The sequence below is a fragment of the Eriocheir sinensis genome, chromosome 12 (assembly GCF_024679095.1).
Source record: "Eriocheir sinensis breed Jianghai 21 chromosome 12, ASM2467909v1, whole genome shotgun sequence".
Taxonomy (NCBI): Eukaryota; Metazoa; Arthropoda; class Malacostraca; order Decapoda; family Varunidae; genus Eriocheir; species Eriocheir sinensis.
Window position 1 is genome coordinate 13,862,601 of NC_066520.1, and position 142,898 is coordinate 14,005,498.

At 44.0% G+C, this 142,898-nt stretch overlaps 3 protein-coding genes and 2 long non-coding RNA genes across 13 annotated transcripts; 3 read left to right on the top strand and 2 right to left on the bottom strand.

The window, feature by feature from the left end:
- Positions 1-10,024: 10,024 nt before the first annotated feature.
- LOC126997447 (mpv17-like protein 2) lies at positions 10,025-14,647 on the top strand. The gene is made up of 4 exons (XM_050858543.1): positions 10,025-10,187; positions 12,680-12,818; positions 13,143-13,266; positions 14,087-14,647. The coding sequence occupies exons 2-4, from the start codon at positions 12,686-12,688 to the stop codon at positions 14,427-14,429; spliced, it is 600 nt and encodes a 199-aa protein (XP_050714500.1). The 5' UTR covers positions 10,025-10,187; positions 12,680-12,685; the 3' UTR covers positions 14,430-14,647.
- Positions 14,648-22,010: 7,363 nt separating this feature from the next.
- Positions 22,011-52,174, top strand: LOC126997448 (NPC intracellular cholesterol transporter 1-like). Its single transcript, XM_050858544.1, has 25 exons — positions 22,011-22,394; positions 30,231-30,405; positions 30,711-30,911; positions 30,992-31,172; positions 35,306-35,456; positions 36,599-36,791; positions 38,530-38,622; positions 40,009-40,091; positions 41,214-41,348; positions 41,630-41,743; positions 42,053-42,234; positions 42,947-43,156; positions 43,802-44,009; positions 44,197-44,313; positions 44,683-44,863; positions 45,401-45,528; positions 45,783-45,902; positions 46,162-46,299; positions 46,418-46,581; positions 46,979-47,112; positions 47,364-47,724; positions 48,072-48,300; positions 48,814-48,927; positions 49,853-50,015; positions 50,444-52,174. The coding sequence occupies exons 1-25, from the start codon at positions 22,332-22,334 to the stop codon at positions 50,866-50,868; spliced, it is 4,263 nt and encodes a 1,420-aa protein (XP_050714501.1). The 5' UTR covers positions 22,011-22,331; the 3' UTR covers positions 50,869-52,174.
- On the bottom strand, positions 37,303-38,522 carry LOC126997452 (uncharacterized). Of its 8 annotated transcripts, XR_007752121.1 has the most exons (4): positions 38,279-38,522; positions 38,014-38,119; positions 37,643-37,801; positions 37,303-37,538 (listed from the first exon to the last, which is right to left on the bottom strand). It is a non-coding gene; the product is annotated as an uncharacterized LOC126997452 (long non-coding RNA). The 8 variants fall into 8 exon arrangements; XR_007752123.1 differs by having other exon boundaries at positions 37,303-37,695; XR_007752118.1 differs by having other exon boundaries at positions 37,303-37,801.
- A 487-nt stretch (positions 52,175-52,661) lies between the features above and the next one.
- On the top strand, positions 52,662-99,931 carry LOC126997453 (uncharacterized). Its single transcript, XR_007752127.1, has 3 exons — positions 52,662-53,000; positions 63,765-63,900; positions 98,562-99,931. It is a non-coding gene; the product is annotated as an uncharacterized LOC126997453 (long non-coding RNA).
- LOC126997450 (homeobox protein HMX1-like) lies at positions 56,096-76,420 on the bottom strand. 2 transcript variants are annotated; one of them, XM_050858545.1, is made up of 5 exons: positions 75,443-76,420; positions 69,868-70,332; positions 61,720-61,805; positions 58,569-58,856; positions 56,096-57,711 (listed from the first exon to the last, which is right to left on the bottom strand). In XM_050858545.1, exons 1-5 carry the CDS (start codon positions 75,720-75,722, stop codon positions 57,541-57,543), a joined length of 1,290 nt encoding a protein of 429 aa, XP_050714502.1. In that variant the 5' UTR covers positions 75,723-76,420; the 3' UTR covers positions 56,096-57,540. The 2 variants fall into 2 exon arrangements, with proteins under 2 accessions (XP_050714502.1, XP_050714503.1); XM_050858546.1 differs by having other exon boundaries at positions 58,614-58,856; positions 75,443-76,418.
- Positions 99,932-142,898: the final 42,967 nt, after the last annotated feature.

Here is a 142,898-nt window from a genome sequence, read left to right on the forward strand (position 1 = left end):
GTTGGCAAGACCCAGTAAGGTAGCCTCAAGAGGAACTTTATTTCACTGGTAATCTTGCCAATACTTTCACGATAAATTACAGGTAAGAAGTCATTTTTCTCACTAGGTATCAGTCAAGTATATGGTTCTGGGTAATGGGGATTATTTTAATGGCAGCCACTTTTCTTAATCTTATGTCATTTTTACTTCAGCCAATAATACCTTGCTTGCAGGAAATAAGGTGTAGGATACTGATTAACACTGAAGACTTTCCATTAAGTACATATTCATTAGAAAAGAAGTAGTAATGGTTTATTGAGTACATAGTAAAGTAAAAAAGTAAATTTTTAAAACGAATGTAAACAGAAAAGAAATTAAATTCACCTTCCTCTCCCCATCACACACGCACACATGCTTGCCTTAAAACTGAGAGGTTCCAGGTTCAATTCTTGGGTGGAGAAGAGATGGATGGCCAGTCTCCTCTAATCTGTGGCCCTGTATACTGAGCAATGAATCGGTATTGGGTTTCAATCAGGAGTTGCGTCCCGCCACCTGGGTGTGTGTGGGTGTGAGGTGAGGTTCCACCCATACCCAAAGAATTGTCACTTGAGATACAAGCCCATTTGGGGAGAGTACTGCCTGGGATGCAACTGAAGTACTAACCCAATAAAATAAACTGTAAAGAAAATACAATGTGTCTACAAAAAAGAAAGAACGATCATCCCTGAATCAAGAGCAATTTTAAGCATTTGGCTGTGCTGGCCGCCCGTCAGGGAATGAATGGTTGTGAATATTGGGGTTACTGAGACTTTGCTACGCTTGACCCTCACCAGATGCAACACTTAATCTTCTGTATCAACATTGTTATATTGATAGTGGTATACTTGTACATATTACATAGTTCTCTTATTTCTGCAAACAATGTCAACTCCTGTATTTTTTCTGCTTGACAGAAAACTGCTTTCAAAATTTAGTATTTCATAAGCCTGGGCATATAAAACATCTAAGTAAGGGATTTCGACATACAAACATGGGAATCAGCAACCAAAAAATGTTCCATACAAAAGCAGTATAGCTTCCAATTGTGTTTGCATATAGAAGGGGTTCCCAAACCAGGGGTCGGGACCCCAAGTGGGGTCGGAATGCTCATTATGTGGGGTCATAAAGAGGTCATGGGGTCGGTGGGGTCACTGAGGTACCCCCAATTAAGGCCTGGGGGTACGAAATATCCAAGCAGGGATTACGGGACCATGACAAATTCAGTGCTGTATAGTACTTTCATTGAGAAAAAATAACAAGTCAAATAATTGCTTCAAGCACCCTTACACGAGCCACGACTGACCGTTGAATCACCCCTCTCCTTCACTCCCTTACTACCCTCCCCGCTCTTACATCCTCGTGCAATTCGCGTAATCAAAATTTTGTTTTATCTCCCTATTTACTAATTTATTCCAAAAATTTCACATCCTCATTATCGTCAGCAACCGTAAAACTTTGGTATATATGCAAAAAGAATCCTCACTTCCATGGTTTTTGACAATTGATTAAATTAAATTCACATAACAAATCAACCTCTGTGCAGGAGAAGGCTGAGAGCGCTCACTTGTGCTTCCACCCCCGCTCCCTCAGGTAAGTTCCTGTGAACCGCAATTTTATGTGGCGTTTTAGTGTGGTAAGATGGTGCAATGGTATGATATTGTGCAGCAAAGGAGGTATCACAATGGGAAGAGAAGTGATGATGTTGCATTACTCTTTTGAAAATATTTTATTTAAATTGCTGATTAATAACATTAATTGAAATATATATTTAGTAATACGACACACACACACACACACACACACACACACACTTGGGGTCGCACTGAACAATTAAAAGTGCTGAATGGGGTCGTGCTAGGAAAAGCTTGGGAACCCCTGGACCATTTTGTATTTCATTTGAAAGTATATCTAAAGAAATTACTCGTGTAAGAACTTTTGGCCAAATTTGAATACTTTGACCACTATAAATTTGTCGGGCTGTCCAGCAGGGGAGACGAGCTAGAGACAACAGAACTGTGCATTTTGATCATGGACAATGGTGGCACTACAGATGTTACTGAGACATACATTCCCACACTTGTATTTAAAAAAAATAATTAGTGTCCAACAGTGGACTAGACGTCGGTGAAGATGGCCCCGGGCAGCATCCAGTACTGTTCCTCGAAGGTCTGGGGTTTGATGGAAGGTGTGCTGCCTTTCCTGGTGAAGGACCTGGCCTGGCCCGTGACCGGGTGAAAGTTGAGAACCTGCACCGGGTTTGGCTCCTGTGTGATGGGCCTCCCCTGGGGGATGGTCGCCACTTTGCTTCTCTGGGCATCACTGGGGGATGATGCAGCCACTGGTGAGAAAGATATAATTAATATTAGGATGTGTAGCCTGAGCTCATCACTGAGCTGTTTGACCTGAATATGTAAGTAACTCAAATAGATCTTTCAGGAGATACTGAGGTTTGTGCACCAGGCCAAGTTCATCACTGTACGTACCACTCTACACATCCATGCCTTGATATTTCTCTCATTTCTTAATAAAACAACTGGTGGCAAAACAATATATAGTATTAACAGTTTCACAGCAATATTTTTGGCAACTCGACATGACTCAACAGAAAAAAAGATCTATGCAAGAATTCCAACTCGTCTTAGTGGAAAAGATTGCAAAGAAATGTTTTACCAGGATCTTAATTTTGTCAGAATTTTTTTGAGAGGTTAGAGGGCATCATAAGTTCATGAGCTGGGGGGGAGGTGGCGAGCGAAGTGAGCATGCGCAGGAGGGGGATTTTTTTTGAATAAGCACTTTTAGGGGTATTTTTTGGTCGTTATAGAAAACATCGGGGGCTATAGCCCCCTAGCCCCCCCCAGAAATTACAGTCCTGTGTAGAAAAAAGTAAGGACAAAAGAATCATGTATATTGAGAGAGAGAGAGAGAGAGAGAGAGAGAGAGAGAGAGAGAGAGAGAGAGAGAGAGAGACCCCACACACACGCACACATGATGTCTTGATGCTTCTCTTCCGGTCGATGTGTGCCCTGAATTATTGTGCCATGGAGGCACTTACAGCACCGCCCGGCGTGCGGCGAGGCGCGGCCGACGCAACTCACACAGAACACTCCCGCACGTCAGTGTTGTAGCCGTGATTAGCAATGACTGATTGACTTGTACTAGAAGAAGCAACGCACCGAGCCACACCGCAGAGGAAAAAAAAAAAAAAAAACGTTACCGACATGATGTTTGACGTAACACATTATACGTTTTGAAAATAAACCATTAAATTAAAAAAAAAAGGCAGACGGAAGCAATCCCTTCTGACGGGTCCTGGTCGTTTCAAAGAAGTATTTATCAAAACAAATAATCGCGGAATAGTAATTACTTTAAACAAATATTCAATAAGAAGTCTCAGAAAACAATTAGGGAAAAGTTAATGCCATAGCAACCTGGAAGTTGTCAGTATCCGTTTGTTATTAGGGGAATGCGAGAGTGGGTTGAGGGCCAGCAGAGGGACAGGCAAACGTGCTACTCGGCAGGTCAGTTATTGATTAGTGTTCCTTCAAAGAGATTACACGAACACTCAGACCGTCAACAGTAATACTCATCTAACTAAGCACGGGTGGAAGTGGCTTGAGGGAAGAAGGAGCGTATCAAACAGAATAAGGAAGAGAGTTATTACCAGACTATATATAGCCTTCTTGATTATTGTGTTCCCAGCAGACCGATCTATCTATCTATTTATCTATTTATCTATCTATGTATCTATCAGCAGGCCGATCGCCGTGGGAAGGTAGAGGCAAACTTTCAATGGATTATTGATCATGTCTGCCTGTCTCCCCGTGCCCGACTCCGACCACCAATATAACCCGACGCAATGGAATAGATTGAATAACACGAGAATAGTCACTATATTGCTACTACTCCTGCGTCTCCTGTTACTGTTATCACTAATGCGTTCTGAGAATGACCTCCATCCATTAAAAGATGTTGTAAAAAGCTTATTCTGCCTCTCTTAAAATTTCATTGGCCTCGGTCATAACAACAATAGCTTACACACACACACACCTCTTCGTGGCGCAACTGGTAGAGCGCTGCGCTGCCAGGCGTCTCGGTCTGACAGGGCGGCGGTTCGAGCCCGCTCAGGCCGGATTCTTTCAGTTGACTAGGAGAGGTTACTGTCCCCCCTTGAGCAAGGGGATATCCCGTACCTGCTGGCGATTACGAGTCCAACTTGCGATCAGGCCGTGGTGAATTACACACACACACGTTACACACTTCCGCCTCATGAAATATGTATCTACTGACTCTGCTCATTACTGTTCCCTTCATCACATAATTAACAATAAAAGATGCCGGTCGATGAACATGAGTAGATGGCTATTGTTCTCTCTCTCTCTCTCTCTCTCTCTCTATCTATCTTAGCGTAAAGTCCAATACGTGACATTTCTGCAACGTTCATTAACAAATAAGGCGACCTGGCTTCTATAATATTCATGGGACTCGAACCCTTGCTCACACCTGCGTTCCCTTATACTCCCACGTGACACCTGCCGCGCGTGAGTCGATACACCTGTCTTATTGGTGACGTCATTAGTGTGTGTGTGTGTGTGTGTGTGTGTGTGTGTGTGTGTGTGTGTGTCACTCTCCCGAAGGTAAACAGTAGTCTGACAGGTCGGTGGTGGTGGTAGTGGTGGTGACGTAGGGGGTCATGTTGGTTTTTATATAAGAGGTGAATGTTAAGGAGGGTGAGGAGGAGAGACTGGTTTTAGTGGTAATAGTAGATAGGGGGAATGGTGGTGATGGTAGTGGTGGAGGGGAAGGAGGGTAATGATGGTGGTGGTGGAGGGGGAAGGAGGGTAACGATGGTGGTGGTGGAGGGGGAAGGAGGGTAAAGATGGTGGTAGTGGAGGGGGAAGGAGGGTAACGATGGTGGCAGTGGAGGGGGAAGGAGGGTAACGATGGTGGTAGTGGAGGGGAAGGAGGTAACGATGGTGGTGGTGGAGTGGGAAGGAGGGTAATGATGGTGGTGGTTGAGGGGGAAGGAGGGTAATGATGGTGGTGGTGGAGGGGGAAGGAGGGTAATGATGGTGGTGGTGGAGGGGGAAGGAGGGTAATGATGGTGGTGGGGGAAGTAGGGTAATGATGGTGTTTGTGGAGGGGGAAGGAGGGTAATGATGGTGGTGGTGGAGGGGGAAGGAGGGTAACGATGGTGGTGGTGGAGGGGGAAGGAGGGTAACGATGGTGGAGGGGAAGGAGGGTAATGGTGGCAGTGGAGGGGGAAGGAGGGTAACGATGGTGGTGGTGGAGGGGGAAGGAGGGTAACGATGGTGGTGGTGGAGGGGGAAGGAGGGTAATGATGGTGGTGGTGGAGGGGGAAGGAGGGTAACGATGGTGGTGGTGGAGGGGGAAGGAGGGTAATGATGGTGGTGGTGGAGGGGGAAGGAGGGTAATTATGGTGGTGGTGGAGGGGAAGGAGGGTAACGATGGTGGTGGTGGAGGGGAAGGAGAGGGTAATGGTGGTGGTGGTGGAGGGGGAAGGAGGATAATGATGGTGGTGGTGGAGGGGGAAGGAGGGTAACGATGGTGGTGGTGGAGGGGGAAGGAGGGTAACGATGGTGGTGGTGGAGGGGGAAGGAGGGTAACGATGGTGGTAGTGGAGGGGGAAGGAGGGTAACGATGGTGGTGGTGGAGGGGGAAGGAGGGTAACGATGGTGGTGGTGGAGGGGGAAGGAGGGTAATGATGGTGGTGGTGGAGGCGGTGGTGTTAAGTTTTGGTGATATACGAGCATAGGCTACACGAGAATAAGGAAACGGAAAGGAGGCTAGCTACTTAAATAACACACGACAGCTACTGAAGGTGGAAGGGAGGTGAGGGGGAAGGGGAAGTGGTTGGTGGAAGATGGGGGCATTGTGTTGGTAATGGTTGATGGAGCTGGTAGTGCTGTTGTTGGTGGTAGTGGTTGAGTGGTAGAAGATCCCCCTTTGTGTTGGTGATGGTAGTGGTCGGGACTTGAGAGAGCTGGTAGTGGTGGTGAGACGACAGGCAAGTGATGATGATGGTTGAGTGGCAGTGAAAAAAATAAAAAAAAATAAAAAAAATTCCGTCTCTTCACCGAACTTCACCATCTATCAAGGGAAGCACCAGGGCGCAGCGCGGGCTTAGCAAGACTGGGATATCAATACACTCTGACCAAGATTGATTATCCTTCCGGTATTCGGTATCTTCTGCATCATTTTTCACAAGAGCAGCGTTTTTCACGATGACAACCTGAAAGCGTGTGGGCCTGAATAAAAAAAAATTTAGGAGAATGTGTAGTCGTAGCTCGTAGTAGTAGTAGTAGTAGTAGTAGTAGTAGTAGTAGTAGGGAAGGAAAGGGAAATCTAGACGTAATAGATGATAAGGTGTTATGTATAGATTTAGTGCTAAGTAGTATTATTGATATGGTTAGATGCCACAGTCATAAGCGAACAGAGTTGGGGCTAATGACCTACAAGCTATGGAGGCCTCCATGTTTATGTGTCGGGAAAATAAACATGGGTGGAGGTATCTTTTATGTAGTAGAAAAAAGAAGTAGTAGTAGTAGTAGTTCAAGGTCCTACACACTGGAGTGACTAGACTCACCAGGCGGGGTCACCGTGAGCCCGACGGTGGCGATGCTGTGCTGAGACGAGGTGAAGTAGTCCTGTCGAGGAGAGAGACGGAAGATTAGTGTTGATGTTGACTGCAGTAGTAGTAGTAGTAGTAGTAGTAGTAGAACCTGCTGCAGAATACTTTGAAAATCGTACATTCAAAACTGTCTTCACTGAATTCGAGAAAAGTATAAGAAAAGTGCGTATTGTGCTGCGTCTGAATAAAGGACACTTCACCGCCTCTTCCTGCCCAACGGAAAATATTACCGTAAAGGTCTTTTGTTGCGTACAGTGACGTCGAGCCACTTCCTCGGATGCTAATGATATAATCTTTGCTGCCAAGGCCGCTGCTCAGTTATCACGCTCTCGATGTATTTTACGAACCGCCACAAAGAATGAAAGGCACGGCCATTGACTGGAGGTAACGACAGGGTGTGTGGAAGTTTAAGTGTTGCTTTTGACACGAAACTCAGAGGATTACTTCGATATATATCATACCAGTATAGAATCAGTTTAGTGTTTTATCAGATAGTTCATATGGAAATCGACCAAAATCTTTATTTTAGTGGGGATCCGAGGTAATGAATAAAAAAAGTGCTTTCCTTTAAATTGTCACAGCACAGATGGAACACTCTAGTTAATTTATGCATTGTAAATTATTATGTTACCACTGTTACCTTAAGCCCCGTTCACACTGTGCCGACTTTGGGCCACGACAATCCAGCGACTTTTCCATTTGACAAGTTGGTTCCCACAATCCAAGAAGGGGGGGAGGTTTTAACTCATATCTTCCCTCTGCACCTCACCACACGGCTGCTTGGACACGTATGTTATCAGAATGAAGCCTTGCAATTTTCATGTCCATCATCACCTTGGGACCGATCCTGGCAACACGCAGTATAGAATAACAGCGAAAACTCTCCACTGGGCCATTTTTTGCCTTGCTCTACATTATTTAGTCTTAGGCAGAAAGACGAAGGAACACGCAGGGCTTGTTCGCAAATGTGTACGCACCGGACTTACGCAAGAAAAACAATACGAAAATTTGTCAAAAAATAGTTACATCATCAGTCTCTAGTTTGACAATATTTACTTTTTATTGCACCATCACATTTTTTTTTCTTTCTAGGATTACTGATTGAAACAGTGCGTATACAAAATGGCAAACACGCCCTCCATTTCCTCACGGTCGCTCCAACATGTCACGGAGCACAGGTAACACGCCCACCTGAGCCATGGGTGTGACTCCTTCACGGCCTCAGGTTAATGTAACAATGCCATCACGCCTCCTTCGCCTCGCCCTCCGCACATCCTCCCTGGTGTTGTAGATCCAGACCTCCAGCGCCTCCACCAGCACCTCCACCTCATCTACTAACACCTCGTACACTGAGTAACTCTACCCGAACCCGCTCCTCTGTGCACGTGAGGGATGGATGGGGTGGAGGGGAAGGGGAGTGGGAGTGGAACAAGGGGGAAAGGAGGAAGAAATCGAAACATGGAGGAAGGGACTGTGAAATCTGTCAGCTGACCTGTCCAAGGCGAGTACACGAATGGAATAGGAATGTGTTTGTTTGTTTGTTTGCTTGTATCCGTTTTTTTTTTTTTGGGGGGGGGGAGGATTGTGAGCTTTATCTTCATAACCCACATTCTGGAAACTGGTATTTTGTTATTCATCTTCGTCATGTGTGTGTGTGTGTGTGTGTGTGTGTGTGTGTGTGTTGACAAGCGTCCAGTATCGAAAACTTGCATCGTTTAATATAAAAGTAAGGTTATGAGGACATGTTGAGAGAGAGAGAGAGAGAGAGAGAGAGAGAGAGAGAGAGAGAGAGAGAGAGAGAGAGAGAGAGAGAGAGATGGGGGGAGTGAGTACCTACCAAGACGTAACAGGCACGCAATAACAACAATAAGTGGACATTCATGATCATTTAAGAATCTCAACAACTACCTTCCGTGCGCTAGTCAGGAATAATACATGTTAAATTCACCTCGGCCCTGCCCAGCGCGTGCCAAGGGAAGGGAAGTGCTGCCAAGGTCTGTCAATAGCCATGCATTTCTTATCCTATAGCGATATTTATGGTTAAGTAGGAAGAGTCTGAATCGTCCGAGCCATTAACTGCAAGGATGAGTTATACCATGAGTTATACTACCTGGAGAGAGAGAGAGAGAGAGAGAGAGAGAGAGAGAGAGAGAGAGAGAGAGAGAGAGATAGCATGTTAGGTATAGTTGAGGGCATCATCTATATCTACGCGTGGCCTCGGTGCTCATCTCCGTAGTTCAAGTGGTAGGCTATAATAATGTTGCTCCGTCTGAGTCGTATATGGAACACAAAGTCGCAATCCGACAATCCAACCAAGCAACACGCACACACATACACGGTCTCTCTCTCTCTCTCTCTCTCTCTCTCTCTCCCCACCTTGCAAAGGGCATCCCTAAATTAGGTATTCAACGTCGAACAACAAAAATGATCTCTCCCTTGCCCAACAAACCTTACGACGAAAATTAAGGCTCTAAATCTGAATATGTTCTCTCTTGAGAAACGTCGCCTCCAAGGAAAAATGATTGAATATTTTAAAATATTCAATGGCTTTACGAATGTGGACAATTCAAAATTGTTCATAATCGATGACACTTTGCCAACGAGAAATAATGGCACAAAACTTAGGTGTAAACGACCACCAAATTTTTCTTCACCAATATTGTAGTGCGAGAATGGAGAAAGCAAAATCTAATTTCAATCAATTTGGGAGAAAGCTACCGCCTTCTGTGGTCCTGTGCAACACGATCCAAGCAAGCTCGACCGACACTTCTTTCCATTTAATATTTACTAAGGTAGAAATGCAAATTAAGTTCTGGTGCCATCTGATTAATATAGATTCACTTAGGAGACCACCTAGTTTGCAGCATAGGGTTTGTGTGGTCTGAATATCTATGTAAATCTATGTAAATCTCGTGGCTGTTGCGTCACTGATTGCGTAAACCCTTGGCGGTGCGGAATAGCTAGTCTTACTCAGCTCCTCAAAATCTACGTATTATCATCATTACAGTAATTCAACACAGTGCAGCATATTAAACCGAAGAGTATTCATATCCTAAGGTATTCTATAACTCAGATACACCCATGACGCTGGAAAATTAAGGGAGAAGCGAATAAAGTAGATGAGAGAATTCCATGAGCCGATGAATGAACACTGAACTATGAAAGACCACGGAAAGGAAGGGTGCAGCACTCCATCCCTTTTTATTATTTTTGGATGGCCATAAGTACTTTTGAACGGCGTGTGATGTGTAAATGTAGGCAAATAAGAGTACACATATCAAAGAAGAGAGTAATTAGATAACCTTTACACATGAATTTGACCTCTTTTTCTGGCCTCTCGTTCTTATTTATTTTAATGGAGCAGCGTCTAGAGGGCCTTTTTTGTTCCTGTGTTTGTTTGTTGCCCTTGAGTTGTCTTCTTTGCTGTATATATAAGAAAAAAGAAGAAAACAGTACGTGGGTGAAGATGGTACCCGGCCTTTGTTGACCTCCAAGAAGCCATGCTGGACGATCCTCTTAGGTAAGCATTTTGGGGCTATGTTAACATTTCTTTTATCTTTACATTCTTTTTCACTGCTTATTGGGAGGCTTGAGGGTTAGTAGATTACATATATGACGATGCAATAGTTTTTCGTACGGTGGGAAGCGAGATAATGACGTGTATAGGTAACCAATTTTAATTTTGCTTTTTGTGGCTCGCCATGAATTGTTGGGCGTAAAAACTGTTATGATAGGCATGAATGTGTGTGTGTGCGTGTGTGTGTGTGTGAGTGTGTGTGTGTGTGTGACCCGCCCAAGGCCACCCATGATCAATGCCAGCAAAGTCATGTGTCCCGGGTGTGTGTCTTGGGTTTCGGGAGTGCCAGGTCACCACCCTGGGGCAGGAAACGGTCAATTTACATATACAAAATCATGCTATACACTACAGTTATCACCAGATAAACATGAACCACGTAAGAAAATCGTTGGTTGGGTAGAACTGTAAATTGTCCCTGGAAATGAGTATTACTGACGAGAGGGCAGCCACCTCTTGCGAAGTTTATACCTACAACATGGATTATTTTTTGGTCTCTGAATTGAGTGCAGTAACAAATGACTTCCGGAAAATAGAAGGAGGGTGAAGGGGGTCGTAGTTGGCGAAGACCTCCTGTTAGGTAGGTTATGTCAGGTTAAGTTAGGTTAGGTTAGTTTAAATTTATTCGGCATGCAGTGTGGGGCGGCAGATATACGCAGCGTAGGACGGGACAGGGCGGTGGCGTGGGGGGGGGTTACTACACAGGCCAGTGGTAACAGGTGGGAGCAAAGGGGTGGCAGGTGCACAACAGGCATTGAAAAGTCAATCATTTAGTGTTTTCCCCCCAAAATACTATCTCCATAATAAAAAGCATCATATTTTGTCCAGAAATAAGCAGTCAGTGTCTCAAAATTAGTAGGCTACCCTCTCTTCAATAATCCTCCAGGAAACAATCTAACTTCAGAAGGTACAACAATGAAACAATGGGCAGGTCAGTCAACACAGTTTCTATCCTTCTCTCTGTTCCTTTATCTCCAGTTTTCTTTCCGGCCGTTCTATCTCTGCTGTGGTAGACGGTCACTATTCTTCCCCTAAACCTATCTACAGTTGTGCCCCGCAGGGCTCTGTCCTATCAACCACTCTCTTCCTGTTATTCATCAATGATCTTTCCATAAAAAAATCTGTCCTATCCACTCATATGCTGACAACTCTACTCTGCATCATTCAACTTCTTTCAACAGAAGACTCTCTCAACAGGAATTGCAAGACTTCAGACTGGAGGTTGCTGAACGCCTAACCTCAGACCTTGCTATCATTTCTGATTTGGGTTAAAGGAACCTTGTGTCCTTCAGTGCCTCAAAAACCAAATATCTCCACCTATCAACTCGATACAATCTTCCAAACACCTATCCCCTATTCTTCGACAACACTCAGCTGTCACCTTCTTCAACACTAAACATCCTCGGTTTATCCTTAGCTCAAAATCTCAGCTGGAAACTTCACATCTCTCTCACTAAATCAGCTTCCTCGAGGTTGGGCGTTCTGTGTCGTCTCCGCCAGTTCTTCTACCCCGCACAGATGCTTTCCATAATAAGGGCCTTGTCCGCCCTCATATGGAGTATGCATCTCACGTGTAGGGGGGCTTCATTCACACAGCTCTCTTGAACAGAGTGGAGTCTAAGGCTCTTCGTCTCATCAGCTCCCCTCCTCTTACTGACAGCCTTCTACCCCTTAAATTCTGCCGCCATGTTGCATCTCTTTCTATCTTCTATCGACATTTTCATGCAGACTTCTCTTCTGAACTTGCTATCTGCATGCCTCCCCCCCCTCCCGTGGCCCCGCTGCACATGACTTTCTACTCAAGTTTATCCCTATACTGTCCAAACCCCTTATGCAAGAGTTAACCAGCATCTTTATTCTTTCATCCCCTTCACTGGTAAACTCTGGAACAGCCTCCCTTCGTCTGTATTTCCTCCTGTCTATGACCTCTCCATTCAAAATTAACCTCTCTTTTTGTCACTCTATACTTTTTGCTACATGAGAGCAACAGTTAGCAGGCTTTTTTTTCTACATTTTCTTTTTTGTTGCCCTTGAGTTGCTCTGTGCTGTAAAAAAAAAAAAAAAGAAAAAAAAGCCCCTCCTTCAATAAAAAGTAAGGGACAAGTCTTCTAGTTGACCCCAGCATCCTCACAGGTTTTCACCACTCCATGGGTAGTTCACAAACCCATACTCAGCACCTCTAAAATTGATTTGATATCAGAAAGTAATATCTGATTTGCATCCCAAACTAGAAATGCCTTTCACAAGGGAACTAAGTACCTAGGAAGTCTTTTGAGCTTCACCTGTTGAAGATGTGTTAAGCCTGTATGTACTCTATTGTCTGATCTCACTTCATGTTTGTTTATTACCTCTGAACTTTCAAGACATTAATCTCCTGTCAGAATCAAATGCCAATTTTTCATGTTAAGATCAGAGAGTGAGTGATCTGATTCTTTCAGCTAGTGATGCTGCGAGGTGTTGAGGTGTTGCGGAGGATCGTCCAGTCGCCTGTCATCACGTCAACCAGGAGGGTCATCAAGAATGCATTCAATAAACATCTCTTTGCAACAAATGTCACAATCTCATTCACATTATCAGGTATATAGGTACAGATTTGCTTACATGCAGATTTCAGATTGGCTTATTACCTTTGGTGCATAAGGCACAGGAGATTTTTGAGTCCCCCTTTTGTAAGAAAAAGTATAACTTATAAACTGAGAAGTATGGTTCAGTGTGTTTATGAATATTGTTGTCTATATTTTGTAATTAGTGTAAGGAGTGGGCAAGATGTCAGCTGTGTAACCGAAGTGGATGCAGATTGAAACGTTGACATTTGATTTCTTTTTTAACAATAAAAGTGCTCTTCTTGGACATGAGAGGTAGTGTATTGATTGCATGTGTGAGATCCTCATCTTCCTGCAGGCCTGGGTGATGTCCTTCAGCAGCAGCACAACATTGTCCGGCAGCGGCAGCACTCATGGGACAGGGCTCGGACGCGCCACATGACTTGCACCGGGGTGACTGTGGGCGCACTTTGCCACCACTGGTAAGTATGGGTGCTTGATGTTCCTCTGAGGTGGAGCAAGGGTGCAACATGGGTTACTCAGGAATTCCAGTGGTCCAGCCAAAAATAGACAACCTCCAACCAATTTTGAACATAAAGTAGGTACAGTAATTTTGAAACTGTGTATTATATGGAATCCACACTATTGTAATGACCATGCAAATGCAGGAAAGGCCAAAAATTCTTTGGACCAATGGGAAATATCTTTGGCTCATTACTAAAGTGCTGGCCATTCCTTCCACCCAGGATAGTGTTGTTATAAATGGGATGCAAAGATGGCCCATGTCCTCTCTAAAGAGTAAATTATTGAAGAGTAGACCTATTTCTCATGGATTTTGGAAGCAACATATACCTGCTGTTTACCAGTGGTTTGCATTTGGCATGCCAGGGATTCTAGGATTGAGCCAGTGTGCCCTGATGACACTGTGAGATGGAAGGAGTTAAATGATAAAACAGTTACTTGTAGAACTTACTAGGCCACATGAAGATAGTGGAAAAATAAAAAGAATTGGGACTTGATATCTCTCCCTCTTGGTTTTCAAAGGCTCCACATGTGTCAAAAATTGAGCCCAACAAGATGGACATAGACATTAAGGAGGTGTTGTTTCAAAGGCTATATATTCCTTGGGCATCCAACATCCATCACCAGTACTCTGTGCACCTCTGAGGTGTAATGTCTGGCAGCTCTTGTTACTGATCTGTGGACCCTTTAAATGTGGAAAATCAAGACTACAAAGAGTAGTACAGCCAAGGTCAGGCCACTATGCCACTGTGCCCCTGACTGTCCTCTGCTCCCTTTCAGGTACTTGCTCCTGGACCGCCGCCTGCCAGGTCGCTCAATGGCAGTGGTACTGAAAAAGCTGCTTGTGGATCAGCTGCTGTTTTCACCTCTGTGCCTCACTGTGTTCTTCCTCTCCCTGGGAGTGTTTCGGGGTGGTGGTGTGAATGAGTTTGTCTCGGACGTGCAGCAGAAGGGGTGGCGGCTCTATGTGGCAGAGTGTTTGGTGTGGCCGCCAGCACAGCTCGTAAACTTCTACCTCCTGCCCACTAAATTCAGAGTACTCTATGATAACTCCATCTCCCTCATGTTTGATATCTACACCTCCCATGTCTGTTATGATAGAGAGACCCCAGAGGATGATTAGTGTGTGTCAGGGTTTGTGTATGTATTTGTGTGTCTGAATCATTCTCTCCATTTTAAAAGGAGTAAGTCAACTATATTGTTTTCTTTTGTAGTGGAACAAAAACTATTTATTTACTTAATTTTCTCTGTCTCTGAATGCACGCTTAAATGTGAAGATGTTTATATGTGAAAGTTTGTGTACAAATTGTAAAAATGTAATATATTTGTTATATAAATATATTTGTTGATTTTACTGTGACCTTGTGTGCTGTTCTATAGTCTCACTACTCTCACTACACTTTATGTGGGAATTCAGTGCTGATGCAAAAAAAATTACATCAGTTAGTTTGGACATGGATGGCATGGTTCTAGGATAGTGTGGATGGCAGATAAGATAGCCATTGTGAAGCATGTGTGGGTGTGCATGTATTGCTCAGTGAATGATAGAGGAAAGAATGGGAAGGTTGAGGTGAAGAAATTTTGGATGATTTACAGGCGTGGAAAGTGGAAAAAAGTTCACACATTTAATTTGTCTCTTAAATGAAGACATCAGCATAATAAAGATTTCCTTGGTACACTGGAACACAATAAAAGGAGGACAGGTGCCACAAGCTGCTATAGTTTTGTTGTATCAAGGTTAGATGTAAAGGGTGGATGTGGCTGCTATACAAATGTGATATAGTAAACAAGTTTTGATTACTCATTGTCCCTTGGTGTGATCCTCTCAAAATGTACAGGGTATTAATTTATTTAGATTATAATCAGGTGGACTGGAAATGCCTTTGTAGACGTAGCTTTCAGAGTGAGTGATATGTGTGATAGGAAGCTGATAAACAAGGCATTAGGGAATGTTAAGGGTGAGTCATGCACTATATGGGTAAGTGTTATTTTGAAAGTAGGTACTGACAGAGGGAACTGAAGCACAGATCTTGAAACAGAGAGAGAGAAAAAATGATCATGCTTATATATTTTAAAGTTGATATACTATTGTTTTTTTGTTATTTAACCTGGTAGCAGCGGAGATCATGTTTTTTAATGGTTCTTCTAAGCGAGAAAAATGAGAAAAAATCACCCCTCACACAAACCATTTCATAATATATATTAAATCATTTGTGATCAGATTATGTATCATCTATTTTTGGGGGGTTTATATCATGGCACAAGTTTGGCCCGTCGCTGCTTCACGGTAAAGCCACAAATTTGGCCCGTCGCTGCTACCGGGTTAAATATTAAGAATTGTGTCTATTTGGTATTACTTGATTATTATTGGCTATAGCTGATCTTTTCTTGGTTTAGTCTTAAGGATAAATGTGAGGATGGTGAGGAGGAAGACATGAGAAAAGCAAAGTATGGATGCAGGCGAGGACAACACGGAGGTGGAGGGTGAGGATGATTTGAGGAGTGAATTGCAGGACACGGTTCCATGACCCCACAAGTCACAACTCCATTAAAACGTAAGTGATGGAATGTCTTTGGGTTGCAAACATCACCAATTTATGATTCATTTTGTTACTGTTCCAAATTTTCCCTGATCTCAACTAAATGTACAACTTACCTGATGCATGATATGGAAATTAGTGTGTGTGTACCTCTTTTCATTATGGTCATAGTGAAAGAAGGATCATTCACTCCTTATAGTATCATCAGAAGCATGTAGTTGTAGTTGTTTTTAAAGTAGTAATAGTAGTGGTGGTATTAACAGTAGATGAACTTCCTTGCTGAATATCAGGGAGAGAGAGAAAAAATTGTAGATGTCTTAGATTTAGAGGTATCTTTTTTTTAGAGATTTGTATAACATGTGCAGTGCTCATTTCAGCTCAGTCTGTGTCTTCAATGAGTCGCTATACATAAGGTGGAACTAAAGAAAAATTGACAATAATCGACTCAATAACGTACATTCATTTAGTTTCTCTGGAATTAGGTCATGAACCTAAAAGAAGGCAGAATATTTTTTTGAGTGATCCAGTAAACCTGAAAGAAAGAAATGATTTTATGCCATATGCTAAGTTTCTGAAAAAGGAAATTATCTTGTTGGCCTTATCAAGAATTAAAGAGATGTTAGAATACTTATGAAGTGTTTAATGAGTGGGCTTTTGGGTGTTTGTTTTCATGAAATGTCAGAAGTAACTCCTTGCCCCTCCATCCACATAGCTGTCTAAGGACTGTCATGCAAGGGTGTATTGGGCCATGTGACGCGGGTATTTAAAGGCTCTTATGACGCACCTCGGCAACTGTGGATGTTAATTGTGTGATTCATGGATTGCGTGTCCTCAGCGTTGCTTTGTGGTGGGAGTTGCATGGGCTGTATGTGTGTGTGTGTGTGTGTGTGTGTGTGTCACCCCTCTTAAGAACTATGACCCTCAGTGAAGTGTGTGCTAGTCACCAAGGCCTATTCTACACACACACACACACACACACACACACACACACACACACACACACACACACACACATTATCCATCTAACATGTGTAGGCTTTAATTAGATTTTCTCTCTCTCTCTCTCTCTCTCTCTCTCTCAGTGTGTCTGTGTGGTCTGATTTTCTATGTAAATCTATGTAAATCTCTCTCTCTCTCTCTCTCTCTCTCTCTCTCTCTCTCTCTCTCTCTCTCTCTCTCTCTCTCTCTCTCTCTCTCTCTCTCTCTCTCTCTCTCTCTCTCTCTCTTTTCCCCCCGCCCACCAATTTTTGCCTGTTTATAATGAAGATTGTATTTAGGAAGATGGAAAAAATATCAGGAGATTAGAAGCAGGAGGGTTAGAGGGATTTACATACTCCCTGTGGGTTAATCAATAATTTTTTTCAACACTAAAGCAGTAAGATCAACTCCAGGTCAGTCTGATACACTTTTTCATTATGTGCCTACTGCTAATACTGACTTTTAGCACTCTATATCCATCACCAGACAATACCCAAAGCTGTTAATTTATTTATGGATGGTAGTTATTAATGCTCTCTAGAACCTGCTTTGATACCTGTAGGAGTATTGAAGTACTACTATTTGGAGCCTTTTATCACCCTCTTTTTATTTTCCTGATTAAATAGGTAAGTGTTTTGTTTTGATTTCATATATTTTGATACTTGTGACGAAGTGAAATAGCGAGCCCATGTTACTGCTTCCCTCCACTTTTTCTGTCATCCCTTCCCTAGCAACTCCCTCACTCAGTATGAAAGAAGTCATCGCAGCGGGTTTTTCTCAGCTCGCTCTCACGTGGTGGGGGACAACGGCAGGTTAATTAGTGGCCTGAAGTCAATGCCACACAGGGTTTGATAAAGATCTCGCTTATCACCCCGCCTCCTTCTGCCATGACCGTCTCCTCGTAGCGTCATAGTGCGACCTTCTCGTAAGTTTCTGGAAGGAGAAAAGGCCAGGATGCAAAGGGGCAACATGCCCTCCCTGCATGTGCCTGTGCAATGTCTTATCTCCCAGCCTCCTCCCAATGTGACGCCTTGACCTGTCTTGCGACCTTGCCATAAATCTCTTGAAGGAGCAAAGACAGCTGCATAGGAGGGCAATAATCCTTTTCTGCATTTGCTTATACAATGTTTTATCTCCTTATTTCCCATTGCAGTCACCTCCCAAAGTGACTCCTTGACTTGTCTCCCTGCAGTATCATATAACGGCCTTGTCATTAATCTCTTGAAGAAGCAAAGACAGCTGCAGAAGGGTATGGGAGGGTAAAAGTCCTTCCTTGCATGTGTTTAACCATATCTCCCTTCCTGACTCCTTGCCTTGTCTCCTGGCAGTGTCATACAGCGACCTTGCCATAAATCATTTGAAGGAGCAAAGACAGCTGCATAGGGGTATGGGACTGGGAGGGCAACAGTCCTTCCCTGCATGTGTTTGTACCGTGTCTCATATTCAAGTCTCCTCCCATCCTGACTCCTTGCCTTGTCGCCTTGTTGCAGCGATATTCTCTAAAGTCTTTAGAAGGAGTGATAACAGCTGAAAAGGGATCTAAGGGAACAACCAGCCTTCCCTGCATGTGTTTATACAGTGCCTTATCTTCCAGTCTCCCTCTATGACTCTGCCTTTGTTCCGTGAGTTTCGATACAGGGACCTTTTCTTAGTGTCTGTAGAGGAGCCACAACCCCTTCCTGTGCTTTCGCTATACCCTGCCTCTGCCCGGTCTGCCAGTGCTCTGACTTTGCTCCTCAACCGTGGTAAAGCAGCCCTCTGCTATGTCTGCAGGAGAGCAAAGAACCCTATTAGAAGACAACCCCCCTTTTCCCGTCGGTTAAGCCTCATCTTACTCAGTCCCCTCCCATCGTAATTCCCCGACCCTCTCCTTATGCATGGTGCAATGACCCCTAATCTCTATGGGGAGCAAAAAAAGGTTCAGAGAGGCAGCGACCCTTTCTTCACCCTGTGTATCCCTCGTCTTCTTGTCTCGACGTGACTACTCGATCCTGTTTTTTTTATCCCTGCTTCAATGACCTCGAGTCTATCTGGAGCAAAAAAGGCTTATAGGGGGGAGGGGAACAAACCCCTTCATGTGTCTTGACAATTTCTCGTCCTCCCAACTTGCGTGTCAGGTAGGCGGAACTCTTTCTTGCCCGTCCTGTGGCCTGACCCTCCCGAGATCGTAATCGTGATAAGCAGATGGCAGCGATAAGCGACGGCGAGCCACTCAGGTGTCTTATCGCGCCACTTGTGTTCATATCATCAGCGGACTGGGAGGAGAGAGATTACAGGTGTGCGTGTGTATGTGTGTGTGGGTAGAGGTGTAGGGGGGGTGGAGAGGAGTATTGGTGGGTGTTACAAGGATAGATGTTGTGGTGGGGAGGGTAAGGACTGCTGCTGGAGGGGAGATTGGGGTGAAGGAAGGGGGATAGGGGGATGTAGTAAGTATAGGGGCAGACCACTTCTCTAGCAGGGGGAATATGGGGAGGTGGGTGGGATTATGAGGTGTGTTATGAGTATGGGGATAGGTGGGGAGGTAGGGGAGACTAAGAGAAGTGTGGGGAGAGGCCTAGGGAGGTGTTACGGGTATGGGGTGTAGATGGGGAGGTAAGGGAGACTAAGGGAAGTGTGGGGAGGGGCATAGGGAGGTGTTACGGGTATGGGAGTAGGTGGGGAGGTAGGGGAGACTAAGGGACGTGTGGGGAGAGGCATAGGGAGGTGTTGCGGGTATGGAAGTAGATGGGGAGGTAGGGGGAGAAAGGGAGTGTGGGGAAGGCTGCTGGGGTGTGTTAAGAGGATGAGGAGGAGTGGGGAGACGTGGCACTGCTGCAGAAGGGGAGGGTGAAGGGGGGGGGGGTTACGAGGATGGGAGGGTTCGTTTATCTCTTGTTAAGTCGTCTTGTTTTGTCTTGTGTCTTCAGTGTTACGTACTCGTCTTCTTCCTCTTCCTCTTTTACTTTTATTTTTATTTTCCATAGGTCTGCCTCCTTTACCAAAAAAAAAAAAAGAAAAAAAAAATCGCGATCTCAGGGTACTCATATTCATTTCATGTTCATCATACAATTTTTTACCTTTAAGGAATACATATCGGCGTCGTTTGTTGGCTCTCCAGCAAATCTCCGTCGTGAAGGCAGGTGGACTGTTCTCATGCGTGGGAACACCAGGTGGGGACGTTCAGACAGGTAATTAGTTGTGTCACCTGACGCGGGAGAACGTGTGTGGAGCAGTCACTGGGGCCAGCATGAAAAAAAAAGGCAGGCTAAAACGTTTCATCATGGTCACATCGCAAACGCAAGCTCATGCGCCTCATGTTCTTTGGTAGTCTTTTTTCCTTCATCTTTAAATGGAAAACGTCCTCGGTGGAATTTAAAGCCCCACCGCGCGTCCCCACACTCCTCATCTACCTGCCAGTGCCTCGCGTGTTTCTGATCCTGCAGCAATAACCTTCAGGAGCAGCAAAAGCGGATATCCGAGGTATTGGACATCCTTTTGACAATTCACGGAAGGGGACGTTAATGACCTCGCTTTACGCATAGTTAGCGGTGCACAGGGTACGGTTCTCTGAGCAAAGGGAGGGATTTCCGAGTCTCCGTGGAGTAGGTTTATGAAAGTTAAAGTGGATTGGGGTCAGCAACCATCACCACCTGTAAACAAGATAAAAAAGTGTCGGTTATCTCTCTCGTGGCCGCCAGTAGATAAAGACTTGAAACGCTCTTGTCTCACTATACATAAGTCCGAACAAAGGTTTATTTTATACCTTAGTCAGCATATGCAGGAAGCACCAATGATTTACTGCTGAGGCATATATTTTCACGCTGGATGACGATGTGAAGGGTCGATATACCCGGAGTGATAGCTCGTGAACCACTCAAGAAGCCCCTTAAGTCATACCCAAGGGTCCAATTCTTCGGCACCTTATGTAAGAGGACAGGAGGGGATGCGCGGTGACCTTGCCTGCCTGACGCTCCTCGATAAGGTCTACAACATGGCCCCAGCGAGGAATTTGTTTTTTGTTTGTCTGTCATTAGCGCTCAGTGGATATAATAATCGTAGGTGTCTGAGGGAATGTGCGGTCAAGGCCAACAGTCTAGTAGGTACAGACGGGGGTTGGTCACTGGACAGGCTTCGAGATGAGTGTCCAAGAGCCATATTCTTAAACATTTCAACTCCCAGGCATTCCACTCCACTCCAATTTAACAAGGCTTTCGTAGATGTTTTGGGTGTTTACATGGGCAGTTTTAATGACCCTGGTGGTAGTTTGACAAAAGCCTCTGTACCATAAACGTGAAAACTGAAAAGACACTCATGGGGACGCGTCTGATCTCTTTTTTATTTGCCCTTTAGAAATAATTGTGTGTAAGAACCGGAAGTGTTTAAAATTGCCGACCTAAACCTCCACACCACACCACACCACTCCACCACTTCACTCCACTTCACCACTCCACTCCACTTCTTAATATCCTAGGAAGGGAAAGCGGGTTCTCAATTAAATAGTTATGGAGGAAGTGAAGAGACAGGTAGATAGAGAGGAGATGGGACAGAGCATGACTCTCTCAGCTCTTAGTGAGGGGGGGACTTAGGTATCTTGGACCATTGATGATGATGACGATGATGATGATGGTGTGTGTGTGTGTGTGTGAGAGAGAGAGAGAGAGAGAGAGAGAGAGAGAGAGAGAGAGAGAGAGAGAGAAGTAGGACGAGACATTGAACCTTAAAAAAAAACAAAAACATATACCTGTCCTCGTAAACAATTAGGTGAAGGGCTCAGTCAGTCCATCACTACGTCACTTAGTGTTTTTATTATTTCCATCATCATTATCATTGCTATCAGGATCGCAAACATTAGTAAACCACGTCGTCTGCATGGTTTGGAGGGCGTGAACACACACACACACACACACACACACACACACACACACACACACACACACACGGCATGACAAAACCCACATTAAGCCACGCCGTTATATACCTTTACAACCGCGCAAAAAAAAAAAAAACATTCGTCATTACTAATTACTGTATGCGGAAATAAGGATTACTGTATAAGCCCCTTCAACCTTTCCCGCTCTCTCTCTCATTAAAAAAAAGACGATACGAAGGAAGTGTTATCTCCTCCGTGGGTGTCCAATGAGCGGGCGGCGCGGTGGAGTGGGGGGTGACGTTGCGCTAGTGAGTGGCATCGTCAGGTGCCTCGACTGTACGCCGCTCGCTGCCTCACTCCCTCTGGCGCTGCTGGTGCTCAGTGGTCACCGTGCTCGCGTTCCGCCTGGTCGTGGGAGGAAGGAAGGAACGATGCCCAGCACTTGACAATCACCAACGATCACCCAAACCACTGAAACAACAACACGCCACAAGCAACAATCTACCAACGGGAAGTGGAGAAGGGGAAAAAAGTACAGTCGGAGGATTGCGTGTATAGAGTTGAGTGGGAGGAAGAAGGCCGAACGGAAGGAAGGAGCAGCGTCAGTGTGGGTGTGTGGCTCAGCCCGTGCGTGTGGCTCCAGCATTGAGGAGCAGACATGGCGCGGACATCGGTGACGGCGGCGGGGGCGGTGCTGCTGGCTCTTGTGGCCCTCGCGCGGGTAAGGCTGACCAGATATTTTAACCCGGTAGCAGCGACGGGCTAAATTTATGCCATGATATAACCCCCAAAAAAGAGATGATGCATAAACTGATGACAAATGCGTTGATATATATTATGAAATGGATTGCGTGAGTGATGATTTTTTCTCATTTTACTCGCTTAGAGGGGCCTTTAAGAAACATGATCCCCGCAGCTACCAGGTTAAAACGTCGCATTAGTATTTATTGTCATTTGCGTGGCTAGTTTGGCTTATTAACTCCATTTTTGGGACGATGTTAGATGGAAGTGCTGGATTTTTACATAGTCGACATTTTTCTAAGTCGTGAAAAGTGATATAAGGAAATCGTCAAAGCCAACTAACCACGCCTTGAAAAACGGGTCATGGAGACAAATTAGCCACATTATTGTTGGTGAAGACTAATACGACGTTAACAATTCTGGAGTGTTTCTGTGTGTGTGTGTGTGTGTGTGTGTGTGTGTGTGTCATGACGTTCCTTTTGATGTTTGTTCCCTGTTTTCTTATCTCTGCTCGTGTGGTGGTCGGTTTGATTTTGCAGGGAATAACAACTACGGTTTTATTATTTTGTCAGTGCCGAGGTTATAAATCTTTCTTGTTTCCTTTCTTCCGTTCTTTTTTTCTTTCCTGCTGCCATGGTAACATCGAGGCCGTACAGACTGTGGTGAACTAATTTAATTATTGCTTTAAAAACCATTCCATCTGTCCACGGGGCGTATTTGAATGAAAAGAAAATCATCTAAACACATATATGTAATTTTTTTCTTCTAACATTCGGCCTATAGTGCCAGTAGACTCTCTTGATTGGGCCTTTTGGTCGGCCCCATTCCGTTATGGCGCAGGCTATTGTTTTAAATGGCGCCATCCTGCTTGGCTCACGCTGACCCCCCCTCTCCCCCCCAGCCCATTTTTTATCTTATTTAGAGAGTTAATCTAGAGTCCGGGTTGCTGACCACGCATTTACCGGCCCAGCCCCCCCTAAAAAAAATAAAAAAATCTATCTATCTATCTATCTATCTATCTATCTATCTATCTATATATCTATATCTATATCTATATCTATCTATCTATCTATCTATCTATCTATCTATCTATCTATCTATCTATCTATCTATCTATCTATCTATCTATCTATCTATCTATCTATCTATCTATCTATATATCTATATATATATATATATATATATATATCTATATATATATATATATATATATATATATATATATATATATATATATATATGCAAGTGTTTGTTCCCTTTTGAACACAACCAATCATAGAATAATTACAGAAAATGTCGTGCTATCTCAGAAATAAGATATCAGCATGGCATCATCCCCATTCCTTAAATTAGAGGAAAAAACCCCATTCTGGCAGGTGTAGATTAGCGCAGCGACGGTTCTTTGTTCTCATGGCTTGCGTCAAGCGAGTGTTGGGAGACGCCTTCCGTGCCTGCAGGCTTTATCTTCATCCTTCATCTCCCCGTCCATCACCAGCGTCAGGGAGGCATGCTTGCTATTACTACAACAGGATCATACCGTGTTACATTACTTATTTCTTAAGTCAACAGTCGCGTTCTTGGCCGGCCTATCTCATAAACTCTTAATATTCTTTGCCTCGGTGGAGTGACGAGATAACACGTCTTGATAGTTTGCAACCTTCGAGTCTTATCTCCAGCTGCCTCCCTCTTGCAATGTATTCCCTCTTTGTGACTTATGATACCGTGTTTTGTTCTTTTTTTGTGTGTCTCTGTGTGTTCGGGTTCAGCTATACTTTTGTGACTGCGTGTGACTGTTTGCACGTGTCGGGTAGCTGCCAGTCATGTTCGGGGAGGCCGGGGCGTGTTTGACTGGTGCGGAAGAGAATGAACTGTTACCTATCTTATCCACCCACCACCACCACGACAATCACCACCGTCACCACCACCACCACCACCGCAACCACCACCACAAATAACAGCACACCAACTCATATTTTTCTAGTAGTAATGAGAATAGTAGTCGTAGTAGTAGTAGTAGTAGTTGTAGTAGTAAAAGTTGTTATTGCTGTTGTTGTTCAGAAGGGAAGATAAGGGAAGAGAAGGGAAGATAAGGGAAGAAAAGTGAAGTGAAGTGAAGTGAAGTGAAGTGAAGTGAAGTGAAGTGAAGGGAAGGGAAGGGAAGGGAAGATAAGGGAAGAAAAGTGAAGTGAAGTGAAGGGAAGGGAAGGGAAGAGAAGGGAAGATAAGGGAAGATAAGGGAAGAAAAGTGAAGTGAAGGGAAGGGAAGGGAAGGGAAGAGAAGGGAAGGGAAGGGAAGGGAGGGGATGGTTAGCTGTTTTTAAAGGGCTACAAGGCTTTAATTACCTCCCTCCGAACCATTATGAGAAGAGCGATAATGCTTTTGACCACATGAAAAAACAATAACAACAACTAAGTCCTTGGATTGCAAAAGGGAAAAGATTATTATTGTTTTTTCATTTTTCATCATCTGTTGTGTAAAAAAAAAAAACGTATGACTTGTGAAAGGGGACTATGGCGCTGTGTGTGTGTGTGTGTGTGTGTGTGTGTGTGTGTGTGTGTGTGTGTGTGTGTGTGTGTGTGTGTGTGTGTGTGTGTGTTGTCTTTAGATTAGATAGGAGCGAAGAGAACGAGACTAGATAAAGACAAAAATGTTTAATCTGTTTGTGAATGTTGAGTGTGTTCTGTTTATCCATTTATGTCTAGTTTATACGGGGTCAGAAAAAGAAGGGTGGAAGAAGAGAGCAAGGGAAGAAATGGGAGAAGAGAGAAAGGTATATGAAGGAGAGGAAATGGGAGGAGGAAGGGCAGAGAAGGAAAGGAGAGGAGGAAGGGTAAAGAAGGAAAGAGGAGAGAAGGAAAGGGGAGGAGGAAGGGCAGAGAAGGAAAGGAGAGGAGGAAGGGTAAAGAAGGAAAGAGGAGAGAAGGAAAGGGGAGGAGGAAGGGTAGAGAAGGAAAGGAGAGGAGGAAGGGTAGAGAAGGAAAGAGGAGAGAAGGAAAGGAGAGGAGGGAGGGTAGAAAAAGAGATTGAAAAGGGAAGGAAATATGTAGGAAAGGAGAGAAGGAAGGGTAAAAACGGAGAGAGGAGAAAAGGGAAGGGATATGAATGGAAAGGGATCTGAAATTGAAGGGATATGAAGGAAAGGAGAGAAGGAAGGGTAAAAACGGAGAGAGGAGAAAAGGGAAGGGATATGAAGGGAAAGGGATGTGAAAGGAAAGGAGAGAGGGAAAGTTAGTAAAAGGAGAGGGAAGAAAAGAGATGTGTGGAAGAAGGGAACAGTGAAAGGACTAGGAAAGGAGAGAAAATGGAATATGAATGAAAAGAGAGCGTAGAAAAGAAGAGATAAGAAAGGAGAAATGTGGAAGGAGAGCAAAGGAAAGGGATATGAAGGGAAGAAGAGGAGAGAGAGTAGAAAATAAGAGAAAGGAGAGAACGGGATATGAAGGAAGGAAGAGGAAGAATGACAGAAAAGGAGAAAGTAGAAAAAAAATAAGGAGGAGATGAAGGAAAGGGATATGGAGGGAAGAAGAGGAGAGAAGGCAGAAAAGAAGAGAAAGGAGAGAAGGGGATATGAAGGAAGGAAGAGGAAGAATGACAGAAAAGGAGAAAGTAGAAAATAAAAAAGGAGAAAGAAAAATAAGTAAAAAAGTAAGAAAAAGTAAAATAAGTAAAAAAAAAGTAAGAAAATAAAAAAGTAAGATAAAAGTAAGTAAAAAAAGTAAGAAAAGAAAGTAGAAAATAAAAAAAGGAGAAAGTAGAAAAAGAAAAAAGATAGGAGTGAATGAAATATCTTAATACAAACATCCACTGACCCAATTAACCTATACTGTTATTGGTACCTTCATCCCCAAGCTTTCTAATACTCTTGCCTAACCAATCTCGCGGGCCAGAGTAATCACAGTCTTAGGGAGCTTTGGGTCATGTTATTAGCTCTCCCCACAGACTCTCATACACCGTTGCCAGATTATCGTACTCAGAGCATAGTATTTACCGGTTTCTGACGCCTAACTATTGCCAAGAAACATCAGGATCTAAGTATTTACCGGTTTCTGACGCCTAACTATTGGCAAGAAACATCAGGATCTAAGTATTTACCGGTTTCTGACGCCTAACTATTGCCAAGAAACATCAGGATCTAAGTATTTACCGGTTTCTGACGCCTAACTATTGCCAAGAAACATCAGGATCTAAGTATTTACCGGTTTCTGACGCCTAACTATTGCCAAGAAACATCAGGATCTAAGTATTTACCGGTTTCTGACGCCTAACTATTGCCAAGAAACATCAGGATCTAACTCTTTTAAGGATAACTATAAATGAGGTTCGTTAGTGGAGCCCAGAAGACAGTTTTGGGGTAGGAAGTCGGGAATTATAAGCGGCTGAGTACGACAATCTGACAACGTTGCTCTCATACCCTTGTTTAATCGATACGGTGAGAGAGAGCAAACAGCCTTACGTAGCTTAGGTTCGGGAGTGAGCTTCGTGGTTATGTATGCCTTGTAATTACCTCCTTGGCGCCTGATAGTGTTAGATAAAGAGGTGGCAGAGGGCAGGGCTGTGATAACTTGTTTGTTTAGTCGTAACAGTCCTGGTGGGGGATGGGGGGAGGGGCTGCTGGTTAGGTTAGGTTAGGTAAAGTTAGGTTGTTGTTTTAGCCAGATGTCTTGTAGTCAAAAGCATAAAACGGGCTTTTTTATGCGGGCTTTTTTGTGCGGGCTTTTTTTTTATTGTTTCCTTAATTTGTGCCCTTGTGCTGTCTCCTTGCTGTAAAAAAAAAATAAGTATACTGAAAAAAGTGGCCATACAGTTTAAAACCTTGAATTTTCGTTTGTGTAAGGTAAAGGTATAGTTGGGAGCATACGCTATAGCTGCGCGTGGCCGTGGTGCTTATCTCCGTCACATTGGCCCTTGAACCTGTTGGGGAGGGGGGGGTGGGGGGGAGAACCCATTAACCCGGGACACAGGACCAGTGCGACATCCGGGTTACCACAGACTACCTTCCCGAAAGAGTGGATGAACGGCTGGGTGAGCTGCACGCCGACTGCCCGGGCCGGGATTCGAACTTGGGCCAGCGGATTCGTAGCTATGAGCCTATGAACGCTAACCACTGCACCGTGAGGCGACGTTATTATACAGGTTCTTTTTCGTATTATTTTCTATCTTTTTCTTAGGCAGCTCGGCTCTCATAGTAAGCACGTACTGTAGCGGCCGTTATCAGGCACTAAGATAAAGGTAATCTCGTTAATGAAGCCTTCAATTAAGCCTTTAAGGAGGGAGTGCTGACGTCATTGTAAGTATTGAGTATTTTTTGAGGCTTGAAATACGTATGATGATGTAAGGTCTGAACAATATCTCTATTTATCTCTATTATCGATCGCAATCATCAACAATCATCAACATCCCCGGTAACCTTTGAACACGTTTCCTCCCCGTGATAAGTAGAGAGAAAGAGCTGGAAAACGGTTACCATCCTCTTTATCTGTTCGTGGTGTCATAACGAGCCACCTCGCCTCTCGCTATCTCCTGCCCCGTGACTGTGACGACGCTCATTTAGTTACGCGGCGACCCTGGCGGTGAGCTAATGAGAGAAAGGAGACAGGTATATATGTAGGTAGGTAGGTAGGTAGGTAGGGGGCAAGCTGAATGGGTAGAAGAGATGACGGCTGGAAAAGGGAGAAGGAAAAGAGAAAAAAGGGAAGGGTAGGAGGAAATGAAAGAGAGAAAGAGTAGGAAAGAAATGAAGAAGAGAAGGGAAGACAGGGTGGAAGGGAGGGAAGAGAAAATAAAGAAAATGAGAAAGGAAAGCCAACAGAAGGGAGGGAAAGAAGGGAAGGAAGAAGAGGAGGGAGGGGAAAGAGGAAATGGGAAAAGAGAAAGGAAGTATAGGGAAGTAAAAAAGGAAGGTTATGAAGGAAGAAGGGAACGAAGGGAGAAAAGGTAAAGGGAATGAATAGAAAATGTGAGGAAAGAAGAAAAAAATAAGGAAAAGGTGGAAGAGGGAGATTAGGGAAAAAAAGGGAAAAAAAGAATAAAAAATTGCAAGAATGGAGAAGAGAACGGAGAGGAAGGAAAGGAGAGGAGAGAGGGAGAGAAGGGAAAGAAAGAAAAAAAAAGAACAGGTGTAGAAAAGAGAGGAGGCGGAGAAGGTTATCTGTAGGCCTCAAGCATCATCATCATCATCATCATCAACATCAACAACAACAACATCAACATCATCAACATCATCAACGTCAACAACAACAACAACAACAACAACAACAACAACAACAACATCACCACCACCACCACCAACACACAACAACAACCACAACACACAACACTACACAACACAGCACAACGCAGTAATAATCGAGTTTTAAACGTGTTGTGGTTACTCATCTCTGCTGTCTTGAAAAAAAAAGTAGTATTGTATGTTGTTTTTGTCTTCATTTTCCTTTTTTTCTTTCTTTTCCCTTTATCTGGTTCCTCTTTTTTTTCTTTTCTTTCCTTCTTATCTATTGTTTTGTTATCGTTTCTATTTTTTTGTGATGTAAACTAAGATATTATTCTCTCTCTCTCTCTCTCTCTCTCTCTCTCAAGGTGGGAGTATGTTAAAGGGAAGGTCATTGTATAGAAAGGGGAATTACGGGGGAGAGGAAGACTGAGGGGAATAGAGGAAAAGTGAGGGAAGGTTGAATAGGGGAAGGGGAGTGGAGGGGGGATACGGAAAAGGGAGAGGAGGGGGAAAATAAGGAAAGGGGAGGGGATTTTGGGGACAGGGGAAGGGAATACGGAAAAGGGAGAGGAGGAGGAAAATAGGGGAAGGGGAGGGGAATTTTGGGACAAGGGAAGGGAATACCGTAAAGGGAGAAGGGGGGGGGGGATAATAGGGGAAGGGGAGGGGAATTGGGGACCAGGGAAATAGGGAAGGGGAGGGCTATGAATAGAGAAGGGAGGGGAAGAGGTGAGAATTTATTATGGGGGGGAGGAGGAGGAGGAAGAGATGTAGATTAGACAAGATTGTGGTCCATGCTGGTAAATTGGGGTTACTCTGATATCCCTCCTCCTCCTCCTCCTCCTCCTCATTTCATAATTCTTAATAAAAAACAAAAACACTTTCAGTATCTTACGCATGAGATTTGAGGCAGGATATCATGCATTTTCCTCTCATTATCGTCATGTTCATTGTTACACCTGAGATATTTAGTCACCAAGCAATTTTATGTCGTTGTTAATTTTACTGATATTAAGCGACTGTAGCAAATAAAAGAACGAAAATAACTACTACTACAACTACTAAAACTACTACCACTACTACTATCACTACTACTGCTAGCACTACCACTACGATTACTACCACTACCACTACTACTACTACTACCACTACCACTACGATTACTACCACTACTACTACCACTACCACTACCACTACGATTACTACCACTACTACTACCACTACCACTACGATTACTACCACTACCACTACTACTACTACCACCACTACCACTACGATTACTACCACTACTACTACCACTACTACTACTACTACAAATACTACTACTACTACTACTACAAATACTACTACTACTACAAATACTACTACTACAACTACTAATACAAATGCTACTACTACTACTACTACTACTACTACTACGATTACTACTACTATTACTGATGATGATAAAAATAATAATAACAGCTGCCCAACCCATCCTATCACCACTACAACAACCACCATCATCATCACTTTCAACACCCTTACTACCACCACCATTACTATAAACCCTCCCCCCACCCCCCACGAACCCGTCTCCTCACCACCTGGTCTTCTTCCCTCAGGCCCAGATACCCGACGAAGGCAGGTGTATCTGGTACGGCCCCGGCACACCGAACCCGGACAAGAACCCGAACCAGTACGTGAACGAGGCGTACACCGGGCCAGCTAAACTGATGAACGACAAGAACGCCCTCACCAGCATGGACGAACACTGCTCCACGCTGATGAAGGAGCTGAGTGAGTGTTGAACTGGGGCAGAGGGAGGAGGAGGAAGAGGAGGAGGAGGAGGAGGAAAACAGCGAGAGTAGTAGTGTTAGGGATGGGCGTTGGGTCAAGCCTTACCATCAGACACTTAGTTATAGCTTAGTTTGTCTCTTCTTCACTGCTCCGTGTGTGTAAAGCCTTTATTTTAAGACCAGAAGTCAAGTTAACCGCACCTTCGGGAATAATACCCATTTGATGTACAGCCATCAGTGAAATATTCAGGAGACATCTCAAACATCTCTGACGTTCTATTTCACCCTAACTTTGTGGTGCCGCAGGAACCGACTATGGGGATGACGGGAATGGGCTGCCAATGTGCTGCACCAAGTCCAACATCGACGACATGACGCTGCAGTTCGGGGCGCTGGACACCTTCATGGCGCAGTGTCCGGCGTGCCTGACCAACATTAAGATGAGCTTCTGCTACTTCACCTGCCACCCGCGACACTCCAACTTCCTCGTCCCCACCAGGATGCTAGGTGAGAGAGAGAGAGAGAGAGAGAGAGAGAGAGAGAGAGAGAGAGAGACCCCCATATACCCTCGTCGCCCTCCACTTCAGATTACAACGACACGGACACGGGGGAGCCGAAGCAGGCGGTGTGGGAGGTGGACTTCCACATCACCGACGACTACACCAACAAGACCTACGACTCGTGCGACGAAGTGTACATGTCGGAGCTCAACAGGCCAGCCATGACCATCATCTGCGGCAACTACGGCTACAACTGCGACCCCTACAAGTGAGTGAGTGCGTGCGGAGGCGACCTGGACCGACCGAGAGGCGTGGTGGTTGTGGTTGTTGATGATCGTGTTTTTTTTTTTTTTTTTTTTTACAGCAGAGGAGACAGTGCAAGGGCGTAAAAAAAAAAGATTGCCTGTGTTGTTGTGTTGTTGGTTTTGTTATTGGTGATTATGGTTGTGTTTGTGTTGTGTTATGGTGAGTTTTATTTGTCGTTTTCGTTTTGATTTTGTTGTCTGTGTGTTTTGTTTGCTGTTGTTGTTGTTGCTATTCATGTGTAGTAGTAGTAGTAGTAGTAGTAGTAGTAGTAGAAGTAGCAGTAGTAGTAGTAGTAGTAGTAGTAGTAGTAGAAGCAGCAGCAGTATTAGTATATATATTAGTATTAGAAGTAGTAGTAGTAGAAGTAGTAGTGGTAGTAGAAGTAGAAGTAGTAGTAGAAGCAGCAGCAGCAATAGCACCAGCACCAGTAGAAGTAGTAGTAGTAGTAGTAGTAGTAGTAGTAGTAGTAGAAGTAGTAGTATAGTGGTAGTAGTAGTAGTAGTAGTAGTAGTAGTAGTAGTAGTAGTAGCGAATGTAGAAAGGGTTGGGATAGTAGAGGTAGACTGTACGTTTCTTTTTCTTTAATTCAGCTCTCAAATCATATTTTAGCATAGCCTGACGTATGTTACAGTTATGGTGTTATTCGGTAAATGCAAAATAAGACAGAAAAAGGAGGAATAAGACAAGTATCCATTCGCTATGTTTGCTATGCTTGTTACGACATACCACTGCCTTGTAATTAATAAGTTGCTTCAAAACACACCAACTCTGTCATCCTTTGGTCCTGGCGTTGGCTCCATGTTACGTCACCTGCTTGCGTTACCCTCAGTTAAGTAATTAGCGCAGATCGTTGGTGGGTGATGCAATACTTGGAAAGAGATAGTAAGGCGCTGATTGAATGATGGAGGTTATGTTTGTCTTAAGGGCGGAGGTCGCGTGTCAGCGTTGATGCCGCGCAGTGCCATGACCTCACTCTTGGAAGGCCTTGTCAGTGCAGTTGTGAGGGAGGGGAAGGACGACGAGACGCCCCGACACGCATGCTCCTCTACTGGTGCCTTGAATCCAATGCTGAACCCTTGATCGTAATACTTAGTTCTTTCGAGTGTTTATTTTTTCCGATACTGAACTGATACTTATGATGGTGGTGCTTTTTCCTTCATTACTGAAGCGTTAAGTACAATGGGCAGACTCTTGTCCTTATTCTGAAACGCTAATTCAGATACGGAAGCTTGAAGTTCATTAATGGAACGAGAAGGCCACGTGGCTCCCTCAAGACGATGAAGCATTAGTTTGCTGTTAAGTTGGGATGAAGTATTACGTTTATTATGAAGAAGATGAATCACTAAGTTTTATTATGGAGTCGCTTAATGTTATCACTGAGACGATGAAGCGCGCTAAATTTATTATTAAGCTTAAGATTAAGACGATGTTCAAGCATGAAGTTTATTATCAAGTCGATGAATCACTAAAGGGGCAATTACACTGGACAAATTTTCCGCGGATCTTCAGTCAAACCACGATTTCCGCTGCGTGGTTCTCATTTGTTTCTTGTTATATTACTGCTGCTGATTTTTTTTTTTTTTTTTTTTTTTTACATTGCGGCCTATTGCGCCGGTAGGCTTCTTCCCGGTGGATCCTGATGGTCGGTCCAAGGCTTCTTTCCGGTGGGTCCTGATGGTCGGCCCAGCCCGTTCTGGCGCAGGCGAGTGTTTATAGTGGCGCCATCTTGCATTGATGATGGTGAGTAATACCGTCGTCCTTCGGGGAAATCTACCGTAGCCTTGGAAGATCGTGGACACGTCAGAAAACCACGGAAATATGAGAACCACGCCAGTGGAAATCGTGGTTTGACTGAAGATCCACGGAAAATATGCTCAGTGTAATAGTCCCTTAAGTTTATTATAGACTCGAGAGGCTAAGTGGCCCCCTCAAGATGTAGCTTGTGGTCCCTTCTCGTGACAGCCGATAAAGCATCTGGCCACTGATTTCGTTATCTGAGGCCGAATTATCAGTCCGATTACGGTATTTACATTTCATCATGAAACTGAAAACCTGAAACACTCATGCGTGCAGTAATAATTACCTCTGACGGGTTTCACTTGTCAATCAACACGGAAATACATTAATCAGTTGCTTATCTTGCAAAACAGAACTCTTTGTCCACTTTAGATGAAACATAACCGACCTAACATGTCTGAAGTAGTTTGGTTCTTATTGAGAGGTCGTGTTAATTTTCTTCGGCCACGTCCTCAGTAACCGCCAACAGCATCTTCCCCTTTGCCTCGTTCTCTTCAGTGGAGTTTGGAGGGAATGTCTGTATAGCGAATTATTTGGTGGTTTAGCTGGCCTTTTTTTTTGTTGCTTGAGGGATATTTTATTTATTTTTCTTGTTGCTTGAGGGATATTTTATTTATTTTTCTTGTTGCTTGAGGGATATTTTATTTATTTTTCTTGTTGCTTGAGGGATATTTTATTTATTTTTCTTGTTGCTTGAGGGATATTTTATTTATTTTTCTTGTTGCTTGAGGGATATTTTATTTATTTTTCTTGTTGCTTGAGGGATATTTTATTTATTTTTCTTGTTGCTTGAGGGATATTTTATTTATTTTTCTTGTTGCTTGAGGGATATTTTATTTATTTTTCTTGTTGCTTGAGGGATATTTTTTTTATTGCTCTCAAGCTGCCTCCCTTGCTGCAAAAAAAAAAAAAAAAAAAAAAATAACCGGCTCCTCTTTTTTTCTTATAGGTTGTTGTACTCTCCAAGACATCTTTAATCACCTCTTCCACATCCTCAATTTCATCAGACTGTTCCCATGTTTTTTTTTGTACTCCCCCAAACACTTTTTCCACATCCTCAATTTCATCAGACTGTTTCCATGTTTTTTTGTACTCCCTCAAACACTTTTTCCACATCCTCAATTTCATCAGACTGTTTCCATATTTTTTTTGTACTCCCTCAAACACTTTTTCCACATCATCAATTTCATCAGACTGTTTCCATGTTTTGTTTTTTTTACTCCCTCAAACACCTTTTTCCACATCCTCAATTTCATCAGACTGTTTCCATGTTTTTTTTTTTTTTACTCCCTCAAACACTTTTTCCACATCCTCAATTTCATCAGACTGTTTCCATGTTTTTTTGTACTCCCTCAAACACCTTTTTCCACATCCTTTCTACCTCATCACGTCTGCATTGTCTAAACTCCCTTATGCCTCCCTTTTCTCACACTCCTCCTTTTCCCCATCGTGCCTATATACAGTAACGCTTGGCCCTTCGTTCATTTGTATCCCGGCAGACTGTTCTTATGTTTTTTGTACTCCCTCAAACACCTTTTTCCACATCCTCTCTACCCTATCACGTCTGCATTTTCTAAACTCCCTTATGCCTCCCTTTTCTCACACTCCTTTTTTCCCCCATCGTGCCTACAGTAACGCTTGGTCCTTCGTTCATTTGTATCCCGGCAGACTGTTCTTATGGCTTTTGTTCTCCCTCAAACCCCTATTCCACATCCTCTCTACCCCATCATTTCTGCATTATCTAAACCTTATTATTATTCCCCTACCTTACACTCCTCTTTTACTCCTTTATTCCTTTACTCCTCCCTTGCACTGTTCTTATGCGTTTTGCACTCCCTCAAACTCCTTTTCGACATCCACTTTATCTCATCATGTCTACATTAACTTAACTCCCCCCCTTGACTTCCTTTCAATACACTCCTTTTTTACCGCACCATGTCTAACTCTAACACTCCTTTGTCGCTCATGTCCTCCGCCAGACTCTTTTTATGCGTTTTTCACTCCCTCAAATTCCTTTTCGACATCCACATTAACTTAACTTCCTTTTGTCTCCCTTTCCTTACACTCCTCTATTGCCGCATTATGTCTAACGCTAACACTCCTTCGTCGCTCGTGTCCTCCGCCAGACTTTTCTTTTGCGTTTTTCACTCTCTCAAACTCCTTTTCGACATCCTCTTTACCTCATCATGTCTACATTAACTTAACTCCCTCCCTTGACTCCCTTTGAATACAGTCATCTTTTACCGCATCATGTCTAACGCTAACACTCCTTCGTCCCTCGTGTCCTCCGCCATGCAGACTGTTTACCTTCTTCGGGGACAACAGCCATGCCCCCTTCAAAATCACCTACCGCTGGGCCAACACGACGGTGGTGGCGGAGGACGCGGACACGGGGGAGATGAGATCCATGACGCCCTTCGCGATGCCCACCACGCCCTGCAACAGCAACGTACGTATGGCTTGACCTGATGGGCGTGCTGTGGTGACCTAATGCACGGGGTTGTGTGCGTTTTATTATGACCTGCTAGACGTGGTATGAGTGACCTAGTGGATGTTGTATGTTAACCTTATGTTCCTGCTTGATGATTTCACTATAGTCCGGCAAATCTTAAGTGGCGGCTCTGACGTAGACAGCCCGCTAGACCCTGTTGCCACGTTTCCAACTGACCTCGCACACCGTGCCTCTCACACCCTTTCTCTTTCTCTCTCTCTCTCTCTCTCTCTCTCTCTCTCTCTCTCTCTCTCTCTCTCTCTCTCTCTCTCTCTCTCTCTCTCTCTGTGTGTGTGTGTGTGTGCGAGAAGAGTGGGGGTGTACTCTCATTCGGGGAGTATGGTGCACGACAATGCATAATAATAATAATAATAATAATGATAAACCTCTTTTAAAAAATGCACCAAGACTCTTTACCCCTTGGGTGATGTGGAAATAAGGTCAAAGTGTAATATTTTAATGTTCTTAGCGACCACTCCTTCCCCACTCCTTGGCCCAAGCGGAACCTCACCATTCACCTGCATGACTCACATCAAAATTTGCTTGACGGTCATGGCATACTCCATATATAGTCTGTCTCCATATTTTAACAGAATTGTGCCATATGACTGACATTGTATGGCAGATGGCAGACACACACCAAAAAATGGCAGAAATGCGATAATTAAAGCAGGCAGAGCAACTGGCAACTGCGGTGTGTTGGGTTGACTTGAGCTGACAACGCCGCGGTGGCAACGCTGCCAAGTGTTGTACAAATTTCTTTGTATTCACTCACAGGTAGAGAATCAATCATAAAAACCATATTTGTTTTTATACTAAAGTGAGAGAGAAAGAGAGAGAGACACGGGGGGAGAGAGAGAGAAGGGCGTGAGAGGCACGGTACTCGAGGTCAGTTAGAGACATAGCACCAGTGTCTAGCGGGCTGTCTACGTCAGAGCCGCCACTTAAGATTTGCCGGACTATAGCAAGTTTTTCTATTCCCATTCTCCATACTCTCTCTCTCTCTCTCTCTCTCTCTCTCTCTCTCTCTCTCTCTCTCTCTCTCTCTTATCCCCCCCCCACCTCCTAACTCAACCCTCCCTCCCTCCCTCACTCCCCAGGACACATCTTTGCACTGCCTCTGCTCGGACTGCCGCGACTCCTGCACCGCCTACCCCGATGTCCCGGAGTACAAGGAGTGGCCGATGGTGGGCTCCGTGGACGTCTTCACCTTCACCCTCATCATCGTCTACTGCATCCTCGCCGTCGCCATCATCGTCTCCGCGTGCACCTGCTGGAACAAGAATGGTGGAGGTAAGGATGAGGGCGAGGAATGAGTGTGGGAGGGAGAGAATGATAGGGAGGTGAAGATGGTTGTCGATTGTGAGATAATGACGGAGGTGCAGATGAAGATGGTGGGGGATGAATGCGGGAGTGAGTCAGTGATGAAGGTGTTGGGATGACGAGGGTGAAGAGTGAGGAATGAGTATGCATATGAATGAATGCGTGTATGAATGAATCATGTAAGCTGAAAAGACCATGACAGAGGGTAATGAAAGAGTGAATGAGTGAAGGAAAGGAAGAAAGAGAGCAAGACACGAAAAGGAGGAATGAATAGTGAGTGAATGAAAGAAGAATGGTATAGGTACGTGCACTAGACAAGCGAAGATAGCAGTGAAGAAATGAATAACTCTGTGGCCTTGGAAATAATCGTAACAGCCATGAAATACCCGGTTAATCTCCCCTGTGGCCTTGGAAATAGTCGTAACAGCCATGAAATACCCGGTTAATCTCCCCTGTGACCTTAGGAAATAATCGTAACAGCCATGAAATACCCGGTTAATCTCTGTGGCATTGGAAAATCGCCGTAACAGCCATGAAATACCCGGTTAATCTCTGTGGCCTTGGAAATAATCGTAACAGCCATGAAATACCCGGTTAATCTCCCCTGTGACCTTAGGAAATAATCGTAACAGCCATGAAATACCCGGTTAATCTCCCCTGTGACCTTAGGAAATAATCGTAACAGCCATGAAATACCCGGTTAATCTCCTCTGTGGCCTTGGAAATAATCGTAACAGCCATGAAATACCCGGTTAATCTCCTCTGTGGCCTTGGAAATAATCGTAACAGCCATGAAATACCCGGTTAATCTCCTCTGTGACCTTAGGAAATAATCGTAACAGCCATGAAATACCCGGTTAATCTCCCCTGTGACCTTAGGAAATAATCATAACAGCCATGAAATACCCGGTTAATCTCCCCTGTGACCTTAGGAAATAATCGTAACAGCCATGAAATACCCGGTTAATCTCCCCTGTGACCTTAGGAAATAATCATAACAGCCATGAAATACTCGGTTAATCTCCTCTGTGGCCTTAGGAAATAATCATAACAGCCATGAAATACCCGGTTAATCTCCTCTGTGACCTTAGGAAATAATCATAACAGCCATGAAATACCCGGTTAATCTCCCCTGTGACCTTAGGAAATAATCATAACAGCCATGAAATACCCGGTTAATCTCCCCTGTGACCTTAGGAAATAATCGTAACAGCCATGAAATACCCGGTTAATCTCCTCTGTGACCTTAGGAAATAATCGTAACAGCCATGAAATACCCGGTTAATCTTCTCTGTGACCTTAGGAAATAATCGTAACACCCATGAAATACCCGGTTAATCTTCCCTGTGACCTTAGGAAATAATCGTAACACCCATGAAATACCCGGTTAATCTCCACTGTGACCTTAGGAAATAATCGTAACAGCCATGAAATACCCGCTTAATCTTCTCTGTGACCTTAGGAAATAGCCGTAATGTGAGACCGGAAGTGAGAAATGAGGATGGGAAAGGGAAATGGTTAAAGGAACGAAGGGGAGAGAAAGGGAGAAGGGAGGAAAAAGGTAAAAAGGTAGCTGAGGAAGGGAGATGCTTAAGGGTTGAAGGAGAGAGAAAGAGAGTATACGTTCAAGAATATGGACCGATGTTGGACCGGGAAATTAACTCAGTCATTATGGAGTCAAGTTCACCTGACCCCTCTCCTCCCTCAGGCAGCAGATGTGACGCGACGTGCTCCTGCTGCCAGAACGTCAGCGCCAGCGTGGAGAAGGGCATCCAGAGCACCTTCACCACCTTCGGGAGAAGTGAGTGTTTTACGAGAACATGTTTGATCATCCTATATCCACCTAACCCGAATTTGACCTCTCTTTTGGCTACTCTTTACTTTTTTCTTTTATGGGAGCCGCGAGTAGCGTTTTTTTTTTTTTTATGTACTCTTTTTGTTGCCCTTGAGCCGTGACCTTAGATGTAAAAAAAAAAAAAAAATAATCATCGTTGCCATCAGACTTTACTCACCCTCTTCAAGACACATACTAACGGGCTTTTTCTGTTTCTTGTTAGCGGTGTTTTTTGTCTTTATCAGCGGGATTTTTTGTTTTAATCTACTTTTGCCTCTGAGCTGCTTCCTTAACTGTCCTCCACCTCTCTCTGTTAAATGTTAGTGTTCTCTTTTCTGCTCCCGTTAACGTTATAGTTCTTGGCCTACTTAACCTCTCCTGTTTTTGCCCGTGAGCTGCTTCCTTTACTGTTCTCCACCTCTCTCTGTTAAATTTTAGTGTTCTTCAGCCTGCCCCGGCAAATGTTTTAGTAATCTTTTTTTTTCCATCCGGTTCTCATCCTACTCAACCTCTCCTATTTTTGCCCTTGAGCTGCTTCCTTTACTGTTTTCCACCTTTCCTCTGTCTGAAGTTAGTGTCATCTGTTCTACTCCAGCAAAGGCTTTAATCTTACTTCTCCATCTAACTCTCTGCCTGCCCGACCTCATTTCCTGGCGTGTCACTCTGCCACTTAAGCTGTCAGTCTGCTATCAGTTATACCGTTATACGCATATGATATGACCTGCCCAAGTCCACTGCTTCCTCTTAATCATCATTATCTTTAATCTTTGTGTGTTCCCTAATCCATGATACTCTTTTTTTGCCTGTCACTGTAAAAAACGTGTCCAGGAAACTACGCATCACAGTAGTATTAATACGGACTAAGAACTCCCAGCTCGGTTAATATAATGCAAAGTGGGAGATGTCTATAGTTTAATGTATAGGATTAGACACTTTTCAACATTGCTGTTATTGACTTTCTTCATCACATTCTTCACCAATCAAAATATATTTCCGAACAGTCACATTCTCCTTTAATCATTGGATAATCCTTTACAATCACATTCTCACCCAGTCATAACATATTCCTTGACAGTCACATTCTCCATCACGTAATTCTCACGTAATTGACTGCTCTTTCGGCCTCCTCTTCGGATTCTGTACAGGAGCAGCGAGTAGCGGGCTTTATTTTATTGTTTCCTTTTTTTGTGCCCTTGTGCTGTCTCCTTTGCTGTAAAAAAAACCATTCCTTTACTTCCCCATTGCCATTGTCGTCGCTTTTCATCACATTTCTCATCCTCACTCTGACTCGCTTAGTGCCTGCCATTCGCCCCTCCATTTGTTGAAGACTTAGCCAGCATGTTTGTCTTTCAGCCGTGGCCAGGCATCCCTTCCTCTTCCTCTTCCTGGGCGCTGCGGTCATCGTCGGCCTCTCCATCGGCGTGATATGGCTCAAGGTACGGCCAGGCTCGGAAGCACATCACAACACTTACTAAACGGACTTAAATTGCTAAACTGACTAACCAAACTAACTAACTAAACTGACCCGATTGACTGACTAAACTGACTAACTAAACTTACTAAACTGACTTAATTGACTAACTAAACTGACTTAACTGATTGAATTGACTGACTAAGCTGACTAACTAAACTTACTAACTGACTAAACTAACTGACTAAACTTACTAAACTGACTTAATTGACTAACTAAACTGACTTAACTGATCGAATTGACTGACTAAGCTGACTAACTAAACTGACTAACTGACTTAACTAACTAACTAAACTGACTAACTAAACTAACTAACTAAACTTATTGACTGAACTAAGTAAACTGACTTACCAAACTGATTAACTAAATTAAAACTGACTAAAAGACTCGCCATTTACTAAACAGCGTCCATCCTCTCTGTTTTTAGCTCATTCTTTATGCTATCGGTTTTACGTCGGCCAATATTTTTGTGAGCTACTGTACGTGGGGTCCTGGCCAAAGGGTCGATCCTGTACTGCATCAAGGAGGGAGGGAAAGATACACTCTCTATTCACGTAAACTTCGAACATTAGCCCCGCCCACACCAACCCAGGATCCACCAATCACATGCAGCCCGAGTTGGAGAGGGGGCGTGGCTTGCTCACAGACTGGCCAATAATGTGCACTGAATGTGGAAAGGGGAGGAGCTTATTTTTGAAGCTAGCTTGAACAGAGAATTAGTCAAGGAAGGAGTAGGTGTAGCTATAGGTTCTTGCTACTACATTGATGGGAGATAAAGAGAGTATCGTTAGAGAAAGGAGCAGCAGGATTAGTCGTTACTGGAATGCTGATAAGGAAGAAGGGGAATGAATGATGAAATAGGTTACAAATATATGCATTAATAGAGTAAAGTTCAACGGTCATTTCTGTTTCTGTTTTTTGTTATTTGCCCTTGAACTGCCTCCCTTGCTGTAGAAAAAAAAATCAGTGTCTTCTTTAGCCTTGACGAAACGTGGAGTAAAGAAAAAAAAAAACAGGTAAAAAGATAAGAAGTAACTTGTTTTTCATCATACCATTCCATCATCACTCACTCTTCCCCCCCCCTCAGGTGACCACAGACCCCGTGGAGCTGTGGGCCTCGCCGACCTCAAGGACACGCAAGGACAAGGACTACTTCGATAGCCACTTCAACCCCTTCTACAGGACCACACAGATCATCATTGTGCCCAAAGGATACGAGTGGGTGAGGAAAGATAACTATTGCTACTTCTGCTACTACTACTACTACTACTACTACTATTGCTACTACTACTACTACTACTACTACTACTACTACTACTACTACTACTACTTCTACTGCCAACAACAATAATAATGATAAAAAATACAATCCTTAATAAGACGGATCATGTTTAACCTCCCTGCGGCCATCGCTACACACGCACACACAGAAGAAAACTCGTTTAATCAATCATTTTCTTTCTACTTCTCCTTTCCATTGCTGACCGACTCGCTCCCACCCAGACCAATGTCACGATCACAGACAACCTGGGAATCGAACGGGACTACCTCTTCGGACCGGCGCTCAACGAGGACTTCGTGCAGCGGGTCATGGAACTGCAGATCCAGATCAACAACGTGAGTCTTCTGCACTGCATAGCCAATCCCTGCTCCTTTAGTGGTCGTGCTCGGCGCTCGGCAGGTCGGCGGTGTGTTGGGGCAAAATGTAAATTTCGACTTACGACTAATCCGACTTGCGCCGAGCTTGTCGGAGCCTAACTCGTCGTGACTTGAGGACCACAGTGTGATAGATGGCGATGGATATAAGTCTTCTTGTCATCATGTTAGCAGCTTAGAAGAGAGAGAGAGAGAGAGAGTGAGTGTGTGTGAGTGTGTGTGCGCGCGCGCGCGCGTGTCCCTACTCAACCCCGTTCCTACCGTCTTCAGCTGGTGGCTGAGTATGATGGTGGGGAGGTGACGCTGACGGACGTGTGTGAGCGGCCCATGGAGCCCGCATACGACGACTGCCTCATCCAGAGCATCACCAACTACTGGCAGCTCGACCCCGAGAAGCTGAACAAGTCTATCGAGGAGGGAACCTACGCCAAGACGATGGTCACGTGCATCAGGTAGGGAATGGCCTCGACGCTCCAAAATGTTACGTACTAAGTTGCGCGACGAGTGTTCATGGCAGGAAATGAGTCGCCGAGGTTCCTGTATCACGCCTGATTTTTCCAACGTTGTAATAGTCTTTATTAGTAATAGTGTGCGAGATTTGTCTTTTTTACCCGTATTTCAAGGCGTGGTTAGTTTTTCTATATTTTTATTTAACTTTTTACGACTAACAGTGTAATTATATCGACTTAACTCTGTGAAAATCCAACGCTTCTACCTAACACTGTCCTAAAAATGAAGCACAGAGCCAAACTAGCCACATAATTTAATAAATAGTAATACGATGTTTTAGAGAATCTGGAGTTAGTCACCGAAATCCTTGTATTAAGTCTTTGTTGTCCATGATGTAAATATATAAATTATCCATGATATCGGGTCGTGAATGACCGTTTACTCGAAGGCAATCCTGTAGCTCGTGATATTTCAGCAAAGAAGAAATGGATGTTTTTGCAACGATTACTTATTACTTCTTTTTTACGTGTTCACCTGCGCCCTAAACGTTCCTTTCCACAGCACGAAAGATTCACAGTGATATGCTTTTTCATCCTTTTTTTTCTTCTTACAACACGTCTTGAACACGGTGATACATGAACACTATGAAAAGATAGCAACATGTCTACCTTCCCCGCCCTCAGCCTTCAATGTCTTCTTTTCCTTCCCATGCAGCAACCCGACCAACGTGGATGTCGATTACTGTCTGGGGTCATACGGCGGCCCGGTGTTGCCCTATACGGCCCTCGGCGGCTACCTGAAGGAAGGCGAGGTGCTTGCCCTGGAGCCGCAGTACACCGAGTCCACGGCCCTCATCATCACCATCCTCATCTCCAACTACCTGGACAAAGACGAACTCGGCCCAGCTTTGGCGTGGGAGAAGAGGTACACTATTCCTGCTTTTTGTTACTCGTGTGGCCTTCGCTGTGCTTCCTTGGTGTCTTCTTAGATATAAAAGCTAAAGTTGGGGACGTACATTGTAGCTGCGCGTGGCCCCGGTGCTCATCTCCGTCTCTTCGGCAAGTGTAACATCCAGGTTAGCACATTTTACCTTATCTAGGCTTCCCCATGTACCCATCTATCGACCAGCCAGAACGGGAGGGTGCATGAGGCTGTGGGCTGTGTGTCAACTGCCCGGACTGGGATCGGAACTTGGGCCCACGGACTTGTAGCTAGGCGTTCTAACCATTATACCACAGAGGCACATAGATCCTTGCCATATACCTTGGGTTGGTGTTATAGGGTGGTGTGACGCATCAGGATGGTAGGATATTGAAACACCAAGAAGTCTGTGGAGGACTTCTGGGTTAAGCCAAAGGTAACAATACTTGCCCCCGAAATAGGGTGATGGTTAAAAGAAAAAAGCGGGAGTAAAATTAAAAAAGATATGAGGGTGACAACTATGAAGCCTTGGACATGTAATAAAATGAAAAAGTTGAGGTGCTACGAGGTATGTATAAGAGATTCCTGGAATGTTTTGTGCAAAGATATTCCAAGTTGGCCAGTATGATAACGCTGTGTCACTCGCAGGTTCCTCGACTTCATGAAGGAAGTGACCACGGACGAGGAGTGGACCGTTGACATGGACATCGCCTTCAACGCCGAGCGAGGCATCGAGGACGAGCTGAAGCGAGAGAGTCAGAATGACGCGGTCACCATCCTCATCAGTTACCTCATCATGTTCGCCTACATCACCCTCGCGCTGGGCAACCTCTCCGCCGAGTGCAACAGGCTGCTGGTAAGGGTTGTGCTGCATTACGCCATCAGGCACACAAGTCATGACCTGACACTTCTTTTCGTTTCCCGATGATCTTTTTCCTTGGGCTTCCCCGCTGCCGCCTGTGTATGGGTGTGCAACGCTTTGGTCTGCAGCGACCCACCATCCTGTCCTGTTTTTTCTGACACTGCTACTTTGCCTTCTGCAGATCGAGAGCAGGATCGTCCTGGCCTTGAGCGGCGTCACCCTCGTCATGTTGTCTGTCGTGGCATCGCTCGGCTTCTATGGTTACGTTGCCGTGCCTGCCACGCTCTTCGTCATCGAGGTGAGTTTTCGTTTTTTCCACATTAAAAGTTGTGCATGTTTACCCAAATTGTGTTTGTGTACCTGAAGACGAAACTCTGATCCTTCGAGTTAAGAACGGTATTATGGATCATGCTCGCTGGTACTTGGATACTTATTACTGCTGACACTTGCAAGAAGGGCTGATTGTCCCTGAAGACTGATGAATTTCCTCTGAACTGTCTTTCAAGCACTCATGTTGCATGATTTCTTTGAGAACAAATACAATTAATATAATGATTCCAGCAGCCATGCTGGTGATATTTACTTTTGCAGTGGAGTTTGTTTTGTCGTGTTTAGTTTTGGTCAGCCTCAGGTGGATGGATATCTGGATATCTTCTTTGCGTGGCAGGTGATTCCCTTCCTGGTGCTGGCGGTGGGCGTGGACAACATCTTCATTCTGGTGCAGACGTGGCAGCGGGAGCCGCGGCTGGAAAACGAGAGCATCGAAGAACACATTGGGCGCGTGGTGGGCAAAGTGGCGCCCTCCATGCTGCTCTCCACCACGGCTGAGGCGCTCTGCTTCTTCCTCGGTGAGTGAAGGTGGGATGAGGGGCCTGCTCAGGAGCATAACCAGGGAGGGAATGAGTTTTTGGTAGACCACACACTCCACACTCTTCATCTGCAAAGGATGAGGAGTGTGAAAGGATGAAGGATCAGTTCAGTCACCGTCATCTTGAGATGGCAAAACTATGTGGTTGGACCCTGACCCCATCCTTGCCAAAGTGGTGTAAGGAAGGTGTTGAAGGTGTGTGAAGCCCGATGAGCTAGCTGTGAATGCGTTCTAGGCTTGTCTACATATCCGCGTCATTCTACAATTCTTTATCACGTTTCTCCACTACTACGTATATAAGTCGCTAAGCCAGTCACCACGTCAGCCTCCAGAGTCATCATGTAATTCATCTAACTTGTCTCTAATTACCACTATTCATTGCATAAAACACTACATTGATCACCGTGAGTCTTTCTTAACCTAGCCACCATAACTCATCCTGCTGGTCGCCATGTCCAAGCTAACACGTGTCGCCAACCTTTCATCTGGCGCTCATTGTTCCTCCATCCTCCACCAGGCGGCCTGTCTGATATGCCCGCCGTGTACGCCTTCGCCCTCTACGCCGGCCTGGCTCTCGTCATCGACTTCTTCCTTCAGATGACTTGCTTCGTCGCCCTCTTGAGCCTCGACGCTCACAGGATTGAGGTGAGTGTGTCTGGCGTCCTCTAAGATTGCTGTGTAGGAAAACATGGATGTTATTGTGTTGGTGAAAGGTTGCCATGCTTGAGGCCACCACAGCACCACGCAGGCTTCATCCGGCCGTGAAGAATGGCTTGTTTTACCTGTCTAGGAATCTTTGGGCTCAGAGGTAAACAAAGTGTATCGCTGTGCTATATGAGTGTTCCAGTACCTCATCAACACTGGCACATAACGCTCTTCTTCCTCCTTTCCCCTTCTAGAACAACCGCTGGGACGTGGTGTGCTGCGTCAAGGGAGCCAAGAAGAGCAAGAAGGACAGCGGGGACTCCGGCATCTGCTACGACATTTTCAACTCCTTCTACGCTCCCTTCATCCTCTCGGTAGGTCGATGCTCCTTTCTTCCTGCTGGGCTGTGGCTGCAACTTGACCTCTTATAGTTTTAATCTGTATTACTTAGCTGCAGTTTCCGCACTTAAAGTCGATGCTGTTTATTATGAAATTTCCCCATTTCTGATCGTGGGGATAGTGGGTGGTGATAGTGCACGTAATGATAGTAATGTCTTGGGGTGATGGTGGATAGACGGAGGTTGGGTGATGAGGATGGGTAGGGTAGCTGACTGTCATCTCTCTCGTCATCAGGACTTTATGCGTGTGGTGATATGCCTGTTGTTCGTGGGTGTAACCTGTACCTCGATGTCCAGAGCACCATACATCGAAGTCGGCCTTGACCAGACCCTCTCCATGCCTGAGGACTCCTTCGTGCTCAAGTACTTCCTGGTGAGACCATGAGAGAGAGGGATAGAGACTGATATACCGAAGTTCCATGTGCTGATTTCCCTTACAACAACACCAACTAATTTTTTACAACCCCAACTCATATATTCCCCTTCCTCAGTACCTAAACGATTACCTCTCCGTGGGCCCACCTGTGTACTTCGTGATGAAAGAAGGCTTCAACTTCACAGACTTCGACGAGCAGAACCTTATATGTGAAGTGTACGGCTGCAACGACGACTCAATGCTCCAGCAAGTGTTCCTCAACTCGCTGGTGCCTGACGAGTAAGTGTGGCGGTGGTTGTGTGGTGGTTATGGTGCTCACCTGTATCTTAACCCGGTAGCAGCGACGGGCCAAATTTAAGCTTTACCGTGTACCAGCGACGGGCCAAATTTTTGCCATGCTATAAACCCCCCAAAAATAGATGATGCATAAACTGATCACAAATGCGTTGATATATATTATGAAATGGTTGACGTGAGTGATGATTTTTTCCCATTATTCTCGCTTAGAGGGAAGGGCCTTTAAGAAATATGATCCTCGCAGCTACCGGGTTAAGCATTGGTGATGGTGGTTGTGTTGCTGTCTTATTGGTGTTGGTGGTTTGATTTTCGTATTATCTTCTCGGTTACCTTGTCACGTCCTTGTAATACAGCCACCCTCATCCCTCTCCCTCTGCAGCACTAAAATCGCCTCGGGGGCATCGTCGTGGCTGGGCAGCTACTTCACGTGGCTCATAGACAACGTGGCTGTCAATGGATACACGTTTGCTTGTTGTCGACTGGACGAGGACGGGAATTTCGTCGACTCTTCAGGTGAGTAGACAATGGCTCAGTTCGTCATGGCTGCCTCATTCTCACATTTTTCCATGAGTAAATGTTCTCCCGTTAGTAACTAGTGGTACAGCACATTATGGGGTGGTGTGGTACTGGTTGTGATCACGAATCCAGCACGTGTGACCGTAGGTGAATGACACACACACACACACACACACACACACACACACACACACACAAAAGTATTCACTATAGTCGATTGATCTTGCATTCCATCACTCTTTTCACAGCGGAATTTGACTTTGCTGGCCGGGAGACCTGCCTTCACCTCGACGACTTTATAAACGACAGACCCAAGCCTGAACTGTTCATGGACCACCTGAGGGACTTCCTGTCAGACAACCCGCACGGAACCATGTGCAGCTCGGCCGGCCACCCCGCCTATGGTAACGCCGTGAAGATTGTGAATGACACTGAGACCGGCATGGAGGTGGTCGGGGCAACCAGCTACATGGCCTACCACACCATCCTCAAGACCTCGGAGGACTTCACCAACGCCTTGGACTGGGCGTACCAACTCACCGACAGTCTTACCGAGTACCTGAGGAGCAACTCCAAGTACTCCCCCGACATCGAGGTGTTCCCCTACAGGTGCTTGTCTCTGAACTCTTGCTGGGTTTATTGTCTGGGCAGGATATGTACAGTTTAGTCTCAAAAAGATCACACATAAAACTACCGCTGATAAGTTCATGTTGATATTAAGAACTTTTAAGTTGTGCCCCTAGTCAGTGTGCCGCAACTTTCCCTTCCTAGAGGTCAGTCAAGCTGTTGGGCATTCTAAACTCTGCTCGACTAATAGGCAGACATTCACATGAACATTTTACTTTTTTATTTATTCCTCCTACCAACTTATCTCTAATATTTAGTTCACTTCTTCATGTCCAATTATTATCGTCATGCTCTGCTCTGACATGTCCTACGTGTCTTCCCTGTGGCAGCATCTTCTACGTGTACTACGAGCAGTACCTCACCATGTGGGCCGACACGGGCATCAGTCTGGCCATCTCCCTCGCCTCCGTGTTCGCCGTCACGCTGCTCTTCACCTTCGACCTCACCTCGTCGTTCATCATCCTGGTTACCATCAGCATGATCCTCGCCGACATAATGGGCCTCATGTACTGGTGGGACATCTCCCTCAACGCTGTCTCGCTCGTCAATCTGGTGATGGTGTGTATCCATGGCCTGCCTCGCTGCACCTCGCTCCGACTTGTCCCGAATGAGGCAAAAGGAAACCAGTGTTCTTCATTGCCTGTCGAACCCATTTTTTCATCTGACAACTCTACACAACCTTCCAGACATCTATCTCCTATTCTTTGATAACACATAACTCTCTCCTACTGTATTCTTTGGTAACAAACAGCTGTATCCTAAAATCTATACTAAATATTCTTGTTCTGTACATTACTAAAAATTTCAACTTCGATATTGCTCATGTGTGTGTGTGTGTGTGTGTGTGTGTGTGTGTGTGTGTGTGTGTGTGTGTGTGTGTGTGATGCAAACTGATACCAAACTATTCACATCATTCTTTCTTCCCTATGCAAACTGTCTTCCTTTTTAAACCTTCGATGCTTGCAACACTGAAGATGAGCACATTCTTTTGATATAATTTTGCTCAGATGTAACTGTACAATGCAAACTGATGCCAACACTCACGCTGCTGCTTCTCCCTCACGCCCTCAGTCGGTGGGCATCTCGGTGGAGTTCTGCAGCCACGTGACGCATGCTTTCGCCACCTCCGTCTTGCCCACGCGGTTGGAGCGAGCCCAAGAAGCCCTGGCCACTATGGGATCCTCGGTAAGTCGCCACCTCCGGGCATAGGCTCTCAACTTTTTCATGTTCTGCCCTGCCCTACCCTGCCCTGCTGTACCTTAGAGGGCGCGATGACTTGATGTCTGCTTGTATTTGTGTTTCTTCTTACCTGTCTTCCTGTATCTCACTTCAGTCTAAACTCTTCCCGCTAGTCAGTTAGTGTCTGCCTGTTTCTTGCCTCAGTCTAAACACTTCATGGGTTACATACAGAGTTAGGGTGGTATTCTTAGGTTGGTATTATTAGACACTTTCGCTTCTCACACATCAGCTATTTCTAAAGGTCAAAGAGGGGGTCAGTCGGGTTCTAATGAGTGTTTCTTCAGGTTCATGGTACAGAGGAAGGGTCAAACTACCACTAGGGTCATAAAACTACTACTGGAAATGCCCACAGCTCCTATGAAAGCCTTGTCAACTATATGCTTCTTTAGGTTCATGGTACAGAGGAAGGGTCAAACTACCACTAGGGTCATAAAACTACTACTGGAAATGCCCACAACTCCTATGAAAGCCTTGTCAACTATATGCTTCTTCAGGTTCATGGTACAGAGGAAGGGTCAAACTACCACTAGGGTCATAAAACTACTACTGGAAATGCCCACAGCTCCTATGAAAGCCTTCTCAACTATATGCTTCTTTAGGTTCATGGTACAGAGGAAGGGTCAAACTACCACTAGGGTCATAAAACTACTCCTGGAAATGCCCACAACTCCTATGAAAGCCTTGTCAAATATATGCTTCTTTAGGTTCATGGTACAGAGGAAGGGTCAAACTACCACTAGGGTCATAAAACTACTCCTGGAAATGCCCACAACTCCTATGAAAGCCTTGTCAAATACGTGTTCTTGGGCGATGAAATGTTTTATAATACGTCACTAAGTCTTTGGCTCACCCTGTCCCCGTTCCCGTGCAGGTCCTCTCCGGCATCACCCTCACCAAGATCGGCGGCATCTTCGTGCTCGGCTTCGCTCAGTCGCAGATCTTCCGCGTGTTCTACTTCAGGATGTATCTCGGCATGGTGGTGTTCGGCGCCGCGCACGGTCTCATGTTCCTGCCGGTGCTGCTGTCCCTGTGCGGTGAGTAGGAAGGCGTCACACCGTTGCCAGATTGTCGTACTCAGAGCATAGTATTTACCGGTTTCTGACGCCTAACTCTTGCCAAGAAACATCAGGAACTAACTATTTTAACGATAATTTTCAGTGAATCTCCTTATTGGGGTCCACGAGACAGTTTTTGGGTCGGAAGTCGGTAAATATAAGAGGCTGAGTAAGACAATCTGACAACTTTGGAAGGAGATGGACAGAGAGACAAAGAAAGAGAGCAAAATACTGAAAAATTAGACAGTAGAAAGCACAATCGCAAACATTTAACTGAAACAAAGAAATCATTAAAAAAAAAATCCATCGTGAATATAAAAAAACGCCACAAGTAACCAACATAACCAGAAAAAAAGTCATGCATAACTAAACGCAATTTTCATATGCCTCCCCTCCTCACACAACAGGTCCGTCAGTGAACAAGGCCTTACTGAAGCAAAAGGAGAAAAAGGAGGAGCAGGCGAAGTTGGAGGAGCAGCTGAAGAAGACGAAGATCGAGAACGAGGTGCTCCAGAATCGGCTCGAAGCCCAGCTCGCCGTGAACCGCCTCCAGCAGCAGCAGGTCGCAGCCGCCAACGAGTCTCTCCAAATGGCTCAGCAACAACAACCAATATACCCTCCCGTGCCCCAGGCTTCGAACTCAGTCCCACAGCCACAGTACCCAACCTCCTCTGCACATTCCTCGATATCGTCACCGTCGTCATCGTCCAAACGGCAAGAAGCAGCCATGTCGAGCTTATCCCCCTCAGCGCCCGAAGCAAATGATCTTCCGCCGTCGTACAAAGAGACAGACGGGGCGGGAGGAGTCACTAACAAAGGCTTCCAGGAGTGAGATCAGAGGGACGATGTGGTGTGTTGAACGACTCTTTCCTTGCCGCACCACAGTCACCTAACACCAGAAACACCTTCATATCAGTGACCTTACATAGTACAAGAAGTTGGACACCCTCTAGTACGAAGATGAACCACCTTTAGATCGCTGGAATATAAAGCGAAGACCACACGAAAACGGCTGTCTATCACTCAGCGTCTCAGTGTTACGTCCTCAAGGGTGGGAGAGAGTTTCATGGGGGACTGCACATCTCAGCTACAACGTCAATGGAAAACTAATTAAAAGGAGACAACTCTAGCGTGCTGATCCGAACTTTTGTTAAGGAGGTTACACGACGAGCTGTGATATGTGTTAGTGTGACTGAAGAGGTGATCAGTACCTTTCATTAACTGACAAAACAATAAAGTGGTGACGATTCAAGTTAACGTGTCATCCAATCATGTGTGTGTGTGTGTGTGTGTGTGTGTGTGTGTGTGTGTGTGTGTGTGTGTGTCTAGTTGTAGCATACAGTATTTTAGCTACTCTCATGTTGTCCTCTGTATCTGGTGCTATATCCTGCACTCATGGATATTCTTCGCTCTCACTACCTCTACCTATTAGCCTAAAGCATTCCAAGGTGTGTGTGTGTGTGTGTGTGTGTGTGTGTGTGTGTGTGTGTGTGTGTGTTAAAAATATGAATTCGTTACATGGTCAGGGAACGTTGAATAGCTCTACGAATTTCTGTCTTTCAATCTTTGTCTCGCGGGTCTGATTACCTCCCCGGTGAACTCCTGGTATGCTGTTGTAAGTATGCCTCGACTGTTTACGTGTTGTCGCTGCTTTCACTCACAATATCCGCTTTGCTTTCTTTTATAGTTTGGTTTTACTGATACCTTTAGTAATAGAGCTTTCTTATTACCTTCCCGAAATCCCATCTTATCCCCTTACCTTATGTCTGTACCTGTAGAGTCGAGAGAGCCACTGCGTGTCTAGTTGATATTGATATTGATGATTTTGTTATTTATGGAACTCCGTGAGATGCTGAATGTAATACGATGGGGCCGTTTGAGAGAGAGAGAGAGAGAGGTTGAAGTTATCTGTTAGTGTCCGTCATACAAGGGGTTTAGTAGATCGTAGTGAGTGAATCTTGATATCGGGCCAATGTTCGTGAGCAGCGGTACGTTTCGAAGCTTCATCTGACGCTTCTGATGGTGCTTCGCTGGATTCCCCCGAGGACACCTGCACACCTGTTGGCTGCCGCTGTCGTCAGTAAGGTTTGTTGCTGAATTGGTTGAGTTAACAATAAATACACTCAGTAAGGAAACGACTTGCACTATTTTGTTACCCTTTGAGATTAAGTAGCTGTCTGCCGGGCTGGTAGTAGGGTTGGACTCCTTAGCAAGTAATGCACTCACTGAATACCGATTTCGAACGGAACAGTGTCGGAAATAACTGCAGCAAAGCTTGACCGTCAAAGTGTTTATGTTTTCGCCGTTAAAGGCATAGCACCCATGTTACAATTGGCACCAAGGCCAGAAACTCGCGCCACCAGTGTCAAAAGGTGTTTCAGGAAGGCCGGGCGGCAGGGCGGGGATGATCAAGGATGAGCCAACCGAGTGATGCAGCACCAGTTCGCTCCATCGTGGCCAAGAAAAGAAAAAAAAAGCTCCTGCCTTGGGGTTCACCAGCATTTCATTCCATTGAAATACCAAACAAAAAAAATGTTGAGTATTTTAAGAGTTGCAGAGTAGTTGAGGCCAAAAAGACTATTATAAAATGAAAATGCTATATACGCCATATTTGATCACAGAGTGGTGGCAGGCACCTGTGCACAGATGGCAGCACCAGTGTAGCACCATTCACTGATTGCGACAATTATTACAAAATACGATTATCAGATTAGCATTAAAAACGTCTATTTATCCTTTACATTTAAAAATAAATCAGTTATTGACGTTTTTAACAATAGGTATAATCATGCAGCATTATTTGTGAGTGGAAAATTATTGGGTCAAACAAGCAAATACTAATAGCTGTTAAGTACGATAATCCCGTGACGCTGCCGCTGCCCCGTCCCCTCCCGCCACTGTGTTCACAACAAGCGCCGCCGTTGAACACCGTGACCCCGGGCCGCCCCTTCACGCATGATGCAGGTGAGGTGGTGCTGTTAGTGATGTGCAAATTTCACGCCTTGCTATGCACAGCTCATCATTGTGCCTGCTGCCCCATATAACACAACAACATTCAGAAAGTAAGTGGAAGGGGGCAGGCAATATGGCCGCCTCCACTCCGCTGCCTCTCACCTCCACCCACTCCAGTGCGGATACAGGTGACAACAGGTACCCTTCAAAACTTACCCATTCTCCTTTGGGGTGACGTGACACATGCCAGAACTAATGCCGCTGCCTTTTAAATCCCTCCTGCTGTCTCTGCTCCTGTTTCTGCTGCCCTTCGCGCCCCCCCCCCCCCCCCCCTCCGTGCAGCATGCGGGTGGTTGCTCGTTGGGCTTGTGGTGTGTTATGTAAGGCAGCAAAGACTATGACAGGTTCAAATAGGCTGTATATAGTTTCTTTGAGTATAAAATAAGGCAACGGCATGATGGAATGACTGCGAGATGGAGTTGCCAATTATCTCGTTAAGAAAACTGGGTGAGCGATGTTTTCCTCCCATATTTTGTTGAGTACCAATTTGAATTATTTGAGTGAAATTTTATGGTACACATCCTCACAGCATTGTAGGTATATAAGCATTGAAGATGTAGTTTGAGCATTCATCTGGAAGTTCCCCATAGTTAGGCCACTGCAAAAAACAAAGTGTATAGTCTACGAGATCCCGCGGGACGAAGAAAATGTAGTGTGAAGAATTTGAACTTATGGAGAAGAAATGGCAGATGGGAGTGAGTGAGGGACGGCGTGGAATATAGAGAGTGGGAGAGAGAGGGAAAGTGGGGAGTGGACGGGAGAATTGTTCACCTACTCAGGGTCATTTTGGTGCCATGAATCTACAGCCTAATCAATCAATCAATCAATTACTCAGAGTCTTTGTTAACTCTAAGATACGACATCCATTAGGGTGACTAAATAACTTTTTGGCATTCCCTTAAAACTTGGCTATTATGCGTGTACAGGCTGGTCGTTGATTGCCCCTTTAAATAGTCGTTTTCCAGCAACTGTGTCTGAAGGAGCAGGTTAGAACGGATAAAAGTTTCTTCCGTTTGTGTTGCAACAGAATAGTCCGATTTATATTAAGATGGAGTGTAACGCGTATGCCATCGTTTGTTATAGGTACAGTTTGCAATCCTTATCTGTTTTGTTTTAATCATGTGATCTGACTTAACCGGAACTTATTTACACACACACACACACACACACACACGATTGCACCTCTTTTCCTTTCTATTGGTGTATTAAATGAACGCGTCTGACCATTTAATGCCCGAAGCCAGAGAGGGGTCTGGTTACTGTTGACACGAGAGAGAGAGAGAGAGAGAGAGACTGGTATCTGAGCCAACCATCCTCTCTCTCTCTCTCTCTCTCTCTCTCTCTCCACCCCGTGTTGACAGTGACATCATTAGCCCACCTAAACACTGCCTTCCATAATGGCCGCCAGAGTCAGTACATGAATATCAATTTACCGCCCCTGTTTTCCTCTTCTCTCCCCCCATCCTGCCCTGTGTGTGTAGGGGGGGGGATATATGTGTGTGTGTGTGTGTGTGTGTGTGTGTGTGTGTGTTCGGTTATAGTAGGGATAAATGAGAGAGAGAGAGAGAGAGAGAGAGAGAGAGAGAGAGAGAGAGAGAGAGAGAGAGAGAGAGAGAGCACATACATACACACATACATTCATTCATGTATACATACATAGAGAGAGCACATACATGCATATACATTAATTCATACATACATACACACATACGTTCATACACACATGCGTACATTTTTGATGCACAAGCACATTTAATGTTTTTTTGTTAATTTTTGTTTTTGATTGGTTGTTGGAAGAATTTAATGCTTTTTTTGTTAATTTTGTTTTTGTCCGGTAGTTGGAAGAATTTAATGCTTTTTTTGTTAATTTTGTTTTTGTCCGGTAGTTGGAAGAATTCAATGCTTTTTTTGTTAATTTTGTTTTTGTCCGGTAGTTGGAAGAATTTAATGCTTTTTTTTGTTAATTTTGTTTTTGTCCGGTAGTTGGAAGAATTTAATGTTTTTTTGTTAATTTTTGTTTTTGTCCGGTAGTTGGAAGAATTTAATGCTTTTTTTGTTAATTTTGTTTTTGTCCGGTAGTTGGAAGAATTTCATGTTTTTTTGTTAATTTTGTTTTTGTCCGGTAGTTGGAAGAATTTAATGCTTTCTTTGTTAATTTTGTTTTTGTCCGGTTGTTGGAAGAATTTAATGCTTTTTTGTTAATTTTTGTTTTTCTCTTAGGTCGTTGGAACTTTTTTTTTTGTTTATTGTTTTTCCATCGGCGGGAGGAAATTTCTACTTGTTTTCTTGTTTATTTTTTTCTCTACTCGATCTAAGGAAGTTTAATTGTTTTTCTTTGTTTTTCTCTTCGGCCGCAGGAACTTTTAAACTGTGTTTCCTTGTGCTTATCTTTGTTTTACTCTTCGATCTCAGGAAGTTTTGATTGTTTATCTTTGTTTTCCTTTTCGATCGTAGGAACTTTTCACTTTTTTTGTTTATTATTGGATTTCTTTTAGGTCGTAGGAACTTTTCATCTTTTTTTGTTTATTATTGGTTTTCTTTTAGGTCGTAGGAACTTCTTAATTTGCCTTCACTTGCGTCCTGAAAAAAAAATCCCTTCAATCAAAATTTACTTAGACTGGAGCAGGACAAAAGCTAAATCCCAGGAGTCTGCCATAGGTAAACACCACCACTCCTGCACCGCTAAGAAGCATTCCCAACCCACAGGTCAAACTTTCTATTTCCACCATTAAGAAAATCAAGACATCTCTCCACCCGAAATTGACCTCTCTTTTGACCTCTCGTTCTGTTTTCCTTTGTTGGAGCAGCGTCCAGCGAGCCTTTTTTTATTCCTGTTTTTGTTTTTTCCCCTTGAGCTGCCTCCCTTGCTGTAAAATAAATGAATAAATAAATAAAAACAGTGAGTGGTTCAAGAAGCAAAGAGAAAGACAAGTCAGATGGGAGAAATAAGGATGAAAGGTAAAATGTAAAGGGAAAGTACAGACTGAAGGAGAGAAAAATACCCCTTTGATGCTTCCTAAATTTGTAAAAAGATTAAACTCAACATCTTTAGTTTCACGTGTTATTATTGTGTAAAAATATAGGTTAGCAGCATGGACACAGAGGGATGTTTTGTATCGTCGATAGGAACACGGAGCATTTACCTACAAAAGTCTACATTGTACAAAATTTTAAGGGGACAGAGAAAAAGGGAAAAAAAGACCTCATTAAATCTACAACTATAAATTACAGTGAGTGTGTTTCAAGGTGTCGACAATGTACAATCGTTAGGCGGGATGAAGAAAATGTAGTGTGAAGAATTTGAACTTATGGACAAGAAATGGGAGAAGGGAGTGCGTGAGGAGCGCCGTGGAATATAGAAGTGGGAGAGAGAGGGAAAGTGGGGAGTGGAGGGGAGAGTTGTTCGTTGAGAGGGGGAGGGTGTGTGAGGGGGCCGAGGTGAGGAAGAGGGGACAAGGAGGAGGGTGGAGACGCAAAGGTGTGGGTGGGGGTTGATGTGATAAAGAATGATGAGGAAAAAGGAGAAAAGGAGTGTGAGGAACGAGGAAAAGGAAACAGAGATACTAATGTGTGTGTGTGTGTGTGTGTGTGTGTGTGTGTGTGTGTGTGTGTGTGTGTGTGTGTGTGTGTGTACCTGGATTCTTATCGTTTTTTTTTTTCCGTCTAAGGTAAATAAACGTAACATTACTCTCCTGAAAGGAACATAGTGGGGCTGTCAATAGAAATAATAATAATAATAATAATAATAATAATAATAATAATAATAATAATAATAATAATAATAATAATAATAATAATAATAATAATAATAATAATAATAATAAAAGTTAGTCATTAAACTTGGGAAAAATAGTTATACACTTTTCCCTTCGTCGTTTTCTTACAATGTATCACAAAGGCCTAACCCAATATTATCTTTCTTGTGATAATAGACATTTTTGTTCTCCCTACAAATTCGTACGTTAAAAAAACTTCCTAATTATTTACAGCGCATCTAAGAGACCCTTGTACACTTCCTCTTTCTCGCCAGGAAGAAAGAGGACGAGGAGAGATACGGCTTCTAAATCATTGCCTCTTTTCCCCTTAAACTAATTTTCTTACGATACTCATTTTTACACATTACATCATTCCTTTGTCTTCTCTGCCCTCTTCCTCTTTTCCTTTTCCATTCCTTTTTTCCTTCCTTCCAATGGGACGGAGATGCGCACCGCCGCCACGCGCAGTTACAGCTTTACCATTTTTTCCTTTCCTCTTCTCCTATCTCGCTTCTCTTCATTATTTCTTGCTCCATCTTTTTTCCTTCCCCCCCTCTTTCTGGCTGTCCTTTCTTATTACTCTTCCTCCTGTTCTCCTTCTCTGCTTTTATCTGGTTTCTCATCGTTGTCTGTTTCTCCATCCTTTTCCTTTCCTCTCCTTTCCTCTTTTCCTTCTGAATAGCTTCCTTTTCCATCCTCATCTTCCCGTCTTCCGTTCTCCCGCGCAGCCGTTGCTATCACCAGGTCCGTAAGGTTTGCTGGTTGAAGGTTTGTGTTTGAGGGTAGCCCGCTGTCTGAGCCGTGTACGGGCACTGGTAGGCTGGGGGGGAGTACTGGGGCGGCGTGTAGGCTGGGGGGTAGGCGGGGGGGTAGCCGGTTGGACAAGGCTTTCCGTCCCTCACCAATACCTATGAAATAAAGGGAGAAAATATGTTAGTTAAGGGACGGTGGTGGTGGTGTATCTTAGGTGGTCTGTGAAGTATGTATTAATCATGTCTGTTAAATATTAGCTTCTATTATCATTACTTATATTCTGTTCACTATACTGGCGAATTTAAGCCCCTCCCCCTTTCCCGGTATGTAGCTAGTCATTGGCTCCTCCTCTCCACTCTAGGCCGCATGTGAATGGTAGAGGCTCTGAACGGTTACATCTGATTGGTGGTGACTTTGGTGTCGTGGGCGGGGCTTAGTTTCGATGTTACCGTGAATATAGTTTAGTTTGAGAGGTGACTATTGTTGTTGTTTCTGTCGCCGTTGGTCTGTGTGGGTTATTTCGTGTGTAAGTTTATTCAGTGTTTTTTTTTCACGTATTCCGAAGCCATTGTTTTGTTTCATAAGGACGTGGCACCTTTCATATGGCTTATTACTTTGTTCTGGTGTTTATATTTACAAGGTATTTATTGTCATTGTGATTTTTGTCTTTGGTCTGGTTTTAGTTTTTCCATCCGTTTTTATCCTTTCAAATTCTTTTATAAGAAAGCTTTTCAATTTCTGTCTACTCCCTTTTCCTTTTCTTCATTCCCATATTCATCGTTTCTCTTCCCTTCCCTTCACTTCCACTGCCTTCCTTATAATCTTTCTCTCTTCCCATCATCACTGTTTGTTCCCCCTTCCGCCTCCCCTCTAATTCTTGTCCTCCCTCCACTTTGCTGTTTCTTCCCCTTTTCCGCTTCTCCCTCTTCCCCCTCTTACCCACCTCATTCACTCCATCACTCTCCCTCATCTCTACCCTTCCACTTGTCGTTCCCCCCCGCGTGTCACTCACCCATCCTGCCCCCCATCCCTCGCCCCCATCCCCCACCCGACTCACGGGGACGGCCACACGACGGGGCGAGGTGACGGAGGCCATGGAGGCGGCGGCGGCAGCGGCGGCGGCGGTGCTCATCTCGAGGTTCTTGTCCTGTCGTTGTCTCTTGCATTTGTAGCGGCGATTCTGGAACCAGATTTTGACCTGCGTGGAGGTGAGCTTGAGCAGCCCCGCCAGGTGTTCCCGCTCCGGGGCCGACAGGTAACGCTGCTGCTTGAACCTCCTCTCCAGCTCGTACACCTGGGCCTGGGGGAGTTGGGATGAGTTAGGGCAGGTGAAGGGAAATAGGCAGGTGTGACAGGTGTGCTGGGATAAGCTAGGGCAGGTGAAGACATAGGCAGGTGTATTACATGGGTAGGAAAGAGTTAGGGCAGGTAAAGACACAAACAGGTGTAATATTTTAGCTGAAATTAGGGCAGGTGAAGAGAGGCACAGTTGTGATATAGCACGTGAAGTGTGATCTAATCGTAGAGTTTTGTCGACCATCCTTCCTTAGATGTGTGGCTTAAGGTTGTGACGAGAGGAGGAAGGTACCCAAACAGTAAGTGGGCTATAAAATCTTAACCAGTATTTTTTTTCACATGGCATAGAAATATGGAAATGGAAATACAGCGAATTTTTTTTTACCACCATGCGTCAATATGTCCACAAAAGAATATTATTTTTATAGACACTGAAGCGAGAGCAAAAGTCATATTTACAACATTTTTCTAGGCGTGAATAAAGAAAAAAAAAATCCGCATATCCATAAATTTTGGCTTTTAAGAATTCATGTCTAAAAAGAATGAAAACAAAACGATGACAAAATAGGAAAATCAGGAGGAAGAAGAAGGATGAGGAAGGTGTGGGAGGGAGAGGGAGGAGGAGGAGGAGGAGGAGGAGGAGGAAGATGAAGATGAGCCATGGAGGGGAGGCGTGTGTCAACAAAGAAAAAAAAGAAAGGAAAAAAGTGATGGAGATGGGAACATTAAGGGAGGGAGAGGGGAGGAAAAAATGATGGGCTTCGATTATAGGGAAGGAACGGGGGGGAGAGAGAGAGAGAGAGAGAGAGAGAGAGAGAGAGAGAGAGAGAGGGAGAGGGGGAGAGGGGGAGTCCTCGAGGGCATCATAATATATCCCCAGGTAGGGCGGACCAAAATAAACAAAATGTCATAATCCGCCACACAACCGCACCACCCACGCACCCACCCCTTAATGGACACACACACACACACACACACACACACACACACACACACACACACACACACACACACACACACACACATTTCAACATACCCTTTCCTTTGACTACTAATCTTTTTTTTTTATCTTGAAAGTGAATTTTGGTTTACATTCATACACCTTCATTTTTTGTCCATGTATCCCCCGTCACACACACACACACACACACACACACACACACACACACACACACACACACACACACACACACACACACACAGAAGCCATTAATAAAACCTCCGATGGTGAGACAAATATACAATGGCTCCCGGAACTGCGTGTGTACGTGTGTGTGTGTGTGTGTGTGTGTGTGTGTGTGTGTGTGTGTGTGTGTGTGTGTGTGTGAGTGTGTTCTGTGGCCTGTATTCTACTGGCTTAATCTTACCACATAAACACCGTAGAGGTTTCCCAGGCCAAGGGCGAGGAGGAGGAGGAGGAGGAGGAGGAGGAGGTGATGGGTGGAAGGGAGGGAGGGAGAGAAAGAAGGGAGAGGAGACTGTGGGAATAGGGAGCTTGGTGTGTGTGTGTGTGTGTGTGTGTGTGTGTGTGTGTGTGTGTGTGTGTGTGTGTGTGTGTGTGTGTGTGTGTGTGTGTGTGTGTGTGTGTGTGTGTGTGTGTGTGTGTGTGTGTGTGTGTGTGTGTGTGTGAAAAAAAAAAAAAAAAAAAATAAAAAAAAAAAAAAAAAAAAAAAAAAAGAAACTGGAAAAAAATAGGAAAAAGGGAAGGAGAGATAATATAGTAGAGAGGGAGGAGTGGAGGAAAGGAAAGAGGAGAGATGGAGGGAGGGGAGGGAGGAGGGGAGGATGTGTGTATACCAAAAGGAGATAAGTATAATCTCCACCGTCACAACATCTACCTACCTCCCGCCTTTCCTTTCCTCCCTCCCTCCCTCCCTCTCTCCCTACTTCCCTCCCTCCCTCCCTGTCTACTTCCCTCCCTTATATTCTTCCCATCCATCATCCTCTCTCTCATAAAGTCTTTCAGGTTCATAATATGTGTGTGTGTGTGTGTGTGTGTGTGTGTGTGTGTGTGTGTGTGTGTGTGTGTGTGTGTGTGTGAACCCTATCTATAACAATCACTCCATTATTCCTGATTTTGTTGTCCTTTTGTTCATATACTTTCATTTCTCTTTTACGCATTTCATCTCCGCATTTTCTCTTCCCTATCTCTATCTCCCATATTCTTTTTTTTTATTCTTCTTTACACCATTAACTTATTCTGACTTGGTTCACCCTTTCAACCCTTTTCCCACTTCCTCCTTTCATTTTTTCTCTCCATGCCATTCATTTACTCCTTTTTCTCATGTTTTCTACCTTTTTCACTTTCCTTCCTTTCTCCTCTTCTTCTCCAACCTCTTCAATCACACCTCCCCTCTCTCCTCTTTACCCATATAATCATTTTTTTCTATATTTACACCATTCATTTACTTCTCTCATCTTTTTCACCTTTTCTCTATCGTTCCTTTCTCGTTTTCCCCAACAGGTTCCTTCTTCACGCTTACCCTTTCTCCTATTCCTATTCCCTATTCTCATTTTCCCATTAATTCTTTTCATTTACTCACATTTCTCTAGTCTACCGTTTCACACTTGCCCTTTCTCCTCTTTATCCATATTCTCATTTTCTCATTCATATCTCTCATTTACTCACATTTCTCTAGTCTTTTCTACCGTTTCGCCTGCTTTCCTTTCTCTTCTCCTCCCTCACCAGCCTCCTCTTTCACACTTTTACTTCTATCACTCATATTCTCATTTTCTTTCTCCTTCATACTATTCATTTACTTTCATTTGTTTCACCCCTTTAACCCTTTTGTCCTGCATGCTTTTCTCTCTTCTCCACCAGCCGCCTCCTTCACACCTGTCCTCTCTCCTCTCCACCTGGGGCTCACCTGAGAGAAGAGCACTCTGGGTTTTCTCTTCGTCTTGGGTTTGGCGCCGTCTCCTGCCTTGCCCTTATCGCCGCCGTGTCCGCCCTCTGTTGGCAGGAAAGGGAATTAGTGAACTCTGTCTCTCGTTACTTTCTCTTCTACAGTCAAGCACATACGAACATAAATCAAGCGAAGGAAATGAGTGTTCTTTGTGATCATTATTTTTTGTTTTTCTGGTGAAGCGAAAGATGATGAGTTGAAGATAAAATTAGACAGACGACAGAATGAAAGAATGAAATGAAGCGAAGGAAATATGTGTTCTTTGTGATTATTTTTTTTTCTAGTGAAGCGAAAGGTGAAGATAAAATTAGACATAGACGACAGAATGACAGAGGGCTACAGATATAGATAGATAGATAGATAAATAGATCGACAGATATAGATAAAAGCACTAAGAAAAACCTCAAAGCAAAATAATTGTAATAAAAAGAGAAGCATTTACTCAGAGACTCATACATGGATATTTACAAGAACTAATGAGTAGGCGGAAAAAAAAAATCTAAAAAATCTAAAAGGAGAATAATCTAATACAAAAAGGAAAAAAACAAAAACATACATCCTATAGAAACTTACGTAAGCTATAGATGAATGAAACTTAAAAACAAGAAACATATGAAGTAAAGTAAAAAAAAAATGATAGGATGGATAAAAAAAAGACCTATGCAAAAAAACAACAACAACAACACCATAGAAAACCTCACATGAAACAGATGAAGAGGAGCAAAAAATCCCAAATCTGCAAGGATGGGCGATAGGGCGAACATACCAAAATAAGGAGTGCTGGGGCAGGCGAGTGGAGCGTGATAAAATAAATACACAGCTTGCAAGAATGTGGAAAGGAGGCGCGGTGAGGAGGTGAATTATACGATGACAGGCCGGAGAGCTTCATGACGGGCACGGGCTGACTAAGGGCGTGTACGTCGATGAGAGAGAGGGAGAGAGGGAGAGGGAGAGGAAGGCCGAGAGAGACGAAATACAGTGAAGGGGGTCAGTGTAAAGAGAAATTAAACCATATACAGTGAATACTATACGAAAAATAGGGATAGATGGACAGAGAGAGAGAGAGAGAGAGAGTATTATATATATGGACACTTGCAAGTAGAGTAAGTGAACGGGCATTGCGAAAGATAAAAGAAAACGGATTAAATTCTACGGCTCACTAAAGATATAAAGCAAAAAAAAAAGACGGTAAATATAGGTAACGGGACGGTATTTAAGGCAAAAATGTGATTAGCGAAGAGAGAGAGAGATGGGGGGTTTGTGGGGAGGGGGGGAGGAGCAAACACGCATTCGTTTACTGCAAACAAGAGGCACGAGGCGGGGAAACGGGGCAAACAAAAAGAGGAAAATAGGAGGACAAGGGACGCCGCGGTGATAATAGGAATACGAGGAGGAGGAGGAGGAGGAGGAGGAGGAGGAGGAGGAGGAGGATAGGGTAAGATGAGAATAATAAGAAGAGGAAAGGAGTGAGAAAATAATAACGATATGGAGATGAAAAAGAAATGATGGAATAGAACTTTAAGGGAAAAGGATAAAAAGGAGAGATTGAAATGAAAAATAGCAAGAAAAAGAAATATAAATAATGACGTAAGCAAAATAAAATATCTGAAATGATTTGTTACTTAACGTTATATACTACTACTACTACTACTACTACTACTACTACTACAAATATTACTACTACTACTACTACTACTACTACTACTACTACTACTACTACTACTATTACTACTACTACTACTACAACTATTACTACTACTACTACAACTACAAATATTATTACTACTACTACTACTACTACTACAACTACTACTGCTACTACTACTACTATGTCATTACTTGGTGTTATTACATTTATTATCATCATCATCATCATCATCATCATCATCATCATCATCATCATTGTCGCTGTCATTATTGCCTCTATATTTTTACTGACCTCACTTGTTACTGTTGTTATTTTATTTGTTTTATTTACTCTTTTATTTATTTTGTGTTATTTCCAGCGTGTCGGGTCAGCGCGGGGCGGGGCGAGGCGTGGCAGGGCGGCTGACGGACTGTATACGCGGGAGGCAGATGGCTACGGGGAGAATGTAAACCCTTTAATGGAACAACCAAAATAAGGGAGTTAAAAATCCGGAGGTGAGGCGATCAGGTTACTCTCTCTCTCTCTCTCTCTCTCTCTCTCTCTCTCTCTCTCTCTCTCTCTCTCTCTCTCTCTCTCTCTCTCTCTCTCTCTCTCTCTCTCTCTCGCAGGCTTTTGACCCCCTGACCTCCCCTTACATGACCTCAACTACCTGGTGAGTGAATTCCTCCCCCTTCACGTCTCCACCCCCCCCCCCCTCTCTCTCTCTCTCTCTCTCTCTCTCTCTCTCTCTCTCTCTCTCTCTCTCTCTCTCTCTCTCTCTCTCTCTCTCTCTCTCTCTCCCCTCCGTTTCCTCTTTTCCTTCCTTATCTTCTTCCTTTCCTTCATACTTGGCTTATGCGGTGACTGACTTCTTTCCCTTCTCTGTCTCTTTCTCTCCCTCCTTCAGTGTTTTCCTCCTTCTCTCCTTCTTTCTTTTTTTTTCTTTTTCCTTCCTTCCTTATCTCCTTTCTTCCCTCTCTCCTTCCTACTCTCTTATTCCTTGACTAAATTTCTTTCATTCCCTCCTTTAGTATTTTCCTCCTTCTCTCCCTCCCTCTTTCCTTCTCTTCCTTCCTAACCTTTTCCTTCCTACTTTACCTCCCTTTCTCCCTCTTCACCTTTCCCTCCCTGACATTTTCTTTCTTTTCCTTCCTTTTCATTTTTACCTCCTCTCTTTCTCTCTTCCCTTTCTTTCCCTCTCCTACCTCTCCCCTTTCCTTCCCTCTTCCAACTCTCCCTTTTCATTCACTCTCCTCCCTCTCCCCTTTCCTCCCTTTCCCCTTCTCTACCCTCTCCTCCCTCTCCCTCTCTCTCCTACGCGGTGATGGGCTATGTGTGTAGGTGGTCAGTGAGGAAGGGAGGGAAGGTAAGGAGGGAGAGAGGAGTATAGGAGGGAGAGAAGGGAGGGAGAAGGGAGGGAGCGAGGGAATAGATTGTTTTTCACGTTCCTCGATTTCTTCATTAATAAGTTTCGAGTTTTATATTATTTTTTTTTTCAATTTATCGTTTTTTTTTTTGTCAAGATTCGTTTGTGTTTATGTATTAAGTTGAGTCATTTTTTTTCATTATTTATATTTTTTCTAACATTTTCCGCTTCGTCTCTCTCTCTCTCTCTCTCTCTCTCTCTCTCTCTCTCTCTCTCTCTCTCTCTCTCTCTCTCTCTCTCTCTCTCTCTCTCTCTAAATCTCTACCATCCACTCACCTTCACTTCCTCCTCCTCCTCCTCCTCCTCCTCCTCCCATCCCTTCCTTACCCTATCTCCGTTTCGCTTCCCCTTTCTCTCTCTCCCTCTCCCCTCCCTCCTTCCCTCCCTCCTCCCCTCCCCGTGTTCCTCCGTTCCTCCAATCCCTTGATCATAAACAAACGCGAAACACAAAGCCTCCCTTGACCCGTGTGTGTGTGTGTGTGTGTGTGTGTGTGTGTGTGTGTGTGTGTGTGTGTGTGTGTGTGTGTGTGTGTGGTTTCGCTCCATTTCTTTTTTTCCTTTCTCATGATTTTTTTTCTTCTTTTTGTTTCTGTTCATTTCCTTTTTTATTAGTTTTGTTTTTATTTGTTTTTTGTTATTTTTGTGCGTTTTTTTTCTTTTATTGTCCTTTTTTTTCTATATATCTTTTTTCGTGTCTAGCGTCCTCTCTCTCTCTCTCTCTCTCTCTCTCTCTCTCTCTCTCTCTCTCTCTCCACCTTCTCCCCTATTCCCCTTTCTTCCCCCCTTGTCCCATATTCCACTAAACAGTACCCTTTCACCCCTCTCCCCCCTTCCTCCCTCCCTCTCCCCCCTCCCTCTCCCTCCCCCTCCCTTTCATCTCACTGCCCTATATATTTTCTACGATTCATTCTTCCTGTTTCTCTTCACACTTTTTTTATCACTTTTTATTTTCTATTCCTCACCCTTTCTTTCTCTCCCCATCACTCCATTTCTTTCTTAATTAATCTCCCCACTACCCCATTTTTTAACTTCCCCCATCTTCCCATCCTGTCTTTCTCTCCCCATCACTCCTTTTCTTAACCTCCCCATCACCTATTACTCTTTCATAACCTCCCCATTAGTCTTTCTTAACTTTCCCATCTCCCCATTTCTCTTAACCTCCCCATCTCCCAATTTCTTTCTTATCCTCCCCATCTTCCCATTTCTTAACCTCCCCATCACTCCATTTTTTTCTTATCCTCCCCATCTCCCCACTTCTTTTTTATCCTCCCCATCTCCCCACTTCTTCTTTATCCTTCCCATCTCCCAATTTCTTTCTTATCCTCCCCATCTCCCCACTTCTTTTTTATCCTCCCCATCTCCCAATTTTTTCTTATCCTCCCCATCTCCCCATTTCTTTCTTATCCTCCCCATCTTCCCATTTCTTAACCTCCCCATCACTCCATTTTTTTTCTTATTCTCCCCATCTCCCTATTTCTTTCTTATCCTCCCCATTTCTCCATTTCTTTCTTATGCTCCCCATCTCCCCATTTCTTTCTTATCCTCCCCATCTCCCCATTTCTTTCTTAACCTCCCCATCTCCCTATTTCTTTCTTAATCTCCCCATCTCCCTATTTCTTTCTTAACCTCCCCATCTCCCCATTTCTTTCTTATCCTCCCCATCTCCCCATTTCTTAACCTCCCCAATCACCCCATTTGTCTCTCCTTTACACACCTTGTATTATCCTTCCTTAAATGTTCTCTCCCCATGATTTCACTTCCTTTTCCTTCCCCATTTATTTACCCTCCCCATCACCCACTATCTCCCTCCCCAACCAGTGATAGTTCTTCCTCCCAACTCCCCACTACAGTCTCTACTCTTTTCCAACTTTTTTTTTCCTCCTCCATCACTATATATAACCTTCTCTCTCTCTCTCTCTCTCTCTCTCTCTCTCTCTCTCTCTCTCTCTCTCTCTCTCTCTCTCTCTCATCCACCTCTTTCCGTCAATCTACCTTTACCTCCTCTCCTTCCTCCCTCTCTCCCTCCCTTATATTCCACCGCCTCTCTCTCTCTCTCTCTCTCTCTCTCTCTCTCTCTCTCTCTCTCTCTCTCTCTCTCTCTCTCTCTCTCTCTCTCTCTCTCTCTCTCTCTCTCTCTCTCTCTCTCTCCAGGTCGCCGCTCTGTCGCCGATACGAGACTCATAATGTTTGGCTTTGGCTCCTTCCTTTTCCTCTCTTCTTCCTCCCTTTCCTCCTCCTCCTCCTCATCTTTTTCCTCTTCCCTCTCCTTCATTGTCGCCTGGTGGTGGTGAAGGTACTATTGTTATGTTGTTATTGTTATTGTTGTTGAATAATTTAAAACTATTGTTGCGTTTTCTTTGTTTATTCCTTTCTTAAATGCGTATGAGAGAGAGAGAGAGAGAGAGAGAGAGATGAGCAGGTGGTTTTAGCGCATGCGTATAAAAAATAACCCTAAAACTTTACTTACCACTCAAATGTATAGATTCCAATCCTACAAAAAGAATCATAAACACCAACTCATGTTTACATCACCACCACCATCACCACATCATCATCATTAGTCATCATAATCATTCAGCAGCAACACAAGAAAAAAAAAAAACTCCACCAACTCTCATTTAAACTTCCCGCCAAATCAAACTCCATCACGTAACCATCAACCACCCAATCACGAAGCAGGACAATGTCACGTGACTTAGCCAGGCCGTGACGTCACAGACCACCATCACCTCCGATCATAAGGGAGGGAATGGCTGGAGGGGAATGTTTACTTATGAATTTAGTGCATTTTTCGCGCGCGTGGGGCAGACTAACGCTGACTTCATTGCCTTAGAGTGATGGTGAGTGTATAAGTGTTTGTGTGTATGTGTTTGCGTGTTTGTGTGTTTGTTTTATTGTGTTTTATTATGATTTTGTGTGGATGTATATTGTGGGGTTGGTAAGTATTTGTATGTGTGTATCTTTTTGTTTATGTGTTTGTATTGCGTTTGTGGCTGAGTTACGTAAGGTGAAGGATGAGAGAAAGAGAGAGAGAGAGAGAGAGAAGGTGGAGGGAGATGGTCAATTTGCCTCCGTCAGGGGTTTGTTTAGACGGCGGTTCGCTAAATAAACCTTCTCTCCCGCTGACCGCTGCCCTCTCTCTCTCTCTCTCTCTCTCTCTCTCTCTCTCTCTCTCTCTGTTACCTACATTTCTCCATTCCGTATTTTCTCACATTTTCCTCAGTCTCCCCATTCAACCCATTTTTCATTTTCTTTCTCAAATCTCTTTCGGTTCTACGTAAAATATTTATCTTCCTTTTCCTCTTGTCATCCCTTATCAGGCGTGGCTATCTTCCCTTCCTCTTCCTTTTCCGCATCCTCACACCTCCTCCTCCTCGTCATTCCGCTCCTCCTCCTCCCCATCCTCCTCCTCCTCCTCCTCCCATCAATCATCGCTTCCCTATCTTCCACGCTACCTCAGATGACTACTGCACAAGGACTGGCCTTTACCGTGTGTGTGTGTGTGTGTGTGTGTGTGCTATTTTTCACACCACAGGAATTTTAAGCAGCTTGGAGGCCGCTTATATACTGATTAAATTTTAACGCTTCGAAATTTTAACTTACGACGAAAGGATTTATTTAACTTAATCAACGGTGATGGTCATTTGATCGTATTTTGTGTGTGGAGAGTAACAGCCTTACGCTCAGATGGAGATGTTAGGCATATTTAGCTTCACACACACACACACACACACACACACACGCACAGTGGTAGTTCAGTCTCGCGAAGCTTCAGTGCATCGCCTAGTTTCGACTCAGTGTTTCGAAATATGTCAAGGGTTCATAACGCCCAACAACTTACTTATTAACTGTCTTTATTGAGTATTGCTCTCATTATTTCTTTGTGTGTGAATTTTTTTTTTCCTTAATGTCTGTATGTGAAGTGAATTAAGATTTTGTATTTGATTTTGATAATTTTAACTTCTGTTTCCGAAGAAGTGTGTGTGTGTGTGTGTGTGTGTGTGTGTGTGTGTGTGTGTGAGGAAAGTTCTGTTATGCGAAGTTGCCGGAGAGAGAAAGAAGGGAGAGATAGATACATAGAAAATAAAGAGAGAAGAAAAGTGAGGAGTAGAAAGAGAAAGGTAGAGAAAGAAAGAGAGGAGAATGGGAAAAAAGAACGATAAAGAAAGAGACAGTGAGATGAAGGAAAAAAAATGGAAAGAACGTAGAAATAAAACGAGAGAGAGAGAGAGAGAGAGAGAGAGAGAGGAAAAGAAAGCACGAATGATACTTTGGGAAAACACAGGAAGTTACCGTCGAATGGAGGGCTTGTTAGAATGGTGAAAGGGGGAGGGGGGAAAAGGGGGGGAGGGAAGGGAAGTCCTGATGGAGTGACGGGCAGGGGTGATAATGATAGTGAGGGTGATGGATATAGGTGATAGTGATGATAGGGTGATTGTGATGAGGAAGTAATAATGATAGTGAGAGTGATGGTGGTGATGTAGGGAGTGGCCATGAAGATAGTGAGGGTGATGATAGTGATATAAATACAATGATGATGAGGGTAGTTTTGATGATGCACAATGGTGATAATGAGTAAGTGAGGGTGAGTGTGCTGATGGTGACAGTGGTGGTGATGAATGTGACTGATGATGATGTAGAGTGGCGGTGATAATGGTGAGTGTGATGCTACATAGATCCTAATGATAGTTAAGATGATAATGAATAGTGAAGGTGATGGTGATGATGGTGGATGATAGTGATAATAATTTAGAGAAGGGGAAGAGGAGGAGCACGCTTTTCTACAACAATAATAATAATAATGACGATAATAATAATAAAAAGAAGTAGTAGGAGGAACATAAGAGCGTTACTGATGATGATTATGATACTACTACTACTACTACTACTACTACTACTGCTACTACTACTACTACTACTACTACTACTACTACTACTACTACTACTACTACTACTTAACTCCAACAACTCCCTGCACTCTACTACTACTACTACTACTACTACTACTACTACTACTACTACTACTACTTGAACTCCAACAACTCCCTGCACTCACTCTTGTCGAGGTCGTCCTTGTGGGAGGAGAGCGAGGTGAGGTGGGCCTCGGGGAAGGGCGGGCAGAGGGAGCTAAGTTGCTGCACGTGGGGGGAGGTGAGAGGGGGGTGGAGGGAGGAGGAGGAACCACTGGAGGAGGAGATGGTGCCGGGTGGAGATAGAGATGCTGTAGGAGACCCATTCACCCCCATCACTCCACCTCCACTACCTCCTCCTCCACTTGGCTGTCCCCCTGTGCTGTCTCCTCCACCTGTGCCTCCACCTACACTATCCCTACCTCCTCCTCCACCTCCTCCTCCACCTCCTCCTCCGCCTCCTCCTCCGCCGCCGTCCAGGTAGTTGGTTTCCTCCTTCAGGTAGTCGGTGTCCTTGACGTACTTAGCGTAGGTGGCGTCCTTGTACTTGAAATAGTCGTCCTTGATGCTCTCCTCCTCCTTCACCACCACGCTGTCGCTCATCATGTAATCTGTGGGCGGGAGGGTAAAGGATGTGCGTGAAGGAACTGTCTTTCACTGTATCAGAAGTCCTTACCTGGCTCCTCTCACCTGTATGTCTGGTAACCTTGATTAACCCTTTTTCTATCTCTCTTCCACTCTACCTTCTCGAGTTTCTCCTTTCTCACTATCTTCAATATTCATCTTCTTTTTCCTTTATTTTTTCTTCCTCTTTTTCTCTTCCCCAACCTGGCTCCTCTCACCTGCCCGTCTGGTTACCTTAAGGATTTATTTTCTAACTCTCCCTTATTTCCTTATCCTCCTCTTTATCCTCAACACTGATCTTCCTTTTCTTTTATTTTCCTTTCTCTCTTTATCCCTTCCACCTCTATTTACTATAGTGTTATTAGTGTTGCTATTTATTTCCTTCGTACTTTCTCCTTCCTTTCTTGATTGCGAAACACAAATCGAAGCGCCTTATATAAATATATTCTTTTGCTAACGTGATTGAGGTAAAAAGAGAGATTGTGGTGCTTTGGTTCACGACACAGAGGACACATGCAGACAAAGAGATTAATCCACACTGATAGAAAGATGAATAGGAAGATAAAGCTCAATAGATTTATAGATGGGTACAGGTGGGTTTGGTTCACGGAGGAGGGAGACAGACAAACACAGAGACAGAAACATACGGACTCACACATATATTTTTTTTTTACAGCAAAGACAGCACAAGGGCACACAAAAAGGGAAACAATAAAAAAAAGCCCGCTACTCGCTGCGCTGAATAGATATATAGACTGGCATAGACAATTTAAAAGTATATATAGATAGTTTATTGACCGCGGGATATACTGTTCATAATATACTAGATATTTATCATAAAAGACTGTAATGGTTTGGTGTGATGGCTAAAGTAAAACATTTGAAAAATTGCCAAATAATAAGACAATAATCAAAAAGCTTAATTTATAAGAAAGTAGAATAATAAATAACCAAAATGAAGCCTGGCACAAATAACACACACACACACACACACACACACACCCTGTCAAATGGCTCGTATACAGTGTTTGAGAAGTTTATTTTGGGTTTTAGCGGCAAGTGTTATTCTCTCGCGCCGCGCCGTCAGGGAGGATGGATACGAGGCCTGTTTATTCTTTGCAACGTTAAATACGGATGAAAAAAAAAAAAAAGGGATAATTATATATATGGCAATACTACTACTACAACTTTTTTTTTTTTACATCAGAGGACACGGCTACTACTACTACTACTACTACTACTACTACTACTACTGCTACTACTACTACTACTGCTACTACTACTACTACTGCTACTACTACTGCTACTACTACTACTACTACTACGACGACGACGAAGACGACCATTATCCGCGTCGCTAATATGTGGAGACTGTAAGATGTTAACTAAAATTGACTATACATTCATTTGTCGATAAGTTAGATGTCAAGAAAGTAGTTTTTATTTGGGCTAGAACTATTTTTTTTTTCATGGCACTTTTTTTTTCTAAGACTGAGAAGGGCGTCAGCGTATGCGCGCGTCAGCAACCCGCGGATTTTTTTTTTTTTTTACTGTGCGTTTTTTATGAAGCTCCACAACTGTTTGATTATAGTTTTCTTGTTTTCAGTCTCGATTTCCCTTTATTCTTGTTCTGTTACTATTATTGTTATTATTATTATTATTATTATTATTATTATTATTATTATTATTATTATTATTATTATTATTATTATTATCAGTTCTACCAGCAAAAGCGTTATGACTCCTATTTTTCATGTTGTATATTCGACAATGGTTACTTCGGTTGTGTTGCGAGTTGGTGTTGCATTGTGCTGTGTTGATTGCCTTGTCCGCGTTGGTGGGTTGTATTGCGGCTGTGTGTTAGCGCTGCGCCGTGTGTGTGTGTGTGTGTGTGTGTGTGTTAGGGAGGGAGGGCAAAGGTTGTGTTGTGCTGTTATGTGTTGCTTTGAGCTGTGTGTGTGTGTGTGTGTGCTGTGTTGAGTGAGGTGGACTGAAGCTGCTCCTTGTTGTTCTTTCCGTTTTTGACGCTGTTGTTATTGTTATCGTTATTATTATTGGCTTATTATTATCATCTATTATTATTATTTATTGTCATTAACGCCTTAGGATATATGTTTACTTCTCTTCCCTTCCCTTTTCCTCCCCTCCTCGAACCCTTTTCCCTGATCATAACGTAGATATATATAAAAAATAAAAAAATCTCCCCCTACCTACCCACTCTCTAGCTTAATTCTTTCTCTTCACTTGCTCTCGAATTAAGGCAGGTATTTTTTTTTTTATTAATAGGTGAAGAGCGGCGATCACTGGTGTAAGAGTGACGATGTGCTGTTTTAATTATAATTCCGAACAGCATGTTGTCCTCTCGAAATTGACCCCTCTCTCGGCCACCTCTTTTTTGTTTTTTTTGGAGCAGCGAGTAGCGGGCTGTTTTTTTTATTATTGTTTCATTTTTTTGTGTCCTTGAGCTGTCTCCTTTGTTGTAAAGAAAATAGTAGATCGGTATTTTTAGACGCTGCCGCCTCTCACGCTAACTGTTTCCAAAAGCCGAAAAATGAAATTAATTACGTTTTCATGAGTGTTTTTTCATGGTAACGGTGCCAAAGCTTTTTCGAACTACCCTGGTAAAGCCTACAACTCCTACGAAAGCCCTGTCAAACGGTATGTATACATGGGTGCCGAACTGTTTAAGACTGTATGGCTCACCGTATACTTCATTATAGTAGTCTTTAAAAATCTGACATTTAGAGTCCGTTGTTTCAAGTTCATTATTGAGGAACGCTATTGTTATTTTTTTCTTGTAGCGAGCATGGTTTTTGCATTTGAATATTGTAGCTATTTAAAGGATATGCAGATTGATGTCAGTATAGGCCTACCCCCGAATAGTTTTCTTATTTCATATATCGAAATTTTAATCCAGGCGGAATTGAAAGACAAAATAGACGATAATCAACCAATTGTGCTTAAATTTTGAATGATTTCTTTTTAGTTGACCGAACTTCATGAAAACTGGGAAGAAAATGGAATATCTACGTGGCATTCCAAAACTGTCCAAGTATAAATAATTACAAGAGCGCCGACGCATTCACACACACACACACACACACACACACACACACACACACACACACACACACACACCGTGGAACATTTAGATCGAGAGGTATAGGGCAAAGGTGAGGCCCAGTAACAGGTGAGGTTGAAAGGGGAGGAGGGGGGGCGGCTGGAGGGAGAGGTGAAGTGAGGGGAAGTGTGTTGATATTGTGAGGGGGAAGGGGGAAGGGATGCAATTTAATTATGTGCGCTGGACCACGAAAGAAGGGCGTGAGAGAGGGAAAATGATGACCTGAAGGAAGAAGAAAGGAGGAAAGGGTTAAAAATAGAGGATGCGAGATGGTAAAAAAGGAAAATTTATGAAAAGTTGTTTTGTGTAACGGCGAGAAGAGATAAACTAAGGACCATAAAAAACAAACAGTACAAAACTTCCTACGTCTATAAAAACAAAAACTCGAAACAGGATATTCTCCCCCTTAAAAAAAAAAATTACACCAGGTTCAGAAATGCATCACAACTATACTCAAATAAAAAAGAGAGTATTCTAGCGATATATCATGAAGGGGGGAGGGGGGGGTGCTAATGGTAAAGAAATTTGGGGAATGGAGGGGGGAGAGAATTAGGGGTAGCGTAATGCAAATGTGAAGAGGAAAGAAAAAAAAAGGATTGGGGATGGATAAATAAGTATATGGGAAAGGAATAAAGGAGAAGTGCTACAGGTGTGAATGGGGAAGGTATACACTGCAGGTAATAAGGTAAGGATAAATAATTAAAGAACTCGGGTAGGTAAAGAATGGGGGGCATGGTATGGGAAAGGTATGGGAACAGGTATGGGAAAGGAATTAAGGGTAGACTGCCACAGATGAAAATAGACAATTGAGTAATGAGATATGTATATACAAGTAAGGCTAACTAATGTAAAAGCTACAGAAATAAAATCGGGTAAAGGCTAATGGTATAAAGGAATAGCTCAGGAAATAAAAGGAGGGTGAGGACAAATTAGAGTTTATACATGGTTACAGTAATAATATAAAGAGTGGTCTGGGCCCGAGGTAGATGTAGGGGAGAGTCATATATTGAGTTTGAGGTATGTGTATTGGGTGCTCAAGAGGCGGGGAAGAAAGAAATGACGAGAAAAAAAGTTATATAATGGGAGTAATATTTGTGTTTTATTATTTCTTATTGTCTTTGGAAGGGGGTAAGAGAGAGCGGAAGAAGTAGTAGTAACTGGGGAAGAAGGGGAGACGAAGTTATGGTCGCTGGGGAGGGGAGGGAAGCGGAGGATAATATCGCCGGTGGTGGAAGGGGAAGAGACGAAGGTATTGCTGGTGGGGAGGAAGGGAGAGAGGAAGGAGTTATGTCAGTGAGGTAGAGGCAGAGGAAGAGATGGTAAAGAGGTAAGAGAAAAGAAGCTAAGGAAACTATTGTCGCTGGAGAAGCAGAGGAAAGAAAAAAAGTTATCGTATATTGAAGGGCAGAAAAAAAATTGTCAGTGCGGAAAGAGGGGAGAAAAAACATAGTCACTAGGGAAGAAAGGGGAGAAGGAGAGAAGAGAGAAAGGCAGGTGGATGAAGAATTAAGGGGAGGAATTCGTACCCTGTTATTGTTAGGGCAAGGGGGAGAGAGGGGTGAGGGGGGAAGGGGTAAGACACGGCGAAGTGAGAATGATTGAGGTATTAAAGCAGAGGTGAATCAAGGGAACAGAGGGAGGAAGAAGAGCTGGGATTGTGACGAAGGGGAAAAGGCCAGAGGTGGATGAGTAGGAGGATTAAACTTATCGAGTGGATGTGTGTGGGGTGGGGGAGGAGGAGGAGGTTGGAAGAGGCAGATGGATGATGGGAAGGAAGAGGAACAGGAGAGAGGGGGGAAGGGTGGGGGGGCTTTTCGCATGTTTTTTGGGTAAGCCGTTCATGAGGTTGTCAGAGAAAGAGGGAAAAAGATTATGAAGAGAAGGCGGCGGCAGGATGGAGAATAAAAATGGAGGGGAAGAGAGACGCATGCAGGAGGATGAAGGAACGGAGGGAGACTGAAGAGGGGCGTTCTCACCGTGCTGGTGGTGTGGGGGGAAGGCGTCCATGAGGTCCCCGCCGCCCACGTCCCCCATGGTCGGCGGCTCCCCCATGTGGGCGGCCTCGGCGATGCCCGGGTCGTGGAGGTGGGCGTCGGCCAGGTGCGGGTCGTCCCAGAAGGGCGGCACCCACACCGAGGAGTCCACGCCCACGCCGCCGCTCTCCAGGTACTCCCGGCCGCCCCCGAGGTACCCGCCCATGACGCCCATTACGCCCATACCGCCCGCTGTGGGTGGCATGCCGCCGGACATCATCATAGTGGGCGGTGGGTGGCTGGCGGGGCGGGGTGAGGTGGTGGCGGTGGTGGCGGCGGTGTTGTGGGGTGGAGGGTGTGGCTGTGGAGGTGCAGGGCCTTGGTGGCGGTGGTGGTGGTGGCGTCTGCAGGAGGTGACGGCGAAAACAACAGCAACAAGAACACTTTTCAGATGCTGTTGAGTTTTTTCATTGCGCTTTTTGTTCGAATATTAGTTTTTTGAGGTTCAGAGAGAGAGAGGTAAATCGTCCGTCCGGCTGTCCCTCAAGGCCCAAGTATCTCAGTGTCTCAAGTGAGTAACCAAGAGGCGACCAAGTGCGGGCCGAGTAGCGGTCATGTATCACTCGTGTTTAGTCAGGCGTCTCCCTCGGCCGCTCCCGCGCGCACGCTCCCCTCGGCGGGACACGCTTGAGCACCTGCCTCTTCAAACGCTTCAAGTCCTACTTCACCCTGCCCGGCCAACTCTTGAGGCGCTGCGTGGCGGTCCTGCTCACACTCCACTCACTCTCACGCACTCACTCTAGCACTTCGTCTCTCCCACTCCGTAGCTGTCACTCCGTCCCGTCACTGGTCTTGCGGCACTCGGTTCGTAGCTCCGCGGGGGAAGGCTTCGTGGGTTTAGTCTTTTTTTGCGGGAGGTTGTGGCGTCGGCGGGCGGCTCGTGGTCGTGCGTGGCGGAGTGTGGCGCGAGGGGAGACCAGCGGCGGCGGCGTGCCTCGGGCGATGCGGGGGCGGGCCGCTGGGCGGGGCGACGGCGTGGTGGGCGGAGCGTCGGCGGTGGGGGCGATGGCATGGCTTTTGTTGTTGTTCACGGTGTGGGCGGAGTACAGGCGCCTCCTCTAACTTCCCTCCCTCTCTCCCTCACATCCTCTCCCTAGCCGTTCGTCCTCCCTCACTCCCTCACATCCTCTCCCTAGCCGTTCGTCCTCCCTCACTCCCTCACATCCTCTCCCTAGCCGTTCGTCCTCCCTCACTCCCTCACAAAGAAACACAAAGGAAGAACAAACAACAGCAGACCTGCTGGTCCTTACGAGGCTGTTTGTGAAAAGCTACACTAACTAATCAAAGGTGGAAGATGAAGAACAGCAAAGGCGAAGGCTCCTCCCCACCCCCCCATTCCCTCCAGCCAAAACTGGCAGGAAAGGAAAAAGAACCATGCAGCAGCATGGAAAGTACCATGCAGCAGCAGTGAATGAGCCGTTCGTCCTCATTCACTCCCTCATTCTCTCCCTAGCCGGTCGTCCTCCCTCACTCCCTCATTCCCTCCCTAGCCGTTCGTCCTCCCTCACTCCCTCATCCTCTCCTTAGCCGTTCGTCCTCCCTCACTCCCTCATCCTCTCCCTAGCCGTTCGTCCTCCCTCACTCCCTCATTCCCTCCCTAGACGATAGTCCTCTCTCCATCCCTCACTCCATCATTCCATCACTAGCCGTTCGTCCTCACTCACTCCCTCATTCTCTCCCTAGCCGGTCGTCCTCCCTCACTCCCTCATTCTCTCCCTAGCCGTTCGTCCTCATTCACTCCCTCACTCCCTCATTCTCTCCCTAGCCGGTCGTCCTCCCTCACTCCCTCATTCTCTCCCTAGCCGTTCGTCCTCATTCACTCCCTCACTCCCTCATTCTCTCCCTAGCCGGTCGTCCTCCCTCACTCCCTCATTCTCTCCCTAGCCGTCCTCATTCCTCCTCACTCCTCATTCTCTCCCTAGCCGGTCGTCCTCCCTCACTCCCTCATTCTCTCCTTAGCCGTTCGTCCTCTCTCTCTCCCTCACTCCCTCATTCTCTCCCTAGCCGGTCGTCCTCCCTCACTCCCTCATTCTCTCCCTAGCCGGTCGTCCTCCCTCTCCCTCACTCCCTCATCCTCTCCTAGCCGGTCGTCCTCCCTCACTCCCTCATCCTCTCCCTAGCTGTTCGTCCTCCCTCTCTCACTCCCTCATCCTCTCCTAGCCAGTCGTCCTCCCTCACTCCCTCATCCTCTCCTAGCCGTTCGTCCTCCCTCTCTCCCTCACTCCCTCATCCTCTCCTTAGCCGTTCGTCCTCCCTCACTCCCTCATCCTCTCCTTAGCCGTTCGTCCTCCCTCTCTCCCTCACTCCCTCATCCTCTCCTTAGCCGTTCGTCCTCCCTCACTCCCTCATCCTCTCCTTAGCCGTTCGTCCTCCCTCTCTCCCTCACTCCCTCATCCTCTCCTTAGCCGTTCGTCCTCCCTCTCTCCCTCGCTCCCTCATCCTCTCCCTAGCCGTTCGTCCTCCCTCACTCCCTCACTCCCTCATCCTCTCCCTAGCCGTACGGCCTCCTCCTCACTCCCTCATCCCTCATCTCTCCCTAGCCGTTCGTCCTCCTCTCCCTCATCCCTCATCCTCCCTAGCTGTCTGTCCTCCCTCACTCCCTCATCCTCTCCCTAGCCGTTCGTCCTCCCTCACTCCCTCATCCTCTCCCTAGCCGTTCGTCCTCCCTCTCTCCCTCACTCCCTCATCCTCTCCCTAGCCGTTCGTCCTCCCTCACTCCCTCATCCTCTCCCTAGCCGTTCGTCCTCCCTCACTCCCTCATCCTCTCCCTACCCGTTCGTCCTCCCTCACTCCCTCATCCTCTCCCTAGCCGTTCGTCCTCCCTCACTCCCTCATCCTCTCCCTAGCCGTTCGTCCTCCCTCACTCCCTCATCCTCTCCCTAGCCGTTCGTCCTCCCTCACTCCCTCATCCTCTCCCTAGCCGTTCGTCCTCCCTCACTCCCTCATCCTCTCCCTAGCCGTTCGTCCTCCCTCACTCCCTCACTCCCTCATCCTCTCCCTAGCCGTTCGTCCTCCCTCACTCCCTCATCCTCTCCCTAGCCGTTCGTCCTCCCTCTCTCCCTCACTCCCTCATCCTCTCCCTAGCCGTTCGTCCTCCCTCACTCCCTCATTCTCTCCCTAGCCATGTCGTCCTCCCTCTCCCTCACTCCTCATTCTCTCCCTAGCTGTCTGTCCTCCCTCACTCCCTCATCCTCTCCCTAGCCGTTCGTCCTCCCTCACTCCCTCATCCTCTCCCTAGCCGTTCGTCCTCCCTCACTTCCTCATCCTCTCCCTAGCCGTTCGTCCTCCCTCTCTCCCTCACTCCCTTATCCTCTCCCTAACCGTTCGTCCTCCCTCACTCCCTCATTCTCTCCCTAGCCGTTCGTCCTCCCTCACTCCCTCATTCTCTCCCTAGCTGTCGTCCTCCCTCACTCCCTCATTCTCCCTAGCCTGTCTGTCCTCCTTCACTCCCTCATTCTCTCTCTAGCCGTTCGTCCTCCCTCACTCCCTCATTCTCTCCCTAGCCGTTCGTCCTCCCTCACTCCCTCATTCTCTCCCTAGCCGTTCGTCCTCCCTCACTCCCTCATTCTCTCCCTAGCCGTTCGTCCTCCCTCACTCCCTCATTCTCTCCCTAGCCGTTCGTCCTCCCTCACTCCCTCACTCCCTCATTCTCTCCCTAGCCGTTCGTCCTCCCTCACTCCCTCATTCTCTCCCTAGCCGTTCGTCCTCCGTCACTCCCTCATTCTCTCCCTAGCTGTCTGTCCTCCCTCACTCCCTCATTCTCTCCCTAGCTGTTCGTCCTCCTCTCACTCCCTCATTCTCTCCCTAGCTGTTCGTCCTCCTCACCCTCATTCTCTCCCTAGCCGGTCGTCCTCCCTCACTCCCTCATTCTCTCCCTAGCCGTTCGTTCTCCGTCACTCCCTCATTCTCTCCCTAGCCGTTCGTCCTCCCTCACTCCCTCATTCTCTCCCTAGCCGTTCGTCCTCCCTCACTCCCTCCCTAGCCGTTCGTCCTCCCTCACTCCCTCAATCACTCCCTAGCCGTACGTCCTCCATCACTCGCTCATTCACTCCCTAGCTGTTCTTCCTACCTAACTACCTCACTCCCTCAGTCTCTCCCTAGCCGTTCGTCCTCCCTCACTCCCTCATTCTCTCCCTAGCCGTTCGTCCTCCCTCACTCCCTCATTCTCTCCCTAGCCGGTCGTCCTCCCTCACTCCCTCATTCTCTCCCTAGCCGTTCGTCCTCCCTCACTCCCTCATTCTCTCCCTAGCCGTTCGTCCTCCCTCACTCCCTCACTCCCTCATTCTCTCCCTAGCCGGTCGTCCTCCCTCACTACCTCATTCCCTCCCTAGCCGTTCGTCCTCCCTCACTCCCTCATTCTCTCCCTAGCCGGTCGTCCTCCCTCACTCCCTCATTCCCTCCCTAGCCGTTCGTCCTCCCTCACTCCCTCATTCTCTCCCTAGCCGTTCGTCCTCCCTCACTCCCTCACTCCCTCCCTAGCCGTTCGTCCTCCCTTACTCCCTCATTCTCTCCCTAGCCGTTCGTCCTCATTCACTCCCTCACTCCCTCATTCTCTCCCTAGCCGTTCGTCCTCCCTCACTCCCTCATTCTCTCCCTAGCCGTTCGTCCTCCCTCACTCCCTCATTCTCTCCCTAGCCGTTCGTCCTCCCTCACTCCCTCATTCTCCCTAGCCGTTCGTCCACCCTCACTCCCTCATTCTCTCCCTGGCCGGTCGTCCTCCCTCACTCCATTCCCTCCCTAGCCGTTCATCCTCCCTCACTCCCTCATTCTCTCCCTAGCCGGTCGTCCTCCCTCACTCCCTCACATTCTATCCCTAGCCGTTCCTCCTCCTCCACTCCCTCGTTCTCTCCCTAGCCGGTCGTCCTCCCTCACTCCCTCATTCTCTCCCTAGCCGTTCGTCCTCCCTCACTCCCTCACTCCCTCATCCTCTCCCTAGCCGTTCGTCCTCCCTCACTCCCTCACATCCTCTCCCTAAACGTTCGTCCTCCCTCACTTCCTCATTCTCTCCCTAGTCGTTCGTCCTCCATCACTCCTTCACATCCTCTCCCTAGCCGTTCGTCCTCCCTCACTTCTTTCGTAATACCTAAACCGAGTTACATTATTACTCTCCCTCCTTGTCCTCCATCAACCCTCTCTTCCCGCACTCCCTTTCTCCCTCACTCCCTCACACTCCCTATAGCCTTCCGTCCTCCCTCACTCCTTTCCTTATATTAAACTACATATAATTATTACTCTCCCTCCATATCCACTCCCCTCCCTCATTCCCTTCTTCCTCCCTCTCCTCTCTCCCTCACCCCTCTCATTCCTCCCTCATTTCCCCTCTCCCTGCCCTCTTACTTCATTCTCCCTGTCACATTATTACTACCCCCCCTCCTCTACCCTTCCTTTTCTCCCCGCCCCTTCCCCCCCGTGGTCTTTTAAGGGGGACACACGGGGTAGGTTTGTTTACAGTCGAGAATTCTCCCCGCTGATTGCCCTTATCGCCCCGCCGCTCCTGTGAACCTTCCGGGGCGCAACGACCTCCCCCCTCGCCCCCGCCGCCCCGCCCCGCCCCGCCCCGCCATGCACACTCACTCACACTTGCTCACTCACTCTCCAAGACACACACCATGACCTCTCTTTAGTCCTTGTTTCTCCTTCTTTCTCTCGTTCCAGTTTTCCTTTTCCATACTCTTTTCTTCTTCCACTTCCTTCCTCCATCTCTCCTTTTAGTCTTTTCTCCCTCCTCTTCTTCCTCTTCTTCTCTCTAGCTCTCCTTTCCCTTTCTTCTCTTTTTTTAGACCTCTTTTCCCAGTTCTGTTCCATCCTCCTACACTCTTTCTCCAGTCCAGTCCTTCTCCCTCCACTTTTTCCAGTCGCCTTCTCCTTCCTCCAATCCTCCTCCTCCTCCTCTCCTTCCAGTCCTCTTCTTCTTCCTCCTCCCCTTTCTCCAATCCTCCTCCTCCCTCCTCCTCTCCTTCAAGTCCTCTTCTTCCTCCTCCCATCTTTCCTTCTTCCTTCCTTTTTATTGGTGTCTACGCTTTTGTATTTTAAAGTTTGTTGTGGGCACGCGTCTGTGGTGTCAAGGTGAGGCTCAGGTGTGTCGGGCCGGCAGGTGATGGGCGGCTCACCTGTCGTGGAGGCGAGGCAAGGCCGCTGATTGGCTGAGTGGCACGGGGCCGGCTGTGATTATGTGTTTGTGTGTATTACTTGGTGTGTGTGTGTGTGTGTGTGTGTGTGTGTGTGTGTGTGTGTGTGTGTCGTCCACCTCCTATGCTCTCACACTATTGCACTTTCATTCACTTAGCACTTCATTAGCAACTCTCTCTCTCTCTCTCTCTCTCTCTCTCTCTCTCTCTCTCTCTCTCTCTCTCTCTCTCTCTCTCTCTCTCTCTCTCATTTCACATTATTATCTTAACACACACACACACCTTCCCCCATCCCTTCATTCCCCTCCACCCCCTCCCTCTTCCATCCTCCCCCTCCCCCTGCCCCCCTCCATTACCGCCCACGCGTCGGAGTGGGCCGTAAGCCACAAAATAAAGATATAAACACGGCGGCCATATACATCTGCAGGTGGCGCGCGGGGCTGAGCGTTTGACATTCATCTTTAATGTCCCATGCTCCCCCCTCCGAGGCCTCGTCCGAACTCATGACCGCGGCGATGACTTTGGCTAACAACACACCTCTGCACCCATTTACACCCCTTCCATACCCTCTCTGATGCCTGGGAAGTGGTGTTTAGGGTGTTAGGTGTATGGGGAAGGGGTAGTAGTGGTGTGGGTGGGGTGTAATGGTTAAAGGGAGGGGTGTCATGGTCGCGGGGTGGGGCATCCGGAGGCGGGGCTCGAACGCCGTGTGTGGGTAATGGTCGGGGCCAGACTTTGGCTTAATGCAGCGCCCAGATAACGGCGTCGCTGTTTTCCGCGCGGCGCCACACTCCGCGGGGCTGTTTTCTCGGATTATGGGCCGCGGCGGACATATTTGCCTCGCTGTTGACGCCGCGGCGGCCTAGAGGAGCGAGGAAGTGTGATTAGCGAAGCCCTCCCTGGATTATTTGTATCCCCGCCCCGCCATTGGTCGAGGGGCGGGGCTCGGGGCGGCGGTGCGGGGCCGGGATTGGCTGGCGGGCGGCGGGGTGGAGGGGGACACGTGCGCCCCGAGACAATGGAAATACGAGCCCTGTGTGACGTCAGCGGGGCGAGGTGTAGCGGCCGCGGCAGGAACAGTGATGATAATAATTAAAATAGCAATAATGATAATAATGATAACAGAAATGACAATATATTACTGTCAAGGCGATATATTTTTGGGTACAGAACAAGGTCACAATAAAGATATGAGTCGTGAAGTATAAGGGAATCACTTTCGTAATATTTTTTTCTATAAGTTTCGTAGTAATTTTTGTGTCACCATTCCTCCTTGTGCACTTCCTAGATCTCTTTTTCTATCTTTGTTGGGCGCCAAGTTTCCTTTTAACAGTATCTTCTAACTCGCAGCATACTCATTGTTCACCTTTATTCTGGAAAAAGGTGTCGGTTGCTATTCATGCTGTCACTGTACTTGTTAATCAAAAGCAGTCCATCCCATTCCGGTTTTCTATGTGTGATTGCTTTTCCGTTTGCATGGTCTAGGTTTGCAATAATTGGTTGTCCTAGATATCTATAATACTCTTAATTTCTCTTGTCTTTCCTACCCGATCATTATATATTGCCTTAACAACTGACTATAGCTATTACACGTTATTTTCCTTCATTCCTTCACATTAGTAGTCTATATATGGGTAGAAAAAGCGATCAACATTAGTATATGAAGATAAGTAAATCATATCAACAACCCATTCCTCATAGTCCTAAATTTTGGTGATGAGACAAAAATATATAGCGAGCAAGGAACAGGGAATGATATCGTTGACCCAATTTCCACAGTAATATAATGGTCATGGAGAAGAATATAGCGAATGAAGAAAAGGAAATGACATCACGACCCCAATCTGCCCAGTCCTGTATGTTGGTGTAATGAACGAATGATGTAACGTGTATATTATTGAAGCCAGGGCAGTCAGTAGAGCCAGACAAGGTTACTGAGTTCCTTTACTATTCAAACCCCTGCATGTCTTTGGTTGCTGAGGAGCCGCGCGAGAGTACAAAGGGTGGGTGGAGAGAGAGAGAGAGAGAGAGAGAGAGAGAGAGAGAGAGAGAGAGAGAGAGAGAGATTACATAGAAGCAAACAGAGACGCATATACCGTTTGGACCGTCTGTCTGTCCATAAATCTGTAGCTTAAGTGAAGTCAAACAAGCATCCCGCCTGTGTGTGTGTGTGTGTGTGTGTGTGTGTGTGTGTGTGTGTGTGTGTGTGTGTGTAGGGTATAGCGTGACCTTACCTGACCTGCATTGACACAGCTGCGAGGTCAAAGAGAACAGACACATGACCTCTCTCCCTCCCCCCCTTTCTCTCTCTCTCTCTCTCTCTCTCTCTCTCTCTCTCTCTCTTGTTGCTGGTACTCTTTTTCTGCAGTGGGTGTCTAGTGAGCATTAAAACGAGGGACAAGATGAGTTGGGTATAGAGATGTGTTTGGTTAGTTTAAGCGAGATGGGAACACCAGCTCTGAAAGACGGAGGTGTTATGGGGAGGCGATGGGCAGGGTGCATTGCGTGGATGGTATCGGTTTCTGAAGATATGTAACGAAGTGTCCCTATAAGTAACGGCCTGTATGAGCGATCAGTGATGATGAGCGTTTATGAGTGATGATTCGTTGTCATGTCAGATAATGGAGTTATATTTTAATTTCTAGAGAGGGCAAATAGTGACGTGTGTGAAAATGTGAGTGATGTGTTCTTGTTACGTATAAAGGATGTGTTGAGGAGAGAATGGCAATGGTGAAGGAAAATACAAATGGATGCGTTATTTCAAATACTGGGGGAATTTTTTGAAGTGCTGCAGCTGTAATTCTTCACATCATCATCATCATCATTATTATTATTATTATTATTATTATTAGTATTTGTATCATTTGTATTAGGAAAAAGTGGTTTAATGAGGTTAGAAACGTTTCATTACGCACTCGAGAAGCATCTATAGCTCTGAACGCCTTAACTGATTGTCTGACGAAAGAGGAAATGTGGCGGGGATGCGTGCGACAATGGGTCAGTGTGAAAACATCCTGGTGTCCATCATGGCGCGGGGAAATGAAGCACCGGCGAGGCATGAGGAAGTGAGGAGAGGGAGGAGGGGAGAAGAGGAGAGGAGGTGAGAAGAGGGGAGGAGCTGAGAAGAGGGGAAGAGGTGAGAGGAGGGAAAGAGATGAAAAAAGGGGTAGAGGTGAGAAGTGAAGGGAAGAGATGAGAAGAAGGGAAGAGATTAGAAGAGGGGAAGAGATTAGAAGAGGGGAAGAGATTAGAAGAGGGGAAGAATTGAGAAGAGGGGAAGAGATGAGAAGAGGGGAAGAGATGAGAAGTGAAGGGAAGAGATGAGAAGAAGGGATGAGGTGAGAAGTGAAGGGAAGAGATTAGAAGAGGGGAAGAGATGAGAAGAGGGGAAGAGATGAGAAGAGGGGAAGAGATGAGAAGAAGGGATGAGGTGAGAAGTGAAGGGAAGAGATTAGAAGAGGGGAAGAGATGAGAAGAGGGGAAGAGATGAGAAGAGGGGAAGAGATGAAGAGGGAAGAGATGAGAAGAGGGAAGAGAGATGAGAAGAGGGGATGAGTTGATAAGTGTTGGTAAGAGTTGAGAAGAGGGGAAGAGATGAGAAGAGGGGAAGAGATGAGAAGAGGGGAAGAGATGAGAAGTGAAGGGAAGAGATGAGAAGAGGGGAAGAGATGAGAAGAGGGGAAGAGATGAGAAGAGGGGAAGAGATGAGAAGAGGGGAAGAGATTAGAAGAGGGGAAGAGATGAGAAGAGGGGAAGAGATGAGAAGAGGGGAAGAGATGAGAAGAGGGGAAGAGATGAGAAGAAGGGATGAGGTGAGAAGTGAAGGGAAGAGATTAGAAGAGGGGAAGAGATGAGAAGTGAAGGGAAGAGATGAGAAGAAGAGGGATGAGGTGAGAAGAGGGGAAGAGATGAGAAGAGGGGAAGAGATGAGAAGAGGGGAAGAGATGAGAAGAGGGGAAGAGATGAGAAGAGGGGAAGAGATGAGGTGAGAAGTGAAGGGAAGAGATTAGAAGAGGGGATGAGAAGGGGAAGAGTTGAGAAGAGGGGAAGAGATGAGAAGAGGGGAAGAGATTAGAAGAGGGGAAGAGATGAGAAGAGGGGAAGAGATGAGAAGAGGGGAAGAGATGAGAAGAAGGGATGAGGTGAGAAGTGAAGGGAAGAGATTAGAAGAGGGGAAGAGATGAGAAGAGGGGAAGAGATGAGAAGAGGGGAAGAGATGAGAAGAGGGGAAGAGATAAGAAGAGGGGAAGAGATGAGAAGAGGGGAAGAGATGAGAAGAAGGGATGAGGTGAGAAGTGAAGGGAAGAGATTAGAAGAGGGGAAGAGATGAGAAGAGGGGAAGAGATGAGAAGAGGGGAAGAGATGAGAAGAAGGGATGAGGTGAGAAGTGAAGGGAAGAGATTAGAAAGGGGAAGAGATAAGAAGAGGGGAAGAGATGAGAAGAGGGGAAGAGATGAGAAGAAGGGATGAGGTGAGAAGTGAAGGGAAGAGATTAGAAGAGGGGAAGAGATGAGAAGAGGGGAAGAAATGAGTAGAAGGGATGAGGTGAGAAGTGAAGGGAAGAGATTAGAAGAGGGGAAGAGATGAGAAGTGAAGGGAAGAGATGAGAAGAAGGGATGAGGTGAGAAGTGAAGGGAAGAGATTAGAAGAGGGGAAGAGATGAGAAGAGGGGAAGAGATGAGAAGAGGGGAAGAGATGAGAAGTGAAGGGAAGAGATGAGAAGAAGGGATGAGGTGAGAAGTGAAGGGAAGAGATTAGAAGAGGGGAAGAGATGAGAAGAGGGGAAGAGATGAGAAGAGGGGAAGAGATGAGAAGAAGGGAAGAGATGAGAAGAGGGGAATAGATGAGAAGTAAAGGGAAGAGGTGAGATAATGGAAGAGCTGAGGAGAAAAGGAAGAGGGAAAAGAGAGGAAAAGGTAAGAAGAGGGGAAGCGTTGAGGAGAGGGGAAGAAGAGAGAAAAGGAAAGAGGTTAGAATAGGGAAGGAGGTGAGAGTTAGAGAGCACGTTAGAAGAAAGTGGGTAAAGAGGAGAAGAGTTGAGAAGAGGGAAAGAGGGGAAGTTGTGAAAAGAGGGGAAAGAAATCGCTAACCAGCATCCGGGGAGCGTATGATAAGAGAGAGAGAGAGAGAGGAATGAGATGGAGATATAGTGGAATGCATGCACAGAGTTAACAGGGCAATGTAAGTGTATGTGAAAGGAGATAAGAATGATGTTAATGGATGTTGGCAGAGAGTTACGTTATTGTATTATTATTTTATGTTTTTGTTTTCGTTCTTGTTCGTCCCGTTCTTCCATTTTTACCATTATTTTATTTTTATTTTAGTATTATGTCAACCGTTTCTCTCTCACTCTCTCTCCATGTATCTCACTGTCACACACACACACACACACACACACACACACACACACACACACACACACACACACACACACAGACGCGGACGGAAATCTCAGAGGTGATAAAGAGAATGGGATGACGATGACGATGATGGAGGGTCTTAAGTATGAGTCATCGTCCTCATTTTTTTATGTCCTTCTTCTTCTTCTTCTTCTTCTTCTTCTTCTTCTTCTTCTTCTTCTTCTTCTCAGTGTGTGTGTGTGTGTGTGTGTGTGTGTGTGTGTGTGTAAGGGGAGGAAGGGGAGGGCAGTGTGTTGGCTCAGGAGTGACAGGTGATGGGCGGCTGTTGGGGAGGGAGGGGAGGGGAGGGGAGGGGAGGGGGGGAAGGGGAAGGGAGGGAGAGCTCGCGAGGGGAAAATGGATTGAGAGGGAAAAGGAAGAAGATAGTTTAGAGGGGAAAGGGTTTAAGAGAGAGAGAGAGAGAGAGAGTATACGAAAGGTGATTAAGATAAAATATTTCTCCTCCCGTCCATTGTTTTATCTCCTCGTTTCCTCTCATGCAATTTGTTTCCCTCCTTCTTTCCTTCCTTTCTCTCCCTCTTTTCCCTTCCCTCATTCACTTCTTCCTTTCCCTGTCCTCCTTTTTTCTCTTCCTACCCCTTTCTCCCTCTTGTTTCCTTTCTTCCCTTCCCTTCCCTTCCCTTCCGTTTCCTTCCCACCCTTCCTCCCCTTACTTTCCCTGACTTTCCCTTTCTTCCCTTGCATTCCATTCCCTTTCCTTCCCTTTCCTTTCCTTTCCTTTCCATTCCTTTCCTTCCCTTCTCTTTCCTTTCTTTCCCTTCCCTTCCCTTCCCTTCCCTTCCCTTCCCTTCCCTCCCATCCCGTTCCTTTCTTTCTTCCTTCTTTCTTTTATTTCTTCATTCCCTCCTTCCTTTCTTCCTTTACTCTTTCCCTTCCTTCCTTGTCTCATCACTCGTTTCCTCCCCTCTCTTTACCTTCCCTCCCTCACTTCCCCTCCCCTCTGACACACTTCCCCTCCCCCTTCCCTCCCCTTGGCTGATGGAGGGCAGCGTCTGAGGGTGGCGGAGGGTGTCAGGCTTTTATCTCTTATCAGTTACCTGCCCCACGTGGCCTCCCTTACGACTCTCTCTCTCTCTCTCTCTCTCTCTCTCTCTCTCTCTCTCTCTCTCTCTCTCTCTCTCTCTCTCTCTCTCTCTCTCTCTCTCTCTCTTTTCTCTTTTTTTTCTTCTTTTTCTTTCATTTTTCTGTCTTTTTTTCCTTTTTTTCTTTATTTTCTTCCGACTGTTTCTTTTCCCTCTCCTGTTTATCTTTATCTTTACGTTTTTTCCTCTTGTTTGCTTATTCTTCTTTCATCATTTTCCTTCTTTTCTTTCATTTTCCTACTTTTTTCTCGGGTTTGTCTTTCTCCTTTTATTTGTTATTTCCTATCTTTCATGTACTCTTTGTTTTTTCTCCTTTTTTCTCTTCTCTTGTTTCCTTTCCATATCTTCTTTTTATTCGTTTCTCTTATTTGCTCTTTCTTTTTAGTCTCCTCTCTCTTCTTCATTATTACACATTCTTTCCTTTACCTCCTCTTCCTCTTTGGTTTATTTTCCTTTTATCTTTCTGTTCTTGTCTCCATCTGTTCTTCTCTCATCTCCCTTCTTCCTACAGACATTTTTTATTATTTCATTTTTTTCTACTTCAACCTTTTTTACCTCCTCCCTCCTTTGCTCACTCTCTCCTTTCCTCCCTCTTTTCTCTCCCTTCCCTACTTTTCCCTTTCCTCCTTCACTCCCTTCTTTTTCTCCTTCCCTCCTTCCTCCCTCACTTCCTTTCCCTTCCCTCCCTTCTTCCCTTACTTTCCCTTCCTCCCCTTCCCCTTCATATCTCTTATTCTAATTTGCAACCTTCCTTATCCTTCTATGTTAGCTTATTTCCGTCCTCCACTTCCTCCTCTCCACCCTTTACTGTCTAACCTGATAATTCCTGTCTTTTCCCCTTTTTTTTTTTCTTCTTCTTTTTGCCTCTACCACAAGTAACGAAAAGAAAAAGAAAGGAAAGAAAACGAAGGGAAAAATGATCAGTAAGAGAGGATAGGAGACGAAGAAGAGGGTGTATAGGAGAGAGAAAAGAGAACAGGAGAGAGTTCGGGAGGGGGGAAAAGGAAGGGAAGGAGGTGGAGGAGTAGGTGAGAGGAGAAGGTAAGAAGGAAAGATGGATGATAAAAAATAAAGAAAAGAAGACGAAGGGGAAAGATGACCAGTAGGAAAGAATAGAAGGCGAAGAAGAGGGTGTAGGAGAGAGAGAGAAGAGAACAGGGGAGAGCGAGGGAGGAGGAGGAGGAGGGAGGGAGGGTTCGAGTAGGCAAGAGGAGAGAGGATACAGGAAAAAAAAGATGAAACAGAGTAGAGAAAAAAAAGGAAAGAAGGGAAAAATAAGCAGTAGGAGAGGAAAGAAGATGAGGGATGTGTAGGAGAGGACAGGAGGGAGATCGCGGGGCAGGGGGGGGGGAGGGCGGAGGAAGGAGTAGGGGGAGTAGAAGGAGCAGGCGAAAGGAGTAGGTGGAGAAGGTGAGAAGGAAGCGCCGTGGATTCCTAAGGGGCGAAGGAGTGAATCAGCCCAGGCATTCCTTCATTGTACGCCCGCCAGTAAACAAACATGGGCCGCCGCTCTCCGGGATGGCGGGACGGCGCGGCGGCAGCAGGGGCGTGGGTGTTGGCGTGGGTGAAGGTGTGAGTGCCGGCGTGGGTGAGGGAATGCATGCTGGTGTGGGTGCTGAGGTAGATGTAGGCGTTGGGAAAGGTGATGGCGTGGGTTCTATCGTGGGTGGAGACGTGGGTTTCTGTAGGCTCTCTTTATGGGTCTCCTGGACGACCCCAGCCCGCTAGTGGCGCAGGCGAATTTTAATCATAGAAGCTGCCGTGGTGAATGACTCTTACTTGGCCTGTGCCGCCCCCCGGTGCTCCTCCTGACGAAGTCCTGAAGAATTGATTAGGATATATGGGCAGTATGCATGTGGATATTCTTTAGCTACTCGGCGATGGTTGAATATTGCTAGCGTCTTGGGGTGGGACTCGAACTAAGGTCCTCGGGATCTCCACATCCGCACGCTGACCACTCGGCCACCGCCGTTACGTAAATGAATAAGAAAGGCAGCTTATTGGTGTTACAGGTAAACTCTTTGAAGCAAGTGATTTGCAGAAACGGTTTTGTTGAGGTTTGTTTACCTGGAATCAGGCTGAGACGCGTGTCCGGCCAGTAGTTGTTGATAAAGGTGATGGTGATGGTGATGGTGGTGGTGATGGTGATGGGTGTTTTTGCTCCGTCTGCAATAGTGAATGACCATTATGAGTTAATTTGATTTTAAGTGTTGGAGAATGAATACCTTTTTTTTCTTCCTTTATGGGTGGTCTGGTGAGTGTGTGAAGGCATGAATAAGAGAAGTTGTCAGAAATGCTTAACTGTGAAGTGCACGCAACGGTGTTGTTTCGAAACTGATTCTGAAGAAAGTCTTACCTTATGTGTTCCTTCCTTCCTCCTTTCTCCTTAGTGGAATTGTGGTTTCGCAAGACCGTGAAATACCCTCGGAAGAAAGTTTTTTTTTTAAATATTCTTTTAATATTGGGATTCAGGGTTCTTATTCTTTTTCCCTCACCTAAATTCTTCGCAGCCTCAATTCTCTTCTTCCCTTCAAAATTCCCTTTTTTACATTCTTCGTTCTCTCCTTCCCTTAATTATTCCTTTGTTTACCTCCTGAACTCACTCCTTTGCTCTGTGTCTCCCATCACTTTACCTTCTTCCCTCTCTCCTTTATAATTATTCTCCTTTACCTTCCTCTCAGCCTCCAGTTTTTCCCTCCTCCCTCCCACCCTCCAGTCCTCTTCCCTCCTCCCTCCCACCCTCCAGTCCCCTTCCCTCCTCCCTCCCACCCTCCAGTCCTCTTCCCTCCTCCCTCCCACCCTCCACCTTTTCTTCACGCGTGTGGCAGAAAGGGGAAGGGCCGAGGAAGGGAAGGTGAAGGACCCAACACGGAGCACATTCACCCCTCCGCCTCATCAACGATAAGCTCCCCTCGTGGATAACAAGGGGATTATTATCATAGCCATTGTCTTATCTTTGAACGCTCCTCCTCCTCCACCTTCCTCCTCCTCCTCCTTTCTTCCTCCTCCTCCACCTTCCTCCTCCTCCTCCTTTCTTCCTCCTCCTCTTCCTCCTTCGCCACCGCCGCATTCTCGTTCTTCTTCCCCCGTCATTCTTTATTGTTTTATCTCCTTATTCATTTATCTTCTCCTCCTCCGCCTCCTCCTCCTCCTCTCCTTCAGTTTTCATATCCTTCTTCCTTCTCCTCCCTTCTTTTTCATTTTCTTTTTCTTGTTGTTCTTGTTGCTCTTCTTGTTCTTGTTCTTCTTATACGTATTGTTCTTTTTTTTTCTTCTTCTTCTTCTTCTTATACGTATTGTTCTATTTTTTTTTCTTCTTCTTCTTCTTATACGTATTGTTCTATTTTTTTCTTCTTCTTCTTCTTCTTCTTCTTCTTCTATTAGGGTAACTATAGAAAAAAGGAAGGGTGTAATTAAGGTCGAGAACTCCTAATAGAGATATAGGTTGGTATTGTCAGATGCTCCCGCCCCTCACACCAACTATTTCCAAAGGTCAAAAAGCAGGTTAATCGAGTTCCAATGAGTGTTCTTTTAGGTTCACGGTACAGAAGAAAACTCAGACTACCACCAGGGTCATAAAAGTACCCCTGGAAATGCCCTAAACTCCCACGAAAGACAAATAAATTACGTGTTCTTGGGGGCAGAAATGTTTAAAAATATGGCCCTTAGTGTCTCGCACATCTGACCTCAGTAGGAGAAGGGAGAGGGGAGGGGAAGGGAGGGATGTTCAGGCGCGCGAGGATTCGGAGCTCCGAGTCGCCCCTTGCTCGAGCCTTTCAAAACGAAGCCAAATATGGAGCGGCCCCTTGAGGCGTTATTTTTGTTTTTGTTTCTCTTTTTATTGCTTTTTATTAGACGGAACTTCAGATATCGAGAGAGAGGAAGTGTGTTATGCAATCTTAATGGAGGACCTTCATAAGCAATAAGAGAGAGAGAGAGAGAGAGAGAGAGACACGTATACGACAACGGATGAATGCAAATACAATGAAAAAAACAAGAGAGAGGACAAACAAAGAAAACACACACAATAATAAGAATGAATGAAGAAAACAAGACAGACAAAGAAAAAAAAGAATAAAAGCCAAGTAACACACACACACACACACACACACCTATCCTCCCCCCTCCCCCCCACGCCCACATACGCCAAGAATGAATCAAAATGAGTGAAAAAAGAAACGAAACAAACGAACCGCAAATGAACCCGAATGAATCACTAACAAAGAAGCTTCGAAACGGGACTTAAGTGCTTCAGAATCAGAGTCGAAATGGCCCGAGGCAAACATAATTGGCCGCACCTTTAATCATGGACCCACTTGAGAGAGAGAGAGAATCATCATGGTAGAAAATAAATAAATAAATCTCGTCTTATCAATTATTGTGTAGATAAAGAGATAAGACGGTTATTCTACTACTACTACTACCGTCTTCTTCTTCTTCTTCTTTTTCTTTTTCTTCTTCTTCTTCTTCTTTAGTAGGATCTTTTATAATCTTTTTTTTTTTTGCTATTTTTTCATTGTCTTCTTCATTTTCGTCTTTTGCTATATTACCTTTTTGTTTTGTTCTTTTTCTTCTTTAACCTTTTCTTTAGTATCATCTTCATTATCATCTTCCTTTTCTTCTCTATTATACTTTTTCTTTTGCGTATTTCTTCAGTTTTATCTTCATTGCCATCTTCTTGTGCGCCTTCTCCTTTTTTTCTTTTACTTCGTCATCTTCTTGTTCGTATTTTTCTTGTATTCTTCTTCTTCTACTTCGTCTTCTTCGTCGTACCCTCATTACCATCTTCTTGTACATCATATCTTGTTTTTTTCCTTTACTTCTTCTTCGTATTTTTCTTATTTTTATCTTCTTCTACTTCGTCTTCTTCCTCGTATCCTCATTACCATCTTCTTGTACATCATATCTTGTTTTTTCCTTTACTTCTCCGTATTTTTCTTGTTTTTATCTTCTTCTACTTCGTCTTCTTCCTCGTATCCTCATTACCATCTTCTTGTACATCATATCTTGTTTTTTTCCTTTACTTCTTCTCCGTATTTTTCTTATTTTTATCTTCTTCTACTTCGTCTTCTTCCTCGTATCCTCATTACCATCTTCTTGTACATCATATCTTGTTTTTTTCCTTTACTTCTTCTCCGTATTTTTCTTATTTTTATCTTCTACTTCGTCTTCTTCTTCCTCGCACCACCGCCTTCGCCACCCCCATCAGCGCCGCCTTCTGATTAGCCGTGGCGTGCTCCAGGGTTGGGTATCGTGGTCGGGTGCCTCTGGTGTCCCGCGGGCCCTGGCGGCAGAATTATTAAACGCCTCGCTCGTGTCCATCACAGGTCTATCATTGGCCCTGGGATAATAAACACCACTGATACGCCTTCTCTCTCTCTCTCTCTCTCTCTCTCTCTCTCTCTCTCTCTCTCTCTCTCTCTCTCATATTCTTTTCCTCTCTACTTTTTTCTCCTTTTCTTCTTCGTTGCTTCTCTCCTCAGCTTTTTTTTTTTTTTTTTTGTCTTCTTTTCCTCCTCTCTTCTTTCCTTTGTCTTCTTTCTCTTCCTTTCTTCCGTTCTTCCTCATTTTTATTTCCGTCTCTTCTTGTCTCTTTTTATTCGATTTCGGTGTTGTCTTCTCTTTCTCCTCTTTTTTTTTTCTCTTTTTACCTTTCCGTTATTCTCTCCTCCTTTTATTCTTTTCCTGTTTGCTGTCTTCATTTTCTTCCCATTCTTCTCTTTCTATTTGATGTTTTTATTTGTCTTCTTCTCCAGTCTCCTCCTCCTCCTCCTCCTCCTCCTTCTCTCATCTCGCCCGTCCGTCCGTCCTTCTTTATCTGTTTGTTTTTCTCTCTGCCACTCACTCTGTCCTTCTTCGAGTCCTCAGATGATACAGGATATATACGTGTTGTTCTGAGGCGGCGGCGGCGGCGTCCCCCCCCCCCCCCCCCTTTAACCTGCGGGAGGAGGGGAGGGGAGGAGGGGAGGGCTTTGCAGGTGGTGATACTTTAATGGTTTATAAATGAAGTTTTTTTTATTTATTTTTATTTATAGATTTGGGGAGTTTATGTTTTTCAGCTGTTGGTATATTTGTTATGTATGATGGTTTTATTGTTTTATTTGTTTTATTTGAAGTTTTATTTGCTGTACTATCTATTGGGTTTCCTATATTTTTTTTTCTATCTCTACCCATCTATTAATATTTTGTAAGATTCTTGCTAATACTCTGTCTTCATTTCCTTTAAATTTCCTCTTTTTTTACTCTAATTCTTCTTCTTCTTCGCTCCCTTCATTATCTTCCTTTCTACTTTTTCCTCAACCTGCCTTTCTTTTTTTTTCACATTTTTTTCATGATCATTGTCAACTCCCTCCTTTCTGTTTCTTCTCTTTTTTGTTTCCACTTCGGTCTGATATCGTATTCATTCATTCATATACTCATTTATGGGGGCTTTATTTGGGGTCATTTACCTGAATTTCATGGAGGTAGGATCAAGGGCCGCCGCGACGGAGATGAGCACCGAGGTCACGCGCAGATATGGCGTTTACACCAAATCTTACTCGTACTATCAAAATCTGTGTGCTTGTCTGTACGGGTATGTCTGTCTGTCTGTGTATGCTGGGGCGGGTGCTGGAAGTGTGTGTGAGTGTGGGTGCTGAGGTGGATATGGGTGTGTGGATGGGTGTGGGGGTGCTGTGGGTGGGGCGGGGGTGGATGCGGGTGTTGTGTGGGTGTGGATGGTGCTGGGGTGGGTGCGGGGAGGGTGCTGGAAGTGTGTGTGAGTGTGGGTGCTGGGGTGGATGTGGGTGTGTGTGCGTGGGTGTGGGTGGGGTGGATGTGTGTGTGTGGGTGTGGGTGTGTGGGTGTTGTGTGGGTGTGGATGCTGCTGGGTTGCGGGGGGGGGGTGCGGGTGCTGTGGGGTGGGTGTGGGTGTGGGTGTGGATGTGGGTGTTGTGTGGGCGTGGATGCTGCTGGGGTGCGGGGCGGGTGCGGAGCGGGTGCGGGTGCGGGGGCGGGAGGGCACGTGGGTGATGTAAAGCCAAAGTTTATTTTTATGTTTACAAACAACGGCAATAAAGAGATTCCTGCGCCGGCCGTGACGTCACCGCGGCTATTGTGGTACGCCCAAGCGGGAATATTTATCGCCCTTCCCCTTCCCCCTTCCCTCTTCCCCACCTTCCTCTTCCCCTTCTTCCAGCCCTCCTTCCCTCTCCCCTTAGCTCCCTCTGACCCCGGCTCGCTCTCCGGCCGTAATGAAGAAGGGAAGGAAGAGGAGGAGGAGGAGGAAGAAGAGGAGGGGGAATGAATGATAATTAGACGATGGAGAAAGGTGAGGAGGATGAGGAGGAAGAAGAGGAAGAGGAGGAGAAGGCTAGGGAAGGGAAACCTACGTAGTGGAAGAAGTGCAGTGGAGGAGGAGGAGGAGGAGGAGGAGGACTAAGAGAAAAATAAAAAGCAGACAAAAAAAGTGGAGTAGGAGTAGGAGTAGGAGGAGGAGGAGGAGGAGAAGGAAGAGGAGGAGGAGGAGGAGGAGGAGGAGGAGGAGAGGAGGAAAAGCTAGACTGAGAGGAAGAAATAAAAAAAGCAGAAAAAAATATCGGAGGAGGAGGAGGAGGAGGAGGAAGGAAAGGATGAATCATACAAACATTGAAGAGTAGGCAACAACAAGTCTCTCCGTCGTCTTATAAGGAGGCTGCCTGGGTGCTTCGGTGATTGTCTATTCTCGGCCTCTCTTTGACCTGCAGTGCAAACAATGCCACTTGCTGTGCGTAGCTGCGGCGACGTTCATGTCACTTCTGTTGCTATGAAGGAACGAATGATGAAAACGATTTAAGAGGAGGCATATGATGATGAGGAACAGGAGGAAAAGGAATAAATGGAATAGGAGAAGGAATAGGAGGAGGAGGAGGAGGAGGAAACATGTAAACATGTAAACATGGACGAGTAGACAGCAGAAAGCTTGTTGGCATATTACGAGGCTGCCTACTCTAGTGTTGAAATCGATTCCTTCCCAGCGGGAAGATTAAGGCTCTTTTGGACGCAAAGCGGTTGCGTTCAGTTCACTCCTGACGCAACAAAGTGACAATCAATTAAATTTTTTAAGGAAATGATAGTTGTCGCACTATCTACTGATGCAGGAAGACTGTTCCAGTGGCGGACGACTCTTCGAGAAACAACTCCTGCCGATGTCTGTACTGAGTGACATTTCAAGTTCACTGCTGTACTCCATCGCTTCGCGTGAATTGTTTGAGCATTGTTTCTCGTTCTTTGGTTTAAAGCGGGAGTTAAAGCGGGTTAGTTTACAGGAGGTGGTGAAGGATTTCCATAGATTTACATAGATATTAAAATCACACAGAGTTTATGGTCCAGACATCCAGACTAGCTGGTCTGTCCTTAAGCTTAAATGAAATCATATTAACTAATGACATTGTATTTCGACTTTAGTGAATATCAAGTTGAAGGAGGTGGCGGTCGAGCTTGTTTTTAAATGTATTAATTGTACTGCACTGGACCACTGAAAGTGGGAGTTTATTAAGTTATCGTGATACAACGTTGGTGAACAAAATTTGGGTGCAGTCTGAATTTAGTTGGCAAGTTTTGTGACATTATTTCTCGTTCGGAACGTGTCATCGATCAAAAACATTTTGGATTTGTCCACATTCGTAAGATCATTTATTATTTTGAAACATTCAAACAGTTTTCCTCTGAGGCGACGTTTTTCAGGCGAGAAGAGCTTAATTAAAGGATGAGAGCCTTTCGTCGCAAGGTTTGTTGTGCAAGGAAGAGATCATCCTTGTTGCCCTACGTTGTAAACTTTCCAATTTAGCGAGGTCCTTGGCGTGGTGGGGAGACCAAAACTGTACCGCGTATTCCAAATGGGGTCTAACTAAACTATTGTACATTGGAAGCATAACATCTTTGTTTCTGAATGAGAGGACTCTCTTAATGAAGACCAGGATTATGTTCGCTTTGTTAGCGCGTCAGTGCATTTACGTGAGAATTTGAGGTTTGACGCGATTTTGACACCCAGGTCCTTGACACACTGAACGCTTTTGAGTTTCACGCCATGCATTTCGTAATCTGACCTCTGAAGAGGAGGACCAAAAAGAAGAAAAACGTTTGTGTACCTGGATTCAACTCTCATCAAGGTGAAGGGAGTGGAAGGGACTGACGTGTTTATATAATTGTTTTCCTTTGTTGGTTGGTCATACACACACACACACACACACACACACACACACACACACACACACACACACACACACACACACACACACACACACACACACACACACACACACACACACACACACACTTGAAATGTAACTGCTCAGCCTTTATTAAGGTGTCCCATAAAAGATTTTAAGACCCAGGTGTTCATTAATTAGAACACACACACACACACACACACACACACACACACACACACACACACACACACACACACACACACACACACACACACACACACACACACACACACACACACAGTCTTTGCCCAACTCTTAGGTTTTAAATACTAGACCGTTATACATTTAGTGGTCAGTGTGTTTAGTTCCTCAGTCCAACACGATGGTTTTGTACGCGCCCAAACCAAGAACTCTTCAAATTCGGTCTTTTACAAAACAGCAGACTAAACATAAACCTCTTTATTTGGTGGTTAGAAAAGCTAAGAATCTTGAGAATACTATACAAAAAAAAAAATGTATAGTCATACTTTGTAAAAGGTAAAGGTTACGCTTTAGCTGCGCGTGGCTGTGGTGCTCATCTCCGATCCGTTGGCCCGTTGAGCCATTTGATAACAACCAACCAACCAACCAACCACAGCTTACCTTTCCCAGGTTTCCCCAGGTAGTTAAATATCGACCACCCCGACCGAGAGGAAGAACAGCTTAGTGAGTTGCACGGCGACTGCACGTTCTTGGATTCGAACCCGGGCCCATGGAGAGGTAGCACGCTGACCACTAGACCACGGAGGCGTATGGCATTGTATAGAAGTCGTAGAAAAAAATGGGAGTCGTTGGTATTAGGAGTTTAGATAACATTGGGTTTTGTTATGTAAAGGCCTCATTCGGGACGGGTCTTTTAAGGCCTAATGCAGGATATACCCAGGATCCATACGACTTTTTTTTTTTTTTTTTTTTTTTTTTTACATTGCAGCCTATTGCGCCGGTAGGCTTCTTCCGGTGGATCCTGATGGTCGGTCCAAGGCTTCTTTCCAGTAGGTCCTGATAGTCGGCCCAGCCCGTTCTGACGCAGGCGAGTGTTTATAGTGGCGCCATCTTGGTCTTCGTATGGATCCTGGGTATACCTTACTGTTTGATATTTTGGCAATGATTCTGCGATGAACATGAACGGTGCACAATTTCAATGACTACAACGGGAAGGAAAATGCTGCGTATAATTTTTTCATAATTAATAAAATTTCATGATTTATTTATTTTTTCTGCAGTCCCTGAGGCTGCAGGTGTGACGGGAGGCCGCCCCGAACACAATGGCTCGTCATATACGGAACACCTCGCCCCGATATGGTCCAGGTCCACTCACGGGTTATAAATGGTCGGACTTAATGGCCATTCGTCTCGTCGTCTCTCCTCTGGTTGGCTCTTCACTTTCTTTCTCTTCGCGGTGAGGCAGTCACTTCCATATCCCTCGCCGGCTTTTGTTAATATTGCTGATGGTTTCCCATTATAAGTTTCTTGTCCTGGGTTTCTATACATTTTTCCTCACTGCCAATTTTTCTTAGTGTAACAACGAATACTATTTTGTACTCGAGACCTACTTAACTATTGCTAGATACACTTAAATGAAAGTAATTTTATTTTCCTCTTTTAAAACATAATAAATCTAACGTGACCAATCTTTTGATACCACTCCTGTCTTTTGTTTTTGTCTGTTTCTGTTTCCGAATCTCCTTCTGTCTTTCCGTTTCTGTTCCTGCATGTCTTGTTCCTGTCTTTCTTTCTTAGTATTCTGTTTGTCATCACTTATATTTTTTATGTGCTGTTATCTGTTTCCGGCTCTCCTCCTGTCTTCTGTTACTGTTCCTGTCATCTGTTTACGTGAGGGGAGTATCAAAACACTTTTCCAACCTATTGTAATATGTCCAGTCCTTCTGAACTACTACTGTTCGTGGGAGCACCGATTTGCAGCACCTTTGTTTGTGTTATTTTTACTATTAATCTGCCTCGTTTGATGTAAGACAATGGATACTATTACGAAGGTTTTGTCAGTTGGTTGTTATTGGTGTCCCTGGAGTGGTGAGGGTCGCGGGGTGTGGTGAAGAAGGCCAGGCAGAAGGGGAGGGGCGGCGAGGCGAGGCAAGTGTTTGTACCGTTACACTCCAAGCGGCTCAGACCCTGCTCAGACAGACAGGCAGGCTTCGCGGGTCGTCTGGCAAATGACGCGAAATATTTTGTTGCATTCTGGTTTCGTTACGGTTTTGCTTTGTTTATTTTTATTGATCTTTCACATTGTCATTATTTATTTATTTATTAATTTGTATATGTAATTAATTTTATTTATTTATACTTTTTACATTGTCACTTTTTACACTTCGTTGTTCTTTCATGTGTTGCTAATTTTTTGTTCATTTATAAATTATTTACTTAGGTCATCTGTTCATTATTATTTGTGGGTGCTCGCATGATATGATTTTGATAAGTGAATTATTGACTGACATAAAAGATTGAACAAATGAATGAATGAGTGAATGAATGATGAATGAACAAATGAATGAATGACAATTGCTGCAACAACCATTACTGTGACTAGAATAATAATTTTGATGATACTGAAGAGGAAGAGTTAGAGGATGAGAAGAACGACGAAGAGGAAAAATAGGGAGATAAAAAAAGAAGATTGTGTCGAAAAAAAAAAAAAAGAGATTCAGCTGAAGGTGGGAGTGAAGGAAGAGAAGGTTAGCTTGGAGAAAGAGGAGACGAAGGAGGAGGAGGAGGAGGAAGAGATGGAGTTGGAGGAAGAAGTGGGGGAAGAAGTGAAGGAGGAGGACGAAGAAAAGAAATTGGGAGATAAAAAAAGAATGTTGTGGCGAAAAAAAAAATAATCTGAAGGTTGGAGTGAAGGAAGAGAAGGTTAGCTTGGAGAAAGAGAAGGGGAAGACGAAGGAGAAGGAGGAGGAGGAGGAAGAGGAGGAGGAGGAGGAGGAGGAGGAGGAGGAGGGGGGGGGGGGTGAGGTGCCGGAGCCGCCAGGTATATAAACAAAGACACAAACAACAACAGCCGACAATTAGACGTTGGCGGCGCTGTATTCCGACGGAGATAAGAGGAGGAGATCGCGTTACAGGACCCGGCTTACTCTTACTCCTCTTGCCTCACCTCCTCCTCCTCCTCCTCCTCCTCCTCCTCCTCCTTCAACTCTTCTTACTTCTTATTTTCCTACTTCTTCTTCTGTTTCTTTTCATCTTTCTTCTCGTTGTTTTTATGGTTTTTATCTTTGTGTTCTTGTTTAACTTTACTCTTATCTCCCCTTCTCCTCTTCCTCCTCTTTCTCCCCCTATTCTTTTTCTTCTTCTATTCCTGTTTCTTCTTTATCTTTCTTTTCGTTGTTTTTGACATTATTTTGATCTTTGTGGTCTTGTTTAACTTTACTCGTTTTTCCCCTTCTCCTCTTCCTCCTCCTCCTCCTCCTCCTCCACCTTCCTTATCCACCAGCCCCATCACCAATCCATCTCCTATCCATCCTCCATCACCTTCATCATCATCATTCTCCGTTTTCGTTTCCCTTAGTTTCATATTCCTTATCCTTCTCTTCCTCTTCTTCTGATACTCCTCTTCTTCTTCCTCTTCCTTACCCTGCTACTCCTCTTCCTTATTCTCCTGTTATTCCTCCTCCTCCTCCTTGTTCTTTTTTTTCTATTTCCTTATCCTCCTCCTGTTCTTCTCTCCCTTCTTCTTACTCTCCTCTTCCTTCTCCTCATTATTCTCCTCCCGTTCTTCTACCTCCTCCTCCTCCATTGTCATAATAGAAACAATCGGCCGAGGGAAGGAGAAGAAAAACCCTCCTTCTCCTCCTCCTCCTCCTCCTCCTCCTCCTCCTCCTCCTCCTCCTCCCATTCGTGTGGTCAGCGTTGAGTCAGTTTATTCACAGGATTTAATTGACTCTCATCTCTAGTGGTTATTGTAAGTGTCCCGGCCCCCCCCCCCCCCTCTCTCTCTCTCTCTCTCTCTCTCTCTCTCTCTCTCTCTCTCTCTCTCTCTCTCTCTCTCTCTCTCTCTCTCTCTCTCTCTCTCTCTCTCTCTCTCTCTCTCTCTCTCTCTCTCTCATTTTTCCTTCTATCTTTCATATTTTCTGTATTTTGTTCTTCCATTCATTCATTCACTCATTGTTTTTCTTTTTTATTCTTTCGTTTTCTTTCTTACTGTTTTGTCCGTCTGTCTGTCTGTCTTTCTAATTGTCTATAAACCTTTCAGCCCCCCCACTACTCTCCCCCCACTCCTCTCTCTCTCTCTCTCTCTCTCTCTCTCTCTCTCTCTCTCTCTCTCTCTCTCTCTCTCTCTCTCTCTCTCTCTCTCCTAGTTGGTAAAGAAGCTGAGACTTGTATCGTAAATTATTCTCTTAACAGGATTCACTTATGCTTCCCTCCCTCCATTTCTCCCTTCCTCCCTCTCCTTCTCTCCCTCCCCTTCTCTCCCTCCCTTTCTCTCTCTTTCTCTCTCTCCCTTTGTCCCATATCTTTTCCTCCTCCCCCTCTTCCTCCCTCCTCAGCAGACCTCTACGCATTTCCTTTTCATCTCATTCCACAATATTTTCCTTCTCTAATGTAAACAAATTTATCTTAATTAATTTTGTTTATTTACCCAACCACTATCATCATCATCATCACAGTCATAATCATCATCATCATCTCTGGCGTTCTTCAGTTTTATCTAATGAAGGAAAAATGAAGGAGTAGAGAATAAAAAGAAACATGAGAAAAGGAAGAAAAGTCGTGAGAGTCTTGAGTCTAATCGTTTTTTTTTCATTCATTCATCCACAATATATGAGCGCTTTCCCTTTTCCTTCTCCTTCATTCTTTCATCCGCAATATTTGATCGCTTTCCTTTTTCTTTCTCCTTCACTCTTTGATCCATCCACAATATATGATCCCTTCCCTTTCCTTTTCTTTTTCCTTCATTCTTTCATTTATCCACAATATATGATCCCTTCCCTTTCCTTTTCTTTTTCCTTCATTCTTTCATTTATCCACAATATATGATCCCTTCCCTTTCCTTTTCTTTTTCCTTCATTCTTTCATTCATCCACAATATATGATCCCTTCCCTTTCCTTTTCTTTTTCCTTCATTCTTTCATTTATCCACAATATATGATCCCTTCCCTTTCCTTTTCTTTTTCCTTCATTCTTTCATTCATCCACAATATATGATCCCTTCCCTTTCCTTTTCTTTTTCCTTCATTCTTTCATCCATCCACAATATATGATCCCTTCCTTTTCTTTTATTTCCTTCATCCATTCACATTATTATCAGGCCGTCTTCTTTTTATTTTTCTTCCATTCTTTCAATCATCCACAATATCCAATGCAATCCACATGTGCGAGTCACTCATCCGCCAGTATAGTAAATCGAACTCATCCCCCTTTTTGTTCCTCTATAACTTATCCATTCGTATCCACTCACTCATCCACGCTTATCCACTCACTTTCCACTCACTCTCCCACTCACTTTCACTAATGCACTCACTCATCCACGCTTATCCACTCACTTTCCACTCACTCTCCCACTCACTTTCACTAATTCACTCACTCATCCACGCTAATCCACTCACTTTCCACTCACTCTCCCACTCACTTTCACTAATTCACTCACTCATCCACGCTTATCCACTCACTTTCCACTCACTCTCCCACTCACTTTCACTAATTCACTCACTCATCCACTCGGTCATTCACTCGTTCATCCATTCACTCATCCAGTCATCTACACACTTACTCGTCCACTCACTTTCCAATCCTCAGTGACCCGTGAAAGTGCTACAGCGCCCACCCATTCACCTTCACCCACCTGCAGCCTCACTCACCTTTCATTATCTCACCTTCTTCAGACTCCACTTAATATTGCCCCAGCCACCACCACCACCGCCGCCTCGTATCCACACTTATTCTCTCTCTCTCTCTCTCTCTCTCTCTCTCTCTCTCTCTCTCTCTCTCTCTCTCTCTCTCTCTCTCTCTCTCTCTCTCTCTCTCTCTCTCTCTCTCTCTCTCTCTCTCTCTCTCTTCATTAATCAACCCTTTCTTTCGCAACCATATTTTATTTCGCTTTTATCTGTTGTTTACGGAGAGAAACTGTTCATCCATCATCCTCCGGCGCGCGCACACACACACACACACACACACACACACACACACACACACACACACACACACACACACACCTTTTTTGAGTGCCTTTTCCGTCCTTTCCTCAGCCCTTTCCTCCATAACTCTTCCTTTTCTAACCCTTTCCTTCCTACCCTTTTCTCCTCTTACCCTCTCGTCTCTTTCCCTCCTTTCCTCTTACCTTTCCTCCTCTTAACCCTTTCCTCCGACCCTCCCTTCCCTCCCTATAACCATTTTCCCATTTCCTTCAGTAATATCCTTTCTCCTATTCCTCCCTTGTGCTTCCTACCTCTCCTCCTCCCCTTCTACCCCTCGCTCGCCTCCTCTCCCTTCCTCCCTTCTGCCCCCCCCCCCCCCGCCACCACCTCCTACAGGTTCGCCAGGGCCCAGGAATGTCTCCAAATGGTCCGGAAGCACATTTTTAGGGGTGACTGCCTCGCCTCTTATCGCCCGCAATGAAACCCAAAATGTCAGGCCAGAAACACCCGCTGATAACACGCCCGGGGAGTGAGAGGGGGGAGACAGGGAGGGAGGGAGAGAGAGGGAAAGGGAGTGAGAGGGTGTAAGGAAGAGAGGAGGTAGTGGGACAGTGACACACACACACACACACACACACACACACACACACACACACACACACACACACACACACACACACACACACACACACACACACACACATCATCATCATCATCATCATACGTCACGGAGCCTTCATCTTTTCTGTCCTGTCCTACCACAAGTAGATTACTAGTAGTAGCGGTAGTAAACAGACACCCTCGCCATAGACCGATAGGTCTTCTGGTGTCTGTTCTTCCTATGTATTCCTATGTATTACTACTACTACTACTACTATTACTACTACCTCCCACCAACACCACCACCACCACCACCGACAACAACAACAACAACAAGAGCAGCGTGTTAAGGCAGGGGACAAATGGCGTTGTGGTGGGCTGGAGATAAGACTGTTTACTACCCTGCCATTATGGGAGACCCCCCTACCCCCCACCCCACCCCCTGCCAACTCCCTCCCTCCTGCATGCCTCCCCTCCATTTCCCTCCGTTCCCCTCCATTTATCGTTCTTTCTTTCTCCTTCGTCCTACTTTTTCTCCTTTCTTCCTTTCTTTTCTTTGTCTTCTGCTCCCGTACTCCCTTCCAATCGTTCCCTGTCACCCTTTATTTTCTCTCCTCACCCTTCCCTTCCCTCCCTTTCCTTTTGTTTTGTTTCCTTTCCTTTCCTCTCCTTTCCTTCCTTTCCTTTCCTTTCCTTTCGTTTCCTTTTCTTTCCTTCCTTTTCCTTTCCTTTCATTTCCTTCCGTTTCCTTTCCTCTCCCTTTCCTCTCCTTTCCTTCCTTTCCCTTTCCTTTTCTTTCGTCTCCCTTTCTTTTCCTTTCCTTTCCTTTCGTTTCCTTTCCTTTCGTCTCCTTTTCTTTCCTTCCCTTTCCTTTCCTTTCCTTTCCTTTCCTTTCCTTTCCTTTCCTATCCTCTCCTTCCCTTCCCTTCCCTCGTCGTTTATTTCCTCCTCCTCCTCCTCCTCCTTCTTCTTTCGCTTCTTTGCTTCCCTCCCCTCACCCACTCCTACCCATCCCATCCTTTCCCTTTCCTTTCCTTCGTATCATTCCTCTTCCTGGTCTTGCATGCCTTCCTTGCCCACTCCTCCTTTCTCCTCTGCACTGTTCCACTGCCCCTTTTCGCCCCTTTGTCACCCCTCTTCATCCCCTCCTCTTTCCATCCAATTCTCCCTTATCATTATTTGACTATACCTTTCCTTCCCTTCATTCCTTTTACCGACCTTTACTGTTGTCTTTCTCTTCCCCCTTTCATATCCCTTCCACTGCTCTTCATTTTCCCCTTCCTTGAGTTTCCTCCCTTCCGTTTCCTCTCCCTTCATCGCACTATTTCTCACTCACCTTCCCCTCCACCACCACCACCACTACCACAGACCACAACTATCAAACACAGCACACGTTATATACCCCCCCCCCTCCACCCCACCCACCCACACACAAACACACCATTACCCCCCTCCCCCCACCAACCACCCTCCACCCACGCACTTGTATACACCAGCTATAAATCTCCTTTCCATTTACTTCCCCCTTTTTTTTTCTTTCACACCGCCATGTAATTAAGTATGCAGCCAGCTCTCTGTTTATGGGTTTGGGTCATGTTTTTTTCACTCATTTTCTACATCATTATCATCGCTAAGTTTGTTCTTCGTTGTTTATATTTTCATGCCCTTCTGATGCTCTTTCCTTCTCTCTTCCATCAGCCTTAATATTTGAAACCTTATATATTAGAGATGATGATATTGTAAGGGAACTGAAACGTCTGGATATAAAAGAAGGAAAGGATAGCATGAAATAAAAAGGGGAAGTAGAATCGTTTAGAAGGCACGGGAAATAATTATGACATTTTCGAAGGGACTTTTAACACCGTATTCCCCCTCCCTTCCCTTTCCTTTCCTTCCTTCATGCCAACACCCGACCCTTCCTCTCTCCTCCCTTTTCTTCCCTATTTCCCTCCCTTTCTCCTTCATTGCCATGCTCGGAGAAAAGAGGAAAAAGAGAAAATGAGAAACAAACTAGGTAAAAGAAATGAATGCTTAGAACAGAGAAATTAAAGATATAAGATGAAAATAGGGAACTAGAACAAAAAGGGAAGAAAAAGTGAATAGAGGTGAAAAGATAGAAAATAAAGAAGGAAAATACGTGAAGAAGTAAAAGGTGGGGAAGATAGATATGAGGTCACTGAAGGGAGTAAAAATAAAATGGGGAAAGAAGCATGAAAATAGGAAAGTGAAAACGTGGAGACAAGGACAAATATAAGGCCTAGGAAGGAAGAAAGGAAGACATATAGGTAAGGAAGAAGAAAACTGTAGCAGGCGTGAAAGATAAGGACTATGAAAGGAAGAAAGGATAACATCGAAGAAGAAAAGACGTGTTGAAGACAGGGTATATACAAGGTCAATGGAAGTAAGGAAGAAGAAAATTGTAGCAGGCGTAAAATATAAGGTCTAGGAAGGGAAGAAAGTATAACATCAAAGAATAAAAAAGACGCGGAGAAGACAGGGCTCATACAAGGTCAGTGAAAGTATGGAAGAAGAAATGCGTAGAGGACAAAAGAAAGAAAGGGTAGACTAAAAGCATAAGGAAGAAAGGGTAGCATGAATCTCCCTTGATCCTCTCCAGGGAGCACCATTATAAACACAGCTGCCCGCGGGATGGCAAACTTTAATACGCCTCTAAAACAACACCCAGATAGAACCCTGATCGGATTTCCTCGGCCGCGCGTGGGAAAAAGAAGGTGAGAGAGAGAGAGAGAGAGAGAGAGAGAGAGAGAGAGAGAACGCAACATTCCTTCATATTTCTCTCATCCAGTTTTTATCTACGTTTTCTTTTTACATTTAACTTATTTTTCTTCAATTTTTTTCACCTCTTCCATTCTCTGTTACTTACTCTCCTTTATTTTCCATTTATCTTCCTCTCCCCTTCTCTCTCTTTTCCTCATTCGCTATATACTCCTCTCTTCTCCCTGCCTCGGTTCCTCTTCTTCCTTGCTCCCCTTCTCCTTATCTCCTCCACCCCTTCCTACTACTCTCTCTCCTCTGCATCCACTCTCCATCCTCCTTCCTTTTTTTTTCTCTCGCTTCTGTGTTTCCTCAATAGCATCAGTTTCCCCTCTGTTTCCTTGTTTCTTTGTCCTTTAATTCTTTTTCCTAATCATTCCTCTTGTTTTCACTTTTTTCTCTTTTCCTTTTTTATTCTCTTTCTTTTCCTTTCTTTTCTGTGACATATGTTCCATTCCGTTGCCTCTCTTTTTATTCCCTTCCTCCTTTTCTTCTCCACTATGTACTTTCTCATTTACTAATATCCATTTGGTTAGTACAGAGGAAGGGAAGGGAAGGGAAGGGGTGGGGTGCAGCGTGTTGGCATGGAGGAAGGGAAGGTGAACGGGAAGGGAAGGGAAGGGGAGGGGATGGGGTAGGGTGTTGATATAGAAGGGAGAGGAAGGGAATGAAAGAGGATGGGAGTTCGCGTTAGGAAAGGAGAAAGAGAAGGGAAGAGGGGTAGAGTGTTGGAATGGAGGAAGAAGGGAAGAGAAGAGAAGGGAATGAGAAAGGGAAGGGTACGGAAAAGGAAGGGAAGGGGTGTAGGGCTTGAGTGTAGAAAAAAAGGAAGGGAAGGAAGGGAAGGGAAGGGGAGGAAAAAGGGGATAGTCGTTGTATGGAGGAAGAAAACGGAGGGGAAAGGGAAAGGAAATAGGGGGAGAAGTGGTAGGGTGTTAAAACAAAGGAAGGAGGAAGAGAGAAGAATGTTAGAATGAAGGAAGAAAAGAGAAGGGAAGGGTGTAGGGTGCTGGCGTATATAGAAGGGAAGGGAAGGGAAGGGAAGGGGGGCAGGGTGTTGGAGGTCCCGTCATGCAGTAATCAGTGTATGTGGGTGCCAGGACGCAGATGCCACCATGATGACAATGCTATCTTAATGCTGCCCAGAAGGTGCCCCTGATGCTGGCGGCGGTGGTGGTGGAGGTGGTGGCGATGGTGGTGGTGGTAGTGGTGGTGGTTATTCGAGGAGTGGGAATGGATGCTATTTTTTTTACGTGTGGTTGTGGGTGTGGAGGGTCATGTGTGTGTGTGTGTGTGTGTGCGCGCGGTTAGTGCTAATACGATAGACACCTTCAAGGCTAAAAAAAAAAAGGAAAATCGTGGTTAGGGAAGATAGGTTAGGTTAGGTTTAATAGTAAGATATTTGATCAGCCTTATAAAGAAAATTGGCTGGGAGAACTCCTCTTCAGTGACACCATTGATAAAAATTTACTGAAAAAAGCTCTAAGTGAACTTTGGAAAAAAAGGATCAAGCACCAAGAATAGAAAAGAAGACAAGAAAAGAAAGACACGAAATAAAGAAAATCAGGGAGGACCGTTGCAAAGGCTAACCCCCGAACATCAACAGAACAGAAAAGTAGTTGTCCATCGCCTCTTGCAGACTCCTCCTTTTTGTATATTTTCATGTATTATTTTTTTTTTATTTATTTATTTTTTTACAGCAAAGGAGACAGCTCGGAAATATCGATAGAAGATCTCTGTCCAGAAGAGCTGTGCCACACATGAGATGCATACTCCATACGAGGACGGACAAGGCCCCTGTATATGGACAGCAACTGTGCAGGGGAGAAGAACTGGCGGAGACGGTACAGAACGTATCATTATCATTGTTGTGTATTATTATGTATTACAGGGTTCTTTTTTTATATATTGTTGTATAGGGCTTTTTTTTTCACATTGTTTTGTTTTGAATGCCCTTGACTGCTTCCTCTGGTGCTAAGTGAAATAAAAAAAGGACTAGATTGGTCGTTAAAGTTTTCGTTATATAAAAGAAAAGTTAGTTTTGTTTATGGTAAAGGTGATTTGTGAAGCATTTTTGACACTGATTCTAAAGTGTCTTGTGGTGCCGTTAAACGTTCTATTTTAATAATTTTTTGTTTTTATTATTTAACTGGCAAATGCAGAAATGTTCGCGAGCTATCGTCACACAGCTTCATCTCCTAACATCCCTTGGCACTTGTAATGTGTGAAAATGTTAACTGTTTAAGAATTGTGTTAGAAGTATTTGAATTTTTCTTTGCTTACCTATTTTGTGATTTAAAGTTTTGATATTTACTTGTTTTTCTTGCCTTAATTTCTGTCTATTTCAGCGTAGAGCAATACAAACCAAAACAACCCCATTTCCATGTTTTCGAGAGGCCATACACCAATATCTGCAACCACAGGTGTAAGCACAGTTGCCAGGTTATCGTACTCAGAGCATAGTATTTACCGGTTTCTAACGCCTAACTATTGTCAAGAAAAATCAGGAATTGACTATTTTAACGATAATTATAAGTGAATCTCCTTATTGGGGTCCACGAGACAGTTTTGGGGTCGGAAGTCGGTAAATATAAAAGGCTGAGTAAGACAATCTGGCAACTTTGGGTGTAAAACTTTAGCATTTAGAGAAAACGGCCCTTGCGGTACTGGAGGTGGCAGTGGTGGTGGTGGCGGATGTGGTGGTGGAGTCTTGAGGCAAAACGACGCTGCTCCTTGATTTATTCTCACGCCGAAAGCCCAGACGCCCAGAGTGATAGTGAGGGAGATAGTTGGGTGGCGGAGGTGCAGGGAGGGAGGGAGAGAGAGGGAGAGAAAGCGAGAGAAAAAAATAGTAATGGTAGTAATTATGACGGGGAAAAAAATAACAATAACCACAGCAAAAATAACAACAGTACTTTTAGCATGAGAAAGAATATTATTGGTATTAATGATGATGAAAACAAATAATATTAACTAAAGCCAATATAACAACAGTACTTCTAGCATGAGAGAGAGCATATTAAAGGTGGTAATAACGATGAAAAAGAAAAATAACAATAACTTCAAGAACAACAACAATACTTACATCATCTTTGTTTTTATTTATCTAGGATCGACGTGGTGTCTTTATTACTACTACAACTAATTTCATGTGTAGTTTAGTTCATATAATAAAAACCTCATCAATTCACACCTCCAAATACCTTATCATTAGTTTCTTTTCGGTCAATATTAAGAGTGAAGCTAAGGTGCCATGACTGCAGAACCCAATCAATCACTGCCATTTAATCAATCAATCAGTTAATCAATCAGCGACGTGGGGTAGAAAACTTTCATATAAACGTGATGGCCAACAACAGGAAGAAGCCCTCCTTGAATGCCCGGTATTAAGCTAGCAAGGGTCTGCCCATAGGCGGGGATCACTTGCGTCAGTCCGTTGCGCAAGGTGGGATCATCTCGCGCACGGGACGGCTCTCCTCTAAATTCTGCAGCGTCCTTGAAAGCCTCGGAGATCAAAGGTCGCTGTGTGTTCCTTTTTCTTTACTCATTTAAGAATTCGGCATTTGCTTACTCTTAGATAATAATACGAGAGAGAGAGAGAGAGAGAGAGAAAAGGGGGAATGTTTTTATTTTTACAGAAGTATGAGGGTAGAAATGAGAAGTTAAGAGGAGGGGAAGAACAGTAAAGTGACCGACAAGCAGAAGAGTAGGAGAGATATAGTAAACAAGATGGAGAGGAGAGGAAAGCCAAAGAAATGAAATAAAAGGAGGAGGAAGAGGAGGAGGAAGAGTAGCAGAAGTAGGAGGGAAAGAAGGATGAGTATACAGAAGTCAAGATTGAGGGAGAAAAAAAAAGAACGATAGAAAGGATGAAAAAAGGAGGATGAGATACAGGAATCAAAGAGAATTAAGCAAACGGAGGAAGAGCAAAGAAGGAGAGCAAAACAGACGTAAAAAAAGAGATGTGGGAAAGTAGGAAAGAAAGACACGGCAGAAAGAAGAGGAGGAAGAGAAGGAGGAGGTAGAGGAGATAGAGGAGAAGGAGGAGGAGGAGACACAGGAGAAGGAAGAGGTTGTGAAATATGTGTGAGGGAAAGCTCGACGTAGAGGCGCGCATCACACGTCACAACAACCAGCGGCTTCCACTCTTACGAAGGCCAGCCGGGAGAGAGAGAGAGAGAGAGAGAGAGAGAGAGAGAGAGAGAGAGGCGATAATCAGAAGCGAAATAAAGGAAGAACAGGTATAAAATAAAAGATTAGGGACACGACAGGAAAGGTAAGGATGAATATAGGCCGACAAAAATATCGAAACATTTACTCATGATCGGTAGTTCCTATACTCGGGTCAAGAAAATGCCTTCTGTGAGTGAAAAAAAAAGGAAAGAAGGTGAAAAGGAATTGGAAGAGAGTGAATGGAATAATAATGTTTAAGTTTGAAAAAAGATTTATCAATGTTAGTTTTTTAAAAATGATAGTGAATGTGAAAAATATTGTTATTCAGACTAAAACGTAAAACTTACCAATGTTCTTAAAAGCAATAATTTCTTTAGAGTAAATCCGAAAGTGATATTAGACACGTACACTGTGAGGTATTTAAGAAGAACGAGATATATCAAATAATATAAAGACAAAGAAAACAAAGACAAAAAATAAAACAAACGAGATATGGAAAACCAAAAATAAGGACAATAAGAATACATAGTGCCGTTAGAATTATGTGTCGTTGTAATATCAACAATACTAAAAGACAGGAAGATATAAAAGACAAACAAATACGAGTAAGGATAATACAAAACGAGGAGTATATTAGGGGTCACACACAGATAAAAATAATGAGGCTAAAATAAATATCTACAAGGCTGGGGAGGGAAAGGAGGGGAAGGGAGGGAAAGGGGAAGGGAGAGGAGGGAAGGAGGGGAGAGAAAGGGAAGGGAGGGGAAAGGGGAAGGGAGGTATAGTGGAAGAGGAGAACGAAAGGTGAATGTAATGGAGGGAAAGGGGAAGGAAAGAGGGGGAAAGGGAAAGGGGTGGGAGAGAGAGAAGAAAGGGGAAAGGGAGAGAAGGGAAGGAGGGGAGAGAAAGGGAGGGGAGGGGAAATGGAAAGGAAATGGGATGGTAGAAAAAGAGGAAGGGAAGGGAAGTATAAGGGAAGAGAGGGGAGCGAAAGGGGAAGGGAGGGGAAGGAAAGAGGGGAATGGGAAAGGAAATGAGAGGGTAGACAAAGGGGAAAGGAAGGAAGGTATAGGGGAAGAGAGGGGAGGGAAAGGGAAAGGGGAGGGAGAGAGGAAAAGGGGTAAGAGAGAGGAAAGAAAGAGGAAAGGATGAGAGGGGAAGAGAGGGGAGGGAAAGGGAAAGGGGAGGGAGAGAGGAAAAGGGGTAAGAGAGAGGAAAGAAAGAGGATAGGATGAGAGGGGAAGAGAGGGGAGGGAAAGGGAAAGGGAGGAGAGAGAGGAAAGAGAGGAAAGAAAGAGGAAAGGATGAGAGGGGAAGAGGGAGGGAAAGGAAAGGGAGGAGAAAGGAAAGGGGTAAGAGAGAGGAAAGAAAGAGGAAAGGATGAGAGGGGAAGAGAGGGGAGGGAAAGGGAAAGGGGAGGGAGAGAGGAAAAGGGGTAAGAAAGAGGAAAGTATGAGAGAGGGAAGAGAGGGAGGGAAAAGGAAAGGGAGGAGAGAGAGGAAAGGGTAAGAGAGAGGAAAGAGGAAAGGATGAGAGGGAAGAGAGGGAGGGAAAGGAAAGGGGAGGAGAGGAAAAGGGGTAAGAGAGAGGAAAGAAAGAGGAAAGGATGAGAGGGGAAGAGAGGGGAGGGAAAGGGAAAGGGGAGGGAGAAAGGAAAAGGGGTAAGAAAGAGGAAAGGATGAGAGGGGAAGAGAGGGGAGGGAAAAGGAAAGGGGAGGGAGAGAGGAAAAGGGGTAAGAGAGAGGAAAGAAAGAGGAAAGGATGAGAGGGGAAGAGAGGGGAGGGAAAAGGAAAGGGGAGGGAGAAAGGAAAAGGGGTAAGAGAGAGGAAAGAAAGAGGAAAGGATGAGAGGGCAAGTGAGGGGAGGGATAGGGAAAGGAGGAGAGAGGAAAGAAAGAGGAAAGGATGAGAGGGGAAGAGAGGGGAGGGAAAGGGAAAGGGGAGGGAGAGAGGAAAAGGGGTAAGAAAGAGGAAAGGATGAGAGGGGAAGAGAGGGGAGGGAAAGGGAAAGGGGAGGGAGAGAGGAAAAGGGGTAAGAGAGAGGAAAGAAAGAGGAAAGGATGAGAGGGGAAGAGAGGGGAGGGAAAGGGAAAGGGGAGGGAGAGAGGAAAAGGGTAAGAGAGAGGAAAGAAAGAGGAAAGGATGAGAGGGAAAGGGGTGGCGGTAGGGTTAGCGGAGCCGGGTGGGCGGGGCGTCGTGCATGAAAGCAAATGTGTGTTCGGTCAGTCCCGGAGGCCGTAAGTCAGGGCGCCGCGCCGTCAGGGTTTGTAAACATTGTGCGAGACGCGCCGAGGACACCGAGCCTTCCTTCCCCTACAACCCCGCCGCCTTGATCTCTTCCCCTCTGTCTTCCTCCCGTCTTTTTATCTCCTCTGTCTTCCTTTTCCTCAATTCTCCTCTTCTTGGTCTCTTCTTTGTCTTGTTTCTCTCTTCCATCTGTCTATTTTCCTCTTTTTTTATATTGTTTCCTTATTGCTTTTCTTGGTTACCTGTTTTCTTCCCGTCTTTTTATCTCCTCTGTCTTCCTTTTCCTCAATTCTCCTCTTCTTGGTCTCTTCTTTGTCTTGCTTCTCTCTTCCATCTGTCTATTTTCCTCTTTTTTATATTGTTTCCTTATTGCTCTTCTTGGTTACCTGTTTTCTTCCCGTCTTTTTATCTCCTCTGTCCTCCTTTTCCTCAATTCTCCTCTTCTTGTTCTCTTCTTTATGTCCTGCTTCTCCTCTCCATCTGTCTATTTTCCTCTTTTTTATATTGTTTCCTTATTGCTCTTCTTGATTACCTGTTTTCTTCCCGTCTTTTTATCTCCTCTGTCTTCCTTTTCCTCAATTCTCCTCTTCTTGGTCTCTTCTTTGTCTTGTTTCTCTCTTCCATTTGTCTATTTTCCTCTTTTTTTATATTGTTTCCTTATTGCTCCTCTTGGTTACCTGTTTTCTTCCCGTCTTTTTATCTCCTCTGTCCTCCTTTTCCTCAGTTCTCCTCTTCTTGGTCTCTTCTTTATGTCTTGTTTCTCCTCTCCACCTGTCTATTTTCCTCTTTTTTTTATATTGTTTCCTTATTGCTCTTCTTGGTCACCTGTCTTCTTCCCGTCTTTTTATCTCCTCTGTCTTCCTTTTCCTCAATTCTCCTCTTCTTGGTCTCTTCTTTATGTCTTGCTTCTCCTCTCCATCTGTCTATTTTCCTCTTTTTTATATTGTTTCCTTATTGCTCCTCTTGGCTACCTCTTTTTTTCTTCCTCTCTTTGGTTTTCCCTTTTCTCCTCTTCTTGGTTTCCTCTTTTCTCCTCTTTTTGGCTTCTCTTCTTTGTTCCTCTTTTCGCATCTTTTTGGCTTCTTCTCTTCTTGTTTTTTTCTTTCCTCCTATTCTTGGTTTTTTCCTTTTTCCTCTTCTTGGGTCCCTTTTTTCTTTTCTTTTTTGGCTTCTTCTCTTCTTGTTTTTTTCATCTCGTTTTTTCTACTCTTCTTGTTTTTCTCTTTTCTACTCTTCTTGATTTCCTCTTTTCTACTCTTCTCGGTTTCCTCTCTTTTCATATACTTCATCTCCTCTCTTTATTATCGTTTATGTATGCCTCTCCTCTACCTCCTTTCTACTTCTTCTTTTGTCTTTTTATGTCTCCTTTTTTTCTCATTATTGGTCTCTTCTTTATTTCAGTACAGCTTCTCTTTTTCTCTCACTTTCGCTTCTACTCTTATCATCTCGGCGACCTCTGCTCTTCTCGGTCCTGTCTCCGTATAGCTTCTCTTATTTCAACTTCTCTCTTTATCTCTTTTATTAATTCAGTTTCCTCTCCTTTGTTTTCGATCTCTACTCCTAAACCTTGTGACCTCTTCTCTTTTCCTCTTTCTCTTCTGTTTTCTCCTGTCATGGATCTCCTTTCTCTTACTCCTTTTCTTTTTCCTGCTTTTCCTTTCCTTTTCAGTCTTCGATCAGGTTTCTCATTCATCTTTTCTTTTATACTTCTTGGTCTCCTTTCCTCTCTCTTCTTTTCTTCTTCTGTAATTTCTCTTCATGACCTCAAGTTTTAATTTCGTACGGATATCCCTGTTTTTAGTTTTCGTTGATTTTTTTCTTGTCTTTCTTGTTTTCTTTGTATCTTCTTTCTTTACCGTCTCTTTCTTTTCACCTCATCCCTTTTTCTTTTTCAACTAAAGAGAGATTCCACGCTTCTGACAGATCATATATACTTTTTTTCTGTAACCCTGCTCGTATGTTTGTTGCTTTATGTCTTATCAGTATGGTTTTTTTTCACTTTGTTTCACACACACACACACACACACACACACACACACACACACACACCAGCTTTAGGTCAAGAAAATGCAAAACAAGAAAAAAAACATGTCTTAAAGATAAAAAAAAGCATGAAGGAAGAATGCTGTGAAACTAATGGAGGACACACACACACACACACACACACACACACACACACACACACACACACACACACACACACACACACACCGATCGCCCGTCACTTGTGGCCAAAAAATCGGTGTTTGCACATGCGCGGCGGGGCGGGTCGGGGCGGGGTCGGGGCGGGTCGGGGCGGCAGTAAACAGTGTGTAATCAGTGTGTAGGAATCGGGTTACACGGGCGACATCTGCTGGCGACACCACACACCTCTCCCTCCCCCCCTTCCCCCTTTTCCTTTCCCCTTCTTCTTTCCCTCCTTTCTTTATTTCTTCCGTTTCTTTCTTTCGTTCGTCCTCCGCTCCCTTCTTCCCATGCGCTCTCTGACCTCTAAGAACACACACACACACACACACACACACACAAACACGCAACTGCAGTCTTTTCTTCCTATTCCTTTCTTCTCTGTCGCTTTTCTTTCTCTCACTTTTGCTAATTTTCCTTCTTTCTCTCTTCTCTCTTTTGTTTTATCCCATTTTATCTCCTTTTCCACTCTCCGTCATGTTTTATACTTCCCTTCTCTTTTTCTTTCCCTCCCTTCTCATACTTTTCCTTCCCTTCTCTTTTCTTTTCATCCTTCTTTCTTCCGTTCCCTCCTCCTCCTCCTCAATCACAATCCATACACACACAAACACCTCCTCCCCCCTTTCCTTTTCTTTCGTTCGGTTACCATCGCCTTCGTTTTCTCCCTCCCTCGCTCTTTTCTTTCGTTTGTTATCTTCTGAATCCGTCTGGCTGCCTGTTTGTTCCCCCTTTATCACCCTCCCTCTATATCTCATTCCCACACCCACACACATACCCCCCCACACACACATATCGCCCCCCACACACATACCCCCCTACGCACCATCATCCATATTTTGTCATCCATATATGCTTTGATCCAACTAACTACGCTTTTATTTCTCTCTCTCTCTCTCTCTCTCTCTCTCTCTCTCTCTCTCTCTCTCTCTCTCTCTCTCTCTCTCTCTCTCTCTCTCTCTCTCTCTCTCTCTCTCTGTTTAGGGTTTTAACATATATTTTTCTGTTTTTTTCTTTTTCCGCCTTCCAGTAGTTTCCTTTTACTAATACTCTATAATCGTATCCTTTTCCCCTCCTTCAATCTCATCTTTCCCTTATCCTTCCTCTATCATTTCCTTTGTCTTTCCTTCCTTTTCGTAACCTTGTTGTTCCTCAAAACATTCATTTTCTCTTTTATTTTTACCTCTCTTTATTCTTTTATTATTTTGTTTACCTTCTTTTTTTTTCCCTTTTTTTCCCGTTTTCCACAAATTCACGAACACAAAGAGTGCGAGTAATAAAAAAAAGAAATGAAGGGGAGAACAAACGAGGAAAGGAAGAAGGGTGAGGAAAGAGTGGGAAAAAAAGGGTTAGGGAGAAAAGGGTGAAAAAAAAACCAGACGAAGATGCTGTTTGGGATCTTTATGTGAATGGTGTTGTGTTGCTCTCCATTTACAGGGAATCTCTTATGAAACGGTTCTATCATTAGTGGATTATCCTTTTTTTGTAGCTCTGTGTGTGTGTGTGTGTGTGTGTGTGTGTGTGTGTGTGTGTGTGTGTTGAATAGATGTGGTTGTGTGGGGGGTGGGGGGAGGGTTTTGTGTGTGTGTGTGTGTGTGTGTGTGTGTGTGTGTGTGTGTGTGTGTGTGTGTTAACCCTCTCTGAACCATATTCATTTATGTATATCGGTTATAAGTTTTCCCTATATAGAATACTCTTCTTTTTATTTTTTTTTTACCTTACTCAGTATCATTTTCTTCTATGATCCTCTATGTATCTTCTGTTAAGTATCTTTTATTTATCTTTCGTCTTTTTGTCTTTTTTACTCAATGTATATTTCTGTTTGTATGAAAATTTACCGTAGACTGAAAATATGATGCTTGTATAGGTTAGACCGTGTTGAGGGAATGAAATGAAAGAAGAAAGAGACGCGATTTCAAGTGTCTGTAATATCTTTTATACCAATTAGATTTACTTTCTTTAAGCTTCTGATAATACGAGACTTTTCATCTAGTGGTCGACTTTGGTGCAGAGGAAAGGATGTTTATTCGAAGGATTATGAAAGATATGAACGTGGGAAGGAAGATGGCGACGGCTTGGCGGGTCCGCTGATTATACTGGTAATTGTGATGATGATGGCAATGATGATGACGATGATAGGTTATGGTAGTGGTTATGATGGTTAGTTTATGGCATGTGTTCAGCTCTCTCTCTCACACACACACACACACACACACACGTACACACACACACACACACGTACAGACACACAATATATACATGCTTTTAGGGTCAATTAAGGCGTCAGGTTGCTTTAGTCTAGCGTATGATTAACTCTCTCTCTCTCTCTCTCTCTCTCTCTCTCTCTCTCTCTCTCTCTCTCTTTAATGGTTCTCATATATACGTATTGTTATATTTTTTTAGGTCTACGCAAAGCTGGGCGCCCCTAAGAACGAATTGAGGTGGTAAGGACACATTCTTCGTTATTGTTATTTATTTACGTCAATTTTCAACGTATGCCACAATTCCTCTTTTCGGTTTTCTTACCTTACCTTCCTCTCTTACTTCAAGTTCCCTCTCCTACTTCCTACTTACCTTACCTTCCTGCCTTACCTCACCTTCGTTCTCTTCTTTCCCATTCACCTTACCTTCCTCTATAACCTCACCTTTCCTCTTTTCCTTTCTATTACTTTACCTTATTTTCTTTTGTTTACCTGTTATTGGAAAGGGGAAACTTGCCTTGAAAATTGCAGATCAGAAGAAGCCTCGTAAAAAAGGTGAGATAGTCTTTGCTCGTTTATCAGTGTTTTTTATATGATTCTCTTCATGGTACTGTTTCTGTTTTTGTATTATTTTTATCGTCATTATTTTTTACTACGTCTAAATATACTATGACTCATATCCTGGTTCCGTTCCTGCTGTTGGGGTCGTTGTATATTTATTTTTCTACTTATTTTTCGTTGTCATTACTTGTCTTGCTCTTATTGTTTTTCAAGGCCCAAGTTCTCAAACATTTCTGGGCTCACACCCCCACATTTGATAAGGCTTTCGTAGAGGTCGTGGATATTGCCTAATGATAGTTTGACAAGGCTTCTGCACCATGAATGTGAAAAAAACTCATGATAATTCGCTTAGTCTCTTTTATAACCTCTGAAAATAATTGATGCGAGAGCCGAAAGCATCTGGGAACACACACATATACACACACATGTCTTACCTTCCTATCTCGGCCCCAAGCGGTGACGTGGTGGTCGGGGCGGCGAAAGTGTCGTGCATGGTTTCAGTTAGTTATCCTCTCGGTGTCTGCGGAGGATATTGCTGCTGAGTGGTGAGTGGTGACTGGTGCTGAGCAGACGCTGGGGAGAGGGAACCCAGTTGTGGCATTGCTCAGGGAGGAGGGAGAGGAATAAAGGGAGCTCGGAGTGACTGTTATGGTGTGGCGGATATTGACTTTACACGTTTATTGGTCTAATTGTGTATGTACAAAATATCTACCAAGACCAAGAGACTCACACAATCACATTACGAAGCTTTGTTAATGTAAAGAGCTTTTGTTTTCCCTAAATTTACTTATTCACTCAAAAATATTCAGTTCTAAAGCAGAACATCAAGTATTTCGAAAGTGAGACAAAACACACGCTATTTGTTGTTATCAGCGTCCATTCCCTTTGGTTTTCGTTCTTTCTCCATTCTTTCGTTCAGAAGGTAGACGGTATTTATAATGGCAACTGTTCTTTTTTTTCTTTTCTTGCTCCATGAGCAGCGGTATCAAAAAATCAAAGTCGTTTCCTAATAAAATCCCTGATTAATTTTTTTTATATATAATAAAACAAAAAAAAAAAAAAAATAAAATCCTCAGATTTTACGCTAGGACACACACATCACCAAATGCAGAGATATAATTTATATTTTCAGAATAGCAGCAGCATTTATACTGCCGAAATAGCTACTTATTTTTTTTATTTAGTGCAATTTTTTACGTAGTTTTTAACATCTAAAATCACTTAATTTTCATTAGAAACTTAATACTTGAGGAAAGCATGCAAACATCTTAATTTATTTTACAAAACAAAAATATTCATTTTCTTTTCTCTAATCACAAACTTATTTTGATGAATTCCGATGTCACTACGTTAGCAGCACATCTTCTTGGCTATCTGGCCGTCCCTGAACAATCAGAACAACCTTTTGGCCGGTTATCATACATTTTACGTAAATATTTAAACCTAAAGTTAAGAAAATTTGCGTTTTTTTACAAAACGTTTTCAAAGTGCACGCATGGTGCTTTATTATATAGTTACCTTGAATCCTCAACCAAATCAGAGAGAGACACTCCTGCCTGCTTGTGCAAAACTAAACTGATTTCGTCCTGTTTCCTTTAATGAAATAGTAAGAACGCAGAGGCAGAGTTGTTTGAAAGAAAGTCGTTTGTCTTCGTTGTGTGTGATGAAACTCTTGGGATAAACTTACGCCATTTCCTCTGTGTCGGGCGCGGGTGAGAAACTACAGGCGGAGGAAGTTAACGTTTCAGGATAGTTAGTTAATCGTGTCAGCAACTCCATAACTTTATCAATCCCTGGCTCTCTCAACATTTCTCTGCAATCATCTTACCTGCATTTATTTTTACTTTATTTCGTTGTTTTTTACACATTCATCGACTCGTCTAAAATTCATCCCTTTTATTTCTTGAGTGTAAATGAAATGTAAAAAATAGAAATGGGAATATTTATAATTAAAGTTGAGAATTGAGGAAAGAGAAAAGAAGGAAGATATGAGATTCAGAAACAAAAGGGAGGGAGAATAATATACGGATAAAAATAGAGATAGAAAGGAAGATGTGAAGATTATAATAATTTAAGGGAGAATATACAGAAAAGGAAGATGGAGGAAGACAAACAGTAAAGAAGGAAGATATGATGTTCAGAAACGAAGGGAGGGAGAATATACAGAGAAGAAAATGGGCACAAATAACGTCACATGTAACGAAAACGTAAAAATAAAAGAGAAGCGAAAGAAGCGAAAAAGAGGAATTACCGTAAACAGACAAGACTGGGGAAGGAAAACCAGCATGAAAAACGATATATATGGAAGGGACGACTGCAGTAAAAAGACGTTGTGTGTGTGTGTGTGTGTGTGTGTGTGTGTGTGTGTGTGTGTGTGTGTGTGTGTGTGTGTGTGTGTTTGTTCGTTAAAAAAAGGCGTGAAATATAGAAGGAAAGGGAAGTCAGGATGGGCGATGTAGATGGGGGGATGGAGGGAAGGGAGGAAGAAAGGGAGGGAAGGGAAGGGAAGGGAAGGGAAGGGAGGGAAGTATAGATGGAAGGGAGGGAAAGAAGGAAGGAAGGGAGAAAAGTAAAGATGGAAGGGAGGAAAGGAAAAAAGGGAAGTATAGATGGAAGGAAGAAAGTAAGGGAGGGAAAGAAGGGAGAGGAGGAGGGAAGTATAGATGGAAGGAAAAAGGGAAGGGACGTAGGGAAGGCAGGACGGAAGGGGGGGAGGGAGGGAGGAAGGGAGGCAGGGAGGGCGTGGAGCGTGATTCAGTGGCTAATGTGGCCGTGATGGAGGGGCGGCGCGCTATCCCGGCATTACCTCCAGCGATAACAGCCCGTCTGCCCTCCGTCACGTCGCGGTATGTGGGGGGGGGGGCACGAGGGGAAGGAGAGAGAGAGGTGAAGGCGAAGAGAAAGAGCGGACGGGAAATCAGACGTCGAAAGTAACATGTCGTGAAAGAGGGAGTGACGGAATGTTGTTTAGTTAGAGCGAGACATGACTTTAATCGGCGTGGTTTTAAGGCAATCTATCTTTGTTGATATTTAAGGCGGACAGTGCCAGAGATGCGTTAGAGGGTGAGAAAATAGCAGTGTTGTCATGAGCAGCCGAACAAGACAGCCACAGCGAAATGACTGACTGTTTTGCTTTATTTTTCTCCTCATTTTGTTCACGTTTTTCTGACTGTATTTATGTCATTGGCTGGTGCTGGTAGGTCTGTTGGGAGTGTTATGAATGTGTGGTGGTGGTGGTGGTGGGGGGGGGGGGGGGGGGGCTGAGTGAAGACAGGTTTAAAATATGTGAAAAAATAATGGATATCACTTTCTCTCCTCATTTTGTTCACGTTTTTCTGACTGCACTTATGTCATAGGCTGGTGCTGGTAGGTATTTTGGGGGTGTTATGAATGTGTGGTGAGGGGGGGGGGGACGCTGAGTGAAGACTGGGGTTTAGAATATGTGAAAAAAAATGGATATCAGCAAACCCTTATACGCATCCAAAAACCTGCGCGTACATAGTGACGCAATTTATATGGCTGCATTTTCTGTTTACGGACTAATACGGACCTTACTGAAGTATATGGCGCCATGTGGGAGGGAGTACCTTTATGCTAGGAACATTTTACTTGCGTAGCGGTCTGAGATCATGTGCCTAATAACCCTTTCAACTTGGGCATATATAAGACGTAGTAAAAGAGTGCTCGGTAAGGGAATGTTTGGGGCATACACTATTCCTGCGCGTGGGCTCGGTGCTCATCTCCGTCGCAAAGAAGAGTAAAAAATGATACACACGGTTTGACAGAAGCTTCTACGCACTCATCCAGCTCTGACACGGTCGCCTCTTCCCTTTTATCCGCCAGCCACATGCCCTGGGCCGAAGAAAGGGCTGTCAATAACACTGTCCGGCCCGTTTGTTGGTGCCGCTGCCGCCTCCGTTGTTACCCTGCAGCGCACCGGCCGCGGAGTGATGCAGGTGACAGGCTCGGGGCAGCATGACGTGTTTGTTCTCCCTGGCCTCGGCGCTGCTATTGAGTGGCGGCGCGGTGGTGCAAACAACTGACCAACACTTCAACATCTGTCGCCCTCACTAGCACTTCGGCTCCGTCTTGTAACGTGAAGAGGCGGGATGACAGCGAAGATACGTACACATTAAGGCCACGAATGCACCTCTTTGATCAGGGTGAATTTGCTCCCTCTAAACGTGAAGGGAGAAAATATAAATACAGAGATGTCCGTAAAAATTAACGCAATAACGCATCTTCTTGCTCAAGGCGAGTTTTAGTTTCAAGCAATACATGCAACACTTGTTTTCTTCCCTCTTTACCCTTGAACTGTCTCCTTGACTGTAAAAAATGACCGTTGACGCTTTGGTTATTAGGGTCATCAAATATTTACCACTCTAGAAATAGTAAAAACTGATATTTGCTATTTTGAATTAATCTCATTATTTAAGTAAGCACAGAAGTGGATTAATTATGGAGTCTTGCAACATAATCCCGGTTAGTATCCTTAAAGATGACTTGAAGCGCCACTGTCCTTGATTTCTCCCGCTGTTACTCAAATTTAAGGTTGTCACTTTTCACTGGCTCGCCACTCCTTCGTAAACAGACAAATACACCCAGACAGAGCGAAGGCACATCACTAAAGCAGTGCAATCGAGAGGCCTGACACTGTCTCTAAGGGTAACGCTTAAGAAGAAACTGAGTCATAGTGATATTAGGTTTAGGAACAATGATCTAATGCAGTTGTTAATACACATAAGTAAATCCACAAACGTTCTTGGCCGGATTACACAACACAGGGTTTGCCTCAAGGAAAATACCCCAACCCTAATGTGATTTCCCGGCGGGCTTGCCATCACACTTAATAAGAAAACCACGGGAAAGACACACCATCCTAGCCTGGACGGAATGGTTAGTGGTTCAATTAGGAAGAGATGGAGGGAATGAGATAGAGCACCCTAATCTATCGCACGACTCTAGGTTAAGATGCTACAGAGGCGAAGACTAGAAGGAGAATGTAACACTGTTCTAGTCTTGACGCAATAATTGGTGGTTGAATTAGGTATAATATTGAAGGTAATGGAAAGGTAAAGTTGGGAGCAGAGGAGCAAGATGGAAAAGCGTAACCTAGCACACGACTCTAGATTAAGATGCTGAAGGTAAAGAGTAGAAGACAGACACTATTCTAGCCTTGACGAAATAGTTAGTGCATAAATCAGGAAGTGACGGGCGCAAGGCAGAGAAGCATAATCAAGCACTCGACTTTAGACTATACGATGTTTCAGAGGCAAAGAGCAGAAGGCGAATATTAGAGATGCCGCGGATGGAATGGATAGTTGTTAAATGAGACAGAGAGTTGAAAGGAGTAAGATAGAAAAGCGTAATTTAGCACACGTCTCAAGATTAAGATGTTAGAGGCAAAGAGTAAAAGGCCAATGTTAGAGAGGCCGCGGACTGTTTAGGTTTGAGCGCAGCCTTCCTGAGGGCGGGTGCTCTTGTGATGAAGGCCGCCGACCACTCGTGTGTAGAGGCCCGCAGTGTTTCCCTGAGTGTACGCGCTGCCCCAGACCCCCTCTAACCAACCTCTAGCCCTCCTCCAGTCCCCTCCATCCCCCTACTTCTGTTCCGCCACCTGGCACGTGTAGTTGACGGTACAGGTGGCTCCCTCATCGCTAGGGTTGTCGGTAAATGAGTCAGTCTTTTGTGAGTAGCCAAGGAATAAGCATGCGATTATTTGAACAGCGACTAGTGTTCACAGAATACCAAGTCAAGCCAAACCCAACGTGACCTAGATTAGCATACACGAACCACGCTTGTCCTGACCAAACTTAACTAACCAAACAAAACCTGATCTAGCACGAGCAAACCAAGATTAACCAAACCAAATGTAACGTCTACCTAAGCTAACCCAAATAAACCAAACTAATTCCAACTTAACCCGGTAGCTGGGGGGGTGTGTTTTTTTAGGTTAGGTTAACCCCCTAAAAAAAAAATTAAGAAATTAAACATCACTCACCACTGACGCATTTATAATATATATATATAACATCTATTTTGTCATCATCTATTTTCATCTATTTATATCATGGCAGATCTTGGCATTTGGCCCATCACTGGTACACGGTAAAGCCACAAATTTGGCCCGTCGCTGTTAACGGGTTAACCCATCCAATTTCTAACTAGATCAAAGTTCACCTAGCGTATACTCAACAAATCCACCACAACCTAGCACAACCTCTCTTTCGGCCACCGCTTTTGATTCTTTTTATAGGAGCAGCGAGTAGCGGTTTTTTTTTTATTATTGTGTGCCCTTGAGCTGTCTCCTTTGTTGTAAAAAAAAAAAAAAAAACCTAACCAAATCAAACTCATCCCTCTCACACCTGAAAATAAGCTAATGCAATAACCAAAACAAACAAAACTTAGAGCTAAACAAAACTAATCAAATCTAACATGACCTAACCATAAAACCCTAACCTAACTTAACCGAACCACCCTAACCTAACCTAACCTAACCTAACCTAACCTAACCTAACCTAACTTAACCGAACCACCCTAACCTAACCTAACCTAACCTAAACAAACCTAAAGTAAAGAATGAAACTATGATCTCCACCCGAAATTGACCTCTCTTTTGGCTACTCTTTACTTTTGTCTTTAATGGGAGCGGCGAGCAGCGGGCTTTTTTTAATTCTTTTTTTTTTACTTTTTGTTGCCCTTGAGAAGAAAAAAAAAAGGATATTTACTCCCAGGATCCCGTGCCCAGGAGACGGAGCCGCACACCGAGGCAACGCGACTCATGCAGGGTTCACGCTCCCATTACCAATCCTTCCCCTATACACCAGTCCCATTACCATTGAAATAACGGGTTATCAGATGTTTCACAAGGACAGAAGGGGAAGAAAGGGAGGTGGAGTTGTATTATTTTAAAATTCAGTCCATGGATTCAGAATCAGTTTGGGTGGATGTTTACAAGGGAAAAAAAACTAACTCTAGGAGTTCTGTACAGGCCACCCAACCTTAACCACGAGTATATTACTATTGGCAGGGCGAGAAAGGGTAGAAATGTCTGCGTAATGGGGGATTTAATTATAGGAATATAGACTGGGAGAGAGGGTGACCTAAGATAATTTCCTTAAGCAGGTAGTTACTGAGCCTACCCATATTAGACTTAGTCCTAACTAATAATCCTTGCTATAGGTAAGGAGAGAGAGAAAGAGTGACCACAGAAGAACGGTTTTATTTAGCTAGACTGGGCAGTAACCCGAACCAAACCCAGTGTTAGTGCCAGCAGATTGAGAAGAGAGCAACGAGGTTCTTCAAGAAGATCTCTAAGAGGGGAAAATTTAAAAGATTTGAATTCAAGGAACTGGCCAGTTTGGGTTGAGAGAACCAGGAGAAAGAAGTTGCAATACAACTCATTAGAGTTATAGTAGAGAGAGAGGGGACAGCATATACCACACAGCAGAACACTTAGAAAAGAAACATAAGAAAAAGGTTGACATGAGACTACTAAACAGATAAACACGAGATAAAGGAGAAAGAGAGAAAAAAATATGAAAATAATGAAATCTCAGGGGTTGGTGTCAAACATTCTAGGTTAGTTAAGAAAAGTTACAAAAGGAAAAAGATTAGAAAAAAACTAAAGAAAGAAAAAAGTAAAATATGGCGAAAAAAGTAACAGAAAGGCAAGCAAAAGATGTAGAGAAAATAAAACACGCATACAAACAAATTGGACCGCTGAAACAAAACATGAAATATGAACACATTGTTGAACGACTACTTCCTTTCATCACACAAGAGGATCGAACGACTATTCCAGGTGTACGAGGGCGGATATTTAATTTAGTGATGTACTCAGTCCCACTAACCGACATCTTTAAGATGTCGGTAAATACTTCCAGCCTATGGAAAGTAGCTAATGTGACGCCGATTTTCAAAAAGGGGGACAGATCAGCTGCTTCAATCTATCGCCCTATTAGCTTAACATCGGTTACAGGCAAGATGCTGGAGTCCATAATAGCCAGGAACATTCGGGAGCATCTAGAGAAACATAGCTTAATTCACGACTCCCAGCATGGGTTCACGAATCATGCCTCACCAATCTCTTGTCCTTCTATAATCGTTTGACAAAGTTCCTCACCAACGACTATTGCTTGAATTTCAGGCTCACCAGTCCCACAAGGTTCGGTATTATCCACGAGTCCCATTACTAGTATTCTCCTGAACCACCAGATTGTATGACTGGTCGGATAAATGGCAAATGGAGTTCAATGTAGGGAAGTGCAGTATTCTGAGTGTAGGTAGGAACAACCCCTCACATAACTATTGCTTAAATGACACTCTCATAAGCAGGTCCGGGTGCGAGAGGGATTTTGGGGTCTTAGTGAGCTCTGATCTCCGTCCAAGGGCACAATGCATTCAAGCTAGAAATCGAGCAAATAGGGTACTGGGATTTATTTCAAGGAGCGTAAGCAACAGAAGCCCCGAAGTCTTCCTCAAACTATATTTAGCATTAGTTAGACCTCATCTTGACTATGCGGTTCAGTTCTGGTCACCCTACTATAGAATGGATATCAAAATGTTAGAATCGGTGCAGAGGAGGATGACTAAGATGATTCAGGGGTTGAGAAACTTGCCATACGAGGAAAGACTCAAATAGTTAAACTTGCATTCTCTAGAAAGGCGAAGGGTGCGTGGAGACATGATCGAGGTTTATAAATGGATGAAGGGGTTTAATAAGGGGGATATTTATAAGACTTTGTTGGTAACAGAACCTGGTAGGACACGAAGTAATGGGTTTAAACTGGATAAATTCAGATTCAACAGACATAGGCAAAAATTGATTTACTAACAGAGTGGTGGATGAGTGGAATAGGCTTAGCAGTCACGTGGTGAGTGCCAATACAATTGTCACATTCAAAAATAGATTAGATAAATTCATGGACAGCGATATTAGGTGGGGTTAAATACACGGGAGCTTAAGTTCAAAGGAGCTGCCTCGTACAGGCCTACCGGCCTCCTGCTGACTCCTACGTTCTTATGTTCTTATGTTCACCGCACTTGCCTCGCCCTCGCCTCAAGACCTTTTTAGTTCCCGCCATAAATCATCATCTCACCCTCGAGTCATTGCACCCAAATACTTAGAAACGCTTCCTAAAACTTAAGTGTCCCTCCATTCACTTGCACATCTAAGCTTCTCTCTCCCTCTCTCCATCTTCCTCCCTTTCTCCCTCTCTCTCGCATAGTCGTAAATTTCCTGTATAGTTCTCGCTGTAGCTTCGTCCATCTCACTCTCTGTAGCCCATCACCATCACGGGCGCTAAGGTAACAGGCCAAATAGATTGTTTATATCTGACTATTTATAGAAGATAAGACAGCATCTGCGTTGTTTGTTTTTTCTACTTCTTCCTCACTCACCGCTCGCTTTCGCAACTCCACCTTAGCCATCCTTCCCTCTCCCTCTCCTCTCTCCCTCTCTCTCTCTGCAACGGCTAGCACCAGAGAGAGAGGGAGATAGGGAGGGTGAGTGAGGGAGAGGGAGGGAGGGCGGGCATGGTGGCGCAGTGACAGTCGTGTGGCTATCGGATGTCAACTGTCCCAGGGTTCTTATCTCCTTAATGCCCTGCTGGTGGCCTGTTATCGCCTCCACCTTTTTGGCGTCGTCTTCGCTATCGCTGTGGGAATATCTGGGCCAGCAGTAGCAGAAGGAAGAGCAGGAGGAGGAGGAGGAGGAGGAGGAGGAAAGAGGAGGTTTGGTGGAATCAGTCCATTGCCTCTGAAGTGTTTTAGGACGTCATTTAAACTTGTAGTCGAGAGAGAGAGAGAGAGAGAGAGAGAGAGAGAGAGAGAGAGAGAGAGAGAGAGAGAGAGAGAGAGAGAGAGAGAGAGAGAGAGAGAGAGAGAGAGAGAGAGAGAGAGAGAGAGAGAGAGAGAGAGAGAGAGAGAGAGAGAGAGAGAGAGAGAGAGAGAGAGAAGAGAAGAGAAGAGAAGAGAAGGACAGACAGACAGACAGACAGACACAAACATATCGACAGACACAAACATATAGATAAACAGACAAATGGACTAAGATACAGACAGACAGGCGTACAGACACACAAAAAGGAAGGAAAATGATAACAGTGTCTCTATGTAAGTATAAACACACACACACACACACACACACACACACACACACACACACACACACACACACACACACACACACTGCCCTCAACACCCAAGGGTCAGACACAAACCCCCCCTTTGAGCACAAGTAACTCTATCTGTTCCAGGATTTAGACACATTCCTCTCTCCTGCCTCTCCTTCCCCTCTCCCTCCTCCTACCTTTCCTCCTCTCCTCCACTCCCTCCTCCTCCTACCTTTACTCCTCTTCTTCCTCACTCACTCCTCTTTCCTACCTTCATTTCTCTCCTTACCTTTATTCCTCATTTATCCACTTCCTTATCCTTTCTACCTTTTCCTTCCCTACTTCCTCTTCTCTCCTATCTTTACTCCTCTCTTTCCTACTCCTTCTTCCTTCATCTACCTTACTTCTCCTCCTTCCTACCTTTGCTTCCTGTCATCCTCACCCTCTTCTCCTTTCTCTATACCTCTTCTCTTCTTCCTCACTCCCTCTTCCTTCCTCTACCTTCACTCCCTTCCTCTCTCTCTCTCCCTCCTCTCTCGCTTCCCTCCCTCTTCTTTCCTTTATCTACTTCTACGCCTTTCCCATTTTTTTTTCATTAACTTTTTATCTTCTATTTCTTCTTTCCTACTTCGTCTTCTTCCCCTTTCTTCCTTTCCTTCTACACCTCTCCCATCATCCTTTTCTCTCATTTGTTCTCTTTTCTGTTTCTACTTCTCTCCTACTTTACTCTCTTATCTCTCTGTTCGTTCATTCTCTCCTTCATCAAATTCCTTTTATCTCTGCTGGTTCGTTTTTCTCCTACACTTATTCCTTTATCCTCTCCTTTGCTTACCTCGTCTATCCTCTCCTGCTTATACCTCTTTCTTCTTTTCCTGCCTCACTTCCTCTCTTCCTCCTCTGCCATCCTTCTCCTCCTCTTCCTCCTCCTCCTCTCCTCTTTTCCTGTCTTGCGTTTTATTCCTTCTTCATTACGTCTTCACTCTCTCTCTCTCTCTCTCTCTCTCTCTCTCTCTCTCTCTCTCTCTCTCTCTCCATTTAGCTTCCTATCTACCTAACACACACACACACACACACACGCCTTTAAATATCTTCGTCCTTTTGATGTTAGTATTTAAGGTCCAAAGTCTCTCGCTTCATTCATTCACCTCTCATTTTTTTTTTCATTCTTTCCGTTTAAGAAAATATTGCTGGGAGTTCATTGCCTTGCGTTTTTTTGTCTTAGTTTAGTTTGCCTTAGATTGATAGTGAAGGATTCCGTTTTCTTTTCCTTCTTTTCTATTTGTTTTCCTTATTTTTTTTTGTTTCGTGGGTTTGTTTGCGAAGCGTTTCATATTTCATCAACTTATTTTTTCTTTCGCTCTATTGGTTGTTCAGAATTTTTATTAGTTTTTATTTCTTCTTTTTTTTTTCTCTCCCGTGCATTGATTATTTTCGTCTTCTTTCTCTTTATCTCTTTCTTTATTTTTCTTTTTGTTTTATTGCGAAACGTTTTCTGTTTTTCTTCGGTTTCTCTCTCTCTCTCTCTCTCTCTCTCTCTCTCTCTCTCTCTCTCTCTCTCGTCCTCTTCTTCTTCTTCTTCTTCCTCCTCCTCCTCCTCCTCCTCCCGCTCCTCCTCCTCCTTTGGTCCACAGGGAGTCATTGTGCCAAGGGAGATTGCTAGGTGACGCAGAGAAGGAGGAGGAGAAGGAGGAGGAGAAGGAGGAGGAGAACCGGGCAGTGCCACTAATAATGCCTCTTGTTTTGTCCTGCCCATGTCGTGGTGCCAGACGGCCTTCCTCCTCCTCCTCCTCCTCCTCCTCCTCGTGGAATGTCGCCGTAACCCAGAAAGGAAACAAAGGGTCTCAGAGAAGGAGAAAGAGGAAACGTGTAGACACAAAATACAAATAAGGGAAGAAATGGAGGTGAGAAGAAAGGAAGGAAGGTGAGAAAAGGGACAAATGAAAGGTGAATAAGAAAGAAATGAAGGTGAATAAGAAAGCAATGAAGATGGAAAAGGAAGAATTTCCGATGCTCAATAGAGTAACCTGAACACACGGAGGTATAAACACTATGAAATGTATGTCCTTCATATGCTTCACAGAGCACGTCTACTCCTCATGCGTATTAACCTGTTTCGTATGCATATGTTGCTACAGAGATGAATGAATACATGAATGAATGTGCTGACCAAATCCAGTTTTAACTTGTTTTATAGTTACGTTTCATATACGGATGTTGTTAGAGAAAAAGAAAGGGAAGTCTCACACTACTGTTCTCTAGAAGGTGACTAAAGAAAAATGAAGATAAGAAGAAGGAAGCGAAGGTAACAAAACGAAATGAGGCAATAAGGAAGTGACGAGAAACGAAGATTACTAAAAAACGAACGTGACGAGAGAGAGAGAGAGAGAGAGAGAGAGAGAGAGAGAGAGAGAGAGAGAGAGAGAGAGAGAGAGAGAGAGAGAGAGAGAGAGAACCTTATCTAAATGGAGAAAGGTGCTTCACATTTTATAGCTTTTTACTTGAATGTAAGAATAAAAAGTGTGTGTGTGTGTGTGTGTGTGTGTGTGTGTGTGTGTGTGTGTGTGTGTGTGTGTTTAAGCGAGGAAAGTGTGATGAAGGTCTAATAGGGAACATAAAAAAGATTCGCTGACAAGGAGCCTCTCTCTCTCTCTCTCTCTCTCTCTCTCTCTCTCTGAGAGAGAGAGAGAGAGAGAGAGAGAGAGAGAGAGAGAGAGAGAGAGAGAGAGAGAGAGAGAGAGAGAGAAAGAGAGCGAGCTTCCCGGACACAGAGGTCGGTGGGATTATCATGGTCGACTAATTAACTTTTGTGTGTCGTAAAAGAGATGATGAAGGGATGGAGGAGGAGGAGGATGTGATGCAAGAAGAAGAGAAGGAGGAGGAAGAGGAGGAGGATGGAGACGGAAAAACTGATACGGGTGAAGAAGAATGAGGAAGACGGAGAGGAAATGTAGCAATAGGAAGGAAATATATATCTAGAGATTTATTGTATTTCTATGAAGGGGGAGATAGAGTGGCGAATAATGGAATGCCGCGGGAAGTGATAAAAGAGAGTAGGAATGTTTAAAAAGAATGGCTCTCACGATGGAATGCGAAGGTGACGTTTGAAAAATTATTGGAATTGAGATGCAAGTGAAGTGAATGAAAAAACGGAAAGGAATGAAGAAGGAGGATATATAGCAATGCTTGGCGTGAATTTTAAGGATTGACTGAAAAAATGAAAATTGAAATGTGAGTGAAATGAGAATAATAATAATGAATAATAGAAAACTTGAAGGACGAAGGAGAGAAAATTTGTAGCAATGATTGACAGACATTCTAAGGAGTGACTGAAATAAAATAAACTTAATGATATAAATAGTAAGAAACGTAAACGACATTATAAAAAGAAAAGAAAAGTGACTGCTATGAATGGAATACAGTAGAATATTTAATCATTGGTTTGGGAGTAACTTTGAGAGGGAAATGAGAAAATGGATATTAATAAAAGCTATATTTCTCATTTTCGGTGGATCACAAATTAACAGCGTCAAATACATAAAAAAAATATCATAAGTAAAGGAAATAGAGATCAGTCGCTCTTCTTTCCTACTAATTTATCCTAACCCCTCTACTCCTACTCTCATTCTTCTTTCCCTTCTCCCACGCTTTTCATCACTCCCGAGACATCTTTGAAGATTCGAAGAGACAAAAAGATTGATTTCTGCCCATATTTTTTTTAGACTTGTTCAACTCTTTCCCACCCAAAATACTCATAAAGGAAATTTCACTTTAAAGGAATAATATATCGAAACATTATAATTGGTATGTCCTCGTTTGACAGCATGAAGAGGACAGCGACGCGTATCAGACGGGGAGGCGAAGAGGAAGTTGGAGGAATAGGAAGATAAAAACAAACAAACGAAAACGAATATAAGGAAACCAATCAACCGTTCACCTTGCATCCGATACGTCGAAGGGGAGAGAAGGAAGAGGAGGAGGAGGAGGAGGAGGAGGAGGAGGAGGAATACAGTCTTCCTCTTTCATCCTATGCATCTCCCCCCACCCTCCTCCCATCCCTCCCTTACTTCCTCCCTTCTTCCCTCACCCCCTTCACCCTTCACTTCCTCCCTCTCTCCTTTCCCTCCCTCCCTCGCTCATTCCTTCCCTCCCTCACCTCCCATTCCCTCCCTCCCTCATTCCTTCCCCGTTTCCCTCCCTTACTCCTTTTCTCCCTTCCTCCCTTATGCCTTTACTCCCTCCCTCCCTTACGTACCATTCCCTCCCTTACCCCGTTCCTCCCTCCATCCATTCCACACACACACACACACACCAGGGGGGACACAGGCCACAGGAGAGGGGGGGGTGGGATTAGATAGGTAGGTAAGGAAGGGGGGCAGGGGGGGTGAAGGGGAGCATCTTGGAATACCACAAAAAGGAAGGGCCGAGGATGGAAGGCGTGAAGGGCCGGGCGAAACAATCTGAAACTCAGCGACGGTAATCTGGATAGTCTGAACCTTTTGTTTACATTATGAGGCGCCGTCTACCGGTGGGCGAGATGAGTGAGATGGGGGGGGGGGGGAGGTGGAGGGTGAGGGAAGGGGGTATGGGATGGTATTGGTAGGTGGGGGGTGTAGCCATGGTCCCTACTCTCTCCTATGCCCCTCCTCCTCCTCCTCTTCCTTCTCTATGCACCTTCTCCCTCCTCCTCCTCCTCCTCCTTCTCTTCTTCCTCCACACTTGACCTCTGCCTGTCACCCTCACCTCGCAACCTCCAAAACAATACCTTTCCTTCCCTCCCTTCCTCCCTCTCTCCCTCCCTCTCTCTCTCCCCCTCCGCCGTCCACTTCTTCGCCTTAACGGCACCGCGAACCGTATTTTTAAAGCCCCGAAATTGGATGCTGATTCGAAGGTTGGTGACTAAGTGATTTTTTTTTTTATCATTACCGCGGATGTTATTATAGAGGTCCTTTTTGGTTGGCATTCTCCTCTTCATCTTCTTCTTTTCCCACTCTTTCCTTCTCCAATCCTCTCGTTTTATATCTTTTAGCATCTTTTTTTTCCCTCGCTTGCCACTTTTCTCCTTTCTCGTTTTAGTATTCGTCCTCCTCCTCTTCGTATTCACTCCCTTTTACTCCCCCATCTCCTCCTCTTCTTCCTCATTTTTATTCCTGATTTCTCTAATTATATATCCGTCATTAATTTCTCCCCCTCCACCTTTCACTACCTCCTCGTTCTAGTATTCACCCTCCTCCTCTTCGTCATCCCTCCTCTCTCCTCCTTTCTCCTCCTCCTCCTCCTTCTCCTCCTCCTCCTCCTCCTCCTCTTCTCACCTGCAACACGGGCCCTTGCGAACACGTAAATATTGAAATACAGCACAGAGGAAAGCATTCACACCGGCAGCTTGCGTCACGCCCGAAGGTAAACACACGAAGCCGCCTCCTCCTTGCGGCCCTCCTCGGGAAAATGGAGAAGAGCTAGGGCGGGGGGGTGGATGTGAGAGAGAGAGAGAGAGAGAGAGAGAGAGAGAGAGAGAGAGAGAGAGAGAGAGAGAGAGAGAGAGAGAGAGAGAGAGAGAGAGAGAGAGAGAGAGAGAGAGAGAGAGAGAGAGAGAGAGACTTGAATCAAACACTGTAAACAACCCATATACTTATTTCCTTTCAATTTCTCTTCATATGATAATTTTTTCCCCATAACAAATAACTTCAACAAGGAGAGCGAGAGAGAGGGAGAGGGGGAGAGAAAGGGAGGGTGAGGGGGGTACAGGAACTCCACAGATAGACACCCACAGGTAAATGAGTAGACAGGTAGGTAAGAAGGTACATGGTGAGAGGAACAAAAAAGAAAGAAATAATATTCATGGAAAAATAAGAAAAAAAGTGCCAATTTGAATGGATCAAAAGGTAAAGTAAAGGAAAACAGAGAAATAATATTCATGTGAAAACAAGAAATGAAAAAAAACGGGAGAAAGATCAATATGCAGTTAAGGAAATTGTGATGCATGACAAACAAAGGAAAATCGAAGAAGAATATGGATGCAAAAAACAATATATAAAAAAATGGATAAGAAAACAATTTGCAGCAAAGAAATTAATGGGTACGACTAGAGTTGCAAAGGGTGGGTAACTTTCCGGAAAAAATACAAACTTTCCAAGGAAATTTTCCGGGAATTTTCAGGGCTCGGGAATTTTGGGAATTTTCGGGAATTTTCAAAATTTTTCACATGTGTACTTGTATTACTGAACATGCAAATTCTGGTTGATATAAATATTAATTAAAAAAAAGTATTAAGCAACAGAAATTGTATTTCCAATAGGTTAGGTTAAATTTAAGGAACTTTCAACACATGATATCCATACAGTTATAGCATACATTAACAAAGAAAGCCTTCACTGTGTTATATAGAAAGTCTCATTTAGTAAGAAAGAATAGATATTTTTCTGAGTCAAGATGTATGGTAACTTTTGTGGTTTTGTTAGGATAAGTTTTGGGCATCTTCAAACACATGATAGCCAGCATCTTATGATATTAATCGATAAAGAGTGACCTCATTTTGTTGTATAGAAAATCTCATTGGTAAGGAAGCAGACCTATTGAAACTTAGAGTTTTTGTTAGTTAGGTTAGGGTATCTCAAAACACATAAGTCAGCAAAACTTATATAAATCAACAAAAGAGACTCACTCACTCTGTAGTAAGCCTCATTTGTTCAAAGAATATATAGTCAAGACCTATAGTAACTGTTTTAGGGTTTCGTTAGGTTAGTTAGGTTAAGTAGGGTAACCTCACATTTTTGTATACAAAGTCTCTCTAGTAAGGAAGCATATATTCAAGACCTGTAGTAACTGTTTGGGGCTTGTTTAGATTAGGTTAGTAAAAATGTAGGTATTAATCTCATTAGTAAGGAAGCATATATGAATTTTCTGAGTCAAGACCTATTGTGCTTGTTTTGGTTTTGTTAGGTCATGTTAGGTTAAGTTTAGGGTACCTTCAGACACATGATAGCCGGCACCTTATGGTATAAATCAGCAAAGAATGACCTCACTTTGTTGTATAGAAAGTCTCACTAGTAAGAAAGCATATATGAATTTTCTGAGTCAAGACCTATAGTTTGTTTTGGTTTTGTTAGGTCATATTAGGTTAAGTTTTTTGGGTATATTCAAACACATGATAGCCAGCACCTTATGGTATAAATCAACAGAGAATGACCTCACTTTGTTGTATAGAAAGTCTCATTAGTAAGGAAGCACATATGAATTTTCTGAGTCAAGACCTATAGTAACTGTTTGGGGTTTTGTTAGGTTAAGTTTAGGGTATCTTCAAACACATGATAGCCAGCACCTTATGGTATAAATCAACAGAGAATGACCTCACTTTGTTATATAGAAAGTCTCATTAGTAAGGAAGCCTATATGAATTTTCTGAGTCAAGACCTCTAGTAATTATTTTGGTTTTGTTAGGTTAAGTTTAGGGTACCTTCAAGCACATGATAGCCAGCACCTTATGGTATAAATCAACAGAGAATAACCTTACATTGTTGTATAGAAAGTCTCATTAGTAAGGAAGCATATATGAATTTTCTGAGTCAAGACTTATAGTAACTGTTTGGGGTTTTGTTAGGTCATGTTGGGTTAAGTTTAGGGTATCTTCAGACACATGATAGCCAGCACCTTATGGTATAAATCAACACAGAATGACCTCACTTTATTGTATAGAAAGTCTTATTAATAAGGAAGCTTATATGAATTTTCTGAGTCAAGACCTATAATGTTAGTTTTGATTTTGTTAGATCATGTTAGGTTAAGTTTAGGGCACCTTCAAACACATCATAGCTAGCACCTTATGGTATAAATCAACAAAGAACGTCCTCACTTTGTTTTATAGAAAGTCTCATCAATAAGGAAGCACATATGAATTTTCTGTGTCAAGGCCTATAGTAACTGTTTGGGGTTTTGTTAGGTTACGTTAGGTTAAGTTTAAGGTATCTTTTACACATGATACTCACTTTGTTGTATAGAAAGTTTCATTAGTAAGGATTCATATATGAATTTTCTCAGTCAAGACCATAGTAGCTGTTTTGGGTTTTTGTTGGTTTTTTTAGGTTAAGTTTAGGTTTCTTCAGATACATAGATGATAGCACCTATGGGTATAAATCACAAAGGATGACCTCACTTTTGTTGAGTAGAAAAGTCTCATTAGTAAGCAAGCATATATAATTTTTTTAGAGTTTAGTGTTTGTTGTTTGTTTTGTTTTTGTTAGGTGGTGTTAGGTTTTGTGCACATATGAATTTTCTGTGTCAAGGCCTATTTGTGTTTGTTTTGGTTTTGTTAGGCTAAGTTTAGGGTATCTTCAAACACATGTTAGCCAGCACATTATGGTATAAATCAACAGAGTGACCTCACTTTGTTGCATGGAAAATCTCATTAGTAAGGAAGCACATATTAATGTTCTGAGTCAAGACCAGTAGTAAATGTTTGGGGTTTTGTTAGGTCATGTTAGGTTAAGTTTAGGGTATCTTCAAACACATGATAACCAGCACCTTATAGTATAAATCAACAGAGAATGACCTCACTTTGTTGTATAGAAAGTCTCATTAGTAAGGAAGCATATATGAATTTTCTGAGTCAAGACCTATAGTAACTGTTTGGGGTTTTGTGAGGTTAAGTTTAGGGTATCTTCAAACACATGATAGTCAGCACCTTATGGTATTAATCAACAGAGAATGACCTCACTTTGTTGTATAGAAAGTCTCATTAGTAAGGAATCCTATTTAAATTTTCTGAGTCAAGACCTATAGTGTTTGTTTTGATTTTGTTAGATCATGTTAGGTTAAGTTTAGGGCACCTTCAAACACATGATAGCCAGCACCTTATGGTATAATTCAACAAAGAACGACCTCACTTTGTTGTATAGAAAGTCTCATTAGTAAGGAAGCATATATGAATTTTCTGAGTCAAGACCTACAGTAGCTGTTTGGGGTTTTGTTAGGTTACATTAGGTTAAGTTTAGGGTATCTTCAGACACATGATAGCCAGCACCTTATGGTATAAATCAACAAGGAATGACCTCACTTTGTTGTATAGAAAGTCTCATTAGTAAGGAAGCATATATTAATTTTCAAAGTCAAGACCTATAGTGTTTGTTTTGGTTTTGTTAGGTCTTGTTAGGTTAAGTTTAGGGTACCTTCAAACACATGATAGTCTGCATTTTATGGTATAAATCAACAAAGAATGACCTCACTTTGTTGCATGGAAAATCTCATTAGTAAGGAAGCATATATGAATTTTCTGAGTCAAGACCAGTAGTAAATGTTTGGGGTTTTGTTAGGTCATGTTAGGTTAAGTTTAGGGTATCTTCAAACGCATGACAGCCAGCACCTTATGGTATAAATCAACAGAGAATGACCTCACTTTGTTGTATAGAAAGTCTCATTAGTAAGGAAGCATATATGAATTTTCTGAGTCAAGACCTATAGTAACTGTTTGGGGTTTTGTTAGGTTAAGTTTAGGGTATCTTCAAACACATGATAGCCAACACCTTATGGTATAAATCAACAGAGAATGACCTCACTTTGTTGTATAGAAAGTTTCATTAGTAAGGAATCATATATTAATTTTCAAAGTCAAGACCTATAGTGTTTGTTTTGGTTTTGTTAGGTCTTGTTAGGTTGAGTTAAGGGTACCTTCAGACACATGATAGCCTGCACCTTATGGTATAAATCAACAGAGAATGACCTCAGTTTGTTGTATAGAAAGTCTTATTAGTAAGGAAGCATATATGAATTTTCTGAGTCAAGACCTATTAGTGTTTGTTTTGGTTTTGTTAGGTTAAGTTTAGGGTATCTTCAAACACATGATAGCCAGCACCTTATAGTATAAATCAACAGAGAATGACCTCACTTTGATGTATAGAAAGTCTCATTAGTAAGGAAGCATATATGAATTTTCTGAGTCAAGACCTATAGTAACTGTTTGGGGTTTTGTTAGGTTAAGTTTAGGGTATCTTCAAACACATGATAGCCAGCACCTTATGGTAAAAATCAACAGAGAATGACCTCACTTTGTTGTATAGATAGTCTCATTAGTAAGGAAGCACATATGAATTTTCTGAGTCAAGACCTATAATAACTGTTTGGGGTTTTGTTAGGTTAAGTTTAGGGTATCTTCAAACACATGATAGCCAGCACCTTATGGTATAAATCAACAGAGAATGACCTCACTTTGTTGTATAGAAAGTCTCATTAGTAAAGAAGCCTATTTGAATTTTCTGAGTCAAGACTTATAGTGTTTGTTTTGATTTTGTTAGATCATGTTAGGTTAAGTTTAGGGCACCTTCAAACACATGATAGCCAGCACCTTATGGTATAAATCAACAAAGAACGACCTCACTTTGTTGTATAGAAAGTCTCATTAGTAAGGAAGCATATATGAATTTTCTGAGTCAAGACCTATAGTAGCTGTTTGGGGTTTTGTTTGGTTACGTTAGGTTAAGTTTAGGGTATCTTCAGATACATGATAGCCAGCACCTTATGGTATAAATCAACAAGGAATGACCTCACTTTGTTGTATAGAAAGTCTCATTAGTAAGGAAGCATATATTAATTTTCAAAGTCAAGACCTATAGTGTTTGTTTTGGTTTTGTTAGGTCTTGTTAGGTTAAGTTTAGGGTACCTTCAAACACATGATAGCCTGCATCTTATGGTATAAATCAACAAAGAATGACCTCACTTTGTTGCATGGAAAATCTCATTAGTAAGGAAGCACATATTAATTTTCTGAGTCAAGACCAGTAGTAAATGTTTGGGGTTTTGTTAGGTCATGTTAGGTTAAGTTTAGGGTATTTTCAAACACATGATAGCCAGCACCTTATGGTATAAATCAACAGAGAATGACTTCACTTTGTTGTATAGATAGTCTCATTAGTAAGGAAGCACATATGAATTTTCTGAGTCAAGACCTATAGTAACTGTTTGGGGTTTTGTTAGGTTAAGTTTAGGGTATCTTCAAACACATGATAGCCAGCACCTTTTGGTATAAATCAACAGAGAATGACCTCACTTTGTTGTATAGAAAGTCTCATTATTAAGGAAGCCTATTTTAATTTTCTGAGTCAAGACCTCTAATAACTGTTTTGGTTTTGTTAGGTTAAGTTTAGGGCACCTTCAGACACATGATAGCCAGCACCTTATGGTATAAATCAACAAAGAACGACCTCACTTTGTTGTATAGAAAGTCTCATTAGTAAGGAAGCATATATGAATTTTCTGAGTCAAGACTTATAGTAACTGTTTTGATTTTGTTAGATCATGTTAGGTTAAGTTTAGGGTATCTTCAAACACATGATAGCCAGCACCTTATGGTATAAATCAACAAAGAACGACCTCACTTTGTTGTATAGAAAGTCTCATTAGTAAGGAAGCTTATATCAATTTCTGAGTCAAGACCTATAGTATTTGTTTTGGTTTTGTTAGATCTTGTTAGGTTGAGTTAAGGGTACCTTCAGACACATGATAGCCAGCACCTTATGGTATAAATCAACAAGGAATGACCTCACTTTGTTGTATAGAAAGTCTCATTAGTAAGGAAGCATATATTAATTTTCAAAGTCAAGACCTATAGTATTTGTTTTGGTTTTGTTAGATCTTGTTAGGTTGAGTTAAGGGTACCTTCAGACACATGATAGCCTGCACCTTATGGTATAAATCAACAGAGAATGATCTCAATTTGTTGTATAGAAAGTCTTATTAGTAAGGAAGCATATATGAATTTTCTGAGTCAAGACCTTTAGTGTTTGTTTTGGTTTTGTTAGGTTAAGTTTAGGGTATTTTCAAACACATGATAGCCAGCACATTATGGTATAAATTAACAAAGAATGACCTCACTTTGTTGTATGGAAAGTCTAATTAGAAAGGAAGCACTTATTAATGGTTTGAGTCAAGACCAGTAGTAACTGTTTGGGGTTTTGTTAGGTCATGTTAGGTTAAGTTTAGGGTATCTTCAAACACATGATAGCCGGCACCTTATGGTATAAATCAACAGAGAATGACCTCACTTTGTTGTATAGAAAGTCTCATTAGTAAGGAAGCATATATTAATTTTCAAAGTCAAGACCTATAGTGTTTGTTTTGGTTTTGTTAGGTCTTGTTAGGATGAGTTAAGGGTACCTTCAGACACATGATAGCCTGCACCTTATGGTATAAATCAACAGAGAATGACCTCAATTTGTTGTATAGAAAGTCTTATTAGTAAGGAAGCATATATGAATTTTCTGAGTCAAGACCTATAGTGTTTGTTTTGGTTTTGTTAGGTTAAGTTTAGGGCATTTTCAAACACATGATAGCCAGCACATTATGGTATAAATTAACAAAGAATGACCTCACTTTGTTGTATGGAAAGTCTAATTAGAAAGGAAGCACATATTAATGTTTTGAGTCAAGACCAGTAGTAACTGTTTGGGGTTTTGTTAGGTCATGTTAGGTTAAGTTTAGGGTATCTTCAGACACATGATAGCAAGCACCTTATAGTATAAATCAACAGAAAATGACCTCACTTTGCTGTATAGAAAGTCTCATTAGTAAGGAAGCATATATGAATTTTCTGAGTCAAGACCTATAGTAACTGTTTTGATTTTGATAGGTTATGTTAGGTTAAGTTTAGGGTATCTTCAAACACATGATAGCCGGCACCTTATGGTATAAATCAACAGAGAATGACCTCACTTTGTTGTATAGAAAGTCTCATTAGTAAGGAAGCATATATTAATTTTCTAAGTCAAGACATATAGTGTTTGTTTTGGTTTTGTTAGGTCATGTTAGGTTAAGTTTAGGGTACCTTCAAACACATGATAGCCAGCACCTTATGGTATAAATCAACAGAGAATGACCTCAATTCGTTGTATAGAAAGTCTTATTAGTAAGGAAGCTTATATGAATTTTCTGAGTCAAGACCAATAGTGTTTGTTTTGGTTTTGTTAGGTTAAGTTTAGGCTATCTTCAAACACATGATACCCAACACCTCATGGTATAAATCAACAAAGAATGACCTCACTTTGTTGTATGGAAAGTCTCATTAGTAAGGAAGCACATATTAATTTTCTGAGTCAAGACCTGTAATAACTGTTTGGGGTTTTGTTAGGTCATGTAAGGTTAAGTTTAGGGTATCTTCATGCACTTGATAGCCAGCACCTTATAGCATAAATCAACAGAGAATGACCTCACTTTGTTGTATAGAAATTCTCATTAGTAAGGAAGCATATATGAATTTTCTGAGTCAAGACCTATAGTAACTGTTTGGGGTTTTGTTTGGTCATGTTCGGTTAAGTTTAGGGTACCTTCAAACACATGATAGCCAGCACCTTATGGTATAAAGCAACAAAGAATGGCCTCACTTTCTTGTATAGAAAGTCTCATTAGTAAGGAAGCATATATGAATTTTCTTTGTTAAACAAATAGTAACTGTTTTTTATGGTTTTGTTAGGTTAGGTTAGGTTAAATTTAGTCTATCTTCAAACACATGATACCCAGCACCTTATGGTATAAATCAGCAAAGAATGACCTCACTTTGTTGTGTAGAAAGTCTCATTAGTAAGGAAACATATATGAATTTTCTGCGTCAAGGCCTATAGTAACTGTTCAGGGGTTTTGTTAGGTTATGTTATGTTAAATTTAGGCTCTCTTCAAACACATGATACCCAACACCTCATGGTATAAATCAACAAAGAACGACCTTACTTTGTTGTATAGAAAGTTTCAACAGTAAGGAAACATATATGAATTTTCTGAGTCAAGGCCTATAGTAATTGCTTAGGGTTTTGATAGGTTAGGTTAGGTTAAGTTTAGGTTATCTTCAAACACATGATAGCCAGCAACTTATGTTATAAATCAACAAAGTATGACCTCACTTTGTTGCATAGAAAGTCTCATTAGTAAGGAAGCCTATATGAATTTTCTGAGTCAAGACCTATAGTAACTGTTTGGGGTTTCGTTAGGTCAGGTTAGGTTAAGTTTAGGGTATCTTCAAAGACATGATTGCCAGGACCTTATGGTGTAAATAAATAAAGAATGACCGAAAGTCCCATGGAAAATTTCCCAGTTCAAAATTCCCGGTAATTTTACAACCCTAGGTACGACAAAGAAAAGAGGAGAAAATAGAAAAAAAGTTGATGCTATAACATGATAAAGACGTGAATGAACCGAAAGATATAATAAGAAAGAAGGAGAAAAAGAAAACGAAACATATTCAAGAGGTGACTAAACCGAGGAGGAATTTCCACTCTCACTCTATTTTTATGGGAAAGTAAATTTGGCGAAAGTAGTCAGTTGTTTAAAGTAGACCTAAAATATCGACATAGAGGAGGAGGAGGAGGAGGAGAAGGAGGTGGTGGTGGTGGTGGTGAGGGTGGTGGTGGCTGTGAAGGAGGGAATGAAGAGAAAGAAATGAGAAAAATAAAAAGGGAGAATGAAATAGAAGATAAAGGGAAGGAAGAAGGGAAAGGGAAATGAGGAGGTGTAGGAGGAGGTGGAAGAGAAGAAGGAGGAGTAAGAGCAGGAGCAGAAGGAGGAGGAGGAGGAGGAGGAGGAGAAGAAGAAAGAGAAGAAAAAAGAAAAGAAAAAAAAAGATCAGAATGTTATTGAGGATGAAGCCAAAA

Coding starts and splice junctions, on each gene's coding strand:
- LOC126997447 (XM_050858543.1), top strand. CDS start 12,686: ATGCTGCGAGGTGTTGAGGTGTTGCGGAGGATCGTCCAGTCGCCTGTC. Junction 12,819..13,142: donor AATCTCATTCACATTATCAG/GTATATAGGTAC, acceptor ATCTTCCTGCAG/GCCTGGGTGATGTCCTTCAG. Junction 13,267..14,086: donor GGCGCACTTTGCCACCACTG/GTAAGTATGGGT, acceptor GCTCCCTTTCAG/GTACTTGCTCCTGGACCGCC.
- LOC126997448 (XM_050858544.1), top strand. CDS start 22,332: ATGGCGCGGACATCGGTGACGGCGGCGGGGGCGGTGCTGCTGGCTCTT. Junction 22,395..30,230: donor CTCTTGTGGCCCTCGCGCGG/GTAAGGCTGACC, acceptor TTCTTCCCTCAG/GCCCAGATACCCGACGAAGG. Junction 43,157..43,801: donor GCTTTGGCGTGGGAGAAGAG/GTACACTATTCC, acceptor TGTCACTCGCAG/GTTCCTCGACTTCATGAAGG.
- LOC126997450 (XM_050858545.1), bottom strand. CDS start 75,722: ATGATGATGTCCGGCGGCATGCCACCCACAGCGGGCGGTATGGGCGTA. Junction 61,806..69,867: donor CAAGGACGACCTCGACAAGA/GTGAGTGCAGGG, acceptor TCCTGCCAACAG/AGGGCGGACACGGCGGCGAT. Junction 57,712..58,568: donor AGGGATGGGGGGCAGGATGG/GTGAGTGACACG, acceptor TTTATTTCATAG/GTATTGGTGAGGGACGGAAA.